Consider the following 139196-nt stretch of genomic DNA (forward strand, 5'->3'; position numbering starts at 1 on the left):
CACAATGTGCTTAAAGTAAATTATGAAATTGATTATTTCACAAAAATAAAAGTGACTAGAGTCAATTTTGGAAAGACTTAAATGCACTTTACCAGTGACCTTTTGCAGCATTATATGATTTTTATGAGCATTCATTACACTGTTTCTGAAGCACAAACCCACGTCTTGTTAGAGGCCTTAAATAGCATAAGGGAGAAAAATAGCAAAGAAGATTACTATACTTTTTAGAAAAGGGAGAAATCCTGGATAGAAAATGAGATTCCCTGAAAATGGGGGGGGGGGGGGGGGGGAACAACAACAATTCATAGTGGTCCTAGTAAGCAGCACAAAGAATTCTGGGAAACCCAGAGGGATTTAGAGGGGCAGGGGGATTACTGCAAAACTGAGGGAAATCCTAGAAAGTAGTGTTGGAGTCTTCCTTGAAAGCCAAGAATTTCAAGGAGGTGCAGTCCTACACAGCTGTGTGGGGATTGTCGGGAAGCAGCATGGGAAAGTCCAAGAAAGTAATGGGGGGTGGGGGCTAGTTCTTAGGAAGTAATTGGGGGACTCCTGGAACACAATAGGGGAAATTCAGGAGCCCAAATGTCTAGATGATGCATACAAGTAAGCTTGATCATGATGGTTTTTTTTTTTTTCTTTCATGTCCTTTTATGTAGAGGTACTGGCCTGTCAAGAGATGAAGGTGCAAGTTATAATGCTCATGGAGAAATAAAAGGGTAGATTCTTGCAGACAGAATGAGGAAGCAAGTCCTCAGTTTTATTACATCTGCACAGTTGCCCTATTTCTTGCATTGAGCAATGTGTTTTCAGAAGCAGCCTTTTATTTGGGCTGACTTGTAGCTGCCCATCTCTGTAGAGCCTTAAGAGTCTGAGTCAAGTTCACAGGTTACTGTGCTGTAGCTGAATCACAGTCTGTCCATCTGAACTGTGATGACTGAAGCATATATAATATGTTTTTCTCTGTGTGGGCTACAGGTGAAGGGTATCATTTTGCATTATGCTTTGTTTTTGATAAAAGAAGAGATAGCTGCTGTAGAAGCCGTCCTGCTTTCAACCCCCTGCTTATTTTATATTGTAGTTGTATATGTTCCCCCTCCAATAGTGTTGGTCATAGCAATTTTGCAATCTGAGTCAGATTTTTTTTGATTTCCAAGGAAATCTAATTGCAAGCATATTTCTCCATTGGATCAATGCGATCTAATCCAGCAGACTCCTGTGATCCAGTACAAGGTCATCAGTAGAGTTTTGTTGCTGGGGCTATAAAGACAGAGCAGACCAAGTATTCTGATGGCAATGGATAGTTGGGTCCACTTTGGGGTTATATGAAACTGTACTCTTAACACATGTGGCGGTGCATGACATTTTAGCAAGCTGATTTATCTCAGCCATGTGCCTGAGACCATTATTACCTGTAGTCAGATTGCCAGAAGTGTTAAGGCCAAATGCTGCTGTTGCTTTTAAAGGCAGTTGTTGATGCTGAGTGTTGGGTACAGAAAAATAAAAACTGCTTCTGAAAAGTGGCTGCTGAATTCCTGTGTATCCACTTGTGAAGTGTCAAGGATAGCTGCCGGCCTCATAAACTTGTGGGGATTTTTCAATCTGAAAGTAAACTGAGAATTACTCACTTAATGCTTAGCAACATGTCTTTAAAATGCATTTCACCTCCTGAGTGTGAATATGGTGTTTGTAACCTGAAAAAATAGAGATCACAGGAAAGAGCTTTCCTGTAGGATAATCCCAAAGGTTAGGGACTGAAAGTTTTGTTAAGATCCATGTGGCAAGAAACAGAAAATGGGGAAGGAATGGAGTTAGAGAGCAAGTAATAATTCTTCATTTCTTCCTGCATTCTGAAACTTGTTTTCATTATTTGAAGACATTGTCAGAGAAAAACTAATTATTGTTAACCAAAACCAATCAGGTTCTAGTCTTGAATGGGATCTGCCACAGCTGCTGGAAAGAAGCTGTTTCTTTTCAGATTCTGTGTCTAGTTGCAAATCCTGCCCCTTCACTTTCCCCTACCCTCTGAAGAGAAGATTATGCAGTGTTTTTCATAGGACAAAGTATAAATTATTGATTAACGTGCTGACTTACCTAGAGAGTTACACCAGATTGACCAGGTAAGCACAGTGTCATGTGCATAGCTAGAAGAAAGCAATGGAAGGAGACCAAAAGTCTTTGGAAGTTCAAGTCAAGTAGTAGGATTTGAAAATGAGCTACTTCTTGCTGCTAGGCTTTCATATGCTTTGGCATGTGACATAGGTCCAAAGGCTTGTATTTTCTTACAGACTTCATCCTGCTTTTGTTTCACTCATCCTGACCCTGACTTTCTGTGTGTCCTGTGCATCTGTGCTGAAGGTTTGGTGTATTAACAGGGTAAAGATTCATCTTGAAAAATACTGCCTTTAGGCTGCCACAGAGTGGTCAGATGTACAGCGTATTGCCTCAGAGAAGGATTCTTCCAGCAGGTGGCATACGGAGTTTCTTTTAACAATACCAGCACCCAAATGCAGTAAGATAATATCTACATGTATGTGTGCGTGTGTTTACAGATTGCTTGCCTAAGCCGGTGCCAGTGGTTTCTGGAAGAGCAGATGTGAAGGAACATCCCTAGCTTCTTCAGCAAGGTGAGTGTATTCTCTAAGCTCCTGCTCCCTTCGTGTGAGGGATTTTCTTTTGTAATAGGGGTAGTGACAGCAAACTGTACTCTATAAAAATTCTCTTATTTGATGGATTTTGTTCTCTCCAGTTTCTTATAACTGATTCTGAAAGAAGGGAGTCTTGTTTTATGTTTATACTCCTAGGACTTGAGCTGATCAGGCAATGAAAATAATACACTAGCACTAACTATAAAGTAAGTTATTTGGAAAAGGGAGAAGACAGTTTATTATGGGAATATATGATCCAAAAATGCCTTTCCAGTCTGTGAGTGCAGTCTGGTGCTAGCACAAGTGGCTGTACCATGTAATCCCTTGTACTTGTCAAGTGGCTCATCTTTCCATTCTTTGGGAAATGCTGTTTTTCCCTTTGAATACTGTGTATATTTGATAGTGGATCAGGTAGTGACAAGATGTTTATTAATAATAATTAAAAAGTAACATTAACTCCTGCCTCAAAGATGAGGAAAAATAAATACAGTGAGTGAGGCAAGAAAGTTAACAGTGAGTTACAAGATGCAACGAGGAAAGTAGTTTACTGCTCTGTAATGGTCCAAGTAATTTCCTGCTTGACAGGATGTCAGTAGCAGGTTTACCAATAAATTACCTGCTCTATTTTCCTCTCAAAGCAGAGTTGTACTTATCTGAAAATTGTGATGAGCGTTTGTCTTGATTCTTATTAAAGGCTCTCATGACAGAGGGCCTGTATTTCTCCCAGTAATCTGCTCTAGTGCTTTATTATCCTTTCTGATACAAAGGTTTTCTTAATGGCTAAGCTGCTGCCTTTCTTGCAATTTTGGACCATTAAATCTTTCTTATTGTAATAAACTGTGACAGATGTTAAGAGTTCTACCCAGGATAAGTGGAAATGAAGAGGTATAGACTGCTCAGCCTCGAGTGGTGTGTGCAGAGACAGAAGGGTCCTGTCACACCATTTGCAAATCCGTGGTGTTTGCAGCAAAAAGAACAGCTTTGGCAGCTCAGAGCCTGCAGGGTTCCTGCCTTGCTTGTGTCCTGTTCAGCTCTCCTGTCTAGTGGCCTCCAGCTGCTCTGCCACGATACCTGCTCCAGGATACTCCTTGGAGCCTTCAGTGGAGGTACTTGAGGGCTGAGCAGGGTCTGACAGCTCTTCTCTCTTGTGACTAAGTGTGCGTCTGTTGTGAATCCCAGTGCAAGAGTTCTCTTGTGAAGTCATCTGAAAGGGGAGACGATGCCTGCGTGTTGGTCACAGGAGAGGAGAGGGAGGTGTGTACATTTCAGAAGCTTCTGTTGGCCTTTTGTTAGCCAGGTCTTAGGTTTTGGAGAAAACCAAGACGGTGAATGAGACCTAGAATTCTGTGAGATGAGAGTCCACATAGGATTCAACGTGCTTGCAATAGCTTCTGTTGTGGAGGAGATACATAATATTTATTATTCGGTGGGAGTTTCAAGGGCAGTTTTGTGTCTGCAGATACCACATTGCTCTAGATGAGATAAACAGTGACAGAAGAAGAGGTCGTTATTGCTTATAGAGAAACTATTGTGAAAGCTTAATGTTGGTGCGGAGTCCCACTCCCACACTACAGAGAGAGTTGATTGATTGCTGAGGTCTTCAGAGAGGATTGAATCCTGGCTATAAATCTCCTGATGCATCAGGTCTGCTACTGACTTAAATCTCGTCTGCATTCTGGACTGGCTCATTGGTAGGGACATGCATGGTGTTGGGGAGGAGGAGGATTCACGTGCCATCGGCATGTCACTGCCACGCACACCGCATCTAGCCGCCGCATCGCATCTAGCTGCTTCGATCCGCTCCCATCTACAAGAAAACGTTTGCTCTAGGTCAGTCTTCAATATTAGCGAAGACTTGGATTTTAGATTTGGAGTTTGGCATCGATACTAGGTTTCACTTGAATTTCTAATCAGAGTTAAAAGCCCAACTGACTTCCCCCGTTGCTGTGTTTGCTGAACTAAGTATGTCCCAAGTGGCTGCAGGTAAATACTAGGAATTAATGAAAGGACGGTAGGTCTTTGTGAAGCTGTAGTAGCGCAGACCCAGATTCCCACCGCGCCCTGCCCTTCTCTCGGACACACCGCGGCCTACGGCGCCGAGGGAAGCAGGCTGGCAGCTCCCCTTTCAAGAGGACAGGAGCTGCCAGTGCCAGCCGCAGGACTCCGGTTCCTCCTCCTTGGTTTCCCTGCCAGATGTGCCCGGTAGCCCGCGCGGGCCATCTCCGCTCTGCGGGAGCGCGCCGTGGCCGCCGGTACGAGTCGGGTCCGGCCGCAGCCGGGCGGGCGGTCAGCGAGGCTTCGGTCATCAGCCGTCCCCGGGAGCAGGGGGTGTCCCCCGTGCCTCCAGACGGCGAGGCCGGCCCTGGGGCCCTTCACGTACCCGGTTCCTCCTCCGCCCGGGTGCTGGGTCGCTCCGCGGGGGAGGGAGGGAAGCAGGCAGGCAGACAGACGGACAGACAGACAGACAGACACACACACACACACACACACACCGGGGCCGCTCCCCACAGCGCAAGGCCGCGGCACCGCGCTGGGGTCCGCCCCGCCCCCCGCCTCCCCGCGCCCCCATTGGCCGCGCTGGGCGCGGGGCTGCGGGCGGCGGCGGCGCCGATTGGCTGCGGCGCGCGGAGCCGGGCGGAGAGCGGCGGCGGGGCCGCGCGCGGGCAGCGAGCGCGGGGGCCTGAGGCGGCGGCGGCGGTGGCGCCTGGCCGGCCCGGCACCACGGAGCGCGGCGGCCGGGGGAAGACGCAGCCCCGCACCTCCCGGTGAGCGGCGGAACCGCGCGGGGCCGGCGGCCGGGACGCTGGCCTGCTCGGGGCGGGGGGAGCCCGCCTGAGCCTCCCCGGCGCTCCCCGCTCCTGCCCGGCAGAGCGGGACTCCCCGTGGGCCCCGCCGGGCTGGGAGCGCGGCCCGGCGGCACCCCTCCCTCACCGCCTCCAGCCCCTCGGGCGGCGGCGCCCCTCCTCGCCGGGGGAGCCCCGCGTCGCCCTGCCGCTCGGCGTGCGGTGGGGAAGGCGAGCGGGCTGCCCTCGCCCGCCCCCTCTCCGGGGCCCCTGCCCGCGGCGGGAGGCTGCCGGGCGTCCCTCCATCGCCGTCCCCCGCAGGGGATGGCGCCGGGGCTTCCCGGGGGATCCGGCCGTGGCCCCTCTCCCCTCGGCTCCCGCTGGGCGAGCGCGTAGGTGCGGGCGGAGCGGCCGCGGCGGCGTGTGCCGCAGGGGGCTGCCCCTGCCCCCGCTGCCGTCAGCCTTCGGGGTGCTGACACCCTCGGGGAGTCCTTTTTTCGTCAGACCCGAGCGCGGTGGCGGGCCCCGCAAGTGCCAGGCAGGGCGCAGCCGGCAGTCGTTGCCGGTGGATTCGGGCGACCGTCCTGACCAGGAGGATTTGCGGCTCTCCCCGAGTTTCGCTGCGTAAGGAGGCGGCGAGTGTCAGGGTCTGCGCCCCTCGCAGCCGCACCGTCCGTAGGGCTGGTGTCCCACGACACACCTGCGGAAAGGGGAAAAGCAGGGAATGCGAGGGCACAAAACCCGCGAGGAGACGTAAAATATATGCGTACCGTGGGGAAAACGCGATTGGCTTTGCATGTAGCTCTCCCCTTCTTAATGTATCGCAGCCAGCTGAGTGGAAATCTTCAGTAATGGTGTTTATGGAGGCCTACTGCTGCGCTTCCAGCTGAGATTCGCCAGTTCTTTTCAGTTTTCTGTTCTCCAGCTGGTGCTTGTGATGCAAAACCTCAGGCTTTGCCTTGAGACCTCCCTGGCCTCACTTCCCTTACCTTCATTTGTGCTTTAAAGTAGCGTGTGGCTGTTTGGCCAGAGCTTTGCCTAGCTTGGCTTTTGCCTCTGTGATTCTCCATCTCTGTTTATAAAATGTAGTGAAGGGAATGATATGCAAAGAAACTGAACTATTGTGGGAGATTTCCAAGTAATTTTGTAAGCAGTGATGAATGTTCAAATCAAAAAATTGGATTTTGCCCTGCAGTTCAAAAGCATGGCTTATGGGTGTGGGCTCCTTAAAAGAGTGTTTGTTCCTATAATTTGAGGCAATGAATTCAGTATGGGATGAAAGCCAACTGGTATAAAAGGAGGGTACTAGGAGGGTTAGTTTCTGGAAGCTCTACAATAAGGAAATTGCCTATTGAATCCCGTTATAGTCTGATTATTGTATTATAAATTGAATTGAGGACACATTTTGCAGCTCTTGTTGCGTTGGTTGGTTGTTGGTTTTTTTTACTGTAATTGGTCTTTCTGTGTACTTGAGTACTGTGAGTATTGGGTAAATGGGTCTGGGATCAGTTTGTCTTCTCTGACTGGAGTTACGTATGCAGACTTGGAGGTTAGCGATTCAAATGCTGGATTGTAGCTCACAGTACTACTAACGCACAGCATATGCAAAGAAGAGTAGTATCTGGATGTCATAGTGTTTCTCATCCTTAGTGTCTAAAGTGCTTCACAAATGAGTTAAACATCACTGGACTGACTGTACGGATGGGAAAACATAGATACAGGAAAGCTGGTATTGCAAGTAACCTGCTGGGTAGCCTTTTGGACTTGGGGTCGGTGTTCAGGTCTTCTGTTGCCTGCAGTCAGCCAGTGCTCTGCCATTATACTGTTGTGCCTCTTGGACAATCCAGAGTGCAAAAGACTGTGATGCAGACTTCTCCAGATAATGGAGACCTGAGCCTGTGTACAGTGTTGTTAGACAAGCTGACCACATGTAAAATGCATGGGGAAAAAAATGCAATAGAACTGCTTTCTCCAAAGCTCAACCCTTTAGTCTTCTGAGGAATAACAGGCTTAGAGGCATACTGTACAGTGAGGTGTCTTGTACATTCAGATACAAAGTGAACTGAAATAAGTGGATAAAATTAGGTATTTATGCCCAGGAGGCAGTAAGCAAGTACAGCATACAAATAAACACTAAGCAAATCAGTAGGTGTCCTGCTGGCAGCTGTGCTGTCATTGGAGAAGGAAAATGTCCTGATCTGGATTCTTTCAGAAGCAGAGAGGAAATAAGATGCTCACAGGCCATGCATGTATACATCCAAACCATTTCTTGCTGCACCTCCCAGCAGCTTAAAGGTCTCCAGGTGGTTCCCCTTGCCCTGTCTGGTTTGTATAGTGCTTAACAGTGAAGGTTCAGAACAGTTTGTACAATGCCTTGTATACCCTACAGCTGTATTCGTCAGCAGTCTAGCAATAGTTGCCTGTGTGTTTAGGCACAACTGCACAGATCTCAGCCCTGCTGGGTGTGCTGACAGGGACGACTCCTGCCCTCAGAGGTGTTACTCTGACTGCGGAATGTTCCTTCTGGTTTGTGCTCTGATCACTGTGTCTGAATTAAAGCAGCTCAAGTTACCTCATGACACATACTGACACTAGTGCTTAACTTCATACTTTCAGTGATTATAACATCAGGATTCACAGAATTAGGAAGATGTCACAGCTGGTCTAAGACAAATTGGATCTGGTTCTTGACTTCCCAGCTCTGTTCTATGACTTCTAGGATTGAGAGTCCATTCCAGAAACACTTTTGAAAATTTGTAGCTGTTTCAAGTACAAATTAAGATTCCCTTTCTTTCTTATCCAAATGGAAACAGCTTGTGGAAATGTCTCAGAAAAAAGGGCTCTTTAGCAGTGGTACGTGTGTACACCATATGAACGTTCATTGTTCTATCCCTGTTGTTAAGATAGAACCCTGTTGTATCTTAAAATCTTGCTGTATTGTCTGTATACCAGAAACTTTTAATGGAATGGCGACTCTCTGAACTTGGTGAACTTGATGAATCTCCTTTGCTCTTGGCTTTGCCTTTGCGAGAGGGAGCAGGGAGAAGAAAGGAATACGTCTTGATGGGGTAATTCTCAGATTTCATGCAAAACATTTCTCATCTTCATTGTTTTCAAAGACCGTTTCATTTCCTTTTGTATGCTGCAAATTGTCAATCTGTGTGCACCATTTTTGTTCAAGCAGGGTTTTCCGGTAGTCCCTACTCTTCTTTTAGAGCTCTTTATAAGCTCTTAAGGTTTTTGGGCATAATGGTAGGTCTGAATCAAGTAGTGAGGTATCTTAGCACATTTGAAAGAGTAGGCAATAGAAAAGAGCTGGATTCCATCAGTATGAGAGCAGCTAGTAATGATGTGTAGGAATCTGTGAAAGTATAGGTAAGTAATGCAAAAATGACACATGAGGAGCACTGCAGCTTAAAGACCATGAATATGCTACACAGATAATTATCAGTGTGGGCCTATCACCTATGGAAGGATTGATATGCTTGAAAACTTATGTAACAGATTTATCTTTCAGGAGGCTGAAAACACCTTATTCATGTTCCAGACTGATCTGCTTTCAAATTCCTTTTCTTTATGAACAGAAGAGGTTGCCTTAGGGGTTGGAGCTGCTGCCAGCTTAAAGTAGATAATTCTACCAGCCACTGCTCTGTGACTTGAAAGCCATACATCTCTGTCACCTCTTTGTTTCTGAATTTTGTGATCTGTTTTATCAGATCACAGTCCTGTTTCCTGAAATGACGGCTGTGGGCCAGGAAAACAGAGAAAGTGATGTTTTCTTAGCCATATGGTGTTTGTGCAAAAATAACAGTATTCTGGGAGTTTTCTAAAGCATGCAAAGTGTATAAAATGGAGAATATTGTCCTAAACTGTTTCTGTGGCTTTCAGACTTTTCTGATCTGTGGGAGTAGGGTGGCATACTGCATCCTTGTATTAGATTGTTTGTCTTTCCTTTTGCAAAATATTTTACTGTTCATTTCCCATCTCTTAATTAGCCAGATACTAGAAATTGAGAAGAATTGGGCAGGAACCTTGGTTACGCGTTGCAGTTCTTGGTTATATGGAAGAAGAAGTTTGTCTCTCTTGCTGTCCAGTGGTGATACATCTATCTGCACAAGAGGGAACATTTTCAGAGAGTATGAGTTTCTTTTGAAAAGAAATCCCACTTTTTGCAGTGTGAAGTTTATGTTGTTCTGTCCTAGTTTGTGGATTTGGAGAATTTTTGCGTTTTGTGCATGGCAGCTTATACAGTTGTAAATTCTGTTGAGGAAACGAATACGTGTTCTAGCTCAGGCTGGATAGTCATTTAATTATTTTACTGCACCAGCTAGCAGCTGATCTCACTAGCTGCCTTTGTTGAAGGTATATTGCAGTCGCTTCTGAAGCTGTACTTCTGAAAGCTTGACACCTGCAGTGTCAAGGACACAGGTCTGCCCTAGTGATGAACTTTTTAAAAAATGATAAAGCTGCACTGTGCTGGTTGATGTGAGAAAGCGCTAAAACCACTCAACTAGAAGTACTGCCTTCACTAAGTGAATGCTGCCAGCTCGAAGAAAAGAGCCAGGAATATGAACTTAGTTATTCAAACTTAAGTGAGTCCCCTTTATACAATCTACTGCAATTATTTTAGTGAATCTCTCTCATTTTTAATGCAGGAAAAAAGTATTTGTGTAGATGAGTGCTTATGTTATACTGTATCAAACTCTTATTTTGGCCTTTGGCTGAAAGGCAGTGTAGTATATAACTCTTTCTGTGGCAAGGTATAAAGCACTTTAAAGGCAATAAACCTTCAGACTTGGTGAGTTTCCCATTTTGATTTTATGATTTCACTGAAATACAACTCAGCATTGGCAGGGAGTGGAGCTCTCTAAGAAGTGTTTATCTTCTTGTGACTCTTGCAAAACTCAGTAGATTAAAAATTAAAATCTAATTCTGGTGGTGTTTCTGGTGGCAGTTTAGAGTAATGCAGCTTACTAAAGATTTCATGTAAAAAGTCAGTATGTCTCAAGTACATTGTAGGTGACAGGATGAAGTGCCAAACTACTGATTTAGCTGTACAGCTGTAATTCTGAGCATAAAACAACTTTTAAACCTGTCTCCAGCTTTCCTTATCTCAAACACTTAAAAATACTGCTTATTCCAGATGAAAGTTTCCTTGCCATCCCCAAAGAAAGTTCAGTTTTAATTTTACAAATGAAAATACGTTGCTTTGCAACTGTTGTACCCATATATAATTCTATTTCATGTAGGAATTTTTTAGCAATGTCCTTGAAATGCCTGGAGTTTGAAACCTGGCATAGTTCAAGTACTTTTTTTTTTCTTTTTTAATACATTCCTAGCTAGATCTGGGGCAGAAAATTGGCTGGTTAACAGCAGAGAGACTGAGTAATCACTCTTTGAGCAATTCTTACCTGCCACCTGCTAAAATACACAAGTAGAATCCAGTTTAGCCTTGGCCTGTTTGGGATACGACAGCATGCCCTTTCCCAGCCCAGCTTGGCAGACGTGGGTGGCTGCTGGGAGCCTCTGCACAAGGGTGATGGTACTGGGGGTGCATCACTGAGATGTGGTCTTCCCGAGCAGAAAGCTGTTCCTTAGCCACAGGAGGAGACTGCCATTGTGGAAGAAATTGGCACATGCTTCCTTTGGTTTATAGTGCGTTCGTATTTTGTGCTGACTCCCTTACTATACTTTTCACTGAGTCAGCAGAGAGATTTGGATTCAGGTTCCCGTGTCAAAGTCTGCTCTCTGTTCCCAACTGACAGTGCCGCTTTCACAGCTGTATCAGCCGTGTTTGTGAGCATGGATCCTGGCGTCAGGATCAGTGCGTCTTTCTCACGTTCCCTTTCATCTCTTCTGCCATCTGCATGTCACGAGCACCACTTTTTCTTTCCTGAAGCCTGTTAGCCTGCCTGCAGCATCAGAGTGACAGTCTCCCTATTTCTACTGGTCTTCTGCGTAGCTTTCCAGCCCTTGTGTTTACTGTGTCTCAGATCTGTTTTAAGGACTCTTTGTCCTACCTGTCAGCTCTAAAAACAAATGCTTTTGACTGGAAGAACATTATAACTCTGCAGGAGGTATAGCAGAACATACGCTAGCCTGTTGGATAAAAGACTTGCTCGTGTGGAGAGGGTAAACTGAAAGAAAATGTCAGGAGAGGTGCTGTCCTGCCAGCGATGTTAGCGGTCATCTCAGCCTGGAGTACACAGGTTACTTGTGGGTCAGTTGGATGGCTAGAAAGCACTGGGATATATTTATGGGTGTGGAAGAGTTACCAAAGAGTGTGGTTTCCCAGCACAAGGTTTTCTTTCTAGTTGTTTGTTCGGAGTTTGGGGGGACGGTGGGGTTGAGGCCTTTATTTTTTTTCTTCCCCTTTTAACCTTGGTTTCATCACTGGTTTCTCACAGAAGAAAAACAGTGGGTGTTGGGAGAAGACATAAATTAGTGATGAAGTTTTCATGATGTCCTATTTTTGATGTTTGGCTCAATTTTAAAGTATCCAGCTTCCATCTGTAAGCCTTGTACCAGGCAAAGCACAAGGCAGCAAGCTCTTCATAGAAATCCGTACCCTAGTGCTGGATGATTTCATGCTAGTTTTCTCGCCTGTAATCTTGGTATTAAATCACCCCTTCCTCTTCCTCCTTCCTACCTAGCAAATGAACAACCTTACAGATTTTTTCACAAAAGATGGCACCTCTTGTCCTTTCAGCGCTTTCCCTTTCTGAATGAAGTAATGCAAGTATATAGGCTTGCAGAAGCCACTGAGGAAAACGGAAAAAAAAAAGAAAGTAGTTTGCAGGGAAAGGAAAGAATAATATCCCTCATCTGTATTTGTATCACATCAGGCTTAATCTTGATTAAAGACTTTGAACATCACAACAGCATGCCAATTTTGGCTTCCTCTTTTAGCAAAGGGTAGAGCGTGCAGAGGTCTTGGCAGTATCCCTTGACAGTAAACACAACTGAAATCAACTCGTATGTTTTAAATTGGTCTGGCAATAATACAAAAATATGAATAAGTATCATAAATAACATAAAATTTAAGCATTTTTAATAAGCTTGGTGTAACTTATTAGCAGTCATATTTTTTTGTTTGTATTATGTTTTTTCCAGATCTGTCAGGCTTTCTTCCTGTTAGATGCCAAATAATGGGAACCAGCCATCTTGTTCTTCTCTGTCACCTCTCTTTCCGCATCTGGTGTGAATGACACATTTTTTGCCAGGTGCTTGCTTGATATTAGTGTTGCGATGTACACCAAAAAAAAATTAGGACACTGGAAGTAGGATTGTATTGAAGCATTTTTAACAGCTCATTGTATAACTCTGATTATATAAATTATTGCCTCAGTGGGAATTAGAGAATATGGCAGGTTAAAAAGCTGTTTAGAAACCAAAACAAACTGCTCTGGCATGACAGGACAGATTTTGGGCATAAGATGCTTCCTGGCAGCAGGCCAGAGCGTAATCCTACCACACAGTGCTATGGACAGGCGAGAGGCCGTGACTTCGGAATCCTTACCGATTTCATCATTTCAGGCGAAGCATGCTGCTGAGTGTACTGACAGCGACGGTCCCCAGACAGCAGGCTTGAGGGATGTGTTTTACCTCTATGGACCATACTGCCATCCACCTCAATGTTCTCTCGTCCCAGCTCCAGGATAAAGCAAACCTTGTTTTTTGCTCCACAGCTATTGCTGCAATGCAGCTTCCCGGAGAGGGAAATAGGATTACACAATCAGAGTGTGCTGGTGGAGGTAGGAAAGCAGAGGATAAGCTGGCTCAGATGAACTCCACGCTCCTTGTTTGCAGTGCAGTTTTACCAGGTAATGGAGTTACAGGGGTGAAAATCTTCAGTTTGTTCCATGGTTTGGGCAGCGGGTGTTGTAAGGGGCTGGCCTAACTGCTGTAACGTGATGCTTCTGCCTTGGCTGTTGTAAAAAGCAGCTTAAGAAAAACATAAAAAGGGCTATGTTGTGTTATTAAGAGAGGGAGTAGAGGCAAATGGAGATAATGACAAGCAGTGCTAGGGGCTAGATTCATGATGTTTTGGAGCCTTTGACTGGGAAGACTTCTGTGATCCCAGCAACCATCTGTGTGTTGCAGTAACTATAGGTAACAAATCTTGTGCTTTTTTTCTTCCAATTGTGAAGTCCAAAATGCCAGTTCTTTAAGAAATGCCTTTTAGCAGTAGCAGGAGATCAGTGACTTACCTGCTTAAATTCTCATCAGTAATCTTTATTTTTCCTTCACCAAGAAGGTGATTGGAAAATACCTCTTCTGATGCAACCTGTAAGATTCCTTGTGTTAATTTATTCATAAAAATTGGACTATTACATGATCATGAATGAGTTCAGAGTTTGTTCTTTTGCTTCTCTGTAGATTTTGGTGTAGTGGGACTTCGTTCAGTCAAAATGGTAGGACTGATAATGAACACGGGTTCATGGGTAGGTGATGTTTCAACAGTGAGTCAAGCATGGTTGCTACTCTGGTTGGACCTCTTCTTCCTCACACTGCTCAGTTGTTTCCTTTCACTGGTGTACCTTGTTTTCTCTGAGCCGAACTTGTGACTACACTGGATGCTGTGAAGAGTTTGATGATGTCTTTTCTCCAAACTGGGAATCTCTCCGGTGTGGATGGGAGACTGAGCTATGCAGGTGACAGGAGAGCTAGATGAAAGTGGAGCTCTTCAGAAAAGAGGCTAAGAAGATGCTACTATCCTTGCAAACCCAAGGTTGGTTGGGTGATACCATACATAATTTCTGGATGCAGCGCTTGCGTAAAGTGTATATTTTTTTTTTTCCCCTGAAAATATGCAGGGGAAAATCGTGTTCCAGAGTGATCTGATAAACGATGGGAAACAGTTCACGGGTCCAGTTTTATTGCTCTGAATGGAAGAGGGAGGAGAAAGTTCATCTGGTCAAAATCCATATGCAACCTTGCATAACTGATCCTCTTCTCTGGCTGGTAAGCAAGCTTTGCAGGCTTGCAGCCGCATTCCTCTCATCTGTTGCGAAACTTCTACGTCTGATTATCTCTTTCAGCTACTGTCACTAGTTAACAGCAGAAAGCGAAAAGGTGCAGCTTGAGATAATACTGACACAGTACTTCTAAAGGCTAACAAAGCATGTGATTTAGTAACTTTTATGAAGAATTATCTCATTACTGATAAATCCTGCAGTTGCATCCATTTGGTGAAACCCTGATTTTATGAAGGAGAAGAAAAATGTGCCTTTTTCTTTTTTTTTTTGCTTGTTTCCCTGAGCTGCTATGACAGTGCTCTCTTGGGGCCTCTTGAGAGGGAGAGGTTAAGTACCACTGAAGGAGGATGGAGGGCCATGCTCTGAAGGGAAGTGCTCTGCTGTCCCGTTGTCCCATTGTGCTAGCGCTGCTTACTTTCATGAGCTATCCTTAGAAAGATGAATATTGCTCTTAACAGCTTTTTCTTAAATAAATAAACACCAGTTTAACCTAACTACTAGCTCCTTGTTCCATACTGACTGTATTCATCCTGGAGTAACTTGGGGGAGCTGCTTAAAATTATACTAGCAGTAGACTTAGCTTGATCTCTTTTTGATACGACAGTCATTCCTAGTGTTTATTAGTGCCTTTGTGGCAATATTATAGTTACAGAGGCAGGCTTGTCTGAGAGTGCAAAAAGAGAGGATAGCTGCTGCCCCATGCCAGTGGACAGCTTACATTAAGATGCCTTTCTCTGCCCTTATTACAGCACTTTTGTGGTATTTGACAGAGAGCAAAATCTCATACCTGTCCTGCAACATGAAGGCTAGTGGTATTGCCAGCTGATTAATTACTTAATACTCATCCTTACAACCTACATTTGCAAGATATTTCCTTGCAGCACCCATGGATGTTCCTCTTGGGATATTTGCGGTGCTGCAGGACATCCAGCGGCCCTTGTGGTTGCTGGAAATGAATAGAGTCAGTGCAGAGCTGCTCTGAAATGGTTGGTGCCAGGAGGCAAGGTGTGCAGCACTGACACCAGCTGGCGGTGGCACGGATGCTGGCTTCAGGTAGTTCTCACAAGGTTTCAAAACATGCTTGGTGTGTGGGTGCAAGTAGATATTCCAGAAAAAGTTCCCTCTCAAATCCTTAAAAATCAGTTGTTTTCCATTCCTGCTTTTAGCTTGTTAGCTTGTCTGTAATTCCAGTCCAATGGGCCTTCTTTATGAAATGGAAATTGTGGGTATCTTCTGTGATTCCAGAAGCAGCTGACATAATATACTGGGTTTGGGTCCCAGCTCCCAATTTATGCAGCCCCTCTGACCATCACAGTTATGCAAGGATTCCTTCAACAGTTTCTTGATTCCAGGTCCCTCTTCTCTGACTCCAGCAACTAAGCTGGACTTGTTCAGCTCGTAATAGAAAATTTTATAAAGATTTGCCCAGTACTAACAGCCTTCCCAAAACTGCCCAACACTTTTTAACTACCTAAATGTGACGTACAGGATCTTCACATTCATGTGATTCGTAGTTTGTATGTACCAGACTGAAAAAACAGTGCTCAGTCTCTTATGTGGGTGTCATTGTTATCATAATAGTAGAGGGAGCACGGTATAGATGTGCCTCAACAAGACTTTCCCAGTGAGTTTAGCCATTAGCACACTTAGTAAGGTCTAATTTGCCTCCTCAAATTTGTGTCCACGTATTAGAACTTGTGTGAAATGTTGTAACACAGCAGCTTCATTATTTTTGTCAAACAGGCAATATATAAGGAGTACATAAGCACAGTTTATGCAGTACCCATGTGTTTTTTTCCTCAGTGGGTAACTTGCAGATTTTGATAAACTTCAGTGAGACTTCCAGTTACCAGTCTTTCTACCTTGCTTTCAATTCAAAAGAGTGCTTTGGCTCATTCACAGCTACAGTTTTGTGAATGGGCCCAGTGAAGTAAAAGGGACCACTTGAGAAATATGTATCTTGATGAATCAGATTGGCAATAATTTCTTTGTCCATCTGGAGCCCAGAAATAATTTTCAAAACATACTAGAGAATTTAGCCACAGAGTCTATTGATTAATGCTGTGTACCTATCTATGTTCCCTAAACTGTTTTGAAAACTGCACAATTGCTGTTCTTTGTAACCTGTTGCCTGAATAAACAGGCAATAATAGGACTTTTGAATAGTAGAAATTCATAGTAATTGTGCTTAATTCCTATATCCCTTTCCTTCTCCTCCTTCCAAATGTGAAGTTCTCGAGTAATGGAAATTAAAGTAGGTGGCATATGAAGAACAGAGGGGGCTGATACCACTCTCTCCCTGTGTCAGTGTAAGTTATACCAGTTACTGATTTGTAAGTAATGTAGGTGCAGTTCAGGTGTGCCCTTGCACACATACCTCTGACTTCTTTAAACTCAGCGTCTGCCCACCAAAAGAAATCCCTGGATGTTAGTGGTATTGATTGCGGTGATTCCACTCTGTTCATGAAGCTTTTTACTTCTTTCGGAGAAGAAAAACTACCTGTGTACACTTAGTGTAATGTTATTGAATGTGCTAGGGTAGGAAGCAGTCTTCTGACTAGCCACAGGTTGGAAAAGCTGCAGTGTGTTAGGTTTCCTGCAAAGCTAAGCAATCCCAGTTTTTCCTTTTATTTTCTGGTTTGCCCTTCATGATAATCGTCTTTGTCCAAATAAGATTCTTATCCTTCAGTCTGCAAATCGTTTGCTCAGATTTTTATAATTACCTTGGGGTCAACATTTATACAGTCTTACAAAGTGTTTTCTTCCAACTGCATTGAAAGATTTTTTTTTTGATATATTTTTTAAGTGAACCTAGTAATTACTGTTACTGTTCACAGTAACTAGAAGTTGATTTGAGATTCCAGTTAGTGCTTTATTCCTTCTCTGAACATGGCAAGCCCTTAAGAGGGGTGTTGCTTTTCTTCATGCAAGTTTGGGTTCCTGAGACCCTCCTTTTTAGTCTTGTGGCAACTCTGTTTTTTGAAGGAGGACTAGGACTTGGTGCTGAGTATCCTAGTGTGTCTTGCCCTCTGCTTTGTGATACTAATATGTTCTGTTCCTGTTTCTTGCAGGTGTATATGACGTTTAGGATTTTGACATCTTGTCTCTACCCTTGAGCTGCTATTTCTGGATACTGAATTTTTCTCAAGTACAGTAGCTGTGTGTTGTTTGAAATGCTTTGGTTTTCCTAACAAATTGTAGCAGACGCTTTCTAGAGTATGAAGCAGGGATTAAGGAGGGCTACAGATTTGCTTCTGGAGGAATTTGCCATCATTTGAAGTGAAATCCTGCAGCTGATAACACAGTTAAACCTTCCAATATCTTCCATAAAAACAAAATATCCTTTATACTAATCTTCTGCTTTTGCTTGGTCTTATGGACCAGCCTGGCCAGAATCTGATCCCCATTTTGCCTTGTATCATCATAATATATTTCAGAATGTATGTAGTATTGATATATAAAAATATTTCTAACAGTGGAAAGACATGCTTTTCATTCTGCTAAAGCAGGAGATTATTTTCTAACAGTGAAAGATAGTGTAACAAGTCGTCTTTGGAAAACTGTATCAGTGCCAATTGTATGCTTATTGTGGGTGGTTGGTGATGCCCTTTCCAGTGAGACACCATTTGATGCAAGGGTTAAAACAAAAAAATCCACTACAAATAAAAGTCTACTACTGAATTACTCTCTCTCTGGATGAGTTTCCAAGCAGTTGGACATGACACAGCTTAGCATGGTGGGGCAGGATGCTGACTGGAGTCTTTAGTTGATGTTGTCATATAACTTGTTAGCACTACTGTAGCACTTCACAATAAGAAATACTTTTCATCCAAGATAATTTTGTTAAATGAGTTTAGTCTTGCATCACCTTAGGGTAGCACTCAGCAGAGGCACAAGAATTTCTTTGTCATACCTCGATCTCCCCAGAGTGCACCCTTAGGAGCTGTAATCCTGATTATTCATTGAATGAGTGTAGTAATAAATCGCTGATACAAAGCATTGCCTTTGAATCCAATGTTTTATGTGGCGAGTGTAAATACGTACAACTTTTCTCAGTCCTTCCCCCTCTACTTTGTGATGTGTCCCTGCGCTAACCATCTTTCTGAATAGGATTATTGCACTTTCTGTGGTAGATTAGCTAGTCAACAAGTGCAATTTAGAGTCAGCAGTTTGTTTTACTGTCTGGCAACCAGTACAGGCCAGTTTAAAATGTCATTTACAGTCTGTGTATGTAATTAATAACAGATTTTAAATTCTGAAGAAGGTGACGGATCAGCTTCAGTCTTAAATTTGGATGCAATCAACAACTTGTTACTTCGGAGTAGTATGGTATGTGTCTTATAAACAACTGCAGGCTGGGCTCCTTTCTCGACAGGGGCTAGTACTCACAGGGGATCCCAGGCCACAGTCTTAAGGTGAAGGGAGCTGAAACAGGGTTAGCCATGTCTGATTCCCCTCCATGTTGGTGTTAATGGCATTTTCATTAGCAGTTTGTCTGGATGGTGATCAATTGTCCATTTTGTGTTGAAGAGCTCTGGAGAACAACATGGTGACTTTAAAACATGTACTGCTGCAATGGATATGAATTGGTTGTGTGGATGCTGGCATCACATCTGTTGGTGTGTAAATTATCTGTGTCAGGACAATGTTACAATGGAGAAGACTGCAGAGTGTGTTTGGTCTACCCGAAGGACTTTCTGTCCCTCGTTTTTCCTGTATTAGCATGGTAATCATCACAACATCCACCTCAACCGAATCAATTCTGCTGCTGTTGTCGCACTGAGAGAAGGTGGAAGAAGAAAGCGTGGTGCTGTAACAGCAGCACAAACTGGAGTTGCTAAATTGCCAGGGACCTTAGCCTCTTCCCGTAAGCATTGCGTGTTCTATCTTTGTTGCTTCCTTCCGATATCTGTCCTTCCATCTGCTGTCTTAGGCTTTTCTTCGTGCTGAACCACGCAGCACAAGTCTGGGGCTCACGCTGGTTCCCTGAGGACCAGGCTGCTCCCTCGCCTCCCTCCTTGCAGCACGTGGATGCAGGTGCTTCGGCCGCAGCGCCTCGGGCAGACTTCAAACCCTGCACTTAGGAAAGCGTCCTGCCAACGTGTCGCATCCCGCAGCTGGAGCCTGTGGGAGATAGAACGTAAGGCAGGTCCCACAGCTAGGATCCGGCCCCTGGCTCCCTGCTACAGTGCAGCCCTGCCTGTTGGGGGGCACGGAGCACCCCCTCCTCTGCTTGAGTCATTTTAATGCTCTGATTACCAAAGTGGGTAAGTCACCATCTCGCTTGTGATAATTACAGATTTCCTCTGTGATTTTTCACTTGTCGGTTGCCACAGCAACCGTGCAGTGGCTCTGCCGAATCGCTGTCACAGGGATTTAAATCTGAAGCGGCTCAGCCTTTTCCTGTGCACTGGCGCATCTTCCCTCTTGCCCCCCGGCACCATGGCAACCTGGCGATGGCATCCCTGCCTCCGCGATGGCACCCTGTGCTTGCTTTCCCTGCGTCCACGGGCCTGAAGGGATGCTGCTGTTGTTCTCTTTGCATATTCGCGTCTCTCCCGTTCCCCGTCTCGAGCAGTGCACAGGAGGTGGTGGTAGGATGCGTGCTGGCTGTTGTACTGCCTGTGTCTGTGCGTGACCTGAACCAAACTGAGGTTATTTTATGATGGTTGTATGCCTGGGATATTTGCAAACCAGAGTAAAATCAAGGGGTTTAAGGACAAAACCTGTTCTCCAGCTTCCACAATTCTTGAAAACTAAGGGGCCGTTTCAAACATTAATACAGTCTGGCTGTGCATCTCAGGAATTTGTTTTCAGAAACCTTCTGAGAAGGCATTCAGGTGAACTCAGACTCCCAGGGGTCCAAGCTGATGGGCTGCACCCCCATGCCAGAGGTACCGGAGTAGCAACAGGCAGAACCAGATGATCTGTTGAGTGTTACTCTCCACTGGGTTTGGCCGAGCACGGGACATAGCTTGCAGGAGCTGGTTTCATTAACTTTCATTAACTGGGGCATTCCCCCAGCTAAGCTGCAGGGTCGCAGCTCGGGGTTTCCTCTGGGTGATGCCTGTCCTCGCTGCTGGCAGTCGCGAGCGGCTGCTGGAGGGAGCTGACAGCAATGGCTTTTCTCACAAATGCAGCCAACAGCAGCCGACTCTAAAGTGAAGGAGGGAGCAGCATTTTCGACTGGCGAGCTGGCTGCGGGGAGTTTTCATCAGGTCACGTAAGTGCCTTTGCCTTGTGCCTGCGTGTGGTGGGGGTTAGCACGGACTCCGGCTTAGCCTGCAAGGGCTGTGCTCCCGTGCTTTCTGTTCAGAGGTGAACGTATGTCTCTGTGTATGGGCAGGCGTGTGTGATGTTAAAATGTCCCTGTCATGGATATGCGTGGTTAGCTGTTCCCTGGTTTGTTTGCTGGACACCTTGTAAAAGAAATATCCTGCATGCGTCTGCTTTTCTGTGTCCTCAAGCTGAAATGGGGGTCACCTTGAGAAACCAGAGCACTCGCTCCCGTTGTAAGATGTTTCCCTTGGTTTGGTGCATGCTGTCTCCAATGAGCTATTTTATGACTTCAGGAAGCAGAAGAATAAATCGTGCTTTTACAGTACATTTTATTTGATGCTATTTATCTATTTTCATGACCTCTGAGGAGGCAGTGGTAGGATGCTGAGGAATAAAATCTTACAAGGAATATAACTGAATTTCCTTAGACGAAGCTCCACTTGAGGGTATTTTGCAATACTTTAATTTTTCCAAAACTACGGAATGCTTGTGAAGCAACTAATCTGAAAAGCAAGGCTGTGCCATAATTTAAGTGTTTAACCCTTTGAGAGCTGAACTGCTTTGGTGTGGGGAATGTATGGAAATTAACAGGCATGGTTTGGATATGTTGTTGCCATCTTGATTTAAAGTAATGGATTCAAAATATGCAGACTTGAAGAGAGGTTCTTATGTGTAGCTCACTACTAAAGTTCACTGAAATATCAAAGTGCAGGTTTTTTCGGTGGGAGCTATTAAGGAATGACAAAATAAGAAAAAATTAAAATTTTTCAGCTAATAGTAGTTTAGTTGTGCTTGGTTTTTACCAACATTTGTGTACAGTTATGCCATTTATGGAGGTATTTTTAGGTGTGGATCTGGAACTTGCCCAATTTTTAACATGCTTTTTCAATCCCTTTTTTTTTTTTTCCCTGAGACAATGTATTTCTTTCACAGGGACAGTGTAGGCAGATCTTATCCCAGCTTAACTGTTCCAATAGTTCTTGAATCAAAAATGAGCTGCTGCTGAAAAGTTTAGTGGGTCACTTGAATACTAGTGTGCCATAATCACAACATTCCTACCTGTCCTTATTCATTGGATTATGGACCAGCATTCTTTTCTTGGTCCAGTACTTGTTGGAGAGAGGGAAAACAGACAAGGGCAGAAAGATTTTCTTTTTTTTTTTTTTTTTTCTTTTTTTTTTTTTTTAAGTAAAAAAAAAAAAGGATAAGAAAGAAAGATGTATTCATATCCAACCACCAAACCCTGCTTGGAAGACATCTAAGAAGGACAACCTGGACACATGAGTGTAATGACACTTCTGACTGTAGATGAGTTTTAATACCTGATGGGAGGACTGAAGTTTTCTGTTCTAGCTTCACTGCTGGTTCAGCTCTGGCCTGGTTGTTGGCCTCATTAGGCAGGTAGGTATTGCCATGTCATGATGGGTACTGTACAGTACTTCCAAGCTATGGACGTGAGGTCTTTGTCTTGTGTGTTGCATCTTGCTTTGGTCTTTTGCTGCAGTTTTCAGAACAGATTGACTTGAATGCCAGCTGAATGTTGGAGTGAGATAAGGTAGCTGTGCAAAAAAGCCAGTTTATTAGGGAAGACTTATACTGTTGTGTGCAATATTTACTGTTTTGTCAAGACTTGAAGGCAAAAACCAGTCTCCCCAGTTCTATTCTTCTGAATAGTAGTGGGAATGTTTGATCCTGTTGGTGTCAATAAATAAATAAGCAACATGAATAACAGACACTTGAGCCTTACTTGTAACTATGACAACTGTGTCCTTGACAACTTAAGTACAATCATGGAGTTTCCAATTACATCCTGTTCTACACAAAGCCGTTACGGTTATTAGAGGCATAAACAGCAAAAGCAACTGTCAGCTTGTGAAGTGTTTTCTGGCAAAATCCATTTTGGTGGTAGATACATGTTTCCATTTGCAGATCAGTGTCACTTGTTTGGTTGTCAGTGTTGCTTGGCGTTCTTCAGGGGTCAGTATTTGAACTCGTGCTGTTTGACCTGTTTGTCAGCAACATGGACAGTGGGACTGAGTGCACCTTCAGCAAGTTGCCAACAACACCAAGCTGTGTGGTGCAGTTGACACGCTGGAGGGAAGGGATGCCATCCAGAGGGACCTTGACAGGCTTGAGAGGTGGGGCCTTGTGAACCTCATGAAGTTCAACAAGGCCAAGTGCAAGGTCCTGCACGTGGGTCGGGGCAATCCCAAGCACAAATACAGGCTGGGCGATGAGTGGATTGAGAGCAGCCCTGCAGAGAAGGACTCGGGGGGTATTAGTGGATGAAAAACTGGATGTGAGCCAGCAGTGTGTGCTCACAGCCCAGAAAACCAACCGTATCCTGGGCTGCATCCGAGGAAGCACGGCCAGCAGGGCGAGGGAGGTGATTGTCCCCCTCTACTCCGCTCTGGTGAGACCCCACCTGCAGTACTGCATTCAGCTCTGGGGCCCCGAGCATAAGAAGGACGTGGACCTGTAGGAGCAAGTCCAGAGAAGGGCCACAAAGATGATCAGAGGGCTGGAGTACTTCTCCTATGAAGACAGGCTGAGAGGGTTGGGGTTGTTCAGCCTGGAGAAGAGAAGGTTCCAGGGAGACCTTGCAGAAGCCTTCCAGTACCTAAAGGGGGCCTACAAGAAAGCTGAGAGGGACTTTTTATAAGGGCATGTAGTGGTAGGGCAAGGGGTAGTGGCTTTAAGCTGGAAAAGGGTAGATTTAGATTAGGTGTAATGAAGAAGTTCTTAATTGTGAGGGTGGTGAGGCACTGGAACACGTTGCCTAGAGAGGTTGTGGGTGCTCCATCCCTGGAGGTGTTCAAGGCCAGGTTGGATGGGGCTTTGAGCAACCTGGTCTAGTGGAAGGTGTCCCTGCCCATGGCAGGGGGGTTGGAACTAGATGATATTTAAGGTCCCGTCCAACCCAGACCAGTCTATGATTCTGTGAAGTGCCTTGGTGAGCTGTGCTCTCCAAGAACAAACTTGCCATTCGTTGGTGAGAGTCACTCTTTGCACTGACTTTTTTGGCTGCTGCCTGTGAAATTGCGCGAGATAAGTGTTGAGCTTCAAAGTGCGCAGGGGTCTCTTTTTAATGCGTGGGTGGTCCCGTAGACCCAGCAGACCTCTTCCTCAGAGTGTCTTGGTCACTGTAGTCATCCTTGTATGTGGCCTTGATATGTCGTGGGGTGGTTGTAAACCACCTTTGCTTTTGAAGTATGAGGTTGTGGCCTTTAGCTGAGCAAGTTGGATGAGGAGCAGCTTGTTTCCCTTTTCTGTGCCATCTCATGAGGATGGTGCTAGGTACTGTTCTTCCTGAAGTCGAGTGTTTCGGCTCTGTTTTGTGCTGGGTTTGTATAGATGCTGGATGGAAAACCTAATGCCAGCCTTATATGAACACCAGATATACATTTTCTTGCAACTACCTATTACCAGGACTTTCTTATTCCCGTGATGATTTGAGACAGCCTTAGTCTAGCTACCGCTAGAAATTCTTGGCGTTACTCAGACTTCTCTTTCAAATGCTGTTGTGAGCTAAGTAAATTTTTTTTCAGAACTATACCTTTGAAAAAAACCTGTTGAAGTAAAAGGACCTGTTGTATTTTGTTGTGTGCAATCAGGCTTTCATAACTACATAGACTATATATGAACTCTTAACTCTGCTTCTGGGATCAAGTGAATTGCAGTTAAATACATCAACATGCTGGCAGGCTTCTTAATTTACTTTGTTGTTTACTACATTTAAGTGCCTAAAGCAGTAAGTCAGGATTTCTATTGTCACCCTGCGCTCTGTCAATAACAACTAGTTAAGTCATTCAGTTTTTTCCTGCTTTGATCTATTGGATGTGGACATTCCCCATCTCCCCAGAGGAGCGTGGGTTGATACTTAATGATTGCAGTGCATTTTCAAACAGCAAGTGCTGTTCAATGTATACATTGAATCTTTTTACATAGATGCTGCAATGACATTAGGTTGACCCGTTCTACCTCAAATGCAGACTAAGGAAGGACATGATTATGTTTAATGGATGACAGACTCAACTGTCTTCCACCTCACCCATACTTAGATTTCTTTGTGAATTGTGGGGATATTCCAGACTCTGGGATCTCCTTGAGCTGTTTTTAGAAGTAAAATACTTGAGCTGCATCACCGAAGTCACGAAAGATGTTTGTTCATGAACACTGCAAACCAGAACACTTGCCCCCCTTTAACAAATAGCCTTGGGTTTTCACTGTTTTTTTTAAGACAGGGCCCTTCAACTCTCTTTTGTGAGGCCCAGGCACAGAACACTGCCAGCAGTTGATGACAGTAGTAAAAAAAGCATAATAAGGGATTTCAGGAGTTTATGGGGTGCAGAATGTAGGACTGGTTAAGATTTTTCATTATAACTTGTCACGCTATTGCAGAGTAAGAGATGATAGGGCTTGGGAAGCATGAATGAGGCTGGAAAGCTTGTCCCTATTCAGCTCAGAAGCTGCAGTCCCATCTAGCTCTGGTTTTGGCAGCCGTTTTATCTTTCCTCTCTTTCAGGACTACTTATCTCATCTGACTTACTGTACGGCTGGCACTGCTTATGTGATGGGATCTGTGACTCCCTCTTCTTAGTGCCCATGTCCTGGCCTCACTATCCAAACTCTTTCCAGCTCGCCACTGATATATTCCAGGCTGATTCTCTTCCAGAAAAGCCGTTTGAAGAGCCCTGATGTGCAAGTATGGGAGCATTGTGGAGGTTAGAAAAGGAGAAACAAGAGCTCATGGAGGATAAACAACACAAATAACTGGACCACTAATGCGTTACCACATTGTGGGTCTTTGTAACAGTAGTTGAACTCACTACCCTGTAAAGCCAAGGAAATGAACTTCTAATTCCAAAAGAAAATCAGCTTTGCAGTGTATTCCCACTTCCAGCATGGCTACCCGAGTGCTGCCAGGCTTTCCAACATTGTTCTTTTGTTTCAGTCACAGCAACCACAGCTGACTTGGTCTCCCAGTTTGCAGTTTCTTCCACTGTTAAAAACATATGCAAAAAATGCGGTGTCAAAGCATGCTGAGCTGTGAACTGAAGAGCCTTCTCACCTCTTTGAGAAACACCCTCCTTGCAAACCGTCTGTACCAGCTCACCTCCAGGATGCCAGGGCAGGCTGGGGTGTGGAAAGGGTGGTTTTGCTTTCAGGCGTAACGCGGGTGCTGCCTGTGGGATCCCCACAGAGAGGGGACGCATCTGCCCGCGCTTCAGGGCCTTGGGCTGCTGTCCCTGCACCCCCCAGCAGACCCTGCACCGTGCACGAAGCCAACGAGCCTTGTGCTGGTTTCATATTAGGAGGGATCCGAGCGAACAGGACTAAAAGATAGTTTGAGATGTTTTGAATTTCACAGTTAACGTGTAGCATGACAATCCCCTGGCTGCTGTGGATCACAGAAAAGTCAAGCAAAGGAATACAGCAAGAAAGGAATGAATTTGCCTTTACGTCCTGCTCCCCAAATACATATTGTGAAGACTTGGGGAGTAATTGCTGTGTGCAGCTTGTGCTGCTGTTTCTAAACCACTTAATTGTTCCTGGTTAAATGGGTTTGGAGCTGCTGAAGGACAGATGAATGTGCCCCCATGAATTTAAAACAGGCTTCTGTGTCTCTCGCATGAATTGCAAGAAAGAGATGCAAATCTGCAGTGCTGACTCTTCGTCCATGTCTTGCAGTGTCTCTGTTTCACCTCTTACCTTTGCATCTATCCCGAGGATGCTTTCAGAGGCAGGTTGTTGCAAGCTGCAGTCTGAAACCCAGATGTCATGCTGCATTAGCTTCTCTGCTAGCAAGCAAGAATGCTATATGAACTCCTAGTTCGTATATTTTCACTCCTGTGTCGGGATCGAGTGCCCCTGAATGCTGGGGTCCCTCTCTAATTTTTTTTTTTTATTATTTTTCCAGGGGTTCCACCTAAGAAACATAATCTTGTTAGCTCACAGAAACAATGTGTCTTTATGGTTCACAATAGGTTTCTGCTGCTGCACTGAATGACTGTTGTCGATCCTAGTAACTAATTTTGCCTGTCAGAAATAATCACTCAGTACAGAATTTTAAGAGCTGCCGTTTAAAAAAAATACAACCAATTTCACAGTGTGCATTTAAAAAAAGTCCACGTATCCTTATGTTTCATGTGCTCCATAAACTGTACTGAGCTTCTGCTTTGAAAATAATTTTTCTTGTGACTATGACTTAAGCTGTATTTGCCAATGCATGTGTTTATGTAATGCAGAATTCCATACAAAAATATATGCAAATATATTTGCAAATATATCTGCAAAATTGATGCATTGAACATTCATTTCAGAATAGCTGTTTTGTACAGTCATCTGTAACGACGGCCTTCTCCAGTTCAGGCAGTTGCCATTAGAGGAAAAATATTTAGAGAAGACTTTTATGAATCTCTTTTTCTGGAAGAGTCTCAGTTCTTTGAGGTCTAAGACAGCTAGCGTTTAATCACAAATCTAATCCAAACATTGTCCTTCCTATCCCCTTTACAGTCTGATATCTGAAATTGGTGGATGTATTTTGCCTAGATTTTAAAGAATCTGAAACTGTATGCAGTTGCTCCAAAGCAGCAGCGGTGATGGAGCGTGGCTTTGCTGCGGTTTTGACACGTGCATGAGAGCTGATTTCTGCTGGCTTGCAAACTGTGCCATGGCTGCTTGCAGTGCTAGAACAAGCTAGGCTGGTGGGAATTGTTCAAGAGATGAATTATGGAGGCAAATTTCAATTGGTTATTATGATAAGCAAATAACATGTGCTTAGACAACTATACCAATCACATCAGCTGATCTCCTGTGAGAATATGTGTGCATAATGGAGATGGAGAAGTAGTTGATTTTAGTTATACTCACGTCTGATACTACATGATTTATTCTGACTCTGGACTGGAAAATGGTAAAACATTTTATATAACAACTGTCAAGGAAAATTAGGGCTAAGCTACTTTATTTTTAAACCTCTTGCAATAATTTTTTTTTACGAGTATTTCAGAAAGCCAATACCATTTCCAAATATATTTTTGACCCTTTTATGAATACTGTATTTTAGCTATTAAAGGACTTAAGATAAACAGTAGATGTAAGTAAAAGACAAAATAACATTCTGGGAGCAAAGATGTAGGAGTGGTTCACCTAGGGAAGGAAGAGTAGGTACCGCTGAAGGGAAACCTGGACACTGGTGGGTACAACCATGTAACATGACTGGAAGGTATGTTTGATTTGTATGTGAAGAGGCATCTCATCATTGTGGGGGAAGGTAGATTAGTCAGCTGGTAGCAAAACACCCACTGGAGATGATTGAAGGAGATTAGAATGACAAAGCAAACCTCAGTGGGTTTCAGCCTTCTGCAATAGGTAGGTTTGCACTGCTCCATTTGTCAGTTCCTGCAAAGTTATGTTCATGTTAGCTTTGAACAGACTCCTAGAGACTTTTAGAAAGTAATACTTTGCAGAGCAGACTTAAGGAGGGAATTGTAGATTGCAGAAGTACAGACCAGATAAATAGCTTTGAAGAGGGGACATCAATCAAGGTGGTTAATCATTGTGAGAGGTGCTGGGCTGATTCAGCCTTTAACAGCTTTTTTTCCACAGTGGTAGTCTCACTGACTTAGACTGCATTTGTTTTTTGCTAGAGGATGGTCCTGAGATAAGAAATTTATGGTATTGGGATATTTCTTTATGCATTGATTATGCAAAAGTTAGCACAAATAAAGAAAAAAGCTGAGGGTGAAAAATAAAATGAATCCTGTCTTATAAGTGAAGTTACTCTTTTCTGAAAAAATTTAACTAGTCCCCTTTACACTTCTGACCCAAAACTTTACCTTAATCTAGCTTTTTCCAGTGTGCGCACAAATGTTGTGCAAGTGTTTACTCACTGTGGCAGATTCCAAAATACCTTGAATTTTAAATTGAACTCAGAGCAAACGAAGTGAAACTAAGTGCTACGTCAATTGCCTGGGAAGGCACAGGGAATTTTCTTTGTACCTAAGTATTAATAGGTCTGTGAATTAGTAGATCTCTGTAGGCAAGGAGTTTTTTGTTTTCTTTTGCCAATTTTGAAAAAGTTCGAGAATGAAGGAAAGCAAATGGTATTTTGGCTAAAGACAACATGGAAATTAAATTTCTGATATATTAGTCTTGGGTAAGAGATACTTCCTATCATGGTAGCAATAGATCAAATGCTTCCCTGCATCTAGTTGCCAACATCTGTTTGTGTATTTTATTGATGGCATAGAAATGATGTAAGCAGTAAGCTGTGATCTCTTTCTGCTGGAAGATCAGCTCCATTCTCAGAGCATATTTGTTAAATAGAGTTCTTTCCAGGAGGCTTACAGGTAATAGTGACATTTCATTTGGACTGCAAGCCTCGGTCCATTGCTACTAGAGGTCTACACCCACTGAGGGTGGAGGGACATCCAGTGAGGTGAAAAATGCCAACGTAGCCTCTGTATAGGCAAAGAAGGCCTCTAGTGTTCTACATAGAACACGGGGTACCACAATTCTAAGCGTAAAGTTTGAATTTAACCTGTATTCTGGATAATAATTCAATGATCTGTTTTACCTATTTATGACTTCCAGCCAGGCTTTCTGCACAGGTGATCCAGAGTGAAAAAGGAGTCATATTATCATTTGTGCTACTTGACTTTACAAGGTCATTTATATTTAACTAGCTGAGGTAGAATCACAGAATAGCTGAGGTTGGAAGGGACTTCTGGAGGTCATCTGGTCCAACTGTCCTGCTCAAGCAGGGCCACCGAAAGCGGGCTGCTCAGGTCCATGTCCAGTTGCGTTTCCACACCCTCTCTGGATGATCTGTCCAGAGTTTTTCTATGTTTAGAGGGATCTCACTGTATTTCAGTTTGTGCCCATTGCCTCTTACCCAGTCCCTGGACAGCACTGAGAAGACCCTGGCTCCTTCTTCACTCCCTCCCGTCAGGTATTTATTACACATTGATGGGATGCAACCTGAGCTTTCTTCAGGCTGAACAATCCCAGCTATCACAGTCTCTATTCATAGAGATGTGGTTAATTGGTTTTTTTCAGGGGATGGATTTTTCTTTTCTTTCCTAATGTCTGTCTTGCTGTCTTTTTGTATTAGATGAGATTTTTCTCATAAACTTAGGTTGAATCAAAATAACAAATTGGCTTGAGAGACTGACTGGAAACAATTTTTTTGAAGTTCAATGTAGTCCACATACATAGAGAAAGTAGAGAAGAGGAGCAAGGGAAAACAGGTAATGATCTTTACCCCTTGGCCCCACTAAAGCTGGGAGGTACAGATTTAGCCTAGAAGTCATTTGCCTCAACAAGGCCTAGGATCAGCCTTGGGTCTCAATCCTGAGACTGCTCTGAACGTCAGCATTAATCCATCAAAGCATGCTTTCAGTTTCTTTGGATTTAAATTAGTGAAAGTGGAAATTGAAATGAATGACACAGTAATAGTGGCTGCATCCACAGGGACATGAGTAAGTGTATGCTTTTCTTTTTTTCAGAACGTCAGCCAGCAAGAAGTCTCTCAAGATTGAGTCTTTTTGAGTAAAGAAAAGATAAAATGGCATCAATGTTGCTTAGTCGACAGCTGACCTGTTGCCTGCAGCAAAACTCCAGACTGCTTGTATTTGGTAAGTGGTTTTTTTGTATTTTCTTGCTTTGTATTTGGTGAGCATTCACTTTACGCTAGTGGACAAAATTCCAGTTTGAACACTACTGGATGTTGAATCTTTCAAAACTTGAAGAATATGTTGTTCTGCATCTTAGATAATGATGCAGTTGTAGTCCAGAAGTAGCCCACAAAGGTGCTGTGGGTTTTTTTTTATTCTGCATACAAGAACTCATTTAGTTAATAATGTGCGCTGTAAACATGCTAACTGAAACAAAGCTCTTCAGCCCTTGGAACCCTGCTCTTACTTTCTGATGCTACGTGGTGCAGAGATGAAACAACCATCCATCAAAATCGACCGTTTTTTGTCTTTGTGCTATGTAGCATGACCCTGCCAGTCTTCCCTTTGGAGAGGTTTTGTATGAGTGACATGAAGAGATGGCCCTCACAGGGGATGTGTGTTTCTGCTTGGAGTTAGCTCTAGTGTGAAATAGAAACCTACCACATGGCATCAAACTACTTTCTCCTACATGTATAATGGCAAGTTCTTGCTTGGCCCCAGCTTGTAATGTGGCACTGTGTATGTCTATATTAAACCTGCAATATCTGTGAAATGCATATAAAAAATAAATTTCTGTTGGCTTTGTTGGACAAATCAGTGTAGAATCTAAGATCTGCCATCCATTTTGTGTGCTGTTACACTGAATACAGTATGGCTGAACGGCTTCTGTGACCGAGTAAATATTAATGTTTCTTTTCTCCTCCAGCCCTTCTTCTGCAGTGCCATTGTGCTCCTTCTGCCACTGCCAGGCAAACACAGAATGCTTCCATTTGCTCAGAAACTTAAGCATGATTGATTTCCTTTTAAATAATACACTTTGGGGAGTAGCTGACCTTTGGCTAAAGAACACAAAGTCAGGTCTTGTAACTATTGGAAAAGTATTAGGTCAGTGTTTCAGTACAGGATGCACTTCTATTTATGGGAGTGACGCACTGATTATCTGCGCTGTGCAAGAGCAGTGATGGTTTGGTCGATAGTGGACAATGGAAAGTGCTTGCAGCAACCAGGCCTTCGTTAGTTGTCAGTCCTTTGAGCTAATCTGTCATCTCAGTATCACTTAATGCTCCCTGTCCCTCCCAGTGTCTTGCACACTCCTATGCTGCTTCCCAACCACAAAGACAAATATATTGCAGTTGTGCAAGATACTTGAGGTCACTGGAGAGCAGATGCACTAACTCGTTCTTCCTTTCTCACCGTTGCAATGAGAGGGTGTAGATCTTCAACAAGAAAGGAAAGCAACTCCAGGCTCCATTAATCCATCCTTGCTTTCAGGAAACTTGTAAGTGGGAAAACCTGCTAAACTATTGCAGCAAAGAATAGAGGGTCCCAGCTGCAGGTTGTGTAACAGACCTGTGGCCTTTGGGACTGAATGCTTCGTGTGTCTGTCCGGAGATTAGAAAAGATGGAGCAAGAGGAGAACCCTTCACTAGAAGAAACTGGCAGTATTTTAGCCTGCAACATTCCTGGCTGACAGAATAGACAGAAGACTGACACTTGTAGCAAAAATCAGAGCTTCAGGCCATTTTCCTGGTGAGTCCCAGTTAAGGTTGCAGTGCTGCTGGTCTCTGCGGGCTTTTAGGGAAATGCTGAGGGCAGCGTCCAGGAGCTCTCTGCTCCAGAGTGCTTTCCTCCAAGGTATTTTTGAGCACTCAAGTTCGGAGCTTTACAGACTAAAAAAGAGACTTGTACATTACTCCCACAAAAATCCTGTGGTGCCATTTGGTCTGTTAATTTCTTTCTGTGGGTACTGAAATGACAGGGTTTGCAAAGGGGGGATGGAGGTGGAGAGGAGGAGAGAATAGATTGCCTCTTGGTAGAAGTCTCTACGTTTGTGGGCTGTCATGTTTCAGTTGAGCGTGTGCATTAAGCACAATAATCCTGTTCAGCTTGAATCTATGATAAATTTGTTTACAGAAAGAGATTTTTTCATCCTTGATTATTTCTGATTTTTAAAGCAAATGTGGGAGTTAGCATTGTGCTGGCCCTGAGCATGAAATAAGCTGGTTACTGACAAAAAAGGGGCATGTGGAAAGGAAGGATGTTGGCAAGTTTGCAGTTGCTGCAGCAAAGAATTACATGCACGTTCACTGTTGTAAAATACGTGGGAACAAAGGCAACTAAGCTTTATATGAATCAAAATATTTCTAGGAACCTTTTCTCTAGTTGTATGTGGGGGCTAGTGTTTAATTCTAATTAAGATGGATTTTAGGCCCTCAATCTTTTAAGGAACTTGGGACAAGAGATAAGCATCTGGTTGGAGAATTGTTTTTACTTAACCACTGCTTGTAGTGTTCTCATTACTAACAGTGCTAGTCTGTGGCAAGCTAACTAGAAAGGGAAAATGAAAATAATATAAGCTCATCAAAATGCAAAAGTTAAGCAAAACATATGAAAGTAATATGCAACTTAAATCTTCCCCAAAAATGTGAACCCTGAAAGTATTTGAAGTCCTTACACCTTCCTTAAAGATAAGCATTAATCAGGTATGGTTTTATTTTCCCTATGTATTTGATCTACTTGATAGTTTGGCCTTGAAGATAAAGTTCACTACAATTTGAAGGGTGGCGGAAGAATGACAGTAGCCTGAGTAGGTAGCCTAATCTTTTTTTTACGAAGACTCATGCGTAGCGCTGTCAGGATGGTAATGGCCAGGCAAATCCAGGAGAGGCAACTCGTGTTGGAGAAATGACAACGTACCTCGGTGTTGTGTCTTACCTGAATTGAGTTCTGTTGCTACTGTCATCCCAGTGTGCTGCAAGGTGATCACAACTGATAGTCTGAACGTAAATACTTATTCTGCTTCTGCGAGCTCTGGTTTTATCAGCTGTGCCAATGTAGTAGGAAAGCTGTTCCATTTCCATGCTTCGGAGGCAGATGAAGGTGCAGTTCGTTGTTAGCTGGTAGGGTAGTACCATAATTATGAGAACAGGCTGGGACTCCAGAGATGTGGGTTCAGTTTCCTACTGATAACCCTAAGGGGTTGAATTTGTCTTTGAATCTTGAACTGGACAGCTTGCCGAAAGGTCAGTCTTCTGCCTTAAGGTAGCATCAATTTCTTTTAGTCCATGCTCATCCCCTTCTAGGATGCTGACCTGTTCTTAAAGGCCCCTAGCAGTGCAGCTTCTGCAGCTTCCCTAGGCAATCTGTTGTATTGCTGAACTGACCGTACCTTTAAAACTTTTTTCTAATGTTTAACCTAAGTTTCAAAACAGGAAAAAAAATCAGATCCTTACTATTTGCCCTGCCCTCAAAGGATCTGGAAGCTGGAATGTTTATTATTTCTTTGCAGCAGCCTTTTATGTATTTGAAACCTATTATATCCCCCAAGACCTCATGCTTTTTTCTCAAATGGTCTAAATACTGTTTCAGTCTCTCCTTGTAGGTCCAGTTTTTTTCCTCCAGATTCTCTGCAGTTTTATTGCAGTGCCCTAAATGGACTAACTACAATTGAGGCTGTACCTCACCTATCTCAGTCTGTTTTCTATCTCTCTACAGAGGATAATAGTGTTTTATCTCACAGGTGTGCTGCAGTAAAGTTTGAGAGGTGTCCGTATTAATTATTGACTTGTCTCCATCACAGTTACCAGAAAGAGGCTGGAAAGCCATGAGAAAGATTTACTCTCAGTCCTACTTTTGTCTCCAGTCTCCTTGCTAAGACTTTCTACTTTTTTTAGTTCAGTTTGTACATTAGGAGCTTCCCTAGGAAATCAGAGAGAACAACCTGGATATGTGTGAGGGATGTGTGTGAGAAGCAAGGATCAATTCCCTTCCCTGCATTGTAGAGAACACAGACTTGAGGTCACCTTCAGCTGATGCCCTGGGAACTGGCCATTGGCTCTCGAGTGCGACATCTCCCGCTGGACTGAGGAACCTTTACTTTTCAGTCTGACCAAACGTTACCACAAAAAGCTGATATATATAAAAATCTTTGTCTTAAAACCTGTTGTTGGAAGGAGGCTCTGCTACGAGGCTAAGCTTGGACTTCAGGTCTCAGTTGCTTGAATGAATGCAAGGCATTTGATGTTCCTACCTAATTTTCTTGTTCTTTCTGTGCCACAAAGGGTGGCTGTGGCAATGCTGGCTGAGTTTTCCCACCTGGGCCTTCCTTGTGGCTCTTCATTTCTAGAGGTGTCCTGATGAGCTCTCATGGCTGTTAACTCTGGTCTGTTGTGCTGCAAGTGAGGAAGGATGTTACGACTGATTCAGATCACAAGAAAACCAGCAGTTGGATGCTCCTGTAACTCTGCTGAAGAGTTGATTTGGGATTATGCTGTGATCGGGAGGGGGAACTTTACTTACTCTTTCTTACAGGAGCTTCCACTTCTGTATGGCCTGTTTGGTATCGGATTTTTTTCTTCGTCTTTGGAGAATCCTGTTCCAATAAAATCTCCAGTGTGTATGTGGGAGTACTGAAACACAGACAATCTCATGTGGAAGAGCTTCTGATCTTAGAGCGTAAGCACTCTGTAAATAGAAAGCTCAGTTTTCACAATATTATGCAATAGCGATGTTCGTTTTCCAAACATCTCTAGCTAGCCTGGCCTTTTGCCATTTCGTTTCAAGATCTGTTAGTAACAGATTCTACTTCCAGCACCTAAAAGAGGACTTGGGGGAAATCGCAGTCCTCCTACTTTTGGCTGTCAGGGCCTCCACGCTCTAAAAATTCTGTCTGGAAGGTGATTTGATAGACACGATGGAGTGGAAGTTAAAGGCATGCAAGGGAGATTGCGTTCCTGCACTTGCAGAGGGCAGCGGTGCTATGGCACATGTAATGTACCTCCTTGAGGACTGGAGAGCATTCACTTTATACTCTTTCACAGCAAAACACTTGCATTTGAGAGATCTGGTATGCCAGCATTTATTTTCACTTATCTTCTTTTCTTTTTTTTCCTTGGAGTAGTTCCTTCTCTAATTACACTGATGTAATTTCAGTGCCTCCACTGGAGTTTCTCCCAGGTAATATCCAGTTGTTGTACACTCAGGAACTGTGTTTGTGTGAGTTTTATTTGTGGTCAAACACATCAGAGGTTTAAGCACTTTCTTTCTAGCCTTGTGTTGAACCTAGCTCTTGCTAGCAGAGATCACTCCTTAGCACAGAGACCTGCTAACAGTAGTGCTGTTTGTGAATACCAACATCGCAAAACGTTAGAAGGGTGTACTTATGTTAATTATGTTGCTATAGCAATGTGGTACTTTTTTAAAAATTGCTGAGTGAGACACCTGGTGAGTGATGAGGGTAGCATGGAAAAGAGAAGTTGGAAAATGAGCTTTTCTGTCTGCTAGCAAATTTTGACATCCTGTTAGATGAAAAGGAAGGATGTGATAATTTGCTGATGTTACTCAAGTGTTTAGAAAGATGGGGTGTGTTGCATAGAGCTTTGAGAAGAAGCTTCTTTGCAAGAAGCAACAAAAGTAGAATTTAACTTATCGTACCCAACGTCTTTAAATGGCATGGGTAGAAAATTCTCTGCAAATCATTCAGCTGATGTGCTCTCTGATAATTAGGTTCACTAACAGTACATGTGTTTGGTTTTTGACTTTTGCCATGATGTGAAGGGACAGCTTTGTTTACCAAGGAAAAAAGGGTACTGTTCTTGGTCATATTAGCTACATGTAATTTAAGAGCTTTCCTAATGCTGCTTCAGAGACAGACACTTTGCTCTAGCCCATTCCCTCTACACACTTTTAAGATGAGAACTGAGGTCATGTCATATGGTCCTGTTCTTAAGTTAAGCTAACATAACACAAGAAACGCTTTTTCTATTGCAGTTTGATCATAGACCTCAACAGAAAGTCAGTGGACTGACTTGGTCCATTGGCTCAAGAGCATAACTTTAATGAAACATCTAGGTACATATAAGTTACAGTGCAATATGAATTTAAGAATATTAACATAAAATTATATTGTTTAAAAAAATAAATCTGTGAGGCTGTTTAGGCCAATATTGGTTTTTTTGTTGAGCTTCCATCTTTTCTTTTGAAGAAATTTTAAAATAAAAAAGCCACACAGGCATCAGGCTGCCTCCATGGAGGAATTAGAGCAGTACAGGTACATCAGTATCAACAGTGACAGGTTATCATGTGCATGTGCTGTTAGTCCATCAGTGACGCAGTCATAATAAACATACACACTGTGGAGATTTGTTGGAGGGTTTCAGCTCCCCCATTTGGGGAAATACTGTTCTCACTTGACCTTTGTGGCATTTTCTGTATTCTAGATCTTTTATTACAAAGGTAATGCTGTTAGTTCACTGAAGGACCAGCCACCAGGGATTCTTAATTCTTGAAAATACCTTGCTCAGACATAATGAGAATCTCAGTTTTTATCTGTCCCACCTCTACTGTCCTTTGGAGAGGCAAAGTACAGTCAGTGTTCAAAACCAAGACCTGACGTGCAAATGTCTAAACTCGTAAGTATCAAAGTGGAGTAGCCTGAGTTACAGGGTGACTTCAGGGTTTCTATTGCAGGGTAAGCTGATATTAAAAAGTCAAACAGGAATAATTTGGGCTAAGTTGTAAAGTACATTGAGTACCTTCAAGCCAGAAATGCCAGCTGAGCAGAGCATGCTGTAGTTTACCAGGGGATGAAACTACAGCGAGCGATCTGATTTACTTGCATTTACTTGCATCGTGAGGAGAACGCGATGCTGATGCTTGGGGTAGGGGGAAGCAAGAGAGACAGCACGGTCTCTGGGTTGAAATCCTCTTCCAGGCAAAACAAAGCAAGCATTGATGCGGCCGTCTGTCACACAGTGTCCAAGTGCTTGGAAAAGCCTTTGCGGGAGAGCGAGCCGCCTCCCGGAGCTGTGCTCTGTGCGCCTGGGAGCAGGAGGCAGCACCGTGCCCTGCGGGTGCTGGGGGCCTGGAGGACAAAGCGTTGCAGAGTGTCCAGCACAAGGGATGCCAGAAAGCTGGTGAGTCTTTCTGTAGGGGGTGGCCAGACCGTCTTTCACCAGGGCTCTGACATTGGCGCCTTTTGAGAGCAGTCTGAGCTCCAAGTTTTGCCCGTTCGATAAAGGCAGCCTCTGAGACTGTAACGAAACGGGCCGTCTGACGGTGAGCAGTGCTGTGGCAAACCTCTCTCTTAAATTCTGCAGCGTTAAGCAGAGCGCGAGTCCGTAGCGAGTGAAAGCTGCTGTGCTTCCTTTCGTTTCATTTTATGAGTGTTTGGACAGGTCCCTGGGCACTGAGGTAGCATTAGACTTCATAAGTCTTCAGCCATGTGGCAATAAGACTGTTTTCTTGCTGTTAAGATGCTCTTACATGTAAAGAGCTCTCCTCACCTGAGTACCAGTGACTTGCACAACCTGCGTGTGCCAATACAAGTCACACAGAGACTGAGCTTTTTGCAGGAGCCGGCCATTTAGACTGTCATTAAAATTTCTGATCAGAGTCCCAATTTACTTGAATAAGAGTAGGGGAAGAAAAAAAAGAGTTAAAAGAGGGTAAGCAGGGTGACCATGTTTGTGTTCTTAAAATTTGGGTTGTTTCATTTATTTTTAACCAACCCTGTGAACAAGTATGCATATCTGATGAGTAGTGACGTGGGCTATTTGGAATAAATCTGTTGACCTTGCTAGAAATTCTGTGAGTCTGTGCCAATCATTTATGTTATACTCTCAAAGGGAGAAGAGCTTCATTAAAAAAATAAAAAGTTTGAAGATTAACTCCACTTTGGTTTTAGCTTTTGCTATCAAAGGCTTTTTTTAGTATTTTGAGGGTTTGGGTTTTGAGGGTTTTGTTCTAGCCTGTATTCTTCATCCTCTACCTAAGGGGAAGAACCCCACACACACTTTTCAAAATCCTATGATCTGGTAACACAGGGCATTTTCACTTTATTTATGGCAAGCTGTTCCTTCAAATTCAAACCATAGTGTTTGCCTGAGCTAGGTGGTGGAACAACTCTTTGACAAGCGTAAGGATCAATAATAAATCGGTATAGCTGCCATTATACTGGTGTTAGTAAAATGAGATACTCTGTGGGCTCCTGAAAACAAGTATGTAAAATTAAATTTGTATTAGTGAATCAGCCTAGAAATCACTTGCTTGTAGAGCGTGATGACGTGTAGCATGCTTTAGGAGGTAACAAGAAAATGAAGGGAAACCTGTCATTTGTGTTGCTCATTTTTTAGATGGTTTTGGTTTGGAGACTTATTGAAAATTATGATGGTTTGGATAAGCTGCTCCTGAAGCTGTTGTTTAAAAAATGTAATGTCTCACAAATTGACCAACGTTACTAATTTGATAAAAATGATCTTTAAATAAACTCTTCTTCTGGGAAGACCTGTATGTTTTAGTTTCACTTGACCAATCTTTGCTGTGTATGAAAACCTGTCTGTTGATGGACACGAGCTATGCCAGTGTGAATTAGTGCAGCACTGCACAGCAAAGTACTTTTCGCTTTTAATCACTCATCTGTGCCCTTAGCAAATATCTAGTTCAACATACCTATGCAAAAGAGGCTGTGGCATAAACAGTTGCAAAAAGATGATGATGATGATGATCTATGAAGCAGGGTGACCAATTTTGGTCTTTGTTTGTTACACAGCCTGGCTGATGGAAGCAACCTCCTCTTGTCTTGTGATGTTAAACAAGTTAGGACAACAGTAAAATATTCTCTAAATGAATTCCCTGTTGTACAGCTCTGTAAATATGTGTTTTCATAGGGGAGGCTGTGCCCTTTGCAATATCCACAACAGAACTTTCTTAGAGAAATAATAACATTTGTGTTTAATTTAGAATCCTCATCTATTGAAATACTTCACAGATTGTCCTTTAGGGAAGTGAAAGAGAGAAAATGTTATCCACACCTCACAGGTGATGGCCGGGAAATCTTTGACTTGGTCTCCGTTGTAGAGCCTGGCAGTCAGGCATCTTGCATGCTTGCAGGAGCGGCTTGGTTGTTAACAGATGAGGAAATCTTTAGTGATTGTCCAAACAAGTGCATTTTTATGAGAACTCGGTTAAAAAGACGAAGGCAGTGTGCCTGTGTAAGCTGCTGCTGCGGATGGGAGGACCCTGGCAGATGGATGGAGGGGATGTGGTGGCACAGGGTCTCTGGCAGCAGAGCACCAGGCAGGGCTGGGGGGGAGGAGGAGGAGGAGGAGGAGGAGGAGCAGGCATGCAGGTTTACAGTTCACCTGTCTTACATTCGCAGCTGTGTCAAACAATTCCCAGTACGCTGCTGGGCCATATCTTTCCTGTTACTGCTGACTACCAAAATGTCCTATATATTCTGTGATTCTCTCGGTGCTTTCCCCATTATCATATCAAGTAGCACCTAGAGCCTGGGAGGAGGGACAGAAGAGGGCACAGGAGAAGGAGAAATGTTTGCCGCTGGTTTGCTGTGATCTCCATTGGGGAAGGAGCAGGGTGCACAAAAGGGTTAGTTTGGTCTCTTTTCCCCTTTTAGACTTCATAGTGTGTCTACTAAATCTGCAGCTTTATTGGCTATGAATTGTGTAGCTTTTGATCTTTTATATGCAGTAGCTTTTTTTTTTTCCAGTGGAGCAGTTGTCATGCTGTCTCCAATTTACATGAATGCTAAACAAAATGACACAAAAATGAAGTGGTGTTGCTGAAATGAAACCTATTAATAGCTTTGCAGAGAGGCACTGACGCATATCAGATATAAGGACTTGGAATGAAAGCTGAGGAGAATAATCATCTTTGCAGACTAAGTTTTCGCAAAACGAGCAGTGAATTTAAGTGCTCAGTTAGAGAGGGCTGCAATTTTTCAGATAAAGTTTCTCAAAATCAGGCTTGCTTGAGACATCTCAACTTGTGCTGACACAAACTGAGGCAAACTCTCAAATCACTGTTGGGCATTTTGGCCAAATGGCTGTATTCAAAACACTGCCAAACAGTATCATATTATACCATAGTATACCTCCTTGATAAATATTTGTTTTATTTGACAACTGTTGTTTCCAAACAAAAAAACATTTTTGGTGCATTTCTGAAACAAAACTCTGGCAGTGAGAGGTGGTTACGGATGGAAGCACAAGAGGGGCTTCCCAGCGGCAGTGCTGCACCCTGATACTTTTTGTGCGCGTGGGTGCTGGCCTCCCCATGCGTCTCCCTTTCTGGAACTTTGCTGGATTGGGGTGTGTTGTATCATTTTAGCATCTGGCAGTGCTACCCTGGTGTAGGGCAATGCTGGTGAATGGTAACTTTAAACTGTGCTGCCGTGCTGCTCCGAATCCCCCCAGGCAAGAGCTGACTTCAGTGGCCAGCGAGGCACTCTGAACTGCAGCTTGGCTTTCCACTAATGAGAAGGAGAGCGAAGGATCTTCATTTGGGCTATCCAAATTGCACCAACTTAAAAATGTCTATCACAGGCTAAAATAAGTTATGCCCTCGTCTTTTGGGTGTTGATCTGTTTCAAGCGTGATACCCCTAGGTTAAGCGTATTAAGATTAATTTGTTGTTGATATTGTGCTGGGTAAAGGCTTGCAGGTGCTCCATGACAAAAACGTAATTGTTAAAAACTAGTTTGGTTCAACAGTTTAACCACAGTGTACAGAGCAAGCTCATAGTCTCTTGCTGGTCACCTTGGTAAAGTTCTTGAGTCTGTACTTCCTTTGTTGCAAATGTACAATTCCCATATTATTCTGTAATCCCTCTAATGGAATACATACATATTTGGAATATACACTTACCAGAACTGTCTCTGTCATACAAAGTATGCCTAAACCCTGTATTTTGAAACAGTTACTTTAGATAATGGAAGCAGAGCCTGTTACTGATGAAGCACAGGAGATTTTTGCCTTTTGGTTTCCTTAAGATGTCAAGTTTATTATGATTCCCCAATTACACTTGTGGATAAAGAACAGCAAGGTCAGAGGCAGGATCAGAGGAAAACCTGTCACTGTTTTTTGACCCAGAATTCAGAGATGCACTGCAAGATGCTGGATTCATGTGAGATTTTTAATTTATTTTAAACACAGCCATTTACCTTTCTGAGACAAATCTTTCCCAAATGGTGTTCTTTGAGTGGTTGCAGAACGTCACAATGGTTTTTACCTGTGGACTCTATCAGGCTTTTCAGTTATTACTTATAGTGAACAAAACCATCTCTGCACAGGAGCGGGGAATTTATGGCAAAGGCTTGCTTAAGGCGTAATGGACAGACTCAGCAACAGAGGTGGAAGGATGTGCACTTAGTCCTCCTGTCCTTTATAGTAAGATTTGCCTCTGTTTCTTTAGGGTTGCCTTGTCATTTCACTTGATTTTTAAATTTTTTTTAAAGCCATCTCATTGGTATTAGTTTTATTTAATACTTGTCAAAGATGAGATACTTAGTTCACTTCAGACAGTGCAATGTAATTGGTCTCATCTGTCAAGTGTTCTCGGTCAGGTAAGGTATGCATATTTATTCTGAGAGGAGAGCACAGAAAATATGGTCTGTACTCAGGTTTGCATGATTTCTTACAGGACATAGATATATCAGTCAAGCTGCAGCTAAAATTGATGTGGATTTTGATTATGATGGACCTCTAATGAAGACAGAAGTTCCTGGACCACGATCTAGAGTAAGTTCCCAAAGCATAGTAGCTTGTATTTTTTTTTCTTTAGCTGTGTTTAACTTGCTAAAAACCAAATTTCATTCCAAAGCTTAAATCTGATACGAATAAACAGTCCATGCCCACTTTTATCAAGATGCTGAGAATGAAAAGCTCATGAATGAAATGCCCCTCTCTGAGAGAGAGATCTGAATCTCAACTGCCAACTTCCTGTGTGAAGTAATTGAAAGCAAAAGAGCATCATTTTGATGAAACATCTCACCAGACTTGGTTACTTGTGCTGCTGGTGAAACAGAAACTTAGTTGGCTTTTTATGATGCGAAATAATGCTTTGGTTTTGAAATGAAGCAAGAGTTTCACTTTGCTGGGCATTGTTTTACTCTGGCAGAGTCAATATTTATGTGTGTGGTGTGTTTTGCGGGGGTGGAGGGGTGGTGGTGGTTTTTTGTTTTTTGTTTGTTTTTTTTTTCAAAAAAGGAAACTGTCTTTCTAGAACCAGTGTGCCAGTATCCCTTCTGTGTGTCTCTGGCTTCTCTTATTTTCTGATTTCTCTCTTGTTTTCTCAGTTCAATGGATCAATACAGAAGAGGCAGCTTTCTCTTTTTGGAGATTTACAATTAAACTGTGTTTGCAGCCCATGTAGCTCTGCATGCCACAGTTAATAGTTTTGACTGTAATATTTGCAAGATGCATTATGAAAGTTAATGTGGCAAGTAGAGTTGCCTGGTAAGCATATAAGAGTGCAAGTTTTGCATATGATTTATGTGATCATAAAAAAGAAACATATGTTCTTCTTCAGTATTTGGTAATTACATACCTGAGACTCTTTGATGTTCCTTTTTCTCCAGGAATTAATGAAGCAGCTGAATGGCATTCAGGTAATTTGTCAAGTTTTCTGAATTTGGGGGGTGTTAATACTGTGATTTCAGAACTTATTTTAAAATCCTGTTTTGTATGTTTACTTCCATACAAAAAAAAATGTGAAACACTGACTCTGGGATTTCACACTGAGTATATAATGTATAGTATATACGTGCATTTGAATGAATCTTTTTAAGTATATTTTGAATACTGCAGAATTACTTGGTAGGATCAGTGGTTTTTCTTTAAACACCCTATGTGCCTTTTGAGTTGTTATGAAGTGGCCACTGAAAACATAGGTATATTTGAGCTTGAGCTTAAAAGTATGTCAACCTAAGTGTATATTGCCTTCCCAAGATGAGCAATTCCTCAAAGTCTCTGCTTCAGTTCTGTAGAAAAAGTGTGTATTTGCCCTTTTCACAGTCCCTCTTTATAAAAATAGCTCTACAGTTAATTCTTATGCAATGAATATGTCTTTGTATCTTATGAGATATTTTTATCAGATTTTGTTGTATAACCATTAGTTGCACCTTCTTACACACTGCTGTTTTTTAAAGCATTGTTTGTTTTTTCTTTTAAGAATGCAGAAGCTGTACACTTTTTTTGCAATTATGAAGAGAGCCGAGGGAACTACTTAGTAGATGTAGATGGCAATCGCATGCTGGATCTCTACTCTCAGATTTCATCCATCCCAATAGGTAGGAGACAGTAGTACCAAAACTTTTTGCTTTGTCCTCAAGCTGTTATTTTCTCAACTCAGCCACTACCAGAGAAGTTGGTTGATTAAAAAAAAACAAAGCTGACATAATGTATGCCTTGTTGCAGTCAGGGTATACCTCACTGCTGTGTATTATGTAGTGGTGGTTTTGAATAGCTGAAGAAACTACAAATTCAATAGCTACAGCTCACTTGAAGTACATAGTGGTACCTGGAAGATCTAGTATTAATCTTAATTTGAATATGCAAGTTCCACAACTGAGGTTGTCTTTGTTTGCTTGGATTTGTGTACTCTTTGATTCTGGAACTGTATGTTACTGTTTTAAACTTTAACATACATAGGTTAAACATTTTAACATTAAATTATATGCTTTAGTTAACATTTCTATCTCAAAAGAACTGAAAAAAGGAGTTGGCCATGTGGACTGCAGTAGGATGAAGCAAGACCAAACACTGAACTGTGGTGCTGAGTGAAAGCAAGGGTGGCAGGTCAGTTGGGCTGAGGGACCAAACAATGGACTTGTCAAGTGCGTAGGGAAGTTGGCGGATTTTTTTGTGAAGCATTTCAAGAAGGAAAAGAAGCAAGGCAGAGATGCAGACCCCAACTGCAGGGAATATAGTTTCAGTAGGTGTTCAGTTTGTTTGTTCCTCGGCCGTGGTTCCTCTCAGTTGCAGAAGCAAAATGAGCAGAAGTGCTGGGGTAGTTTAAAAGGTAGATGTCGTGCTATCTATAGAAACCATGATGACTCAAAATCATTCCTACAGGCCTCCTTTATTGGAAAACAGAATTTAGTGATGTTCAGGTCATTACCAAATTTTTGGCATCTAAGACCTTGTGACTGCAATGTGTTTTCATTTATTCCAGTCTTCTTTGCAGACAGTTAGTATTTTTGCTCTCGTGTAGCTCCTCGATAAATGCATAGTCATTCCAGAACTCTTCAATGTTTCTAGCTTATTTTCATCAACACAAGTTCTCGATACTTTTTATCTTTTAGAGTCTGCACGGCAATAACTTTGTCACCGATAATGTAGAAATAGGGGTGAGACAAAGGAGCACAATGCTTGTATGCCAGTGCTCATCTAACTGAAATGGGATTGGATTTTACGTTTCTAGGAAAGGAAGTGCATTTAGTGTTCAAGACCTTCCATTCTTCACAGAAGAAATGCTAATTTGGAGAAACCAGTGCATGGTCATGTAGTCAAAGGAAAGTAAGTGCATGCTCCAAAAGAATGAAATTAAGATTGTGCAGATAGTGCACTGAGGCTCTCTGACTTTGTAGCGCTTGATGGTGCAAGCATACCTCTTAATACAGTCTTTGTGTATAAAATACTGAAGTATTAGGGGGGAAATATTTTCTTAATGGGCAGAAAGGGGCAGGGGCTTCTACAGTTTACTTTCTCTGGTTGATTGAAACTGGTGACATAGATATAAGACTCCAGTACCTATAACTGATCCTCAGCTAAGCCATCTAGTTCCTCCTTCATGTGTGGCAATACCTTCTTGAGGATCAGCTGGGGTTTTTTGTCCTAAATGACATGTTGCTCAGTCATGAAGGAACTACAGTACAGTGCTTCAAACTCCTTCTCAGATAATGGCTCTATGACATGCAGCAACAAGAAGTAAATGGAAATTTAATACTTAAAGGCTGACCTAAATGTAACTGAACACAGAGCATTAATTTATTTTAAGTTGTACTGAATGACGAGACTGACTATCTGAAGCTGCAGAGGTTGCTAATAATGTCCCCCTTGGGGACAGCGTTAGGTTCTAGACTGGGACACCAAAACAAGATCACAAAGTGCTCGCTAGTCATCTGTGCTTATCTCTCTGCAAGTAAATCCTATAAAACCTTTTATGAATCTGTCAGGACTCCCCAAGATTTAATAATGATCTGCTACACTAGAATATATTTATCAGCAGAGGTTGAGAGGGAATAAGTGCCTGTGCAGAGAGATAAGAATTAAAGTGTAAAAAAAACCTCTTGGCAAAGATGTTCTGGGCTGTTTCTTGCTGAAAAACAAAAATTAAAACAGTTTTTTAAGATGGTTTTTTGGGAAGTTGTAGCACAAAATGCTCCTTTAAACCTGTATCTAATCTAATAGAGTTAGAAACCCCATGGAGCCAAATGCAAGAGGAGACTCTATCGATGTGTTTACTAGCAAACATCCCGGAACAGCAAATGAAACAATCTGTTTTCCAGTGCTGGGAAGGTCTGTTTTTGTTTGGAGAGATGGGGAGAGGTGTAGTTTGATATTGACAGCAGCCTGCTGCTCAGTTCAAATGGATTCATTGGGCTTTCTCCATCTCATTATTTTAGCAGCCTCCAGTTTTTTTCCTTTTGCAGACAGGCACATTCATGAGCCTGGAGGACATGTACTTTCTGTCGCATTGATCTAGACACACAGCAAGAGTGATGAAGCAGGTGCCCTTGTCTTAAGAGCCAGCTCTGTCATTTCTTATAGGAATGTATTTTAGAGTGGATTTTTAAATCTACAAACCCTTGTGTTGTTCAAGGCAATGAAACAAGTTACTGTCTTTGCTGTCTCAGCCTAGAGCTTTTTGACTTTGTCTGCCATGGTTATATAATAGTTATTTAACCATTTAGTTCTTACTGGTGTTATTTCATGACTGCGAACCCATGTACCAGTTCAGCATCTTTCTACATACAGACCTACTCTTTCAGGAACAGTCAGGCTTTAAGGATTCTCTCTTCTTTTACTGGGCCCTGTTTGAGGATGCACCAGTGGAATAGGGAGTGTTAGGAGGAAGACCAGGCCACTCAGCCTGAAGTGAAAAGAATAGGAGAGACATCTTGTGTGGGTGGAAAAGGGAAAGTTATGGGTAATAGAAGCCTTGAATTTGTGTTACATAGGAGAAGATGCAAAGATCTCTGCATTCTTGATGCATCTTAACAGCAGCATCAGAATTACATGTTTTTACACGCAATACCATAGTTAATGGTTAAGCTTCCTAAGCAATGGGAGCTATTTATAACAAACTTCTGTAAGGTTTAGTTTGGAGATTCCCAAAACACTGGATATACTCTCAGAGGTGCTCTCAGTGGTAGCCACAGCTGCAGCTCTCAGCAACACAGCTTTCAGCTGTGCCATTCCCTCTAGCCTAACAACAATTCTTCCCATGACAGCAGATGCAATGCAGATATAGTTATCTGTGTCCCAAATAACTGCTTGAATTATCTTCATAATAATTTTAACAGATTCTTTGTGGCATGACGTGGTTAAAACAATCTGGATATTTCCTTGTTTTGAACTAAAATATTAAAAATTGAATTTATAATTGATTTGTTAATGCAGTAGCCTAATGCTCCATTGCTCAGACAGGATAATCAGGGCTACTGTCATTCAACTAGAATGAGGAGTTCAGAGGCATGATAAGTTTTTGTAATAAAATTAGAGTGGTCTGACTTCTTCAGCAGTAGGGAAAATGAGGTTTCCAACTGTTGTACACAGCAATATAAAAGATAATATTAATCTCTGGCTCTGGCATTTCATACATTAGAAATGAGGCTTAAAATGAAATTTTCTGGGCTCCTTTGAGCTTTTTTTTTTTTTTACATCAGATACATTGGTTTACCTGTAAAGCAAGCAAGCAAGTTATCCCATAGAACATCAATGGGTATAAATTAAGCATCTTTGTTGTGTTAAACCCAAAGCATCCTTAGTATCTTGATGTTTCTGGGTAAAAAGGACAAATTGTTGCCTCTTTTTCCAAATAAAAGTTTGTCAAAGTAAGGAAAATGGGAAGAGAGAAAAAAGCTGGTCATGAGAGAAAGTGAAAAGTGCAGAATCTCCTTCTTTAATACAAGACAGCAATTTATCAAACAGGTTTTTTTACGGTGATGCACAGCTGAGGTATGTAAATCTATGACTGAGAAGGAAAGATTTCCAGAGAGGTGTCTTGGAATAACTAATGGGTTGTGGTGGGTTAGAGATTTGGGTGCTTCTCAGTCCATGAGTTTTAAGTATATGGCTATCTATGTAGACAGCCTCTTCCTTCTGGTAGAATTGTTAATGATCACACATGAACATCTGCGGTATGCAGGGTTGGAATATTCATCTTCATGCATGAAAATAAATGACTGTATATATACATGAAAGCCTAGATAATGTGGAGGCCAGCGTGTGCACATCTCAAAACCAAGTTTGGCAGCATCCTGCGCACAGAGAGTGTTTAGATAGCATTGTAGACAATAGCGGTGATGAATGCCATCCAACTCTGAGAGATGTCAAGGAGTGCCGCCATTGGCAAAATTCTGCTTGTGTCCCAGGGCTTACCCCTGCTGGGTCTGCCATAACATGTGCTCATTGCATGCATCAGCAATGAAAAAACATCTCTGAGAACAGCACTGCTGTGCTACTAAGGTTACCCTGCAGCATCCGGCTGTATCTGCTGAGGGACAAAAAGCCTTTGCTGATGTTTTGTTAGCACATTATAATACACTGAAATTACAATTGCTAAATGAGCTTTCTTTGGGAAATTGGTAAATATGTGAAATTTTGCTTGTTTATTTCTTGCGGTCAGCTGCCAAAGACGGTGGAACTGCACGGAAGAAAAGCATTAATGGGGGAATATACGCTTCTAAGTTGATTTTACAATGAGGAAAAATCCAATCAGTTAAAAAGCACAGTGGGGTGAAGAAACCCTCTGTTATTTTGCTAGAAATAATCAGTATGATATTCAAGGAGGGTAAAAATTGCTACGAGGCCAGAAGTGTAGCACCAGCTACTGTAAATGCACACAGCTGCATGCTTCCCTCTGTGGTTCAGAGTGTCAGAAGCCGTTTCTGAAACGCGTGTTGGGTGGTCAGTGCTCAGTGGGAGCCACGTAAGCTCAGCAGGTCAGGGTTACGGTGAGCGAGAACGGTAAGCAGCCAGCTTCAGGCAGGAGAAACTGGAGATGCTTCGATACCACGGCTAAATGGTGACTAACAGAAAAAACAGTTTGTGGGCTGCACTGGCAGAAAGCAATGTCTGCTTTTAACTGAGGAAGAGGAGAGGTTTGCACGTTGTACTGTACAGAAACCAAATACACGTGGGAAACCTAGACAGGAGAGTGAGCAAGCATTTAATAATGTTGCTCCCACAGTACTTGTTAGAAACTGTGATGCTTCAATCAGGCCCTATCAGGCAAAAGATCCATGTCATGTTCATTTATTTTCGTGTTCAATTTTTAACTTTCAGTACTAAAACATGTTTTGCTATTGCCTGACACAAAATTTGTACCAAAGTTCCAGATAATATATTTTGTAAAAGAGAGGTTTGTCCTACTTCTTTTGAAGTTCTGTTATTAGTAGTTAAAACATATACAACTTACACAGAAATAGTCAAGCATTAAGTTAAGGCTATTCTCTAGGTTATGCTTTACATTAATTTATTGAAACCAGATAAATAACTGTTTTCTTTGTTTGTTCTTTTTAATTAGGTTACAGCCATCCCTCTCTGATAAAGCTTCTACAGCAGCCACAGAACTTAGTAAGTGAACTAAAACATTAAGTACTTGAAGGAGTCTTCTCCCTCCTTGTGGCGGTCTTTTTTAGTTTTTCTTAAACTGATAATGCTTAGTGACTCAATTTAAAGTATGATAGGATCTGCTTTCTTTATTTCTCACTAGATGAAAAGAGCTTGGTAGTGTTTAAGAAGATACCAAAACCTCTGTGAAGCTTTACAAGAAGTAAACATTTGGGTGATGCAAGCACTTGATATGTTTGCAGCCAGTTTTAAATCATAGTTCAAGCACAGTGTTTCCAATTAACTATTTGAGCAGTGTTGTTGAGTGAAGATTTTTGAGCCTGAAAGCAAGCACAAGTCCTTGCGAGAGAATATAGTATTTTGAATATGAAAATGGCACCTTAAGTCTGGAATTCTGTGGGTGGTTTGGGTTTCTTGGGTGGTTTGGGGTTTGGGGGGGGAGGGGGGAGGGGGAGGGGGAGAGGGAGGTGTAGGGGTACTGGCTGATTCCCATCTCCTAAGTACTAAGTTGACTAAACCACTGACATGTCCTTGAAAAATTAAAATCATTAGACTAGAGTGACAGGATTATTTCAAAACAGAGTAACTGATTCTTAAATAAAGTATCTTCCTGTTTTCCCTAACAGTATACTGATAGTGATTGGAAATAACCTGAATTACAGAAATCATTGAAAGAAAGTTGCATTCTATTTGAAGCTTCATTTTTTTACTGCTCGGATAGAAGTTTTGGATTCCATAATGATTTTGCGCAAATTTTAAAATTGTAACTTTTTTTGGCACAACAGCTTACGTGTATAGTACATAGATAAATTGAGTTCACTGGTTTTTTCACTGCACATCAATAGATCCTTGTTGATTGTACTGTCTTTAGTGACTTGAGCCACTGTTTCTGCAAACCAGTAACAGGTGTCCACGCTGCCTGCAAGGGTATAGCTCAAGTGTGGGCCAGTTCGCTCTCATACCTGCATTTCCCTTCCAAAAGAACCTACTGGCTCACTCCAGCAGACTGTAAATCCTAAGCCAGCATGTCAGAGAAGTGCAGACATTTGAGTTCCCTGAGCTGATTTGCTTTATGGAGTTCTCATTTATTCAGGATGGGAAATTCTGCCTTGCCCAGAACAAAATACTTCAAGTTTTTTAAAAAAACACCAGGGCTAGAAATGCAGGAGTTCTCAAAAGGCAGATCTGGGTATTACAGAAGCACTAATATGTCTAAATACTTACGTTAACTTGTAAAAACTATTTCTGAGAGAATAACAATAATAATGCAGCAGTAGGCAAAGTCAGATTTAAAAACAAACAAACAAACAAAACTCCCCAAAACCCAAACCAACAAAGGAACAAAACCAAAAAAACCTGTTGCCTGGTGGCAGTTGCTAATTTGTCCACTGGAAAAGGGGAGTTAACAGGCTGCGAGCTAGAAGCCTGCAGTGAAAGGAACTGTGTCCATAGTCCAGATTGAATGGTGCAACCAGGACCCCTCCATCCCACATATGAGCATCAGAGATGTTATTGGTACCCTGTTCCAATTTCTGAAACCTGCACTAACTGAGTGGAGAGGGTGGCACTAAACCTATTAGTCTGCGCCTGACTGCGCACTTAGGATTTCTGGCAGGCTTTAGCGTGGGCACGGTGTAGGCAGCATGTCAGTTTTGCAGTGAAGTTTTGCAGAGCCAAGGCCAGAGAGCTGCGAAGACCCAGAACTTGTGCAAACCTCACTGCAGACAGGAGAGCGTGCTGGGGTCTGACTGCAGATAAAGTGCCAGCTTTATTGTGAAAGTACTTTTTTTCAGTAATACACATTGAGGTAGGGCCCTTTTCTAATGTTAACAATGGGATTGGTGTTTTCTTGGAGGGATTTTTTGTTTGGTTTGTTTGTAATCCTCCATGTACCCTCTTTATAGCCAGCTATAAAGAACAGAATATGCATCTGTTCATTTGAGACCATAGCAGCTTGATGTCAATGTTCTGTTTTTCTCAGTACTGAGTATCTTATTAACCACAAAAGAAAAATACACTTTTCTGCTCAATGGCAAATGTTGTCCATTGATTGTGATGTAATCAAATTCACAACAAATTTATGGTCTCATATCTCTAACTTTGTATGAAAATTTACTTCTAAACTGAGATAAAAAGTCAAGTAAGACTTCTCAAACAAACTAAATGAAAACTTCGTGTTAATCTGTCAGTAACATCCTTTCTTAGTTTGTTTTTTTTTTTTTTTAAGCTTAAGTCTGTTGAAACAAACGTTGCTTTGGAAGCAACACACTTGTACAAGCTACAAAGTACTAGCTCGTACTCTGTTATTGTTATATCTTATGTGATATTTGGTTTTCCCTAAGAATTCTGACAAAGTGTTCCTGCAGTACATTGTGACCACTCGCACCTCTTGCTGTGGTCCACACATCTGAATAAATGAGTACTTGCATTGAGGAAAAAGATTGAAGGATGCTGATAAATGTGCAAGCTTGAGTTGCGCTGAAAATATGAATGTTTGAGGGAAGGCACTCTGTCCCCTCTGGAGACCCATAAAGACATAAGTCATTGAAGCGTAGCGTTTAATTTTAACGATGACTTGTTACAACAACAAGAAAAACAACAATTAAACAAAAAAAAGGGCAAATAATGCTGCTTTGCAGTTGGCAAATTTATTGAGCTTGTCCTTTTCTGAGCAAATTTAATTTAAAATAAAAAGTAGCACATTGTGAATCAAATAAGATTATCTACAAAGTCTAAGAGCAATGATGAATCAATTTTAATCCATGACACTTAATTTAAATTAATTGCATAAACATGACAAATTCATCTCCATTAGTGGACTGGGGAGACTGAGAGGCTTTTTCCAGAGCTGCTCTTTAGAAACACCTGTGTGGGCAGCAGGCTCAGTTTTCCCACCAGCTGCTGTTCACTGACACCACAATTACCTTTCTCAAAGGTGTGAATCCTGATGTGGCCACTTCATAGGACCAGTGGGACAACTGAAGTTGGAAGGGACCGCAGGCAGTCTCTTGCCCAACCTCCTGCTCAGAGAGGGTCGGCTGTGAGATCAGACCGGCTGCTCAGGGCTTTGTCTGGGGTCTTGACAACCTCGAGGGAGGGAGACTGCACAACCTCTTTGGGCAATGTGTTCCACTGCTTCACCGTTCTCTTGGTGAAAAAGCTTTTCCTTATACTGAAATCAGCACCTCCCGTGTTTTCATTTATGCCCGTTGCTTCTCATCTTCCCATTGAAGAGCCTGCCTTCATCTTCTCTGTAACCTCCACGTAGGTATGGGAAGGCTGCGTTCCTGTAGTCACTTCTGTGATTACCAAGGGTTTTGCAGCAAAACAGATTCAGTTCTGCTAACAGGGAAAGGGAACGGTTGGAGAAAGGAATTCTGGGAAGCAGACATGAGGTCAACCAGGTAGTTTCCTGGTAGGCTATGGAATTCCACTGTTAGGAGAGATCCACAGCATCCATGAAGACTATTTCAGCATGAGTGGCTCCTGGTCCATGTCAGACCTTGATCAGGAAATGGAAAGGAGAAAACTGGGAAGCTAGAAATCTGCTGTTGTAATGCACAATAAAGAATGTACCTCTAATTCAGGCTGAGGCACTGAGAAGGGTGACTGTGCAAACTGAAGGCCCTAGAACAGGAAATATTTACCTGCAGATCAGCAAGCTTCATGGAAACAGTACACAGTTGTAAAGGAATTTCACCACCATGTCTGGGTATATCATAGTCAGTGTTCTTGAGCTTGATTAAATGCCTGTTCCCGAGTAGTGAGACAATAATAACACGCAGGGTAGCTTCTCACCGATCTCCTTGCTGCACTGCCCTTTACTGTACGTGCCAGAGGAGTCTAGACGGGAGACATCATGCCTGTGTACACAAGTCTTTTTGTCAGGAATCTATTTTATTGTAGCGTTGTGTTGCTCATCCTTACAAGTGTGTTATCTTTCTCAGATGTGGCACCTATCCTTTTAAGTTTACCTTTGCCTTGTTCCCCTAAATCCCATTGTAATAGTTATCTGGAGGGTGTTTATAACCACAGCGTTCTGAAATGGTCTGTCTTGAAGCTCAATAAGGAAGAAAGTGCTGCTGTCCTAACTGAACTTAGATATAGCTACTTGCCAACTGAAGGCAAGTAATTAAGATTTTAAAGTGTATTTCCTGTGTGTAAGGAAAATTGAGATTGAGCAACTAAAATGGTAATATTGAAGAGGAAATGTCAGTATCAGTTAGCATGCACCTTTTCTAAGAATTCCTGCAAGAATAAAGTATTAAGGATTAGACAGAAAAACATATTCTAAGACATGAATATTATTGCCTGGCTTTAAAACTTCTTGTGCCACGACTACAAATTTCTGGCTGGTATTTGTAATTAGAATAAAATGTAACTGCCTTGATATTAACATGGTATTTTTCACGTAATAGTAAAACTTAAGAATTTCTCTTCCTTTGTCTTTGTAGAGCACTTTTATCAACAGACCTGCCCTAGGGATTTTACCTCCAGAGAACTTTGCAGAAAGACTGAAGGAATCCTTGTTATCAGTAAGTTTGAGATAGCAGTGATGAGTTACCATGTTCTGTGTTTAGGCACACGGGCATATCAAGGGATGTTATGGATTTTAATAGGGGACATTACAGATTAGCTGTTTGCCCACCTGCCTTCCCACCACAGGTGATGAGATTGAACCTTTTTCCTCAACTTGACAGCTGAATGCGAGAGGGTGACATGTCTGCTCTGCGCAGATACTGCCTCTTTCATTCTGGATTCAAGAACTGATGAGAAAACACACTTTCACTAACTTCTGTTCACTGTGCTTTCATAAGAGACAGTGGAATAAGTGGCTTCTGTTTGTCTTGATTTAAATTTGAAGATCCTTGGGACTGAAACTGAATTGAGGCCTCTCAGCTCCAGTTGAAATAGGCTTTCCTCTTCCGAGGCGCGGTTGGTCTCCCATTATACTGAAGCTCATGATGTTAAGGACTGATCGATATTATCATCACTTGGCACTATACATGTGCTTAATATTTTGGAGTAATTTTCTGTCTTCATCAACAGGTGGCTCCTAAGGGCCTGCCACAGGTGATCACCATGTCTTGTGGATCCTGCTCTAATGAAAATGCCTTTAAAGCAATATTTATGTGGTACAGAGTGAGTAAAATACTAAGATGGTTTTTGTAGGTTTAAATGTAGAAATGAGTATTTATTCATCATCAGAACTGTTACTGTAAAACAAAGTAAGGCTTAGAGGTTCTTTTGTTCATGATGTTATTTATATTCAACCTAGTATAAAATCTTTATTAAAAAGTCTTCATCTAAGCTTTCATTTTATATTGACACAACTTTAGAAATTAAAAAGAAAAGGAAATAAAGAAAATGCAGATTGCAGTCAGTATGTAAGAGCCACCGTCCCTATCTTCGTTGGCTCTAATTTGGAATACCAGCATTACAAATTTGTGATTCAGCCATAAATGCAGTGGTGACAACTACAGGAAAACTATCTGTTGGGTTGTTTTGCTGTGTTTGGGGTTTTTTTGTTTTGTTGTGGGTTTGTTTTTTTTTTTTTTCAGAACAAAGAGAGGGGCCATAATAATGTCACAAAAGAAGAACTGGAATCTTGTATGATTAACCAGGTAACATTTGTTCTTTACCACACCTACAGATGTACCATAGGCTTGGGTTTATACGGGAAGATTGGGAGGAAAAATCGGCTTTACTATCAAGTAGAATCTCGGATTTCTAAATTTAGGAAACAGTGAAATACATACTGCTCCCAACAAATATCAAGACCTGCTGCTTGTGTTCTTTTGCATCCTTGCCAGTTGTGAATCTTGGAAAGATTTCCCTTTTTTCATGACATATCATTTGCTATAGAGGAGCCCACGTGATAGATGGGTCCATGGAGATCATTAATACATAGAAAAGTTTACAAATGATAACAACAGACCTTCTAATTTTTTTCTTTCAGAAGCTGTGATTTTATGGCTTAAAACTGATCAAGGGGTTGGTTACAATTTGACTGACTAAATGCTAACAGGCAGGATGAGGAAATTGAAATGCAGCTGATAAACCTCTGAAGTCCTATTCACCTTCAACTGAGGTGGTCTCACCCTTGCCAGTCACAAATCTTAACATGCAACAATAGCAGAAAACAGAGTATTTAATCTCCTCTTTGAGATAAACATGTTAGCAATTAATAACCTGCTGGTCCCAGCCTGATCTTTGGCACTTTTGTAGTGATGAGCATTCAATTCGTTCACGTGGGATTAGGAAACTCATTTGGCTTTAGAAATGAGGAAGGTTCTTACAGGTTTTCTGTTGTTGTTGTTGTTCTGTTTGTCTTCAGAATTATTTTTTAAGTTCTGTGGTGTTGCTTACAGCATGGTCAGACAGATGGCTGTGCCAATACTAGTAAGAGGATGGCATGCCATGACCTGAAGGAGAAGGAATTTTACAAGATGACCAAAGATGTGTAAAACTAATGATCACTTTTTGTCCACATTCAGCTATCTAAACATTAGGATCCCTCTTTGAGTTAATTGTCTTGAGTTCTCTTTACAGCTGGGGAGGGGACAGATTTGAGAGGGCAACTCCATCCCTCTTTTGGGGGCAATCCCCAGTTGCAGCCTTGACCCTGTAGCTGAGTGTGGGGTACAAGACTAAAGATGTAAATGGGGTGTGTAAGTGGTAACAATCTTCTCACTTGCAGGATAAGAGAAAGGCATAAAGAAAGAGAATTTCTATTTTTTTGGGGGGTGGAGGGTTAACCCCAGTATATCCTTTTATTGAATTCCAGACGGTATACAGTTTGCATGTCTTTTGTCGTGGTTCCTTCTCATTCTTGGTACAGCGAGGCATCAGGAATTCACAGGGCGTCCAGCACCGGGCCCCCCCAGCCTCTCCTCGCAGAGCCCCTGCCGCCACCCCTGGGCACGGCCACCCTGTACGCGTCCTCATACTTTGTACAAAAAGGGGCTGATTGTACTGAATGCTTAGCCTTTGTGCATGCTCATGTGTGAAGCGATATTATGATGTGGTATAAAGTGCCACGTATTCATTAGTATTAATGATGTATTCTAGGAGGTCAGGCAGTTTTTAGGGGACGACAAATGTATTTGTTCAAATGGGTAAATATAACAATTTGCGGTGCCCGATGGTTGCAGAGGAAACCAATCTGCATGCTGCGAGAGGCAGCAGCTCAGATCCAGCCGTCCCGCTGTGCCCTGGCCGCGGGTTTGTGCCTGGGTTGCGTCAGGCGCCTGCAGCCGCGCAGGCAGCAGGGCCACCCGCGGCACCGCATGCTGACTGCCCGCCTCTCTGCTCTGCTTGCAGCCCCCCGGCTGCCCCGACTACGCCATGCTCTCCTTCATGGGCGGCTTCCACGGAAGGACCCTGGGTAAGAAAAGCACCGCCGGCGACAACCTCCCTTTTCTTTTGCTCCTCTCAGCCGCTGCAGTAAGCTGTCATCTCACTGTAGTTTCGGAAAAGTGTTTTTTTCCTTAGACAGATGCTACCACTGGAGGAGCTGTAGGTTTATTGAAGGCTTGCTGTTGAAGCCCCTCCAGTACTGAAACAGAATATTTGAGTGATGGTGGGAATTAATTTTATATTTTTTTGAAAAATTATTTTCAGAAGGTCTCCTATTTTCATTCTGAATCCAAGGTTTCCTGTTTATACTAGTAAAAATCTTAACTCCTGGGGTAAAATCACCACAATATGCAAACAAGATGTCACTCATTTTTACCATCTTGTATTGGCTCAATCCCTGTTCTAAACATGTTACCCAAGAATGTTGTAATTCTGAGCTTTGCGAGCAGTTTTCTTTGGACAGGTGAAACCCATCTTGTCTGAGCAGCCTGTTCAGATTAACAGAGGTTCTCCAGTTCTTCTGGAACTGGTGTTTAAAAGCTAGAGCAATCCACTTACGCTTGACTAAATCCCATTAAACAGTATTTCAGAAAATGAAGTAAAAACATAGAGCAATTAAGAGAATTCTACAGTCCTGGTGTCAGGCAATTTTTCACCTCTTGGTAGCTTTTTTTCTGTATTGTTCCTAGACAGGTATTATTTTAATTTTTGCTTTTCTGGGTTTAGGTTGCTTAGCTACAACTCACTCTAAAGCAATTCACAAATTGGACATTCCATCGCTGGACTGGCCTATTGCTCCATTTCCAAGGCTAAAGTATCCTCTGGAAGACTTTGTGAAAGAGAATCAACAGGAAGAAGCCCGTTGTTTAGAGGAGGTAAAAAATTCACTGGCAGCTTTCTGCTGGTTTTGTTTTGAAATAATGAATAGTGCTAGTAGGATTAGCTGTTTTTCACTAAAAGAATGTTTTCAGGGATTGGAACAGCATGTGATAAAAACAGCATTCACTGTTGTTTACAGTCAGAAGTTTGTCCCTGCCTTTCAGAAGAACAGCCAGCTTACTGTGAATTAGAGGTCTACATGATTCATACCAAAGTGAAATTTCACATGCAGGAGTAGCTCAACTCACAGTCAACTTGTCTGCCAGATCTTGTAAAGGGACATGGACTAAGAGAGCGCACAGCGTGCATAATCCTCTGCAAAGAGAACCTGTAACAGTATTTCAAGTTTTTCAGCTTTTCTGTGGTAACCTTCTGGCATAAAGCTCTGATCCTACCCACGGCTGCAGGAAGTGAGTGGGCAGGGACTCTGCCTTCCCTAGCCCAGGAGAAAGGAAAGGTGGGCAGAACAGAGTTTAAGGGAGGAAAACCGTCTTCAGGTACCAGAACCATGGGATTGGGTTCCCTGTTGGGCACACTGGGATCCAGGATCTGTCACTTGCAAGGGCTCACTCTTGAGAGACGGAGGTGGGGAGCAAGGCATGGTGTGCCCTGTGACTGGACCTGCAGTAGTGCACAATCTGGAGCATCGTAAGCGAATAGGGCAGGGGGTTGTGGTGAGCTGAACAGAGCGCAGCAGCGCTCTGGATGGCTGCGCAGGGCTGGATCAGAGACTTGTTACTCAAACCTGCCTGACTTCAGAGAAAACAAAGCACAGCAAATTGCTTCCCTGTGTTTGCTCCACAATAGCTTGGGGTGGGGGAATTGTGATGCAAAAAATCAATACACAGACTTGAAGCTATTTTTTTTTAAAAAAAAAAAACAAAAAACAAAAAACCCAAAACAAAATAAAAAGCCAAATGCTTTCTTTGAAAGTCTGTGGATTGGCTTACTGGCACCCTTTGGAAACCATTGGGTTTCGAAACCCAATACAGCCTACACCACGGGTTGTGGGCCCTGAAAGCTGTAAAGGGTATTTCAAGTACAAATGACACTACTAATCACAGCAACTGGTACTACAAGGTTAATTAAAACTTCTCTGTAAGCCCCTTCTCAGCAACAGGATTTCTGCACTATTTCATCTGATTAATTTTGAGTATCTGAAGTAGGTGACTAGAGAAAGCAAATTTACCAGATTACCTTCTTTAATACATTCCCCGAGTTTTATTTTGACACAAAATCTGTTTTCTTCTGTGTTGCTTAGGTGGAATGACAGCAATGGCATAGCAAGCTACAGTGGTTTCCACCATACCTTCAGCTGAAATTTGCTAGAGCTTTCACACCTTTGTAGATAAATGTGCAACTAGTTACAATGTGTTTAGGGTATGATTTAAACTTAAGCATTATTCAGGAACAAGAGGGCAGTGTTAAATGCTGGGAAAACTACTTGTTATTTCCTCGTGCTTCCTGACACCTTTATAGCTAGGAATGCTTATGAGAAGTTGAAGTTCTGTTGCTGAGATTTAATCTTTCTGGGAGGAAATGTGCAAATGTCCTGAAAGGAGAATGTACCATAAATGTTTGATTTACAGGTGGAAGACCTGATTGTAAAGTACAGGAAAAAGAAGAAGATTGTGGCTGGAATCATTATAGAACCAATACAGTCAGAGGGTGGGGACAATCATGCTTCAGATGACTTCTTCAGAAAGCTACGAGATATTGCCAGAAAGGTAATAAAATATTTCAGTGTTCAGTCAGTGGTAGCTAAACATGCAAATACTTCTTGGTGTCTCCAGAGGCCTTCCTCCCTGCCCCAGGTACTTTGAGAGCTTCACAGGCCTCCTTGGTAGCAGTTCGGGTAGTCATGTACAGGTATGTATTCAGATACAAGCAACCCATTGTCAGCACAGTATCTTTTCCATTTGATGCGCACCTAGTGGTTTCCTCAGTCCAATACATTTTCTTCTAATGTCTAAGTCAGAGAGAAATTACTCTGATTCAGTAAGTATGGATTTCGCAGCAGTGTTCTTTATATGATAATGCCAATTTGTTGAGGGGGTTCAAACAATTTCAGAAGAGGCAGGTTTGGAAAAGGGTAATTTTCTTTTGACATATTTAGTTTTAATTGCAAAAAAAGCTGAAACACAAATTGAGTCCAACTGTAGAGCTGGTGCTCCAATAAAACAATGAAAAGGACAGATGTCTTGATACTTGGAATGTGAAGTTACCCGTTTAGAAGTGACGACCATCAATAAGACCTACTCCATGCTTTTTTCACCCCCAAAACATTTGTTTGCTTACAGAGAAAAGCATAGGTGATGCTTGGAAAATTGTGTTCTGCTGTGAGAAAAAGTGGCTTTTCCCATTGTTAACAACTGCTCATGCAAGGGTGATATAGTAAATAAGGTGAAATGAAAAGGTTTGCTTTGTCTAAAATGAGATGCTGTCAAAAGTACTTACCAATTAGTTCTAATTACAATATTATGATATAGCTTGATCTCCCTGTCCCAAAGTTTCAACAAAAAAGTCCTTCACAGCTGAGTAGCTCTTTCAGCAGACTCATCTGAAAAGGCAGCTCTTCCAGGATCATTTTAGGCCCTTAGACTGAACAGATGCTGCTGCTGGTATTGCCTTTGTGCCACAAATGCCTGACTTGGATTTGAGGCAGAGTCTTCTTATTTAAAACAATCAAAACTCCTAGAAATGCTCTTCTGCCTCCCTCAGGGGCTTTGAAGATGCTCCCAGATGTCTTCAGGTATCCTCTAGAAATGTTCAAGACTATATAAAAACATGTACTTTGTTTGTGAATTTAGGTAGAAAATATGTCTGTAGTGCCTTTCTGAAAAAACAGCTGAATTTTTAATTGTGAAACCTAATGCACAGTGAGTGGCATTGGTATGGGAGTTGAGGAGGGGAGATTTGGAGCAGTCAAGGGGGGAAGGAGGGATGTTGCATGTAATTGGCTCGTATTATCTGTTCGCAAAGAGAGGTATTTTTGTTTTGGAAATGAGGGCTCACGTTTCCTGCTCTTTACTTCTATCTCTGCAGCATGGCTGTGCGTTCTTGGTGGATGAGGTGCAGACGGGAGGCGGCTGCACAGGAAAATTCTGGGCACATGAGCACTGGGGCCTGGATGACCCAGCTGATGTGGTAACATTCAGTAAGAAGATGATGACAGGAGGATTCTTCCACAAAGAGGAGTTCAGGCCAAACGCTGTAAGATTTTCAATGAAATTTGAACTCTGTGCTACTTGGTGACCCATTCATAAGGAACTGTAAAGTCCATGGAAGAGACAAGCTTTCCTTCAGTAAGGCAGGCTCAGCTAGATGGACCTGCTATTTCATAGATACTTGCTTTGTGCTTACACAAAAGTTCTCACTTCTTCACTTCTATTCCAGTTGCTGTCAGTCACAAAGGTCATAAAGCTGGTGGGAGGGAGTGGAGAACTGGGTTTAGCATAATGAACTATCCTTCAGTACAAAATCCAATCACAAACTGACACCTTTTTCCATAGGGCAACTTGGTATCTTCAGAGCTTGCACGTCAGCATTATGGATTCTGTCAGCAAGATTTCTTCTTCGCATTAATGACATTTTTGATGTAATAAATGGAAAAAAAAAAATAAGGGGGAGAACACAAAGCTTGAATGTAAAACCTGTATAGATCATGCTGATTTCCATGTCATCTATGGCCATGTTTCAATGAGATGTCAGAGCAGCAAGACAGAACGCACTAAATTTGTAGCATAAGGTAGTTGCCCTTTGTTTCTGCTCAGCAGGGCAGCTGTATTTTGCACTTACAACAAAAAAAGGGGATTGGTATTAGGGCATGCTTTTTCATACAGCTGCTGTTGACATTACCAGTTTGATGGCTTGTTTTTCTTTATTATAGTGATTTGTCTGTTAACATGTTTCACAACTTTCTCTCCACCCTTTCCCAAGCCCTATCGGATTTTTAATACCTGGCTTGGAGATCCATCCAAGAACCTTATGCTTGCTGAAGTCATTAAGGTTATTAAAAGAGAAGACCTTCTAAACAACGCAACCCACGCTGGGAAAGCACTACTGACTGGGCTGCTGGATTTACAGGTAAACATCTGGAAGGATTACAGATAAGAAGTTTGCTGATTAGGTAGGGTCTGACCTCATCCAGTTTAGACACCTGGAGTAATGAACTCCAGCTGGGGACTAGACCACAATCAGTAACTTGCTGGTTTAGGTACTTCGCGGCAAGCGTGAATAACTGTGTCCCATTTGGAACTGAAGTAAACTTTCTTTTACTGACTTAAGAATGCTGATTTTATATAGCTTAATCCAAAACAGAGAGTCACCCCCAAATATCTGAAGGTATGAACTGCAGCTAGTTAAATTATTTTGCTAGAAGTCTCTGTTATCACAAGGAGCTAGCATTTCATTGTCCCAAAAGTTCTTTTTAAAGGAAAGTGCCATCATATTTTGTTACAATTCCATTGGGCTGTTGAAACAAGAAAATTGTAGCTTTCCCTCCCTTGACTAAGGGAAATTCCTCACAGCTTCAACTATGCAGCCCCACATGAGACGGAAAATCAGATAGGCATTTAAGGGTAGGCTTGCAGCTTTCGCCTTTCAAAAGGCATTTTGTGCAGGATAAACCCAAATACAGTCTCTGCTCTCTCCACAACTTCAAGGCATAGCAGGCACGAGAACACAAAAAATTATAATCTTCACACTTTGGAGGGCCAGAATACAACTAGTACTATCCAAAGAAATTTACTCTTAAAAAAGATGAGGATTGTAACAGATAGTAAGTGAAGCAGATACTACTTAGCAAGTGTCTTAGTGCAGGATAAGAATGAGCTGGTTTCGTAGCCCCATTCCAGATTATTTATGCTCACGTTTTCCTGGAGTGTGTTTTAGATGCAAGGTGCTTTACACTCGCTTCAGGAGGCTCAAAGTAAGATTTTACTTACCCAGCTCAGGGGTCCAAATTCATTCTCACTTCCTGCTCAGATGTTCATCTGCTTCGCGAGGAGAGAACCTGCCTGCTGTTGGGCTCTGCAGTCTATGGCTGTTCAGACCATTGTCAGAAAGGGGTGAACAGGACACGAGGTTTCGTGAGAAACCCAGCCTGTGCAGTAGCTCCACTCCACCGGAACGGAGGAGGCAGCAGGGTTTCCATGTGGCAGAGTGCCTGGCAGAACAGAGCTTGCCACCAGGTGCCCTCTGTCACAGCAGCTGCCACCATGGATGCTTCCTCACCTCTCTTTGCAGGCTCGTTACCCCCATCTTATCAGCAGAGTGAGAGGAAGAGGAACATTCTGTTCGTTTGACACTCCAAATGATGCAACTAGAAACAAGTTAATTACAATAGCCAGAAACAAAGGTAAGAAAGTCTCTGTGTGGATTAGCTTCAGATGACAAACAGTAGCATATGTAATGCTTTAAACTTTCCTTTTTCGTATGGTGTATGTGTACTACACTATCAGAGGACATAAGTGAAGTTACGAACAAAGCTGTATTTAGACATTTCTGGAAGTACTTGTATTTTCAGAGACATCAGACCAGTCCATTGCATGGTATATACGTTTACCTTTTTCTATAGGTCTAACATTGCTGGAAGAGATCTATGTAGGGCATGAGGTTTTGTGACATCACTTTTATATTCCTCTGCAGTGACCTTAGGTGCACCTAGGCATGGCTTACTTCTAGAAACAGATCAGGAAAATTAGAAGTTAATGTAACTGTCACTCACGAAAATATAGGGAGAAAAACTGTGAGTTTTATGGAATACCTAATAAGGAAATATGAGTTGCCTAAAATGGGTACAGATCTACAACTACATCCCTCTTACTACAGAACTCTTACCCAGCTGTAGACAAGCCCCCGGTATCAGGAGGGGAACCTCATGATCTGAAGCCTAACATTCTCTTTGAATTTAACTGTGTGTGTGTCCTGGGTTTGCTGCTGTCACTTCTATCTCTTGAAAGAACCAGGCATGATGCATCGAAACTATTGTGAAGCCAAAATTTTAGAGTGTAAAAGACTGGTATTTTTTTGTTCTTGGAAACTAAGCCAGCAGGGAGAGAAAGCAAGCTGTTTGTTTCATGGTAAACCAAGGTTATTCTTATAGGCAAGGTAAGCTCAGCTCTATGGTATGGATTTTCGTTGCCCACAAACGTTTCAAAGAATTAATTGATTTTTAACTTCTCGTAATTCAAAACTAAAAGTAGTTTAAAAACAAAATTGCAAAGAAACCTACTGTGTCTTGTTCTGGCATTGAGGTACTTAACCAGTGGAGTATTGCACTTTGAAGTGTCAGATGCTGTTTGAGCTCTGTGCTGGATGGAGTCTTTCCACTGAGGATGGGATTAGTCCCCACACTCCCAAGCGTTTTACAGAACAGCTACAGGCACCCACAGTGTTCTTCTGAGTTGCTGGGAAGCTTGAGGCCCCTTTGCACCACTGACTGGGTGCTGTATCATTGTGTGGTTAGCAGTGATTTGGGGAGCTTGTTGGCCCTCCACAGTGAGGTGAACCTCATTCAGAGATTTGCATCTTCTCGATATTTGTTGAAGATGGAAATGACTAGAGGACCTCTTCTGTTCTTGTTCTAGGTGTTGTGCTGGGAGGCTGTGGCGACAGATCAATTCGTTTTCGTCCAACGCTGATCTTCAAGGATCATCATGCGCACCTCTTTCTGAACATTTTCAGTGACATCTTAGCAAACTTCAAGTAAAAAGCAGTTCCCTCGCACTGAACCGCTGATTATGAAATTAGTTTGCATTAATTCATGTCTTCTCTACTTACAAGATAAGTGTAAAGTCATAAACTAAGGTTTGTGTTCTGTCTGTAATCCTGCCCAAGGCAAGCTGCTCCATGCAATCTCGATCCAGGCAGAGCGTTGGTACTGGTCACCAGCAGGTACATGCAACTGTCCCGCACTGTGCATTTGTAGAAGCTGTGGCCCTCCACCTTCTGGCTTGGGTCATACTAATTGCCGTCCTCTCTACATTCACGGCCCTATCTGATTGTCTAAATACGACCTGGTACAGTCCATTTTCACGGGTAATCCCAGTAAATTTACTCTTGTGTCCAGAAGCAGCAACAACATTTAAAAGCCACATGCCTGTCATACAGAAAGTGCCATTCTCTATCAGTAGGTGGAATAAAATCAGTGTTTGAAGGAAAGCTCTGCTTTCCACCACTGCCAAGTACAGTATTTTACAGAATAATTTCCAGCTTTATTCCCCTGAATACAGACATCTGCCACACCAACTGGATCAGGATGCCATCAGCTACTCTGTGCCCAGCCTTCAGCCTACACATACTGCTTCAGAGGCACTAATGCACTCAGCCACATGTGCAGCGCTGTAAGTGGAAATGAAGTACTTGTACTTTTTTCCTCATCCTGGATTTTAAAACTTTTGACTTCTCTTACAATCAGACTTGTACAGAGAAAACTATACCCTGAAGTATGTAATTTGACAAAGCTTACAGAATCATGTGAAGCACATTATGGCCACCTCTGTCAGCAATCTAGAATGATTTGAGATTATCTTACTGTTTGCCCATAACACACAATATTTATCTATTACAAGTTCTACGTGAATACTTGAGGTATTTTGTAAAACTACCGCAGAACTGCTTGATCTTAGCCATTCCCTGACATCAGAGCCACTACAGAGAAGGCCTAGTCCTAATTGCATGTTTATAATGCAAAGTATTTTTGTTCTAATAGTTTATTCTAAGTCATTGATACTTCAGAGGTCTTCTAGAAAGCCACAGGGATCAAAAAGTGTCAACAGTCCATCAATTTGTTTCTCTTCAAAGAATTGGTTTGGAAGTCTCTTTACTATGTACTCTTTGCTTAAGGCTGACTTGAACTAGGTCTGGTGCCTTTTTTTTTTCTTCTTGGCTAGCAAGCATCTGGATTTTGCTAAGTTTAACATCATGTTGTGCACCAAAAAAACAAGGACCACAGTGGACTTTATAGTTACCCTATTAAGATCTGACCACAATTTTTAAGTACATAATAAGAGACAGAGGAGATAAAAGATTTACTTGTTTAATAGGGCTACCAAAATATGAAAGGTTTCTTACCTGCTTTGAGAAGTGTTGATCATGGTTTTCCCATTTTATTTTTTGAGTGCTGGTATTGGGAAACTCAAGTACACTCACTTCTGCTAGCTTCAAAATAATGGGATTTCTGTAGGCCCCTCTGCAGAAAGCAGAATTCTGGTACCAGCTGGTCAGAACCTGAGTAGGTTTTTGAACAGAGGTTGTAGAAATCTGGGGGAAGGGCTGGTAAATTGGTGGTCAACAAAACCTCATTGTCATCACTGTCCTTGTAAGCATATTATCAGCCAGAAGAAAGTCAAACCGAGAACTGTATTTGACAGCATTTTGGGAATTAGTTTGTTCGACATATCAGTGCAGTAGTTTTAGTAAATGTCTCTAGCAAGTCTTGTACTTTTACAGAAGCAAAGGTCCAGTAATTTGAAGTCTTACCACATCTTCACTTTTATTATGAATACTCTAGGTGTTTTTATAATTTTTACTGACACTCAGTAACTGTATAATTGTGTACAACATGTTGATGAAATCATGTTAGAGAATACATAGAAAGCACTGCAGCTGAAGCATATAAAGTTAATATTGTTTACAGCATACTGTGGACAGTGCCAAATAAATGTTTAAACAAATACTTAAATACACTTCATGGTGTAACTAGTAACTGCACACAGATTCATAACAAATGACATCTCATGAGTAATCAATATTCTTAAATAAAATATTTATAATTGAACTTCTCCAGGGGTTTTTATTTTATACCTAGTACATGCCTAAACTGAATCATTAGTGCATATTAAATATATTCTTATGAAGATCGGCCTCCAAAAACCATGGTGTATGCATACAGTGTATTTTGCTGCCATGGTCTTTAAGCCAAGGACCATTTCTCTTTTCCTTTTGATATTGCTGTACCACACAGGATCAGCCAAAATTTAAAATAAAGGAGCCCCCATTAGGAAAAGTTCAACACAAATATATAGTAAACCAGGGTTAGCCTGTGCACTTAAAGGGCACTTTCACTTACCTGCATCTGCTGAGCCACCAAGAGACAGAGGTTTCAACACATGTGAGGAAGAGAGAGAGAAAAGAGTACACCAAATTTCTCTATTGGTGAGGGTCAGTTTATTTGCCAGTTTCAAATGAAGCAACAGCTAGAAGAGCAGCGGAAGGAGTTCACTTGCTTCTGACAACTCACAAAAAGTTTTACATGTTACAAGTGATCAGGTTTGATTCTTTCTCGAGTTTAAATCCTGTTCCTCGTTTCTGCTGAGGTTTTGGAAAACGAGAAATCATACCAACACCACAGAATAAGACCGCTGTCCTTCACAGACACAGATGCAGGGGTGATCAGCCCTGCAAGTTCAGCAGAATACAAAGTACACATTTTCAGCCTTAATTCAACATAGCTTTTAGGTGTCTGTCTTACCTTTTTTTCTTTTCATTTTAGGTAAACCCAGACGGGGGGAATAGGGATTGGAAAGGGTATTTGGCAACAGAGCTTTTGATGTTAAAATATGCCCAAATCGGGAAACACATCAAGGGGTACAGATGACTTGATTCCCAGGCTGTATGCTATTCTTCACAGAAGACTGCTTGATTCACATAGTCCAAGATACTTTTGGTAACATTTACTGACATTTTTGCAACTCAAAGTGTTACAGTATTGATTAAACATCATTCATACATTAAAAAAACCCACAAACGTGAATATATGCAAAGAAGGACAAGAAGTTCCAAATTTTCAGATGATCATTAGGATCCAAACTGAACAAAGGATCACAGACTGTCCCTGTACTTCACAGCACCATAGTTTAGGTGTGTTTTTTCCAATGGGGAAGCAGTTTCTACGAGAGGCTGCCGAAATGCTGTCCCAGTCTTTAACTTACCCTTAGGGCTGAACTGGCAACGTTTCTTGCCAACACGCACCCTTGTTTGGCCCAGTTACGTTCCCATCCTGGAAGACCATGCCAAGAGACCCCACACTCCTTATACAGCATTATATACCACTCTTTCCAGTTACCTCAATTGCATTAATGCATGAGCCTTATTTATCATAAGTACGTATGTATGTACGAGACAAGTTTCAATTTCAAGAGGTTTCCCAGTCAACCTCAATTTCACTAGAAGACGAATTTAAAGTGAGGATGCTCTGGCAGAGTTACTGTATTTCACTTCAAGAGTTTTTCCTGTTTCAAAACAGCCTAAGAGGCCAGCTGAAACAGTCAGGGTCAGCACCAGTAATTCGGCATACCGCACGTTCCAAGTAGGACAGTTTAGACTGAGAACTGCTGGTGACAGTGCACTATGCACATCACTGTATCTGACATGGAAGAGACGCTGCTCACACCTTAAACAAGCTGCAAAGACATTTAATCCAGTGGATTGTTCTTTACCATTTCTACTTTCTACACTGAGTGCACTTGCCAACAGGCTTTGCATAGGAAAATGACTGAAGTATGTCAGTTTGATAAACTAATTAAACTTCACAGAAGAACAAGCGCAATGAACATGCAACAAGGAAAACCACTGGAAATTAGCTGCTGTATCACTCATGTTTTCCAAATATTTGAGTAAACTTCTGTCTGTCTACAATCTGGCCAAACCTAGTTGTAAAATATAAAATATCTGTACTATTATACCGTTTGAACTGGAGAAGTAGCTCCTCCTTGCTATCTCCAACTTCATCCAAAGTCATCACTGTCTCTATGGGACAGTAAATGTCATTCCGTTTTCCCCAAAACGTCAAGTGGGCCACTCTGACGGTACGGCCAGTTTCATTTAAGTAGATGAATCCAATAATTCGTCTGAAAAAGTAGCTCATAGCATACAACATTGCACCAGCAAAGACCGCAATGCCAGTTGTATATATGAGGATATTCTGAGAAACCTGGTCTTGCAGATAGAGGTAGCAGATGGGAGGCAGCATGACCATGGTGGTGGCAGTCTGTAACAGCTTCAGTCTGGAGAGCACCCTGCAGTACTTAATCCCCGGAAACCTGTAGACCAGTTTGAACTCTTCTGTTTTCACATCCACAGCCTTCTGTTGGACCACAGCAGCAGGGGCGGAATGGCACAGACGCGCAGGTGGCTCTCGCCGTCTCCCAGTATAATTAAGACCACCATTAACTCGCTGGTTTTGTGACTCCGAACGCTCCCACATACCAAAAAACCACAGTGGGCGAGCATCTTCCTTCTTCCATGACCTTGTCCAGAGCCCATTTTGTGCACATCTCCCAAAAGACAGTGCCACGCAGACTTTAGTCCTAATTCTGCAGAGCCTAGCCTATAAGGAAATATTCCCACAGGTCACCATTTAGCTCAGAATCTGTTCCTCAGGCACTTAAAGACAGTAAGCTTAAGCCCCAGCTCGCTGTAACCTAATACTTTAGTGCTATGCTAGGAAACGTATTCATGCTTGCATCCCCGCCTGCAGATGAAGAGGGAGAATACTTCTGAGGACGCAGCTGATACCAAGGTTAGCTCACTGAACTAACGCCCTGTGGCATCCCCTGCCTCTCCCTTTCTTTGAGCAACGTCAACGTGAAAGCAGCAGCACGGCGGGTTTTGCTTCTAAGCAAAGAGGGTCTGAGAACCTGGGGCTGCTAGCCCGCGGAGTCGGTGGAGTAGCCACGTGAATAACAATCTCGGGGAAACAGAAAAAAGCGGGCTAAGCACGACGAAGGGGGGCAGAGCACGAGCAACGGACCCGGACCGAGGGACGCCATCGCTCGGGAACCCGCCCCCGGGGTGGGCAACGGCGGACCTCGCGGGGAGGTTAACGCCGCTTCCCCCGGCCCTCCTCCGCCGGGACCGGGACCGGGACCGGTGCTCCCGCGGCGTGCGGCCCGCCCTCCTTCTTCCCTTCCCTTTCCCTTCCTTTTCCCTTCAACCTTCCCCTTCCCGTCCCGTCCCTTCCCGCCGCCGTTGCTCGGCCGTTAGGCGCCGCGCGCGCACGCCCCGCCCCGCCCCGCTCCTGAGGCGGCCGCAGCCGCTCGCGGCCGAGCCGCGCTGCCGGCGCCTCACGGCGGTACCGCTCACCCCGCGCCTGAGCCGAAGGGAACGAACGGCACGGCGCGGCGCGGCACGGCAGGGCAGCCCCTCTCCTCCCCGCCCCGGAGCCGCGGCCCGCTGCCCTCACCGCGGCCATGGCTCCGCCGTCCGAGAGCGCGGCTGCGCCGCCGCCTCCCTGCCCCTCTCCCTCCCTCGGCCGCGCGGCACGGCGGGAGGGGGCGGCGCCCCGCCCCGCTTCCCAGCGGCCCCCGCGGCGCCGGCCCCCGCCGCCCCGGCCGGTCGCCATGGCGGCGCCGCAGCCCGCCGCGCTCTGCCTCTTCGACGTGGACGGCACCCTCACCGCCCCGCGCCAGGCGAGTCCCGCCGCGGCCCCCTTCCCTCCATCCCTCCCTCCGGGCTTCGCCCCGCCTGGCGGCCGAGCCCTGGCGCGGGGCTGTGGGAGGCGCCGGGGCACGGCGCCCCGCGGGCCGGGCTCCCGGCCGGCGGCGCTTCGTCGGTGCCGCCGGGCCGGGCTTCGGCACCGGGCGGGCACGGGCTTTTACTGAAGGGCTCTCGGCCCCGAGCGAGCGAACCGCACAGCGTGCGCGCACGGCGGGGTCTGCGTCCGCCTCCCTGGTGCCCCGCGAGCAACTTAGCTTGCCGCTTAAGGCCAAAAAAAATAGAAATCCCTCCCTTCTCCCTAAAGATCCGCACCGTGTTGCTGATCTTGATAATTACCGCGAAATAGAGAAGCCGGTCTCGTGATAAGAACGCTGACAAACCTAATAGTTTCGTTTTGGAACCCAGAAAATCACAGCGGAGATGGCCGCCTTTCTGCAGCAGTTGCGTCAGAAGGTGAAAGTTGGAGTCGTGGGTGGTTCAGACTTTGAAAAGATCAAGGAACAGCTCGGCGATGACGGTAAGGATGGCGACTGATGCAACCCCTTGCGCTGAGCGGCCTGCAAGGAAGTTGTGAAGGTTAAACGTAGGTTAAACCCCATTCATTCTCCTCCTTCCTTGCTTTTAACGTTTTTCCTGGTTTTGTCGTGCTGCACTCGGTCTACGAAGAACCATTTACAAGCATTCAGAAACTGCAACCTGTGTTTGCATTTTACAGATATCTCGGTGTCTTATTAAGGGATTGTTACTAATGGCAAAATCCTGAGTTTGTGACAGTACCTTACAGGGCGTTTTAACATTGTCTTTTACAGTGGAATTGTGTACCTTACGTATACGTGTGCAGGCTGCTCCGTTGTCGAGCGCATCCCTGAAGGATCTGATGTTGTTAACTGCGGGGTTACGATGCAGAGATGGATCCCCGCTTTAGTCCTTTGAGTGGCATTTCCTTTTCTCTACAAAAGACTATCTTTAATGGTCTTTACCAAATTGGTGCCACTGGTAGCCTTCCTTAACGCCCAAATAACTCAGAATTTGTTTGGCTTACAAGTGGTCTCTGGTAAGCCATATCATCTTGCATTGTAGTAAGATTCTCGCAACTCTCGGACATCTACCATAGGTTAGCAATGCTGAGAAAACAAACCTAAAATGGTAGTGCCGCAATTGAGAGACGGGACACAGCTTGATGCAAGCAAAAAGTCGATTTTATTATGATTCTTCACATACATTTATACTTGTTTAGGCTAGCGTGTTCTAAGCTGATTGGTCCAAATTCTACGTTAAGCATTTACAGATACATTAAGCATTCACAGGTTGGCTAATGCTAAAGGAATTTTTTAAACATTTACTTCTATTTATAGCAATCTATCTTGAGCAAGAACAATAGTTCCTCTTCTACAGGGTGATTGTTTTAAAGTCTCACCAGCTCACAATCCTCTGTACAAACATAGAGTGAGCAGTCTTTGTCTCTTCTAATCAAAGTTCTTCTCTTATCTTTCCCAGGGCCTATGGCCGACAAGTTCTAGCACACCTCCTTCTATCAATTTAGCAGTGCAGGGGGTTTTACTGACACCAGACAAATCCTGTCCCACATGGTAGTATTTGATTTGCTCTCTAGCCAAGCCTTGTGCAAGGTTTTTGGAAGATTTGAGGTGTTCAGGTACTCCCTTACATTTAATGCAGAGAGACATACTTGCAGGAGAGGAAGAGCCCTTAAGCAAAAGTACAGGTAACTTAACTGAAAGATTCCATGTGATTTGAGGTGTCTGTTAATCCTGGAGAGAAATGAGAGTGGTTTTCATCTTGTGCTCAATGTTAGGCTGCTGAATCTTTCATGCTTTATGATCTAATGTTTGCTGTATTTTAACCTATTTAATGTGTAAGACAATTCTGCGTTAAACATACAGGGGAAGTTACAAGTTACTATCTTTTTGTTTGGTTGTAGTGGTTGAAAAGTTTGACTACGTTTTTCCAGAAAACGGTCTTGTAGCATACAAAGATGGGAAATTCTTGAGCAAGCAGGTAAGTGTGACATTTCCAGTAAAGTGAAAGAGAAATTTTCTAAACAAGACTTTGCTTTGTTGCTACAGTGCAGTCCTCTGTAATCACCCTTCTAACTAAGGCCAAAATTGCTGCTATTTTCATGTGTTACTTCTGTAACAGATCATTCATTTGGTGCTCTGATTCATGTAAAGGCAATCTTCACCTTAAGCTTTATTCCTTGGGGTATTCTCCAAACCAAAGCTATTGGATTCTGGAGCGCCTGGTCGAATAAGAACAGTGAAAATCCTGGAACAGCCTTTCCCTCTGTTTATCTATAGGAAATGCGCCCAAGCCCTCTGCTCCTGGACGTCCTATGGAACATGGCTTTTCATAGCTGATGCCTGTTGGGCCTTTGGGTTCAGAAAGTTTCTTGTAGCTCTCTTGTAGCTGCTTTTTAGTGTTAATTCAGAGTGCACCTTCTGATACGTTGCATAAAGTAGAAGGTAAATACTCTAAATTAATATAAATGTACATCTGATTCTAGATACCCTAATCACCTTCATTGGTTCAACATAAGTAACGGAGATGAAAAATTTAAAAGAGATCCTGGCTGAAATTGCCAACTTGAGCAGTGGTTTCCAATTTACTGCAGTAACGATCTCCATTTCTTCATGCTTGGCTACAGTAGACATTAACTGCAACTTTTTGTTTAGGTCTGCAGTCTTTGGCCCCCACTGTTTCCTTCTAAAGCAGGTACTAGTAGGGAGTACATTAAATGAGAGTTTGGTGGTTTGGTTTAAAAGAAACAAAGTAAAAAGAAAAATGAGAGCCTCTAGTTAGTACCCTGTGTGCATCAACTGAGAGTTACTTATGGAAGGCATGTTTCTTTGTGGTATTAACCATGCCCAATTATCCAGTGTCTGCATTTTCCATGCAACTTGTTTCTAGAATCTCAAATTCTGGACTCTTGGTTGAATGGTATTTATTTTGTTAGAACATTCAGGGTCACCTGGGTGAGGACATACTTCAAGATCTAATCAACTACTGCCTGAGTTATATTGCGAAGATTAAACTGCCAAAGAAAAGGTATGTGCATACACACATCTCGGTGTCACCGTATTCTCTGTGTTATAGTGTTGAGCGTCAATATGTAAAGCAGGCTGCTCAGCAAAAAATGAATACTTTGTGTTTTAGGAACACTGTATCCGTGAAACAGAGCTCAATCCATGTATACAAAGACAAGCTCCCAGCTGGAGCATAGGATTTGAAATACTGATTTAGCATTTTTGTTTAAGAGGGAAGAAAGTTCAATTTCAAAGTAGGAGCATTTCCTTGATGTGTTTGGAATTCAGCAGCATAATGTTTTCCAGAAATTAGAAGTGTGCAGTAAGATCAGCTCTATGTGACATGTCAGGGTGCAGCTGACTAATGCCTACCATATGTGAGGATAGACAGAAACACTGCCAAGATTGCTCTAAATTTTGCCGCTTCACCTCAAAGCTGACAGACTGGCCTGTCAGGGTCTGAGAATTGGGTTGGCAGGATGCTCCAGTCATATTTTTAAAACGAAATCATACTTTTAAAGCCAGTAAGAATGATGTTGAGGTTGCCAGATGCAAGTAAAAGTCCAAAAGACTCCTTGATGCCAGAGGTATTGGTTCCTACGTGTTTGGGGATTTTATGAACACAAGGAGAGGCTGAAGGAGACATCTGATTCCCATTGTCTTCGGAATTAAATGGAAGTTCATTGTGATATTCAGTATTTTGAGCAATTTTTCATCTATTTTCTTTCTCGTTAATCAATTCTTTTTCAGGGGCACTTTTATTGAGTTCCGAAATGGCATGTTAAATGTGTCCCCCATTGGACGAAGCTGCAGCCAGGAAGAACGAATTGAGTTCTATGAACTTGACAAAGTGAGTTGCAACTCTTGAAAAATATCCAGCTCTTCTGGAAGAGGCAGTTATGGCCAGGTTATGGTTTCTAAAAAGCTTTTATACACTGTGAAATTTTTTTCATTTTAATCCTTTCCATGTGGTTTAACTAACTTCTTCATTCAGACTTCAGGAAATGCACAATAGGGTTTTCTCTTTGCAATAGTTAACAATGATTACTTGCAGAAGGGATGGGTTTGGCTTAGGTTTCTTTTCATGAAAAGCACTGTCATAGATAAAACCATACTTCTTTGGAGTGCTCTTTAGTATACCAGCCTATATGCATTCAAATCAATAAAACTATTCCTTCTTTTGACATCATCTCTTTAAAGCAGAATTTAAAAGCTGAAGTCAAACTATTCACCATTTATTTTCCTTTGTACACAGCCAAATGTGTGAGGCTGAAATGAATCTGAGCCATGGTATCAGAGTTCTGTTCCCTGCTACACTATAACAACTGTTTCAGACCTGATACAAAACCTGAAATCTAATTCCTCAAAAGCAGTCTTTGCCTGTGTCTCAGTTAATGGATGCTGAAAAATATCTAAGCCCAAGGCATTCTGAAGAAACCCTTTTTGGAGTATATGGCATTGGAAGATTAGTACCAGTTTTGAGACTCTTCCTGTGCCTCGGTCTCCCCATTTGTAAAACTGAATTTTACCGGGAGTCGAGCGCACTTCCTTAGTATTCCAAGATTTTCAGGTAGCAAAGCAAGTAAGTATCACAGCATGTATGTAAGGTTTTGCTCTCATTTTTTACAAATTGGTAACAGATTGAAGTGGAAATATTCTCAGCATGCTTTCAGTAATAATAAAATGTAGCTATATCACACTAGTCCTGGTACTCAGATATTTTGGATATTTTGGGGGTGGGTTTTGGGGTTATTTTTTTATTGATGACTTAACACAGCACATAACTGATGTCTGGTTTTGTCTTGGTTTTGGTTTTTTGGTTTTTTTTAACAGAAGGAACATATAAGAGAGAAATTTGTAGCTGATTTACGAAGAGAATTTGCAGGAAAAGGCCTCACATTTTCTATAGGTATCAGATAAAAAGAATTTCATTTAAAACCTCATTTAATTTAAATTTCACTTAAATTGTATCCTCTTATGGCTGTGGCATATCCTATCTCATCTGGGTAACAGTTAGCTTTCTGGGGGTGGTTGCAGGCATTGCATGCAAGACTAAGCCTCTTTTTCCTCTCAGGCTTTCATTTGGTACATTTTAATTGAAATCCATCAACAAAGAGAACTTCATTGCTTGTCATCAGTTCATTGTCTTTTAATGTCAGTTACGTGACTGATTCTGCTCATTTTGAAACATATTACATGCTTCTGATTAGTCAGAGTTGTTTCTGCAAACCACTTTTGATCAGAAATACTACATCAGTAATGTTCCAGTAGCCCTTGGTTCTTCAACTTTGTAGCTGGATTGTGTGGGAGGAAGGAGAGGAAACCCAAAAGCAAGCGCAAGCTTAAAGAGAAGAGCGATAATAAGGGGGAATTGATTTTCCATGGTTTTTTTTCTCTTTCCCCCAACATACTACCACGTTCTTGCCTTTTATTACTTTTCAGAATTATAAAAAAGTATGGTTGCAATCAGTGCTGTGGTATTGAAACACTGAAGCAGAAATAAACTGCAATATAGCTCTCCTACGGCATGCTGTAAATACCTTTTTGATACCCGCTTCAACTGGGAATCGCACTTTTATGTATTGGTAAAATCCAGGGATTTTTTGAACTGGAACAGTTGTCCTCTTAGGCTGTGTTAAAAAGGATAATTTCCTCCTTTTTCTATTCTGAAAGCTTTAGAAATTCTTTTGCGTAAGACTTTATGGCTGTACATACACCAATGGCTGTATTCATTCATGTAGCTTCTTTCTAAAAGTAAAAAGATTAAATGTAATTTTTAAAAAAGGTTCAGTTTGAGAGCAGTGAGCATTTGAGAACATTCTATGACTTTCATATTTGTTTAATGGGTAAATGATAATGGGTAAATCACAGCTGTAGTAACTGATGCCCTATAAAACACTTTCTGTACTTTTAAGACTTAACTCCAGCATCTCATAACATTTCTGTGACTTCTGCAAAGCTCCCTCTACCAACAGTCTTACCCAGTTTAGTTTTTCTCACTTACTCTCCCCTCAGAAATGGGTTCTTATAATAAAACAAAGTTCACTTGGTTCATGTCTATCCTAGGAGGCCAAATAAGCTTCGATGTGTTCCCAGACGGCTGGGATAAGAGGTACTGCTTAGGAATCATTGCCAATGATGGATACAAGACAATTTACTTCTTTGGAGATAAGACTATGCCAGTGAGTATATTGTTTTGTATATACATTTCAGAGCTTCTCTTTTAAACCACAAGCACTGTAGGTTCTAACCAATTGCCTTATGCCTGACAAGAATTTAAGTCAGAATATAAATAAGTGTCTGTGTTTAACTAGCTGTGCAATACTGCTCAGCATAATGCTGGGAGCATAGAATTTTTTCTTCTCTTTCCTGAAGTGAACACAGTGTTCTTGACAGACTTAATAGAGTATGTTTTTAAATTGAACATCTGTAATTTTGTTAAAAACCTAGGTGACACGACTATGTAAAACTGATTGTCCTGTTTGGTTATTGTAGATGGATGCTTCTTGTTGGCTGGTGTTTATTAAATGTATTTGTTTTCCATTGCATTTAATACTGTTCCTTTGGCTAACCACTCTGTCTGTCTCCACACAGAAGAACTGAAATTGTGTGTAATCCCTGTCCGTAGTCATTGGGGAGAGCTAACAACGCTGCAGGGTGATTGAGAGGCTTTTGAAAATACTGAGCAGAGACCTAACTAGAGCTACTGAGGGCAATGGCAAGCACAAGGACTTGGGTGAAATTAAGGCTGTCTGAACGTGGCCAAGGGACAGTGTCAGGCTAAGTTTTATCAGAAAAGGCTTAGTTTTTGTAAGAACTTACGGTTTTATAACTGTATGTTACAAAGAACTTCATAGCTTTAGGAACTCAAAAAGGCCAAGTTTTATAAGAAAAAGACAAGGTTTAAATTAAAGGGCTTTCCCCCCTTGACACCAGCTGCAAAAGTAATCACCTGTCCCTCTGGCATAGAGTTTATGGACAGTTGACTTTAAACCCTATAATTGGCAGTGCAGCATTTTCAGAGTTTTGAAGTAGCAAGAATTGCTGCTGACTCACTGGAAATTAGATAACTGCTTCCTGTAGTGCATGAAGCTGCGGCCTGCAGTGATCTCTGCTCATGCAGGTGGCAGTGCCTGTTTCCTGAGCCAGCTGTAAAAGGATCTTTCATTGCTCTCCTGTGATTAGAAACCAGTTACAAATGTCACATCAGACCAGTAGCTAGCAAGGCCATGTCCTAGTTTCAGCTGGGATAGTTAATTGTCTTCCTAGTAGCTGGTACAGCGCTATGTTTTGAGTTCAGTATGTGAAGAATGTTGATAACACTGATGTTTGCAGTTGGTGCTCAGTAGTGTTTAGACTAAAGCCAAGGATTTTTCAGCTTCTCATGCCCAGCCAGCGAGAAAGCTGGAGGGGCACAAGAAGTCGGCACAGGACAGAGCCAGGGCAGCTGACCCAAACTGGCCAACGGTGTATTCCATACCATGGGACGTCCCATCCAGTACAGGAACTGGGGGGAATGGGGATGGGGGATCACCGCTCAGGGATTAACTGGGTGTCAGTCAGTGGGTGGTGAGCAATTGCCCTGCACATCATTTGTACATTCCAATCCTTTTATTATTGCTGTTGTCATTTTATTAGTGTTATCATCATTAGTTTCTTCTTTTCTGTTCCTTATCTCAACCCATGAGTTTTACTTCTTTTATCAATTTTCTCCCCCCTCCCACTGGATGGGGGCGGGGGGGGGAGTGAGTGAGCAGCTGCGTGGTGCTTAGTTGCTGGCCAGGGTTAAACCATAACAGGCCAAAACACTCCTGCAATAGCAAAGGATCAACAGTCTTAACAATAATTTAACTAAAAGGGAAGGAAACCAAGCTAGAAGGAAGAGGATAATGCAAGTAAGTTACAAACACCATGTATTGGTATAGTGTTCTGTAACAAACTGTACACCCCAATATTAACAAGTAAACAAATTTTATAAGTCAATACGGGGTTGCTATCCAAAACTAAAAACATGGCTAAACTTACACTGGGAGTTCTACTCTTTCATTACCAACACTAATGTGCAGGTCAGGAAGTTCTCGTGCAAGTGTTCGTAGTATTCAGCAGATGTTTCAGCACAGGTGTGCTATAAACATATTATGCAGAATCTCAAAATGGTGGTTTGCAGTTTTTCAGCTTTCTGCAAGACATCTTGTTCATGACTATGTTCTGCCCCTTTTTGTAATTTCCTTTTCTACCCCAAGCCTGTGACTATACGTTAAGTTAAAATTAAATTCTCTTCTGCTTTTTTCCTCTTCTGTTTTCAGGGAGGGAATGACTATGAAATTTTCACAGACTCCAGAACAGAAGGCCACAGCGTCACATCCCCACAGGATACAAGAAGAATCTGTGAAGAGCTATTTTTTAAATAAAGGACTTACTTAGAATTCACACTTACAAAACGGTTAAGACAGCTTAATAACAGCTCAAAACATCTTCCTTCATTCTGTATTGTTTTTTGTAATTGATCATGAATAGCAAGTGCTTTGCAGGTCAGTCATTACTGAAGAGAAATGTTTTAATTGAAGAGAACTTTCCTGACCAGTGGAATACAGCAGAGCTTATTTAGCACCATCCTTTCACTATTTCCATTTGCACAGGTATTTTCTTCTCCTTTTGGCTGGTTGTTTTTTAAGTCATCAGTAAACTTCCTTAGCTAATTAATTACACTGGGGTGGGGAGGCATAATCTGCCTATAGTTGATTTATGGTCTCAAAATCAGCCTGCAAGGCTTTGTCCCTAGTTTTTATTTTGAAGCTGCTATTTAAAAGATGAACTTTTTAGAGTTGTTTTTTTAAAATACTGCCTTGGGCTATGAAGACATGAATTGTAAGACAGTTGGGATTTTCTTGTTTAAAACTGGAAGATGAGTCAAAGAGACAGGTTTTATTTCTTTCTGGGGGTGGGAAGGTAGAACTGAGCCCGAAGTCCCTGACCTCACACATGTTCCAGTGATGGTCAGAAGGTGCATTGAGTCTACCACCACGGGAAAGGCTGGACCAACTCATGCTAAAGTTACCTCCTCAGTACAGTTGCAGTGCCAATGCACAGTACGTTTCAAGGTACCTACACTGTTTGCAGACTGTTTTTAAATCTAAAAAATAAAAAAAATATAAAAATTAATTGAAACAACTTGAGCACGGTTGCAAAATGTACTTCTGTCACTACATTTCTGATTTTCCTGCTAAGACATTACGGGTAGATGAGATTTTAGTACTAAGGAAGATTACCTAAACTACATTTCTATTAAAATTCAAGTTGAAGCATGACAATCAGTGTAACTGTTAATATTACTTTTCTCATCTGGCATTAAGAAAGTAATCTTGTGTATGAACAGTTTAATTTAGTAAAGGAGAATAAAATTTCATCATGAAAAATTACTATTTCAATTTGTCATTTTGGCAAATAAAACATGTAAAGCAGACCTGTCGTATGCTGCCTGTCTGTACAAAGAAATGATTGACTTCCATTTTTCCAATTCAAAGTTTGTGACACTTAATTACACAGTAAAAATGGGGAGAATACAACCTTTGTGTACAAACCAAAATCCCCAAAAGGGCTTACAAAAAAGGAGGGGGAGTTGTGACGCCTTCATGCATCAGAACTTGCCTTCTAACACCCTTCTCATGTTCCTAATTCCATAGGGTAATTCAGCCTTAACCATTTTAATGGGAACAGACTTTGGACCAGAACCATCTGCAGTGCAGGAAGGCTCTTTAAAGACAGCCAGATTTTAATAGCTGCTGCTTTGTGTGTACACGCATGTGATGTATCCTATTATTTGGTTGCATGGTTGTTTCCTGTATTTGCAGAAAGTTACCTACGCAAAACATCCTGTGCAAGACCAAACCCAGATTTGTTTTCACCTTCAAAGAAAGACAATCATCTGTGTGCACGTACCTGCATACATTCAAATCTTAAAAGCTTGCTAGTTAGACTTGCACAGCCATTGCCAATAGCTAAGGTTTATCTTCTGCCTCTCCTGCCAGCAGATGCAAAGCTAATATTCTGTCTCTCTGAGGGGAGAAAAAAACAAAACAAAGCAAAGCAACCCACAGTGCCTAGTCCCTTGCTTCCATCTTACTTTCTCTAGTGCAAGCTTAAACAAAGAGGGCAGGCACAATTGTTCCTGCCTTCAGCAGCCCCTGCTTGGACCCCATCCCCTGAAGCCTGGGTAAAGCTTTGCTGCAACGTGTTTGAAGAGTGGCTGCTCTGTCTTGGGAGCCCCTTTGAGATGTTCTGGCCTTCCTCCCCCAAGTTTCAGCTGAAATGACCAGGCTGTGCTATATCTCCCTGTTCCCCTTACTATATGCTAATATAAATAATAACCAATACTAAATATTGTATAATGACAATAAATGTATTTACACAAGTAGTAGTATATATTATACACTAAGCTATTAAGCAGCTAGAAAAATTGCTAAATTACTCCCTAATTGTTCTGGTAATGCCAGTCAGTTGATGTTACAACACTTTTTAAAAAACTTTTAAATATCATCATACAGGTGTGCATATGCAAGGCATGTGCGTTCTCCTCCGTCTCTAACGGTAATCATCTTCAATGCCGACTATGCAGAAAGCAGACTGAAGACATCTATTAAAGCATTATAATGGTCACATTTATTGTAAAGGAAACAGCGTGTGATATTCCAACAAACTGGATAGTGTTAAGTTCGCCACAAGTCTTATGGTTAATAAAAAGCAAACAAAACCCCAAAACCCCACTACAGGCTGGTCATTACCATACACTATAGTGTAATACAGGTACAGCTAAGGTAAAACAAGTCATGACAGCAGTTACTAACCTCCATACACCTGTGGTCTCTCCCAGTCAGACCTCGGAACAGATCGTCTCCTGTGACAGAGTCTTAAGACATTTCATGACAGCGAGCGCCTACTGTCAAGACTACTAATAGGCAACTGAAGTTATACTGTTTCACACAACTAACAGAAGAGTATCATGTAATCTTTTTTACTTTTTTTATTTGCAAAGTCAATAAAAATCCACTGTTAGGAACATAAAAGAGAAAAACGCTTCATTTGAAAAAAAGGTGGAAGGCAAATAGGAACAGGATTAATGTAGTCGCACTACAACTACATGAAATCTTGCAGGCAGAGAAGAGTCAGGGCAAGGGTGACCATACCACATCCTACCAAGCAAGTTTTCCAGGGAAACAGCTGGAGAATCTACTCCACCGTGACAGCTGAGCCTGTTAAGTAACTCGCACAGTATTTTATAGACTGTCATCTGAATAGCATATAACTTGCTTTTCAGAAGTACAGTTATTCTGCCTGCCCAGTGAATTACCATGGCAGACATTCAACTATATGTAATCGAGAAGGTAATCTTCAGCTTTGTCTAAATTCAGGCACAGTCAGAGGCTATGAAGTATCCACTACTCTACAGCTTTCTACCACTTACCTTGAAGCAAATTTTTTACATTTTGGTTTGGTTTTGGTTGTTTTTTAATACTGGCCTATAAAATCTGTTGCTAATCAACCATCAAGGCACCTAAGTAAATTCACAAACAATCCGGGCTTTAAAACCACAATATTCCACACATACGCAGATATGCTATTTGCAAATGATGGACCTGAAGGGCACCCAGCCGTGGCCATCGGAGCGTAACCACCAGATGGAGATTTTCCACCCTGCAGCAGCTGCTCTGTTCGTGAACTTCCTTCCACGAGGAAAACAAATCACAGCAATGAACACCTCTCTCTCTCAAGCCAAGGCATTCAGGCACTGTTATCAGCAATGAGTGTACTCCCAACGCTTACAGAAGAGCAGCTCAAGGGAACGCAGCGCTCGCGCACCTCCAGGGCCTCGGAGTCGTGTCTCCGCTACGGCCATCTGCGCTAGAAGAGCTCTCCTTCAAACCTCTCCCCAATTCCCCTGGGCAATCAGCTCACAAGATAAAAGAAAAACCAAACCTCCCCTCCTCCACCAAGCACACAAACTAGGTCTCTTTAAAATATATTTTTTGTAAACACATTACACTAGATTTTTTTCATTAGCATTTGAATTGCCTTTTTTTTTTTTCAGGCCAGCTATGAAAATGGTAATTTTGGCCTGCGTCTGATTTATTGACAATGCAGTATTTCCTCCCACACAACACGTAGAATATTCTTAGGACAGGTCCCCTGCAGCCAGTTGTTGAGCGGTGACCATGCAGGCAGCAGCCACGCTCCCTCTGGGACACCTCAGGAGCTGACGACATGCCCCGACCAGGTCTCGTGCTTGGTTCCAGGAGCTAGATGGGTAATCACCACCTCCACCGCCTGAAGCTTCTCGTTCTTCGGAGGGATGGTGCACATCTTGTAAGTGACCTCGTCGCCTGCCACGGGAACATACTCGCCTTCGATACTGTGGAGAGGACACTTCGGTTAATCATAAATCACACAAACACTCTTACTCTTTTGCAGCTTATTTAAACTTTTATCATAATGATTATCTTAGATGCTCAAGATACTTAAGGTTTTTTAATAGACCCCATTACCCACCAAAGCCTGAGGTTGATTTTGGTTGTCTTGCAGCAAAATCCTATGAAAACACTATAAACACCACGACCCCCCTAGAAAAACAAACAAACAAACAAAAAGAATCCACACTCTAATATAACTTAAAAAAATAATCAGGTGAGCCCAGCCTTAGACAACATTGCTGTGAACCATTCAACAACCTCTTACTCGGTTGGAGCACTAGAGGGCAGGGCTGACACTGTTTGGTACCTCGTTTGGGGATTTGGTTTTTTAAACTATAGGAAGTTGATCCTTTTTTTTTTTTTTTTTTTTTCCTCCTCCTCTCACTTAAGCTTTTGAAGTTTGGTTGTTGGGGGTTTTTTTCTTTCTTTTTTTTTTAAAGAAGGACTGTACTACTGCAGTCATTGATTTTACCTTTAGGTTACTCCACCATAACACAGTTTGTCTGTGGTATAAAAAAAAAAAAAAAAAAAAAAAAAAAAAAAAAAAAAAAGAGAGAGAGAAGCCCAAGTAAGACACGGTGTCAAGTATTTCAAAATTACTTGCTGTGAAAAAAAGAGAGTTCTGTGACCCTAATGTGTTATGCCACCGAAACTCTCCTCCAGCATCCAGCACTTCAGAAGATTTCCAAGAGTCACTCGCTCCTACCTAGCCTCTACCAGCATGCCAACATGGGATGCTGGAGGACCCGCACCGTGCATTTGTTGCTGCATGCGAGCCCTTATCTGGAAAGAGTGGGAAACAGCAAAAGGACTGTCATCTTCTGTTCAGAACGATGTACTGATGAACAAGAGAACTACGGAGGGTAACAGCTTTTCTCACCTCTACCACTGTGTTCAAGATCAGAGCTTTTTAATTAAATACCAGCATGTGCCAATGAAGACAGGCAGAGTTGCCTTCTAACCTGCATTACCGTGATTCTCTGACAGTAGAAAGGATGCTACTTCACCCTTCTTTAAATATACCTACACAATCCCATGCTCAGGTTCCCCTTCTCTGACAACCTAGGCTCTAGATTTCTTGTGGTTTGAGGGGGTTTTTCAGTGCTTCTCAGGAGCATTTGTGTTCGTGAGCAGATAAACACTAATTAGAAATTCTACTGGATGCCTAATTGGTCTGACTTGCTTGTGTACTCATGTTACACTGGGGGTAAGATTTGGGTTCAAGAGAAAAAAAAGATAAAAGTCTTCTAGGTCAGAAATTCTGCACAGACCAGAATTCTGGGTTTGTTATTTACCTTTGCTGAGAGCATACTGGGAGAGCATACTCACACCACCCAGGAATTTTACCCTGCAAATGTTTCTGTTAATTGCAGGGATCTAAGATTTCAGCAGTGCCCTTCGTATCCACTCTCATCTTGTGGCCCATTATTGTTACAGCTTTCCTATTGCAGGAAAGACCAGCGGGACTGATAGGAGGTAAATACACTGGCCATTGCTGCCAGTTGTAGCTTCACACCAGATTTTGCTTCTCCCCCCAGTTCTGCAAAACTTCTTCAGCTTCATCTCCCGCACTGCCTCTGCCCCACCCTTCCCCTTGCAAGGACTGCTCCGAAGCATCGCGACTGCTGCTCAGGGAGCGGCTGCTGCGTCGGGCTGCGGCTGAGCAGAAGCAGCCTGTGCTCAGGGGTGAGACAGGGTAAGCAGGCATGTACAAGGGAAGCGAAAACTGACCCATGAATTATAAACTTCTCCCATGGGAAAATTTGGAAGAAAAGTCATTGTTTGCTAACTGATTGTATCAACACCATATTGAAAATACTCCTTTATCTAAATATGGATCTAAAACCTGCTATGAGGAGTTAAAGGCATTCCCAAGGCCTGTGACTTGAAACACTCGGCTTTCAGACTTTATTTCCCTGGGCTAAACCCCTACTCCAGAACTGCCTGTGACTGCGGTAATCAAACCCAAGAGGGCATGTCGTAAGCTGAACTCTTCAGAGCAGTGCCTGGGAACGTGGCAGTAAATTGAAGACAGAAAAAATATTTACAGAAAAGTAAAGACAAAGCCTCCTTCATCAGACCTGACAGCCCTTTCCTCCCCACGCAGGCCGATCCGACTGACCTTTATTTACTTCCAAAGTCTCCAGGCCAACCTGTCAGCCCAGCCCTGTATCACACCGGACAGACTATGCTCAAGCTCCCACATCTAGACTCTTGCTGTGGCTGTCCTCTTCAGTGATTGCCTTCATTTATACTCCACTTCTCCCATTTCTAACAGGTTTAAGATTTCTTCAGGTGTGAAGGGGTTGCATACCCAATATGTACTGTCCTTTCAGGAGCAGAGATTAGTTTACCTTTTTTACTGCCAAAGGAATTTGCCACCAAATTCTCTGCAGTTTACTCTGACTTTGAAACAGAGGATTTCAAGCAAGGATGAGAAGATGCTACTTGTACTGTCTCAGAGCCTGACAAGTGGACATGAAGCCCCAAGAAGAGACACAGGAGAGGGTCAAACCACAGGTGAAAACAGGAATGCCCTGTAAAAAAATTACATAATCTTTCCCACTTGAATCTCTTGAATGATCCCTTGTTGCCAAAAAAACGGTTGCTATTGAGCTAAAACCACATTGCTGTAAGCAGTAACTCACAACACAACCCATGCAGGATGTCAGTCCCACCTGAGCAAGGCAGCATCTTTCGGTGGAAGGCAATACAGCACAGACCTTTTATCCATGCAGAGGAACACGGGACTGGCAAAACACAGTGAGCAGAAACATTTCCCAGCTCAGACGTAATGAACGTAGACAATACGAGCCGAAGCATAAAGTCTACGCTGACTCAAGTACAGCTGAGCCACTGGAACAAGTCATAATGAAACATGTTTCTTCACGTGGCCTCGAGCACCAGGACCAGCTGCGGACAGTGTTTCAGGGAGCACAGGCAGAGCAGTTACATCAGGCTGGAACTAAAGCAGCATCTCCTCTTGACATTACAGCCACCCACTCCACAGCCCCTGGTATTGCCTTTGATTCCTGCACAGAAGATGAACACGCACAGCAAGCGGTGAGCTCAGAGTCACCACTTTGCAGGCATCAAATGAAACGGATACCCTGCCCAGGAAGGGATCTCATGTTTGGCTGAAAGCTTTTTTAATGAACAGGAACTTTACATGTTCGTTAAAAGCTGCTGTAAAACAGGATGAGATGCAGTTAGCAAAATAAACATTTGAAATACGCAAGAGGTATCAGTAGGTATGCTTAATGTAGAAGTAAAGCGGATTCACACTGTCTCCTGAAGAACCAAAGATGTGCCAATACACAAAGGCAGGGTTTTAAGCTCCTGAAAAACAGAGATAAATTAGATATCACTTGAATCTTCAAGTGTGGAAGAAGTACAGCTTGAGTGCTAAAAAACATGGGTGGTTTTTTGGGTGAGTTTGGTTTAAAATTGAAATATGAATATATACCAGGATAGGTTCTGGTAAGAAAGTGGTTGTAGGTGTACTGGTAACCAAATTTTTCCAAGAGATTAAGAACAAGTGAATCGGTACACGCACAGAAACTGTATGCCTAATGTATGACAGGCTGAAGCCAGGGACAGGAGAAGCAAAGGGACAAGCCCAGACTGGAGGACACACTCTCAGCTATCACTGAAAGCCACTGCATCCCTCAGCACTTGTTAGATGACCATTTGGGGTACCACCTACAGCCCCTGGTCTGCACAGGGTCAAGAAAACCCAACAAACCAAAAAAACCACCACCAGATCAAACCATTTGCTGACCCAGATTTCTTACACTCAAATCATGAGGTTAATTACTCCTGTTCCTTCTACTAAACAGATTACATTAACCTCAAAACCTCCACAGCCCTAAGCATTACGCAGAAAGGTACACTCTTCTCCACTAGAACACACTTCTTACAGTTCCAAGTATTATGCTGAGAGCATCAGATCCTTTCTTGGTTTCTTTCCTTACCCAAACTGACACTACAAAAGATTGAAGCTTGTGATAAAGCCTCATTCAACCCCAACATGGCTTCTTCTCATCCCCTAGTTTGTCTTCTTTCTTTCCTTGCTTGTTGAGGTGACCTTACCTCATCAAGACCAGGCCTGTCCTTTGCACAGCTCAAATTTCATTTTCTGCTTTTGGCCTTTAAACTTTTCTCCCACAGATACAGGACTATTAACTTATTGCCCCCAGTGCACAGGAAAAGTGAGAGGACAATGGTCTTGGTTTGCAGCCGGAATAAACCTATTTGTGAACACTTCCCAGCACAGCGTTTGCCCACCAAATGCTGCTTCTGGGATAGATGCACACTAACTCCAGCATTGTTATCACTAGGTGATGCTTAGAAGCAGGAATAAACAACATTCAGATTGTGCAGTACTTCTGGTGGTGTCAGGAAAGAACAATATAATGGCACTTGAAAGATGATGAGACGGTATGGCGCTGGAGGCAGAGCCCTACACAAAGCGCCAGGAAGGTCCTCCGTTAGGAAGCAATTGCCTTAAGCGCCGAGAGGGAAATGAACTGGAAAAGATCAGAGAAAGTAAACAGAGATCTTGGAACAGATGTAGCCTATAACAGCCACTCTATACACAATAGAAGTTACCTGGATGATTTGGTAGAGGAAGTTAAACATGGACTTTTTTAATGTTATACACTGATTAAATATTTTTAGATCTGTATTTTTTACTTTCACCCTAACTATATATTAAATGTTGATCTAGAGGAAAATTGAGATTTTCACTGCTATTTAAGAGACTGGTATGCATGTTCTGTTCAAAATAATGGATATCTATGTATCCAGGAACTTTAAGACGCTTCAACAAATTAAGCTAAAAATAGGAAACGCTTTCCTGATGTTAGTGTCAGAGTGAGACACAATAGAGTGAGTTTTAGATTATCCAGCAACTCCCATTTCCCAGCTCAGCACCAGTCTGGTACAGTGGAGCATTTTATCCTGCTCTATTTTTAGGGAACTGGGAGGTTATAAGGAAATTACCTAAATAAGGAACATTCTAGTTCTTCCTTCTCACAGCTGCTATTCATATTCCAGGGCTCTAGTAAAACCTCTTGGGACAAAGACTAAGTTACATGGAAACATTTTTGAGCAAGTTTTCAGAGCCTTGCTGGTCAACAAGGCTACCACCGATCACGCCACGTAGCTGCTTCCCACGGATCTATGAGCTGTATTATCTTGTGGCCTTCTTAAAGCTTATTTAACACCTCAACACACCTCCTAGGAAACCCATATTTTTATTGAACAGCAGGACGCAACAGAGTAATGAACTCTTATGAATTACTATAATCCTGAACGCCCTCCCATGCAGTCCCAGGGTAAGCTGACAGCTCCAGAATGCATCAGCAAAGCCAGCAATGACCTTATCAAGCTGGCTGGCAGGCAAAGCAGAAGCAGGGCTGCCTCTTGCCCACCAGTCACGCTCGTAGCTGGGACAGGGAAGTGTCAAAGGGGTCCAAAAACCGAAGAACCCCAGCTGTTAATATCCAAGGTCTCTGCTACGGGACTGGCCTGGTCTCTGCCACTGCAGAGAGATCTTCCCAGGAGCTGCCTTGTCTAGGACAGAAGTTGTGCTTCCCTCCCGGTACAGCAGATGCATCGTTTTCTTGCCCAGTTCTCTACTGAGATTTCTAGTCGTGGTTATTGAATCCACGTTCAGGGTTAGTTATGGCTCTATATCCACTTTCAGCAGCTAGTTCAACACCGGGCAGCACACCAGGCACTATGAGGAAGAAACTGGTGATCACAAGAGGCAGAGCTTTCCAAGGATACCTACGCAGACTCGGTCAGAGGTACAGAAGATGCCTGTTCCTGCAAGCATCCAACTTGGATCCTGTCACAATAAAACCTGCTGTTTGCATCTGGACACCAAAGCCCAGGGCAGTTATGTTCTGTGCTCACTAACCACAAAGAACCTCCACCCTCGGGTGGCCACAGTCGTCTTCAATGCCCACTGCCTGGCTTGCAGGTAGAGTATAAGTCTTGGCTTTGACCTATTACAGTTTCTGTCATTTAGGTGGAGATTCTTGGAAGGTTTTGCTACAATCATGACCACAGCAAGCTGGCTGTCCTCCACGCACCACTGCAATGCGAGTTTTCTGAGGCAACTGGGGGGGTGTGGGGAACCATTAGGAAAAGGCTGTCCATATTCTATTCATTTCCAAAGCCCTCTCAAGTAAGATCTGGTATTCTGCTGCCTCTCCTCCCCACCCCAGATAATCTACTTGTTTCAGACATTTCAACAGATGCAGCAAGGCACCAGAACGGCAGCACATCAGGAAGGAAGTGTGCAGCCCAAAGCAGATAAGTCATCAAGCACTTCAAGTATTTTGAAGGAAATCAGAAAGCTCAGATTTGGCTTCCCAGCAGCCCCAGAGCAGTCGGTTGCAGCCAGAAGAAACTGTTCACTGCTAGTTCACAGAAGAGGCAGAAAGTCCAGAAAGGGTCCTTCTCTCAGCTCAGATTCAGCTATCAGTTTGTTTATAATTATCAGTTAATTTCCAACCCATATTGTTACACTCCACCAGAAGAACAGCATCACAGAAGAGCCAGACGAAGAGATGTTGCATTAATGCTTTTCATTAAACATAGTGATCTGGCAGAAAAATCAGAGGAAAGAAAGGAGCACGAAAAGACAATCTCTCCATGGACGTGAAAAGCTCAAAGCCAGCTCCTCAATGCAGCAGGATAGCAGCAGGGATGGAGCTGGATTCCTCCCTGCAGGAAGACGTGGCTGATAGTACATCTCCAGCATAGCCAGAAACCGAGATGCAACAGCAGAATGGGACTGTATCTCCACCTGGAAGCCCATCGAGAGACAACTTCTGTTCTGTTCAGTACTCCTCAGTTACAGGCACTATAAGCATCATCTCCTGAGATCACAACACAACGCACAAGCAAAGCACAGCAACCTCCAGAGACCCGAGGGTGCTGCGTGTCAACGTCCCAGGGGAAGTATAGCATCAATTCTCCAAAGCCTTCATTAAGCATGGGGTCAGGAATCCAGCCTGAAGGACAGCCTGAAGGCCTCTCTGCAATGCAGCACTTTCCCCTTCAGAGCCAAGTACTAGCAAACTGCAGAAAACCCACAAGCACTGCACGCTTTTTTCTGTTCCATTAAATCAGCTGCTTTTGCAAAATAAAATCTTTAAAAAAAAACCAAGAGTGTGGTCATTCATTCATCACTGCTGTCTGGTAAACTACCTCCTTGTCTTGCCCTTGCAGGTACACAGGCTTCAGGCCAAGTCTCAATCAAATGCAAAAGCCCAGAGGGTAAACCAGTACCCATCATGAGCCCACTCCCAAATACACTGGGAAAGCAGAAGAGTGGGATTCTTATGCAGTGCTCTAAAGCACATCATTTGATCTGCTGCTACAGGCGCCCACCCCCCACCCCCCCCCCACCCCTCAGGACCCCCCTTTGGAAGGGGAGCTGCTACGAACCTGTCTGTACGGGCAGCCACCTCCAGCACTGGGCAGGGGACCTCAAGAGCCGGCACTGCAGGGATTCCCCGTCTGCTCTCCGGAAACGTGCCACGTGTATAGGCAGAGCGGCAAGAGAGCGAAACTGAGGCCACCAGAGCCATTACACTTCAGTAACAACCAAACCGGCTCATATTTGAGAGACCTGACTTATTCCTGCTATAAAACAACAGCAGAGGAGGTAAGATATCGAGAAGGATACAGTTCTCGGCACTGATGCTACAGTAACACCATCAGTTTGCTGACAGTGGATGATGATACAGGCTGGTGGAAATGAAAGCATTAACAGTACATGTCGCACTTAAAAACGTAATTAAGGGCTTTTTAAAAATTTCACTCCAGGCAAATGAATTTGCCTTTCCTTCCAGCTTTCCAGAGCCATTATCTGGAATTACCATCTCAGCAACTCCTCCATCCCCATGCTTGCCAGCTAGGGTTTTACACTCACTACTAGCGAGCACATTTTGTTTTCTGTTCTGGAGAAGGGCGAAGTATTAAACTGAGAAAAACAGAACCTCACCACATTCAACAAGCCATAACGTTTCCCTAGTACAATTGTTTATACCAACTTGAGAAGCATTTCCAGTAAACACAAGGAAGCAGGACTCGCTGCGCATGGAACGCAGAAAGCAGCAGTGAGCTTATGGCCAGCGCCTTCGGCTGGGCAGCAGGGGTGCGGCAGGCCAAGTCGCGCGTCCGCGGGCAGGAACAGCGCCTCCAGCCTGCGTGCATGAGCTGGCTTTAATCTGGCCACCTCGAGCACCGACGGTGTTGCAGTCGTGGTACAGGGTCTCGGCCACAGATGCTTTACCCACGGACTGGCACCGACGGTGTTGCAGTCGTGGTACAGGGTCTCAGCCACAGATGCTTTACCCACGGACTGACACAAGGTGCCACGAGCGCTGCCGGGAAGCGGCTCCCACCTGCGGTGACTGTCACCAGAGCTGCCACCGAGCCTCTACCCGCCGCCCAAAAGGAAACGCTACCACCCACCAGCGTCAGCTTTTCCAGAGAACTGCAGGCTGCCCTGGTCAATCGTACAGTTTTGCACATTTGTACCTAGTCAGTTAAAAAGGACTGGCTCCACACAACTGTTATCCAAACCCAAACCAGATCTACTCTGCGGTCTTCAGAGCCGCTCGTTAAAACAAAGCCACGCAGACAAAAAACACCTTTAAAACCTGCGTTTCAAACTGGCATTTCTTTACTGTATATCCACCCACACCTGACAAGTCCAACCTCACAGTAACACAGCTTTGCTGCAAGTTCCCCTCATAAAACATGTCCACATGCCCACATTCACCTTAAACTCTCGCACAAATGCTGAAATTTAAAATCTTGCTGATGCCAAGTGAAGAAGCTTTTGAATGCCATATATATTTGACCTTGTTTTTAGGCTAATGCTCACTTATGAAAATGGAAACGCCATGCTAAGTGTTATTATCTTACAAAAATAAATGGAAAGCTATGGGAAACAGACATTCCATTTTATGGAAGACATTTTCATTGAAGTGTAACCTTACAGCTCCCCAAAGCTTAGGGAAGAAAAAAAATCTAATTCCTCAAATTAAAATTTCATGTTTAAAATCATTAATCTGCAAGATAGGCAGCTGGTCCCAATGTTCAAAACCTTCACTAATCATCACAGCTTAGTCATGAACACAGAGGAACAGTCAATCTTGCTGAATCCAAGCTGGCGTACCATTTTATCCACATTCCTGAAATCCTAGCTTTCAGGCAGAACTTATTCAGGAGAAACAATCCTCTTTCATTTCACAAGTAGATGCCTATACCGCTCTGAGACAGTAAACAGATTGATGTGTCTTTCACATTCAGGTTTAACTGAGTAAAATAGGTAGAAAAGAATACATAATAAACTAATCAGTATCTCAAAACTCACACTATGCAAACCAGAGTCAGTGGAGTCCCCTGAGCCACAGTGATGGTTACAGAATGCTGCTGCAATAAGCAATTGCCATTAATGAAGAGCAATATTTCTAAGTCACTGTGAAATAAACTGAAAGGCATTATTAATTTTTCTTTCCAGTGCTGCCTTGCATCAGAATCAAGACAGTGATACCATCACCCTCTAGCACTAAAACGTGTTTCCAACAATTCAAATACACTCAGAGTAATTAAAGAACACAATGTGCTGAAACCTTCAGTACTTCAATAATAGCACTTTTTACTAACAGGTTGAGGCAGAAACATCAGCTATTTTTGATTTTAAGTTCTGAGACAGTATCTACATAAGAAACATGTAAAACAGTGGCCCAGTCCTGGTTCAATAGAAAAAAACCCGCTGGCTTCAAAGGAGCAGAACCGAGCCTAGAAAGGTTGCATAAAGCACATCCTTCGGTCCTAAAAAATTTGTATGGACTAACCTTGCTGAAATATTTCTGAAAGAGCAAGGAAAACAGTCTTTGAACACATAAATGATAGGCTTAAAGAGGAAAGGCACTATTTACCTCCTGTGGAGACAGAAGGAAGAGTGAAGGGCCATACTGAAAGCAAGGGACATGTCAGTTAAATATCAGAAACAATTAAGAGCCAGGTCTGTTGATTGGAAGAGATCACCCAGGGAGGCAGTGGATCCCCGGTACTCGAACTGTTAAGAGTGCATTGGGTAAAGCATTTGCCAGTGTATTGGTTTTGTGTGGCAAGATTTTGGTAGTGGGGGGGGTTACAGGGGTGGCTTCTGTAAGAAGCTGCTGGAAGCTTCCCTGTGTTCGAGAGAGAGTAAGCCCAGACCAGCCAGCTCTAAGACGGACCCGCCGCCGGCCAAGGCCGAGCCAATCAGCGATAGTGGTAACGCCTCTGTGATAACATTTTTAAGAAGGAAAAAAAGTTGGGACATAGGAAAAACAGCCGCCGGAGTGAGGAGTGAGAACATGTAAGAGAAACAAGCCTGCGGACACCAAGGTCAGTGCAGAAGGAGGGGAGGAGATGCTCCAGGCGCCGGAGCGAAGATTCCCCTGCAGCCCGTGGTGAAGACCCTGGTGAGGCAGGCTGTCCCCCTGCAGCCCAGGGAGGTCCACGGTGGAGCAGATCTCCACCTGCAGCCCGTGGAGGACCCCACGCCGGAGCAGGTGGGTTCCCAAAGGAGGCTGTGACCCCGTGGGAACCCCACGCTGGAGCAGGTTCCTGGCAGGACCCGCGGATCTGTGGAGAGAGGAGCCCACGGAGCAGGCTTTCTGGCAGGACTTGTGACCCCGTGGGGGACCCGCGCTGGAGCAGTGTGCTCCTGAAGGACTGCACACCGTGGAATGGACCCATGCTGGAGCAGTTCGTGAAGAACTGCAGCCCGTGGGAATGGCCCACGTTGGAGGAGTTCGTGGAGGACTGTCTCCCGTGGGTGGGCCCCACGCTGGAGCAGGGGAAGAGTGTGATGAGCCCTCGTCCTGAGGAGGTGAAGCGGCAGAAAATAACGTGTGATGACCATAAACCCCATCCCTGTCCCCCTGTGCCGCTGGGGGGGCTTGGTGGTGAAATCCGGGAGTGAAGTTGTGCCCGGGAAGAACGGAGGGGTGGTGGGAAGGTGTTCTGAGATTTCGTTTTATTTCTCATTACCTTGCTCTGGTTGATTTGTAATAAATTGAGTTAATTTTGCAAAATGAGTCTGTTTTGCCCGTGACGGTAATAGTGAATGATCTCTCCTGTCCTTATCTCGACCCGCGAGCCTTTTGTTATATTTTCTCTCCCCTGTCCAGCTGAGGATGGGGGAGTGATAGAACGGCTTTGGTGGGCACCTGGTGTTCAGCCAGGGTCAACCCATCTCAGCCAGAAAGGCACAGGTGCCATCCAGCAGCAGACAGGGTAGAGGAGGTCCCCTCCAATCTTCTCATCTACAGTAAAAACTGAAGAGAGCTGCCATACTGGAGAAAGACTGCAGCGTACTGCAGCATGGCACACAGAGACAGTTCCCCACCTGTGTGAGCATTAGACTGAAATGAAGTAACTGAAAATGAAGAGACGCAGCCTGGTCCAGCAGGTAGGGCACTAAATTGAGACCTGGGAAGCCGGAGCTCAGGCCGAAGGTTGTACCTGAGCGGGCCAGAGCCCGTCACCCCCTGCCCATGCAGTGGATCTCCTCCTTCCATCCTTTATCTGCTCCAGCTCTCCTGTGCGGGGTGGTCTGAGGGCACGGCTGGGTGAGGGCGAAAGCAGGCAGAGAACTGGACACGTATCAGCAAAATAGACATGCTGGAAATACCTCAAGAAGTGTGGTTGCCCGTGAACTTTTACAAACTCGGTGACTCATTTGATATTGTTTTAAGGATAGATTGAGTGCATGGAAGAAAGAGGAGGGTGGCACACCACATTCAGGGCGCAATTACTCAAATGCAGTTTATTGATGGCTCACAGTCAAAGCATTTTGAAAGCATACGGGATCAATACACCAACTAGCACAGCCCATGAGATGGGACTCCTGTGAGAGGGGGCCTCTTGCACAGACCACCAAAATCACAGCAGACGAAAAAATGTTTTTCATAATGTCATAGAAGATTTCAGTATAAGAGACATATGGGAGTCTTAAAGAGCCAAACAGAAGAAAAAAAAAAAAAAAATCACTGGAGTTTCTAAGAAATATAGCTGATTGGAAGGGGATTCAGGGTAGGAGCAGTTAGTGCTCCCAGAAGCAAGTACTGAGGTTTGGGCCCAGTCAGGAAGATGTGCTGGGCCATAGGATAGGAACTGGGGAACACCTGAAAGTTTAGTTCACATTTTGTACAGTCAAATGGCAGACCCAATCGAAGAGTTATCTCTAGGGTTTTGAAAGGGTTAATTTCACATGAACTTTAGAAAATTTTGCTGAACTAATTGGAAGAGAAAATGTAGAAGAAAAACACAGGACTGAAAATAGACAGTTCTTTAAAAAGAATTCGTTAGCAGGCTGAGAATTCATGTTTCTGTGAGAGGGCTGTTTTAACTAAACCCTTGCTGATCAGTACCTGTATAAGTCAGACTAGATGGTCACAGTAAAATTTTTAAATTCTGATATAAGAAATGTTATTTTTAAGTTATTCAGGAAACAAGGAGAAATTGTGCACTTCTATCAGATGACAGTAAAAGAAGATATTAAATAACATTTCCTTGGGTTGAACACGTAAGTCAGACCACTCAGCCCATTTGCGCCCACGAGTCCTAAAAAGCTTCAGCTTGGCAACACACATCCGGCAGAAACATTTCAGAAAACTGGAAGAAGGCCAATGTCTTCCTTCTCCAAGGACACGTGCTACACACATAAGCAGGAAAGATAGTTGGGGCAATGTAAATAACTTTGGTAAGGCTTTTGTTGACTTATCACTGGATAACCACTCCAAACAACAAATAAGGATTAAACAGCTTCAGTACTGTAAACAGTATGTAGACTAAAAACTGGTGATAGATCTAAAAGAGGTTATTAGAGAATAAACATTGAGCAATCTTAAAACACACCCTCAGAGACCAGTTTCAGCCCCAATGGTGGTCAACATCTCAATCTAGAACCAAATAAAAAACTGTCTATTAAACCTTGCAGGTTAGCCAAGCAATAAATAACAAAGACAGTGCAGTCATGGAGCACGATCTGGACCCCTTGGCAGGCAGGGCCTATTCAAGTAAGGTATGCTGCAGTGCAACTAAATATGAAGTCGTACATCTAGGAACAAGGAATGCAAACAGACGCCAGACCGTATCTGGGACTGCACCAAACTGACGCTGCAAAGGACGCCGAGGTCAGAGCAGATAAGCAACTCGGCAAAAGACTAGGGATGAGTGGGCTAATGCGATTATGGCATGTACAGAAACAGAAACAGGGCAGGAGTCTGGAGGAGATTTTGTCTCCATACACTGAAAGTATGTGTGCACTCTGTTGTTTTAAAATGATACTTAAATTCTACAGCACACTTAGAAGAGAGAGTGGAAAAACTGTTTTAGACTGGAGAAAATGCTCAGTGAGGGACTTGAAAAGCTTCATCTGTTTAGTTTATCAAAAGGTAGATTCAGAAGCGATGGTTCTCAGTGTGTTCAAGGCAAAAAAGTGGAGGTACTAATGAGCCCTTTAATAGAGAAAGCTTTAGCTATATACTGCTTGAAACTGAAGCTAGATAAATTCAAGGAAGTAATAAATTTTCTTAACAGTACAGGTAATTAACCTTTAGTTTAATAATGGTACAAGCAGTGCAAAGTAAAAGTAGTGAATTTTCAGTGTTACAAATCTTTAAAACTGGATACTGCATAGATGATCTGCTTCAGGTAAATGCAAGTTTCTGGGTCTGGGTGAAACTGCAAAGCTTACTCTAAGAGATTTGACAGGATCATCTTCTAGTTTTTAACTCAACAGCATAATCTATCGCTGCCAGTAACATCAGCATAACTCCTCTTTGCTAAGGTAAGGGTGACAGATTATAAGCTATTCTTGTATCTGAAGTGTCAAAAGCATTCAGTAATTAAGGCAAACCAAAGCTCCAGCCTTCCTCAGCCACCCAGACAACTTACTCGGAGATGTGTACGAAGATGTCGGGCCCTCCATCTGCAGGGGTAATGAAGCCATGGCCTTTGGAGCGACAGAAGCATTTACAGACACCTTTGTAGATGGGGCCCTCTGATGCTCTGACGGTTCTGCAAAAGAAAGCACAAAAAGAGCAATTCATTGCTGAGCGTGGATGTGACAGCTTCCAGGTGTGTCAGCCAGAGCACACCAAGCAAATGGGCACAATGGTCCAAATACTCACTCCCAGTGAGTATACCCCTCTGTAGCAACTGCTTAATACTCAGTTTCATACACTGCACGTTTTGCCTGTAGCCTTTTTAAGGGAGATAAAGATGATGAAGATGTTTGCTAGCATTATAATCTATCAGTTGCCATCCTGAATCCATCCGCTGTATCACCCTGCCAAATTTTCTTTTGGACGCTATACTAAATGTAAGTATCTTACACCTTTCATGAGTTCAGGAGTACCAGCGTGCACCTAGGTGTTGTATGTGCTTTCATAAATTTAACAGTAAGTGTGTGCAGGTATCATCAAGAGAATGCAATGCATAGACATGTATAAATGTGTACACATGTATGTATATACATATACACACACCCCTTCTGCATGCACGTGTATCATTATCCTGCCAGACTAGGATCCAGTGAAGTCAGTATTTCACTTCCAAGTGACTCCAGCAGGCTATGAAGCCTAACTGAGGTGCATAACACCAAGACTCAAGACTGATCTCCTCCTCCACTGTCATGGGACCTGTATTTTAAAACAAGACAGATTTGAAGACAAACCTTTAGGGTGACTTACTGCCATCAAGAAAAACAACTTGCATGAACTATGACATCCTGAAAACTGTGTGATTAAATCCTTTTCCCCGTCAAATATGCTGAGCTGAATCTCCAGAGATCCAAACTCACTCGGATACTTTCATTAATGAAGCCAACTGGTTTAGACATCTTACAGGGTTTACACAGAAGAGTTACTAGATCAGGACCTTCTCATGACATGACTATCTAGTAGGTTGCTTCCAAGTTATAAGAGGATTTTGGTGCGATTCTTCAAATCCAGTAAGTGATCGTGTTGCCATCTGGTTACACGAATCATAGCAATTGTGGCATCACTTTCCCAAGTGTTTAAAAGTTTACTGAAGTCTAAATAAAATAATTTAAAAATGTGGTAATGGCTCTGTTCCTTAAGGCAAACTAACACTAAAGAAGTACAGCTGAAAGTGTTAAAGAAAGAAGAAATCTCCATTAAATCACTTCATTTCCAGCCCTATAAAGCTGTCAACGCACCTGATGCCACAAGTGCCTGTTACACAAAAAAGCACTCACTGCCCTAAATAAGCCATTAAAGCTCAATTGCATCTTTCAAGGAGATAAAGGACTGTGGGGGATAAGGCCCCACACTTGCAATGAACCAAAATTAAACAATCCCACCGAATATTAAGCCAATGTCTGTCACATTCATCTTTTCTATACGACTGTGGGGCCAGAGCTCACCTAGAGCTCCTCTTGCTTAAAGAGGACACTAAAAAAAAAAGTTTAAACCTATTTTGATTTTCAGGGCAAACAAATACAGCATGATTCCTACACTAATTAATGATTAAAGAACTGTGGAAGCCAAATAACAAATTCTTTACTTTTGTAAGAACCAGACTAGCATTAACAGCTGAGAAGAATTACAAAGAGTTCATTATTAACATAGTACTGAGGCAAACTAGCTTGGAATTGCTTTTCAAGGGCAATCCCAATTATCAAGTCAATTATGTTCCTTTTAGCAATCTACTTCCATTACAAAGTTTAGGGCATTTGAAGGCTTTTGGAACTGACAACATATAAATTCTTCTGCTGCTGCTGTTCTTTTTTGCTTCCTTTTGAATACATAAGTAATGATACAAAGCATCATTGAGATTGATGCTCTTTAAATCTGCATGGATAACTCTTGAAGAAAAGAGCCGGGTAACACTGCAAGAAGCAAAAAGGAAAAAGCATGCCAACTAGATTCAGTGACACAAAATAGGCTAGCTGTGGGTTTGAGATCTTACTTCCACAGTGTTTTACTCAGCACTGCCAGACTTCCTTTACACAGAAGTAACTGCAAGACTGTGGCCTAAGTGCAATGGATTGACCACAGCTTCATGTTACACTCTCAGACCCCAATTCAAAGGCCACTGAGATTACCAAAGAAGCCCACATTGCCTTCTGCAGGTCAGCACCTCACTGGGAGGCCCATCATAGGCACTGGGAATTTTTTGCAGTGGCCAACCCTTGCAACACCATCCTCTGCTGCTGCGCTGTGGAGGAGTCCCCTTCGGGCAGGGGGCTCCAAGGAGGAGAAAACAACACGGGTAAAGCCAGCTCTGCTGTAGGATCACTACCTCAAGTGACTACAAATAGCAACAAACCTCATCTCATTTTAGTGAAAACCTCATATAATCTTACAGATTCAAGGAGACCAGGGTTCATAACCTTGAAACCCAACATATTCTTTTACAGGTCTATTTGAGCAATCTGAAGATGGAGATATGAAAGCTGAACAGGAAAAGGAAACAAGTCCTCTGAAAAGTGACAGGGTCATGAACCATCCCTAAAATGTAACCTGGCTGATGGCAGCATAGGTGTCAGGAGTCAAAGAAATAAAACCTTCAGTGAGGTCTGGTCCAGTGCTTCAGGGGTGGTGAGAAGAGAGGTCATGCCAAAAGAGGAGGTGGAGCTGATGAAGAAACACTAACAGGAGCTGGTCCCGAGAGCCGCAACCCAGTGTCTGAAGCAAAGCAAAGCTTCAGACAAGAAACTGTTTTGAAAAATCTCAGTGTATTTTCCCCTCCCTGTAAAACTCTGGTCTTAAAGAGTGGAAAAGACTTTGAACATCCTTTATGCAGAGCATTGAAAAACTACAGGTGATTTGGACTAAAAGTCTAGTGGCATCAGAATGTATTGGAGAAGAGATAACAGTAAAATACCAAAGCACCTTCCAGATACACCCGCCACCCCCGCCCTGACTCCCTTCACCTTGGAAGGGGCCAGTCATTCTGCCCAAAGGCAATCGTTTGGTTGTTGTCTATGAAATGCAGGTTTCCCAGTACTCACGCTGAAAACGTCCTGGTCCGTCGGGTGGGCAGTGGACTGGGGATGAGGTACCCTCTCATGGGCGACGGAGAGCGATCTCTCGCCCTGCGGTTTTCAGGCAGATGGAGAGAACCAGGTGAGGGTGGAGAGGTGGGGGACTGCTGTGAGGTGGATGAAGTGGGCTCAGAAGACATTCCTGATGCCTGAGAAAAGCCTAGAGAGAGGAAGAGATCTGCACTTAGCCCAAAATGGTAATTGTCATAAGAGTCACTAATTCTTCAGCTGATGATTTTGTAAGAATACGACTCACTTCCTGCAGACGTACATGTGGACGCAGTTGCACCAAAAGCCCCCGCTCAGTGTCAGTGAGTTCGTTGGTGGTTTGTTGGTTTTTTTGTTTTTGTTTTTTTAAGTTTATTGATTTTTAAATCTCACGGCTTTTGTAAGCTGTACCAGGAAGCTCCACTGAAAACATATTACTCCACAACCAAGTTGTGCTTGTTTACTCCTGCCTCACTCACAAGCAATGGCTTCTGAAGCAGAGCTCAGCCCCAACACTAGGTGTAAGTGTGCCCCATGCAGCTCCCAGACAGATGGGGTTTGACCACTGACAGCACAGAGAAACCTCCCGCATCTGCACACAAACACGTTGCAAGAAAGAAACACTAGAAGAAGAAATGCTGAAATAAAGGCTGCACCTCCACTGCTGGAAGCTAGTTTCGCAGTGCAATCGCCGATGCTAACTTCATTGCTGCTGCTCAGCTTTTAGCACAGCTCTGTCAGAGCTTGTAACACCTTCAGCTTGACTGCAAGAAGAAAATCATATGAGTGTTCCTTAATTCACTTCAGACAGACTCAGACAGTTAATTTACTCTGCTAAGGACAGGAACATGGACAACGCTGGCAGGCAGTGGCTAACTGCAAGGAGATGACCCCTCTAGCCTGTAAAGATCTGGCAGACCCAGCAGTCCCTTTTGGCAGGTTGAGTCTGTTACAATTTTCCAGCAACTAGGAAGCCAATAGTCCACATTTGCTTTCAGACCCCCAGCAGCCCAAGTTAATTTGCTCTTATTCACATCCTACAACAGAGGAGGGAGAAGGTCCCTTTCTCAGCACACCAACAGCAATACACGTGTCACATAACAAGCAAAACTCACAGAATCCATGGAAAGAGAAGGACTGATAAGAAGCAGCAGCCCTTCTACATACACAAATGCATGGCTTACAGGTACAGCAGTGACAGAAAGAGAAATCAATCAGCACTGCTCTGGTATTACTGTCCGCATTGGAAGGGGAGTAAGCTGTACAAAAACAACCAATAACCCACCACACTCTTACTTAAGAAAACCTACAAATATCTGGATATCTGGATGAGTTAGCAAAAAGTGTGGTGATCTGGGTCAAGCAAATACCATGAAGACAAGAAAAACTGCATTTCAGACCAATAGTTTCACTAAACTGAAATCTCTCATATCTATTATGCACCCTCCTTTTGACACCCACACTCCCCAGCCCATGAATTATGGAGCAGATCCTTCAGATGACATCCGAGAGATGCAGCCTTCTTGTCAATGACAAATTCCCATTATTTCTTCCCGAAACTAAGGACTAAAATTAAAAAGGCCTCTTAAGAATGAAGTCACCAGGGAACAAAGGCTTTTGTGTTTAATTGCTCAGGGTGCTGAGAAGGTAGAAGTGGATAGTCATGTTCCCTCATGTACCAGCTTGAGCTTTCCACACTGTTCTCAAGAGCAACAACTCAGCTGAAAACAAAACCACAGCTTTATGGCTGGCATTTCAAATTTGGATGGCGTTCACCACTAATGAGCTAATGCCCTGCCCAGCGTCATGGCATGGTGTTCAGCTGAGATGGAGAGGATAACACCAAAGGGACAGGATTTTCCAAACTTCCTCTTCCTCCAAAGAGACCCGCTGTGCTGGTTGGTACTGAGGAAATCTCCTCAGATTTTGAAAGACCTCTCCTTCGGGTGCCTTGCTTTCAAGGAATGCATATTTGACATAGTAGGACTATAACTCTAATAAGTCACAGGAAAAATAAGAGCAAACAATTAAAACCTCATTCTGATAACTCAGCACGCATGGTCTGGCCTTTGCACAAGTGAAAACACAGCTTTCAGAATCGCACGCTTTCTCTCCTAATCTAAATATAAACCAGCTTGTCAGGTGACAAGCAAAATGCAGAGCTATTCACCCATCCACAGCAATACAGCAGAGCCAGCCACAAAGTACTGCCCGTCCCCTTCCTCAAACAAGGGTAGAGAGGCAGGAGAATTTTCCCTCCTTTCTTTAAAAGACAGATGAACCACAAAAATATTTAAAAATAAAGAAGGCTAAATGGAGTTAGAAGCGTGCTACCGTACGTTATTGTTCCCATTTATGTTGTTTTTGTGCCCTCTGCTCTGTAAACATAAAATAAAACAGTGCTGTAGAACATTCAGTGCCATTTCACTGTACAAATACCCTTTTTGTTCTCTGCCCACGGTCAAAGTATATGAATGGCCTCAACTCTCATAATTTCTATTACACAAGTCCTAAATTGTGACCAGAGCTCGGTGAGAGCCGCTACACAAATGCATGTAGCTGGAGGCAGCCCGGAGCAGCTACGCTCGACTTCACACCCCTCACAGCCAGTACAGCTCAGAAAAGGAGGGGATGCAAACAAGCAGCAGTAGGAAGCCTGTGGCTACACTACAGCTCGGCAACAGTCTATATTGGCATGTATGTTGTACCATTGCACGTGCAGGTGCACCGGCACATCCATTTGCCTCTTAGGCTTCTCCAACAATCATAAAAATTGGATGCAACAAAAAGGATTGGACACTGAATTACCAAGTTTTACCGTGTGCACTGCATACAGCGAGATGACAGCAGCTCCTGCCTCTTGCGAACCTCTCCTCAGCTTGCTCAGAGCAGATCACTTCATCTGAACCTGTTTGAAGACAAAGGTGGAGTTTAGCCATTTCAGTTTGTCCTGGTGCGGCCACTGTCTTGACATCGTTCACCCAGGGATTAACGCATTTCCATTGGTAGCACTCTTGAAGGAGCAGAAACGCTACCCCCACTCGCACATGCAGCCAGGGGCAACCCGAGGCTGGGCAGTGTCTACGCAGGAAGCCTACGGCAAACCCTCAAACCAAAACCCCACACCCCCAGCCCTCCCAGCCTTCCTGTGCGCAAAAGTTTGCCTTCCAAATGCAGTTACTGGCAGTCTTCAACGGTGCTTTGCAGGTGTCATCCTGGGTTCTGAACCGACCCTCCGCAAGTCAAGAATCACCCCTGGGATTCAGAGCGCTGCCTACCAGCCCTTCCTCAGCAGCCACAAACACCTTCCCCTCTTTGTGACTAGCCGCACAAACCTACCTTCTTACATCGCTCACGAGCTCACCACCTCTCAGCCCGTTTCCACTAGTTTTCCCCGTCCCTCCAGTCCAGCCACCGCTCTCCACTTCCCTGTGGCAAGGATGGCACCGCAGGAACCCCAGACCGCGCTAACGGAGCACCCTGCCCCGAGCTCCCCACAAGCATTCTACTTGCTGTGCCTTGTGAAGGCAACCAGTACTTCACAGCAGCAGAAAAACCCAGCAGCGTGAGATTCCAGCTACAACAGAGATGAAGGACAATACAGACAGTACCTCTCTTCTCCCTGAGCCAGCAAAATATTGGCCTTCGGATATTTACAGAATGAATGTAACATGATGCAAGGTGGTGATATTTTCAGACTCTTTAGGAAACTCCAACCATGTGCCACATTACCCTTAAATCTGCCCATATTTCAACATACATCATTTATCTTTCACCAATGTCTTTTTTTTTTTTAGACTGTAAGTATACACCAAACTAAAATATAAATAAAACAAAACACAATAGACTTATTTAACATTTGAAATAAAAAATACTTTTTTACCATACTTTTTTTCAGAACAATCGGCCAATGTGCACACAAAGAGACCCAAAATGTCATCTGTAACAGGTGACCTGCACTCTGTGTTTTGTCATACATGCAGGAGAAATTTCTGATATTCTCCACAAAATACTACCCCCAAAAAAAATCTATGTAAGTAATTAAGGTTGGGGGTATGTAAACACCACCGTCATTTCTCTATATATCTATACATTCTTTTTCTACTCTGAAGTCTAGCCCATACCTCTAAAAATACCCTAAAAATAGCAGTTTGGGGGAAGTTATGTATTCTGACCAGCACAACACTACCACAGAAATCTAGTCTCACTTTTAATTAAAGGAGGTGCCTGGAAAAAAAGTCAAAATGGGTAGGGTAGGGTGACAGACTCCAGGAAATCTCTATGAACAGTTTCTTTTTCACACAACAGACATTGCAACACATCCAGCAGGCACAGAGCTCATAGCCAGGAAAAGTTGCTCTGCATGCTTCAGCGCTCCAGCGCAGAGAAAAAGCTCTTTCTAGCCTCCTTAGCCTGGAAATGAAGAGCTGCTTTCAGAAGGTAGGTACCATGATGGTCTATGAACAGGACAGCACTGGCCACATATGCCTGGAAAACCAGACCTTTCCTCAAAGAGAGAGCAAGGTTTCTGTACCCCGAGAGCAGCTGCTTTCAGCTGGGTTTTGCTGGAAGTTAGCTCTTTCATTTCAACCTCTAAAAGGAATGTGGACATCTGAAAAATTGTTTTCTGGGCTTTCCTTGGATTTAGAAACATGAAGAACTCTTTTTGAGTGACTCACCATTAAATGTACTGGTTTCCAAATTAATTCCACACAGCTGCATTTCTTTCCTTCTCTAAGGAAGCCATGCAGATAAACCCCTGAGCTTTGCCTGCTCTTCTGCTGACAGCTACAAGCTCTTTTCAGCAAGAGAAAAAACACAGCTCCGTGGTACACAGTGAACACTACAGAGACCAATTCTGCTTCAAAGCACCCTTTCCCAGCAGTATGTCCTTTGCTCTCATCTACTCAGAGAGTGAAGGCAGCAGGACCTCTACTCCCCGCATTACCTTGCCCTGATGAAGGAAAGAAACTGGGGGGTGCTTGGCTCCCAAGGGTGCCCCCAGTTCCTCTAAAGCAGCTCCCAGCTCCCTGGCACCTCTCCAAGGCACCCGAGCACCAGGTCACAGCACTTGCTCCCACCCGCAGTTTCTTTCCAAAGCACTTTCTGGCACTCGGACCCCAGCGTATGCAAGGATCCCAGCGTCGCAGAGCATCACAGCACCCTGCGTCACAGAGTTAAGCACTTACAAAACACACACAATTACAAAACAGCTGGTTCGGAAAGCTCCACCTTCCAGCTTAGTTTGCATGACTAACCTTCTGCAATTAATACTGGTATTTCAATTAACACTGAAACTCAGAGGAGTTGCAACATGCACGTGACATGTCAACACAGAGGATTACAGTATAAACATTACGCTCTTAGAGGCTGCAGAGGAGTGCCCACACACTGCAGTGATTTGGCAGTTAATGGAGACCAGGACATTGCCCAACCGTCCCCATGTCCAGTAAAAGCCTAATTATAAGGTAAGCAAAATACAACAAGGAAAATTCCTATTGCTTGTCTGTGCATACAAATTAATTTGGATTAAAACAGGGTTGAGTTTAAGCAGCAACAGCTACTTCCAAGCAGTCTCAGCAGTGAACACCTTTTCCCCAAATGCTTTGGCTGCCCTTCTGCTCCTCTAGTGAGCAGTCTGCTGCGTCTAACAGCAATGCTGCCTGAGCAGCACAGACCAGCCCTGCACAGCGGAGACCACAGAAAGGGGCGGGAGGGGAACCAAGCCACCAGCAGCCTATATATGTGTTGATAAAGTATATTGAGAAAGATGAGGACTTCTTACAGTCCTGTATTTTCCACTGTTCATGTAAGCTGCCAGATGCACTTAAAAAAATGCATTCAGGTTAAGGAACAGAGTGGATAGTTAGATTAGGTAGATGTTTCAGCTGGTTTATGGTTATACTGAAGGATATATGGTGATACCCTGTAGCTCATTCTATCAAAAATACACAGGAATCAAGATCCTCTCTCACTGGAAATCCAGTATTTGCTGTGCATAAACTTCTTGTCCCAATTGCACAGAAGAGAGTTAACCACAGTCCTTCACCTGTAAGCAAACACAGGAGGCCATAACCAGCTGTAGTGTGTTGGCTGCCACAGGTGATAGCGCTCACTAGGATTTGCCCAAAGGGAGAGTATGCACAATAACATGAGCAGGACCATATTTCATCCTAGATCTTGTCAAAAAGTATTTCAGTGGGAGCAGAACACAGTAGCACCCAGCGGTAAGGTAACTTCCTCGGGACAATGCTGGGCAGCAGTCACCAAGCCGGGAAGAGCACTCAGCTGTCCCGAGACCAGCACACCTCCCCTCACACTCTCTCACAGCACAAGTCCAACACTTCAGCCTGCTTACAGAATCTCACTTCTCTAACTCTTTTTGTTTAAAGATCAGATTAAGAGAGATGGAAAACTCTCCCCAGCTTATGGCAAGCTTGGACAAGCAATGACAGGTCCCAGGCAAGCATCCTCCTCTGGGAGCAATTCCCAAGCAAGGATGAAGATGATAGTGGTAATTAGTTCATGTTAGTCAGGTGCAAGTGTTGCCGAGTGACTTAAGTTCTTGTGCACATGTATTATTGGCTAATGTCATCAAGTATTTAAATGACTGTCACCTGCAATGCTGTTGACTTTGCTTTGGTTATCTCTAGTACAAACCAAATCCACAAGGCAGGGACAGCAGGAAGAGTGGGGATTCTCACAAGCAACCGCCATGCCCCCGCTATGATGGCTGCAGGCACAAGGCCATGAGAACAGCATGAGAAGGGCATGGAAACAGCAAGGGAAAAGTGCTGTCGCAGCAGCTCTGGGAAACCCTGCCTGATCAGCAGGGGGGAAAAGTCTGCGGTGTTGTGAAGAGTGGGCCCATAGCATTGCCAAGGCTAAGGGCTGGAAGGGACTGAGCTGTGCTCTGCACTGGAGCTGCCACCCGCACGGCATTAGCCTGTCCTGTGCACCGAAACCCACTCCCACGGGGCGAGCGCAGGCATCCCCAGCGCCAAGACGCACTGTATAGCGGAGGTGTAACCTTACCTGAAATGTAAGCCCACAACAAGTCTAAAGATTGTGCGTACGGCTTCATTTCCTCGCCCATGGAAATCTGCAGGTTACAGAGCACCATGCTCGCAGCAAGTCTGGGAGACAGACCTGCACATCAGCCCCTGCACCGATTGCCTGCGCCTGGGCAGGACTCGGCAGCCTCGCGCCGTCCAAACACGGCGGGACCAGGTGGGAGCCACCGCAGTAGGGACGAGCTGTGACACCCATCCATGTGCTGCTGGGGCACCTAACGGCCCAGACCTGAGCCGCTCCAAGGCACAGCTGCAGGCGGATTGTCAGTCCTCACTCCCGGACTAGCAGGATCACCGCGCTGAGCCAGCACAAGCCTGGGGTGTGATGCCAGGCATCCTGCCTTGCTTTCAGTCTGCCAACTGCTTTCTGCACGAACTGCCAGTCTACAAACCCAGCGGTTTCTGTAGCAGCACGGTGACACAATGTCACAGCACTGTCCGGCTGTTTGCAAAATCACTGCCAGCAACACCCACGCTACCAGAGCTGGGAGCAGAAGCACACGGGCCAGCTCCCAAAGTCCTGCTCCAAGGGCTCTTTCCCTGGAACCAAGTACAACACGTCACCTCCAGTAGCAAGCGTTGCTTTCCCCAGATATGTTAGTCTTCACATGTCACAGACGGGCTACAGTAGAGGCACAGGGACAAAAGGCCTTTTGCTGTGAAATGGAAGAACACAAGGATGACTCTACTCAGTCTGACGTTGATAGCCAGGTGCGGTTGCCTGGGTCAGAGTGAAGTATAAGGCAAGTACACAGTGGTGCTTGCCTTCAACAGCTTTCCAGCATCCTGGATGTACAGTTTAAATAAATGCCAAACTAAAGGTTGCACAGTGGCACTGAATAGTCTATGAAGTTTTTTCATGGCCTTCCTAAGTTCATACCATCTTTTAGCACCCACCCACAGTATCCTGTGGCAAGGAGTCCCACAGCTTAACTGCCAAGTGAAAAAAACCACCTCCTTTTAGTGGACAGTGAGGAGTGGCCCTTTTTACAGAGAAATTAAGAAAGGACAGCGAGAGCACAAGACAGAGCATAGTAAATAAGGTAAGAAAAGGAAAGGGAAGGGCATGATATGCAGGGAACCAAATGGGAAAGAAGCATTAGCTCAGAGTAGCACAAAGGGAAAGGTGCAGGCTTGTTCGCAAATCAAACCTTAAATTTTCCACCAGAAGTGACATAAATGGTATAGAGATAGAGAGCCGAGGAGCTACAAGCTTCTTTCTGGTGTTCCTCCTCCCCACTTCTAAATTTCTAAGCACAAAAGAAAAAACCTTATGCCCTTTTAAAACACATTTTAGCATTTCTAAATCACTGCCCTGATTTGTCACTTGAATGGCTGCCATTAGTCTTTCTTAGACAATAAGCTTTACCAGCATCAAATATTTCTAGAGAGTTAGCTTGCCAACAAGTTAGCTGGTTTTGGCCAGAAACCAGATACTATCTATTCAACGTTTTATGGTCTCCAGCACAGAACCATTGTATTGATCACTCCAGACTCCTGCTCCCTTCATCACACCTCCATTAGCAAAGGCTGGGAACTCCGTTCTTAGATAGCAGAGGCAAGATTTAATACACTTCATCCTATTCTTGTTAAACACACTTAATCACAGTAAGCTTACTTATTTCCCAGATGAAGGACAATATATGGCTGAACAGGGAACAAGCTGTCCCTTCCAGTGCTTGCTCTCAAGCTCCGCAACTTAGCTCTTCCTTCAGTGCTTCTGCAAGTCTGAAGCTCTTCCTCTGCCATTATTTCCACGCTGGCACATAGCATGTGAATTTATTCCAGGATTTATTTCATTTTTGGCAGAAAATATTTATACAAAACATGAGAAATATCGCACGTGTCTTGTGTCTAAGCATCTTAAGGCTCATCTGCAAGGCAAATGTGTTTATACAGTGTCATACTATTATAAAGAATAGTTATACATATGTAAATCCCTAGGCACTTGTGAAAAGTTCTCCCTTTTTCAGCCTCCCCTCACATCACAAAACTTCAGCCACGATTATGGGTAAGTTTGTTCATGTGCAATTTTGAGCCTTTTAAGGCTACTGAAATCCCCTGAAATATTTATGTGGCTCAAGTGTTACTCAGAACAGTAAGTTCACTATGTTGCCTCCCTAATCAACATTTTCAATAGGGAAAACCAGTTCACATTACAGAGATCTATAACCATGGAAATTTATGAGGCATACAAGTATTGGCAAAGGAAAAAATAATCCTCTGAGGATATTTCATCTGCCAATATTACAGCAAGATGCAGATGGCAGGGTGCAGAGTCAGAAACCACTCACAAATAACCTGATCCTCACAGCAGTACCGTGAGGCACCCACAGACCCCAGACTCCCTTTTTGCTACGCCTGGCTCTATTTTCTGGCTATCCCAATGCACAGGCCATCTCCCAGTCTCACTGCCTGACACCTCCTATGCATTTTTTTAAGCATCCTAGTCTAATAACCTGAGTATATTTCAATTAGATCTCTCAGAAATCAATTAAACAAAAGGTTTGTGACTGAGACGTCATTAGGAACATGCATCAATATTGATTAATGACCGACAGATATATAATTTACTGAAACACTTTAGGAAACAAAAGTCCTCTGTATTTGACAGAAGGGTAAAGAGAATTCTCACTTTCTGCTGAGCAACAAAGAAATGCTCTTGATTTCCATTAAAGCGTCCTCTTGTCCTATCCTGTCCCACAATTTCCTACCCGCATCCTACTTCCCAGGGTTCGGCAGCACAACTGCTCCCTACACAAGTGGCTGCACCCACAATAGGTTTTTCTACCGCAGCAAAATTTTAAAACTACATTCCACCTGCATGAAAGGTTAGCAACTGGCTTCATCACTCCAACAAAGATGGCTTGATGAAACATATATTCAGTCTTTGCTAACTGACAGAGGACTCACAAGTGCAGAAATGCACATTCCATTAAAATCAAACAAAAGGGAACATTTTTACACACACACTCTTAAAGACAGAAGATGGGATGACAGACCTAGATTTTAATGGAGAAAGTTCATATATATATATACATATATATGCTTATAGATCACTGGCCCATTTAACAATTGCATTTCTGTTTTTCTTCTTCCCTCCGCCATATTTCTCCACCCAATTTATAGCGTATCTCACTATGCCGTACACCAGCTTGTGCTTGTGACCCTGAGACCCCACTCAGTGTCCTCATTTCCTCAGCTCTGAAGCAGAGATAACAACCTCCTTTGCAGCAGCACACTGAGGACCAGCCAAGTCTGTACCTTTAGATACAAAACCCTGACTGAGCCACAGAGGTTCATCAGGCTGATGATAGCCAGCCTTGGCTCCCTGCTGTCGTGGTTTAACCCCAGCCGGTAACTAAGCACCACGCAGCCGCTCACTCACTCGCCCTCCAACCCAGTGGAGTGGGGGAGAGAATCAGGAAAGAAAAAAACAAGGTAAAACGCATGGGTTGAAATAAGAACAGTTTAGTAGAACAGAGGAAGAAACAAATAATGATGATAACAACAATAATAAAATGACAATAATAATAAAAGGATTAGAATATACAAAACAAGTGAGGCACAACACAATTGCTCACCACCTGCCAACTGGTGCCCAGTTAGTTGCCGAGCCCCACCCCAGGCCAACTCCCCCCAGTTTATATACTGGGCGTGACATCACATGGTATGGAATATCTCTTTGGCCAGTTTGGGTCAGCTGCCCTGGCTGTGTCCCCCTCCCAACTTCTTACGCCCAGCCAGCAAGAAGGCTGGAGGGGCACAAGAAGCTGAAAAATCCTTAGTCTAAACACTACTTGGCAACAGCTGAAAACATCAGTGTTTTACCAACATTCTTCTCATACTGAACCCAAACGCAACAGTATACCAGCTACTAGAAAGAAAATGAACTCTATCCCAGCTGAAACCAGGACACCTGCTCAAATCCTGTCGCTCTTACTCCAGTCTGGATCACACCGCTGGAAAGCAAAAAGACCTGAAAACAGAATTCTTGCAAGCCAGCTTAACAGAGGCAGGTAGTTCTCCCTTGCTTTCCTCTGCCAGTGGGCCACTGTGCTGTGCCTCCTCAGCCTGGGTCTTGGCTGTGGCACGGCTTTGTTACTGCGGAGCCCGTCCCAGCACCTGCCCCTCCTGCGGCCGCCGTCTCTGTCCCACAGCAGCAAGCGGAACGCAGCACATGCACTGCCAAAGTGCCTGTCCCAAGACCAAAAAAAACCCCCTACAAGAAGCCCCATCCTGCTTTTGGTGAAAAGCAGACTGAGGCAAAGGATCTTCACGCTCTGCATTTGTGAGTGCCACTCACAAGCAAAAGTCATACTCGTGCTCCACCGGATGGCAAGTGTTTCATCAACACTATAAGATTAACGGTTAGTTCCCAACTCTCAAGCTGAAATTGTCTTAATTTGTTTAACTGAAGTCTATAGGACAAGCACTACATAAATACACACATTGCACAAATCTGTTTCTTCTTACATAACCAAACTACTTGCAAAACAGAGAATACATAAGCAAACACACACAACCAAACTACTCGCAAAACAGAAGATGTTGCCATTTTACGTCTCATTAGACCGCTCCTCAGCTTAGTCTTGGCAGCACAACTATCCCCACTGTGAGCTGCTGCTTTAGATAGATCCGTGTGGTCTACTGCACTGACAAACAAGTAGTCCCTATATGGTGTAATAAATCTGTGATTGCATGAAGAGTAATAAAGCCAAAGCACACACCCACAGCTCACAGCCTCCAGAACTGCTTCAGGGACAGCAGCCACTTCAATAAACACCTTGAACCCTTTGGAAACTACCTGTTATACAAATCCTCCATCACATCCTCTTGGATGATAGTTTGGAAAACATCACTGATAATACACTTCAGACTTCTAGGAAAAAAAACCTATTCTTAGTCTCAAAAAGGGCTTAGAATACCAACAGTCCCGCAAGTCTTCTGTAGGCAATGCACTGTTCTTAGCCGACTAAGGAGAAAATGGACCTACAGGGAGTTTGATTGCTTTCCCTGATAACCACGTGTGCACAAACTAGTCTTTCTTGCTCAGCACATTGACTCTGCGTTCAGAGCCAGTTAAATGGCAAAAGAAGTCGTATTGTGTTTTACTGCCTGCAAAACCGCAGCGCCAGCACAGGCACATGTGCAAGGCTGGATTTCGTGCCTACTTACACATCAACAAAACTATTTACCACGCTGTGCTTTCGAGAGCCACGGCTCCAGTGATGTGCTGGAAGTGTACAGAACAGGACAGAGCTGTCCAGAATCACAGATGCTGTCGCTGTTGTTTACGTCTACTGTGTTAATGCCCAAAAGCCAACACAGACCAAAGCAAGGGAACAGGCAACACAAGCTTTTCGGGGAAGGTAAAAATCAACTGTTACAGGTGAAAAAAAAAAAAAAAAAAAAAAAGCAGACAAATCTTGAGGCACGTACGTTCTTCAGTTATAAAACTAAAAATCAACACAGAAGCACATGTTTAGTAGAAAATTGTACTAAGCATCGTATTACAGCAGTCACTACCCCAAAGAGCTGTATCTACTTCAATTGCAAACACAAGGGGAATGGGACACAGAAGCAAAGCAAAACACTGCACGCAGCAATGGTGGTGAGGGACTTTATGAAAGATTACTTTGATTCAATTTACCTGTTTGGCCATGTGCTAATAGTTACATGACCTTAAGGTTTTCCAGATATGCTCACTGGGAGCTGAGAGCAGCCTCCCAATGTGCACGTAGCCACACCAGGAGCACAAGGGGGTAACGAGACCGACTAGCTAGCACCAGGGCTCCTGCACCGAGCCTGATGGAAGGGGGCAAGAAAACAGCCAAACCTAGAAAACCACATGTACTGAGGGCAGGGCACAGGCAAGCAGGGGGGCACTGGCAGCCCGCTGGCAGTCTTGACAGGGACGGATGAAACCCAAAGGCAAGCTGGGCTTCTGCTTGCCACACACACACACAGAGCACAGGGTGAGCAGCCCAGCTGGGAACAAGCCCCATGCACGCACCACAGGACACACCAAGGATGGAGATGCATCTTCAACACACCCGCTCACACAGGGCTCTGTGGGGAAGCATTTTCACGAATCCAAGATTAGTCCAACACCCTACCCTGCAAACTGGGACCCACAGACTCTCCTGCCGAAAGGAGGCAGGAGTCACGCTTGCAGGCAAGAGCAAAGGACTGCTGGGGTGCTCTCTCCTACAGCAGCCCCGTGCGCACAGCAATGGCATGCAGTCCTTCCCGCAAGGGTTTAACACAATGCACGAAGGGCCTGTACAGGAGTCACGCGAAGCTGGAACAGACCCAAAACCAAGAAAGATTTGAGATCAGCAAGAAATTGAAGGCAGGGAAGTGTGTAACAGTGCCTTTGTTATTTTTACCTAGACCAATGCTTTGCATGAAACCTGATGTTACGCATCTAAGACACCTCAGGTAAGCTTGCATGTCTGCCTGCCTCAGGAGGAAGCCAAAAGTCCAGAACAAGTCACGTCATGGCACTGGGAAACCAAGTGCACGCGCATCTGGTGGGTTCATCCTGGTCTTGGTGGCCAGGAGATCCCAGGCTGCACAGCTCCACATCGGTGGAGTACCAGAGAGTTTATCCTCGGGATCGGTGCCAGGGAAGAGGCAGCACTGCAGCCCAGCCATGCTAAAATGTTTAAGAACAAATTCGATTAAGATCCCAGACCCTGATTATACCAGCCTAGCGAGTGTCCAGCAAAACCACTTTTTTCCCCACTGGGCTGTGATAAATGCCAACACAGGTCTGCACTACCTTTGTTTCTCATTTTATTCCTCTGGGAGGATTTTCAGGAGAGGTTTGTCTACATGAAAAGCCTGAGGGATGGAAGGGTGGGAAAGGTCAGCGTGTGAAAAACTGACAGTGCAGGCAGCAGTATGATGACACCGTGACCCTGGGATGCTGCCAGCAGTGCCTGTGCAGCAACTCTGCCAGATTTAGCCTCGCCTGGTTCCAGCAGTGAGTTTCTTTCCCAAAGTCCCTGCTACTGCAAGTAAAAGACACTGCAGTGCATCTCATGTTCCCAGGGAGAGAGACCTTTCTTGCCTAAAGCTGGTACTGAGGAAAAGTAAAAATAAAATTTTAAAAAATAAGGTATCAGAAGACAGTGGAGCTGCACAGATAGGTAGATAGATAGATACATATAAATTTTCTCCTTTAGAACCTGTATTCAAGTATCAGTGAGAATAATTTTCAGGACTCTGCCAGAGTTTCTGGGATAGGGAAAAGCAGCCTTTCTGCATGAAAACAAAGCACATGTTTATTCAGAAACTGAGACTTGTGTAAGATCACTTTGCAGACACACTTTCCGTAACACCATAAAACAGAAAGTGAATACAAATACTCATTCTATGTACTCTCACCCCTACCAGTGAAATGAAAAACCCACCATGTGAAATACTTTAAGAACTCCTCCTACCAGTCTCCATCACAAAGAGGCTCTATGAAAAGACCATCACCAGATTTCATAATACTCGTTACTAGATTTTCTTCACAAATTTGGAGGAAATAGAGTCACAATCTACACAGCTGAGTAAATTCTGCCTTTCCTGGCTGCTGTCAGCAGAGCTCCTGGTCTGGACATGCCACTGCAGACAGGCACTGCTTTGCTGAGCTGGGTGAAAAAATCCAAATAATTTATTTACACCTCAGTAACAGGTGTAAAGTTTTTAAACAGGAAGTTCTTTTACATTGCTTTTTGGCAGTTTCATTTACCCTTTTAAGTAATTGTCAAGAAGTTGCAATCATGACCGTGGTTTACTTTAATCAAGTAATTGACGTAACTGAAAGCAAGCAGATGCCTTTGGCCAGCCTTCTGAAACCATATCATAAAGAGAAAGCCACCAGACAATAATCACTGAGAAGGCAAGAGCTCATAAAACAATGCAGTCCGTATCGCTAGAGTGCCTTGGTCAACCTGACTGGCTGTGCAATGTAAACAAACCAAACATTAAACAAGTACTAACGTAAAAAGAAAATTCCTCCCCAGCTGGACAGGCAAAATTAAATGTTTATTTCCTGGACACAAACTACTCTTTGTCCGGACAGTCTTTAAATAGCGAGTGGCAAAGAATCTGAAAGCTTGAGAAAAGCAGCACTCCTGGAAAAGTTTTAAGATGCAGAGTTGTGCCTGAAGGAAAGCAGCATGACTCCTTGTGGCAGAGCTGCCGTGACAGAATACGCCATATCCCTACCATTCTGCCCAAAACCAGCACTGGAAAGGCAAGGTGAACATCAGATGCAGGGTTGGCTACCAACCTCCTTACCCCAACAGTCAAGAGCGTAAACAGCCTTTTGGAAGCAGAGGTTCGCTCTCTGACTCTCAAGAATACGTGGGTTGGTTGTTTGGTTTTTCACTGTTAGTCATCAAAAAGCTGCAACTGCAGCAGGCAGCTGTGTCTCCACACCAACTGGCAGTCTGTCCTCCACCATGGGAGGAGGACATGCAGCTGTGACATGCTAATGTGACATGCAGCATGCTACACGCAGCTAAACAAGACAGAGACCCATCACTACAGGCTCCTACAGCACAGTACAGGAGTGCTTATCACACTGGCCACGCTCCTCTGGTGTCTCATGGCTGCAGCCAGCTCAATCCAGCTTGGCTTCACACCCCAGTTTTGCAGTAGTCCCCAGCATGTTAGCTCACGAGTTTCCACTCAAAGTAGCACCAACGTGTACTTTGCTTTCCTTCTTGGGATCAGCCTTAGCTCTTAATGCTCTGCCACTTCTGAAGTCATATGCTGCTCATGAGGCATGGCAAAGGACCAGCATGGTTTAATATTCAAGAGAAACTATCAGGTCAAGGTTCTCCGTTTTCCTTCATCCCCACACAAAGCAGTCTGTGATCAGATCAGGCACACAGCCATCGGGGTAAGGAACACAGCCACGCGACGTGGCGCACGCAGGCTTACTTGTTTTTTTTTCCAGAAAACTGTAACAGAGCCCTTCCCTGCAGCATCGCTCTCAGTGGAAAACCACCCAGGGATCTAACCGCAGGTTATTTTGTTTTCTCTGTGCCTTTATCCCTCCACTATCTGATCACCTTTCAAAGGGAGCCTGCAGCTCAACCCCAAGTTTACCTTCCCAGACCCCGTTGCTAGGTGAAATGTGTGGTCAGAGGGCACAAACAGAATTATTGCCCAAACAGCCTGGCAAGAACCCAAAGGCCAAATTCACATTCGCTGTCCTTGAAACACCCTAGTATTTAAACATCTGTCAAGACCTTCACCCTATCTTCAGCTCCTCCCTGGAGAAATGCAGAATTCCAAGCAACTGCTAGATTAGCCTGCAGAGCCTAACACTCACACCATGGATAATAGGTCAAAATTTAACGTTCGTTTCCTTTAGACTTCTATTCAGTTTCCAAATTGCATTAATAATGCAGCAACCTCTTAATGTGAGTGTCATTACCCCCCAAGATACTCAATCGTTACTTAAAAAGGATTTCTTAGGTTACTTAATTATTTATCTATATTTTAAATCGATCCAATGAAAAAAAGCAGCTGTGCAACAGCCTCAGACCAACGGCAAATAAAGAACCAGCAAACCTGTGAGATCAGTCAGTAAGATTGTAGCATCAGAGGAACCACACAAATGAAACCTGATTTAACTGAAGTGGGAGGGGGTTTTCCAGGCTGTTGAAGCCCTCTCCATTAGCGCAAGGTCAGGCTCCCAGGGCAGAACCCATGCCCCATTTACCCGTAAGCCCTACGGCCAAGCCTGAGAAGATGCGACTTGACCTACATGGTATTTTACAGCTTCCCTGGGGGAGAGCAAACAACAGAAGCACCACTTTAATGTACTTTGCATGCCCCCAAAATGACAGAAACGAAAGCTAAGTAAGTGTCTTTCTGCACCGTGCAGAGACAAAGCAAGCGTCAGTTCAGTTCCTCTCCCAGACGCATCACAGCTGCCACTGAGGTGGGGATGGTGCTCTGAGGTGTCACCTCATGACATAGTGGTTCCCATCTCCGCACCTTCTGTTCCTTAAACGTCTTTTTGTCTTAGTAACTAGCCGAGGGGATAAAAAGCAAAGTCTTCCTCCGAAGTGATCTCGCTCATACCTGTTTACAAAAACCAAGAGGCAGATTTTTATTCTCAGAAAGGGGAGACTGTGCAAGAAGCAATGCTGCAACAGGGAGAGTTCGACACCTCTGCGTACGCAGCAGTGTCTTTGTTAGCTGCACAGACACCATTCACTGCCTCATCCAGTGCTCTTCCTGATAACATGGGTTATATCACACAAGCTATATCCACAAGCCTGTCATGAAAATGGAGGATAGGCACAAAGAAAAATCCTGAAACTACTACCTAGCCAGCAGAGGTCAGCTTAAAGGAACAAAATTACAGAACTGAAAGAGCAGAGAGCAGCGCAAGGCTACGGCTGCTTCACCCAGGCTCCAAGTTACCCCCTGCAGCCCCCAGAGACCGTCCAGACAGCGATGAACAGAAATGAGCAGAGATCAGTGCGGGAGGCAGAGGAAATGAAGATTACTGATCTGTCCAGGGGGCTGCCTTCTACGCAAGGAAAAGACAGTATTAGACTGAGACAGTAGGAAGCAAAACAACTGTATCTACCCTGCCCTGAGAAAAAAAAGAGAAAGCCGTTAGTCAGATGAATGCCTTCTATTTTTCCACGTTATCCAAACTACGCTGGGGAGTGACACACCACGGAAACCCAAATCAACAGTCTGCTCCACTTGCTTCTCTACACAGCGTTTCAGCTGTTTCTTTTTGTTTGGTTCTCCACATCCACCTGTTGCAAAAGCAGGATTTGAGGTTTGTTTTTTTAAAACTGTTGTGCAGAAAAAAGCCCCAAACACGCCATTTCATTCCTTTCTTCCTTCACAAAGATTGCTGACCCTCTACCGTGGAGAATGCTGCTCCCAGCCCCACTACCTGCCAGCCCCCAGGAGAAGGCAGCTCCCAGCCCCAGGGAAGGGATGTGATCCCCCCTCACACTGACTCACTACCCTCTCCTACTCCAAGGTGGAAGCTGATGGGCTTTGCACTTTTCCAGCTCAATTCCTCTCCTTCGTCTCTGTCAGAAACCTTCCAGATGAGGGGCAGATTAACCATCACCTCTCACCACCAACATCTAGAATATTTATCAACATAGACAGTTACTCTCTCATTAAATTCTGCTAATGATGATCCTCAACAGTCTTCTTCCAAGTTTCAAGCAGTTACTATTAATCCCCGCTGAGTCTAAAAATGTGATCGAAAAGTGGTTCCCCGATAGAAACTTGAGACAAAAAGAGACGAAAAGTTGTCATCAGTAGCAGCTTTCACCCTGAAGCCACCAGAGCCACAACCAGCAGGTGCAACTGCTTCTGCACCCCACAGCCCCCTCATGGTGAAGGGGAAGCAGGGGTGGGATTTCTTTACTTCTGCCACTGACAGGCTTAGCACCAAGAACAACCTTGGCCATTACCTGCTGGTCCTGTCAGCTAGAAATAGCCCTCCACACCACATTTCATCCAAAGAACCACACTTCATCTAGCGTAATACCAGCACGGTCTGGCAGTTTGCTGTAAGGGATCTTTACTAGTAGCAGATACATTCGTATTCACGGTGCGTTTAATTGTTCTAGTGTATATAAAGACTGGATTCACCAAAAGTACGCCACTACTCCAAAAGCAACAATCGTAAGAGAAGACAGAAGTCAGCATTACCTGGCCTTATCTGCCTACTTTCAAATTCCTGTATGCAAATATTTCTGTGCTTACATGCATGCAAGTAAAGGATGGGACGATGCTGGTTGAAATATGTACAACCACGGGCAAACCACAGTGACAGAAGCTCAGGGCAGCGAAGAGGGTAGCTGTAGCCAGAAGCAGGTGCACAGGACATGGGGGGACAGAGGCAGCAAAACCATGCGGTTGGTTATGTCCCATGTGGGTGTCACGATATACACAGTGCTGTGGGATGAGCTTCAGCCTCAGCTCTGCCCCTGCGAAAGGCCACTCACAAGAAACGCGTTTTCTCTCCTTTTACATCCCCACGTAGCATGTGAAAATATACCCATTGCCAGAGAACAGTCAGATCTTTCCTACATTTTTTTTGGCGCGCACAATTTTTTTCTGTAAACACACAAAGTCTTCATACATGCATACTTTAAAATATATATATCCTTACTACATGTCAGTTAAGCCTCTTTAGGTTTAACGAGAAACTAAGCTGCATTTGTGAAAGCGCAAGTTCTCTGCAGCTACATTCACAGGACTTGCTATCTTCCATTACTAATAATCAACATAAGGAAACAAAATGCGTTTGCCAAACATAATAATCAGAAGGGGAAGGTTAAGAACAGCAGACAAAAAAAGCCCTTCTCGACCTCACAAAAAATAATGATCAGGAGGGTCATGTCAAAGCAGCCTTAAAATTTTCTCAGACTCTCGAAGAAATCAAATCTGGCACCACAGAACGTTTTGCAAACATTTCTCAGAAGTAGCTCTGCAGTTCCAGCAAAAAACAGTGTCAGAAAAGCACATCAAATCATCCCCTCCCTAAAAGCCAAATTCAGAGGCACTGATCCAAAAATTAAGCTCAGAGCCTTCTCCACACGGGCAACAAGTGACACGCACACACATCCAACGTTAGAAAAGAACACGCAATAGGGGTTGTTTTCCCCAGTTTTAATGGACAGAGGCGCTGACTTAAGAGCGAATCGTTCATGCCACAGCAATGGACTCTCCAGCAAGACTCCGTAAGAAGTTTTAAAGCATCCCTCTAAGCGATCAGTGCTGTTAGACCTTTCTCTTCCCAGCAGGAGAAAGCTCTTATTTAGCGTGCGGTGCCTTTCTCCTGATTTACCAAGTAAGCAATTCTGAGTGTAACAACGACACAGCCCCAGTTCCCAAGTGGGAAAAAAAAAAAAAAAGAGCATAAATAGGTGTTAAAAACCCCAAACAAATAAAGCAAGCAAACCATCCCCAGCATCCTGAGTGAACTAAACGCACTGGAACGGAGGCGGCGAGAGCAGAGCACGACGCACCTCCCCGCAGGCACACCCGGCCGGCCGGCCCCCCCCGGGAAGGGCTGCCCGGGCCGGCCGCGCCGCGCTCCCGGCGCTGAGCCAGAGGACCTCCCGCCTTCGCCGCCGCCGCCCCCCCGGCTCCGCTCTTTACTCGGGAAAAAACCACGACCGGCAACAAAAGCAGCCCAAAGAAGCCCCCCCGCCCCCCACGCCCCTCCGGCCCCCGCGGCGGGGGGGGGGGGAGGGGGGGGCCTGCCGGCAGGCGGCCCGGGCCGAGCCCCGCTCACCTCGGGCCGGGCGGGCGGGCGGTGCTGGCGGCGCGGCGGCGCGCCCCGCGCTATAAGGCGGGTGGGCCGGGCCGGCCGCCCCGCTCCGCCCCGCCCCGGCCACCGCCTTCCCGGGCGGCCCCGCCGCCAGCCGCGGGGTGGGGGTGGGGGGGGGAGCGGGGGTGCCTGGCCGGGGAAACAAGGGCGGCAGCGGGCGTGCGGGTACCGCGAGCGCCCCGCCTTTCGGCGCTCCGTTTCTTGCCGCTCGCCGCGCGGTTCCCGCGGCGGAGGGCAGGGCGGCGCGCCCCGCCCCGCCGCACGGGCGGGCTCGGCTGCGGGGAGCAGCCGCGGAGAGCGCCGCGCTGGGCCCCGAGCCCCTTGGTCAAGCAACGAAAGCTACAGCAGCGAGCGGAAAGGGCGTTAAAGAAGGGGTGCGGCGGCCGGAGAGCTCAGTGACGCCGGTGGAAGCCGCGGGAGAAGAACCCGGGTAGTTTCCCGAATTTTGCCATGAGGAAGGGTGGCCGGCTGAGCCGTGGTGCAAGCTGATGAGAAAGCCCACACGCGTGCTCCCTAGTAGCGTCGTTGGCGTGCGTTTGGCATCTCCCGCGTGAACCAGAGCTGCCGCAGCAGGGCCTGAAGCGGAAGCTGCAGCCCGACAACTGATGAGACGGTACAGGGCAGGGATGAGGACAAACTCCCCGTTAATTGTCACGGACTTTACTAGGAACACAAGAATCACTGAAAGACCTTAGGGCGGAGAGAGCTGTCGTCATCCAGTATCCAGTCACCAGAGGTTCAGCAATGCTTTCACTTGTGCACAGTTTTCCTAGCTGATAATAAGCCACAGTATTTTGGAACATGGTTTTAAAAAGATAGCTCAGGCACCAACTTCCTTCTGGTTCTTTTCCACGTATAGGTACCAGACAAAGCGCGTCCCCATACCATTACAAAGGTGAGATCTGTAGAAGACAGACAGAAGTATACACTCTTTTAGCCAACTGTCATCACGTAAGAAACAGCAGTGTGCAACTTCCAGTAAAACTGCCACAAACAGATTTTGGCAGGGCTTTTTTTCGCGAGGAAACGTAAACGGAAGTCCTCTAACATACCATGTTTGATCTGAGACGGAGGATCTAGAAGAGGTCGCACTATATGAAGTAACCAGCTTCCTACATCAAACACATGGTTGTCTTCTTCCAAAGTATCTTATCTCTGTCCGCTTCTGTTCCATACAAGATCTTACCCCTTTGGAAGACACGTAGTAACGGGACTGATGACTTCTCTTGCTTAAAACATTAATTATATTCCTGGAAATCTTTTCTCTTTTGCTTTCTGTGGCAGAACTGACTGATTTTTTCAAGGTGGAGGAGGATGAAGGGAAAGCACTACATAAGTAAGCACTCTTCAGAACAATCTCCCCAGTCAGGCGGTCTGGGATTACAGCTGTGCTTTCCTCAAAAGTTCAGCACGTGTGAGTCATCCCTCTTCCTTTCCTCTCTCTCCCTTCTCTTCCCAAACAGAAATGCACGGCCTATGGGAGAGACGTGACAAAGTCTGTCCGCAGTCATGAGGCTGGTTTGCAATACTAGATCGTGGGCTTGGGGACAGTTAGGAAATGTGATTTTGCCTCTTGCTTTTTTCACCAGCTGCTGGAGACGAGAGAGGTTCCAGCTTCCCCCTAAACGCCAAGCTGTCTCCCTCCCCTTCTCCTTTCCCTCAGTACAATTACTAACAATGAGATAATCATCTTCAGCACACGTGCCTACCTTGCTCTCTCTGTCCCTGGTGCGGGTGGCCCGCAGAAGGGCGGCGTTGGCTCCTTCCCAAGATGCAGGCAGGGCTGGGAACCTTCCCCAAGGCCACTGCCGTTGGGTTGGGCCAGCAAGGGGCACCTCACAGTTAGGAGGGTAGGAGGTGGTCCAGAGCTGCAGGACACTCCTGCCTTTCTCCTCTCCTGCTGTCTGGTCCCCTGCTTACTCAGACACAGCTCTGGGCTGGTGCAGGGACCGAGCACTCCCCTCAGCAGTCCTGACAGGGAAAAAACCAGAAGGATTTCTTGATAGCACAGTATCATTAAACCACTTTTCATTCATTTACAGTATTCAAAGTGAAATTACTTACACAATTTGAGTCAAGGAAATGACTGTGTAGGGGGGAAATGTGTCAGCTAATGTGATTCATTAGTAAAGGTGGGTGATACACGTCCCTGCGCAGCAGCAAGGATGAGGTGGCTTGGACAGCTCTTAAATAATGAGATGAGTGCTGGTACTCAACATGGGGCGAGTACTGTCCACCTCTCTTAGAAAGGCATGAATTAGTCTGGGACAGCTCCACACATCCCAAAGGCAATCCTCATTTCCAATTCCGGCTTCTGGATTGGTTTTTGGAACTATTTAATCTAAAAGATACAATTGGCGCAAGCACAAGAGTGTAGGCCAGACATAAATGAACTGTGCCTGGAAATTAGAAGCAGGCTCTTAATGATTAGAGCAATCAGATTGTAGCAGAGAATAATAGGAGGAAAAATACCCTTAACTCCTTGAATATGTGGCATATTAAGTATGCTTCAGCCCAGAGGGCTCTGCTGCACTTTATGTTCTCATGTCCAGTCACAATGCTGACTGGAAATAGAGCAATGCAACACCAATGTGCCAAACTGAAAACATGTGATCCACCTTTCACTTAAAGCTGTTTACTGTACAATGGGATACAGTCATTCTATTTTATAAGATCAATTTTTTCATACCAGGTTTCTGACAAGTAATTGTGTGCTTTCACTATCTTAATCATCTGTAATTTTGAATCATGCTTCAAATGAGTTCTGTTCAGTTTGCAAAGCGTAGGAATTGAGGACATCTTTGCTGTTCTCAGATAAATCATAGCAGCAAGACTGGGGGGAAAAAATGGTTGTAAAGAACCAACAACTCCCCCTCTGTGGTTAGGGTTTAGAATTCAGTCAATACTAATTACAGATACAAATAACCTTTCAAATACTTTACAGAGATTTGAACTAATGAAAACAAAGTCCCAAATCACCATATAGTCATCAATAACACAGTGTAGTAAAAGTAGCACTAACACAACCTTCTCAAGAAGAACTTAGTCAAACATCTTTCCACCTTTCCCTCAGGGGGAGGATTTAGCCCCCAAACTTAAGTTATCAAATCCAGAGCATTCTCAATAGCAGGGTGAGAAATGACTTCCAGAGTCTCACAGCCAAACTTGGGACACTATGTCATGGACAAGGAGTAAGTCAGCTCCAGGTTGTAATCACCTCCCATTTTGTACTCCTGGAAGGCGTACCAAAACCCTACCAAACAGGTTTTGCTTAACTCTTAATTTGGCCAGTTGGCTATTTTACTTGGCTAGTGAAATAGTGAGAGCTGGCGTGAGCTGGCCTTTAGCAGGCTTATCTTCCTACGTTCATTCTTCCTTTTCTTATACTAAAACAGTTCCAGGTTATTCCTCCCATGATTTGCACATAGGTGAAATTTAGTTGTCTTTATTAGGAAGCAAGAGACTTCATACCAGTGCAGGAGTCATCAGTGAACAGCTTAACAGGAGGCATAAACCATCTAGTCGCTGCAGATCATTTTTTCTCTTGGCTAGCACGTCTTCAGGTTCCACTCCTTCTAAAGATTATGTTTATCATGAGCAGAGGAATCTTTTAATGCATGAAATCAGACAGAAGCTACACAGCTACCAAATATTTTAGGGTCAGTCAGGCTGTCTGTTCATTGGTCCTGAGGCAGTCACCTAATATTCAGCTCTCAGACCTGTTCTTTCAGATCGCTTGTCTTCACAGTCAAAAGGATACAGTTTTTTACTTCAGGAAAAATAATATATATGGATTGTACTGAAGTAGAAACACAGAAAAGCTAAGCTTTTCAGCACGGTAAGCTCCAGGGAAACTATGGTGTTTTAAGAGCAGTATGTCTTGTCTTCTCTGTGTTTTTACTTCACATGGAATAGGCATCCTTAAAATAAACCAAACCCTGTTCTAGTAAGAAAACAAGGCCTTAAAGAAGAACTGTTTACTCTGCCATTTGCTTTTTATTTTGTAAATACTGACCACCTGTCAAAAATAAAATATTCTGCCCTGCTCCCTCTTCAGTTAGCATCTTCTATCCCTTATGCCTGTTGTTTATATTTACTCTTGATCATTACCACAAGTTGCCTCACTGGCCGCTCTACTTGCCCAGCTACTCCATGGAGACTCACATGCTCAAGCCACCTCAGCCTCTGCCCTCCCTGAAAGCTTCACCTGTATTTTCAGTTGATGCCCTAGCAGACTTAGCATTGCATTTACAATCGGGCCTGTTTGCTATTAACTTGCCATAAGAAGTCAAGAAGCCAGCTTGATTTCTGTTCTTTACAGAGATCCACATGTGAGCTTGTGCCAAGTTTTGCATTATGCATGGTGGAGAGTCAGGCCAGGAACTGATAGGCAAAGGGCATTAACATTTGAAGACAAGATGCAGCATCCCAGCTGAAGTTTCCTTTCTAAGGTACAGTGTATTAAGGAGAAGTTAATCTACAAGCGTGATGCAGGGCACAAAGCAATCCTTAAGCACTGAACAGTGGTTATCCTTCTGAGTATACAAACTACAGCTTGTCACTAGAGACACTAACATACTACACCTCACTAGTATATGGCATTGAATTAGGAAACTACTTTTTGGAATACAAAATATAAGAGCAGCTACTCAACAAACATATTACTATGGCCTTTATACAGATTTCCAATTTTAACTGGAATAGAGATTGATCTGACTCATATTTTACTAGTTCTGACAGATGTCATGATCAAAAGATGGCTGCTAGTTAACCAGTCAGACTACTAAGCCAGTCTTTGACAAATGTGGCATATATATCATGTTGTGTTATCTGAAGTTATTTAAATACATTTGGTTTACCACACACTGGATGATAATATTCATAATTCACAATGATGAATAATTATGATAAAGATCACATAATTCATAATGATGACATGGTGATAGTTAATTATAGCAAAAAAAAAAAAAAACAAAACAAAATGGAAGCTATGGTCTGTCCAAATGAACACATAGCAAAATCTTTATTGTGAAAAAGAGCATACAAAACAATCCTATCACACAAGTGGGTTGGGTTGTTTTTATGACCTGCCTCGATAGATGGCAACTGCCCGGAGGGAAACCACAAACACCGAGTTTGTAGACAGCAGCCACTTGAATGCATGGCAGCTGCAGCTGTTCGGAGCTGAACTACAAAGGCTGGCGATTTTCATGGACAGCTTATGGCAAGATGTTTCATATTCCCTCACTATCTGTCCATCTCCAGAATATGCACCATTCTCCTCTTTTCCCAGTTGGTCTATTCTGTTTACATCCCAAACTGCACACAGAGGTCATGTCTGTGCAACTTCACATCTTTCAAAGCGCTCTGTTCATTATCAGTTGATTCTTTGTGATAACTGTGATCAAACTGGTATAAATATCTTTATACCAGTGTGACACCTGTGATTAAACTGGTATAAGTATCTTTACATCCCGAGGGCTGAGATTACTCTCTCTTTTTGAAAAAGATTGGCTCTTAGTAGCAGTATGAATTGACTGGACATCTAGATTCTTCCAAAATGCTTGTAAATGCACCATCCTGCACAGCAAGAAAACACTGTCAACAACTAGAATTTTTTTCTTGAAAAAAGGATTACATAAAAATTCCTGTGGTGCTAGAACTATTAAGTGAAAGAAAACAGAGATGGAAAAGAATATGATGGAGAGACATCAGTACAAGGCTCCAGTGTCCTAGCACTTAGAGGATTCTCTGTACTTCTGCATCCAGAAGTTGTAGCAGAAACTGCATTCAGAGTCCATGTAACAAGATACTATTTCCTGTGTTTGTGATCAATGTGATATATGGGTTAGAATATTTGTGTTGCTTTCATTTGGGGCATTGATCCCATTAGCATTTTCACTCCCACACCAGGGAGAGAAAAATGCGTTCTCCAGCTACATTTCTTAATGTATGATTACTTGTTCCAATCTACAAGACATGATTAAAGGCACACTCCTTGTCTGCATCTCTGTCCTCGTTCTCTTAAAAACTACTGGATATAAAATCTCATGTACAAATTACCTCAAGTCCTCTGAAAACTAACAATGGCGAGTTAGATCAGGTGAAACAAGGGTGTTTTCACAGGCTAGTAAGGCTGCCGCTCTTGAAAGCCTTCCAGGTTTAAATATTTAACGATCAGACATGGCATTCATCCTCCTAATCAATTCTTTTTTTAGATACAAGTCTGAAGAGTCTCAGAATATGCAATCAGGCAGTGCTGGAGACCTGCAGAGGCTTCTCACACCAAACAGTAAATAGCTACACTTGCTAGGAAATGAATAGGGGAGGCAGAATTCTCTGCCCTGTTCTGTTAGAGGCACATTGAAGCTGTAAAAGGGGTAGATTGCCTTGAAATAAATTGGCTTTTATAAAGCTTTTTCTTTATGTCCTTCATGTTGATAGCATTTTTTTACTTCGAATTAAATGAAATGGAAATTACAAAGTTGAAACAGGCAAAATTGTTTCTTTGAAGGCAGTGGATAGGTGTAAGTTCCACACATGCATGTAAGGGATGTCTGCTTACAGACCTGGCACGTACGAACCATGCAGTGGGTGCACGTAAAAGTAGGCATAGGTTTTGGGTTTGGCCAGGCAGTAGGTTACAGCATTTGGTTTAGAACCACATGGCTTATGTGTGGGCTGGTGTAATATAAGAAATGTAAGCAACAGAAAGTCAGAAAAGCATGTCTGAAGTCATCTTTTGAAAAGAACTTAGGTATTTTCAGCCAAATGCTCTTCCTTCTCTGATTGGGATTCCTAAGCCTCCCTCCCTTCAGGAGCCAAATACTTATCCCATTCCTTTCTGCAAAACAATAGCCAGAAGAGGGTTGGTGCTTTTCCCCTTATTTGGTAGCTGAAGGGACAGGACACTCAAGCTGAAAGTGGGGACCTCCAACTAAGGCAATTCCCAGGGGATACCAGACTGTCCTTCAGTGTCTCTCTCTCAACTGGTCTCTCTTGGCCCAAAGAGGCTGTACAAGTCATCTGAAGAGGGTCTTGAGTACTGGACTCTCCTCATCCAGAAGATTCCCTTCATCAGTGGACAATACTGTAATTCCTTCACAACTGGATTAATAAAAATTGGATTATTCTTAGCAAAAATAACTGCATCAACAAAGAGCTCCAAGACTGAAGACTACAAAGATCCACAAGAGATATACATGCCAGATGTCGGGTCAAATCGATTCAGACAGAAGAATGGACTAAACCCCACTTCTCCCGTATCTTTGGTGAAGTGTTGAGTTTTATGACATCTTTTATTGTAGAGAATAGTTCCTAGGAAATTATTTTGCTCTAACTGAAGCCAATAATAAAATTTCTATTGTCTTCCAATGAGATCTGAGCAAGGCTGATAATGCATTCAGCAGCTAGAGAAAAAATTTGTGAGGATGGCAATGTTAACAGATAGCAGTGTTCTCTACCCTTGCTCTTCTCTTATGGGCCCCATGGATACAAGTTTAATTGTGATAGTTCATTAGCACAGCTTTCCTTTGGGCCCAGAGTTTTATACTCTGCATTTGACACTTAGCTCATAATGCAAATACTCATGTCTAAATAATAGAAGGTATTTATTCTGTGATGACTCAAAGGGCATCAAAAATTGGTTTGAAAGATTCAGTGGGAATTCTGGTTTGTAGAAAGAGGGGAATGATGTATACAGGGAAAAAAAAATCTCCTCAGAGAGGATTGATCTGGCTTACTATACCCACCCAATAAACAGTGGTGCTGTTATTAACTGTAGCTTGTCCTTATGAAAGAAGCTTGTTTACGCTTTCCACAATGTTCACAGGTTCTTTTTATGGCAATTCATATTTCTCTACTGCACAACAGAATAGAGACTAGGAAAAAAAAAATGTAGTTGTGCTTTATTTCAAAGTGCTGTACAATAAGGACTATTGTACAGTCCTGTGGGTTAAGTCCAAGATAGTAACAACTGATGTCGTCTTCTTGCAAGGAGATGAATAGGATGAGTTGATAAAGGTGAACATGCTTAAATATGATTGTACAGTTCTCAGAGTGTTTTTATAGATCAGATGCCCAATAAGAAAGTGGATACGAGTTTATTGGAATGGAAAATGCATGGGGACATTAGCAGTCATGTTCTTATGTAACTGCATACTTCTCCATTTAAACTGCTGCTGCATCCACCCTTGGAGGAAATCCTTCCAATCATTGTATAAAGATACAACAAGCCATTTAAGCTTGTAAGTCAATATTTAGTTGAATGCATGGCAGTATTGCACTGCACAGGTCCTGCACTGAGTGGGTACTGGTGTGCTGTATTGTTTCTGTATTTTATATCAACAGGAACATTCAGAGAAGGTAAAGGAAAATGTAAACAATCCTTGATGCAAAGAATTCAATGTGCTTTCTGCAAGTCTGTGTACAAGATAAGACCAAATGCTGACAAAGAACCTGACAATTAGAAAACTGATTAAAAAGCATTCCTCTAATTATGAATCTTCATCAGGAGATCACATATTGGAAAAACTGCTCAAAAATGTTGGGGGTGGAGGGGTCAAGGACAGGTCAAAATCTCCTGTACAATTCTGAAGGAGAAAGGGAGTAAATGTTGCATTAAGTAAATGAGCAAATAAGATGTAAAATTTTCAGGCAGTGCCATCTGCATTAGATGAATGTGTACTGAGACTTGACCCATAGTCATTACTGGGGGAAGGATCTAGAACAACTGTGAGGGTGCTATTGCTCGTCCAGGAAACTAATCAGTTACTTGAATTGCTGCCTGCTAAGGTCAGTACTTACTAAGCTTCACTGTGTTAGGGTGACCTTGTTTCTGCTGAAACTATTACAGCACCAATGAACTACTAGAATATTTTGCAGCAGAGTGGGCTGGTTACAGTTATTCTCAGCTCTGATTAGCCAAAGGCCCTTGTGATGATGTTAAACATACCACATTTCCCAACAATGACCGTGATCTCATCATCAGGAGGAAATACTTTCAACCCCTTTTGTTTCAAACAGATAAAGCAAACAGGAAATACTCAGCTACCTTGCTCCCAGTCTTTTGCCATCCATTTCACTACTTCCTGCCTATGTCTATTTTGGGAGAGAACTGTTTAAGAAAATTGCTTCTTCAAAAGTTCAGGTTTCGCTTACACAGGCAGCTTGAGCCTTCAGTATCTCACTGGCTTCTCCCTCCTCCTCCTCCCCTCATGGTGGGGGGGGGGGAGGGAGGAAGAGCAGGAGCAAAAGGAGGATTAAAACAGGAGTGTTCACAACATCTGCTTCTTTTAGTTACTGCCTTCCCTTCCTTTTAACTAAGGGCTATTTTTCATAGCACAGAGAAATGATAATGAATATTCTCTCTGTAGTGACAGTCTGGGATCCTTTGACAGTGGGAACTGGGCATGCAGGAGCAGGCCTCACAGGATTATTTTTTTTTTACCCTTTAAACTGACAATTCCAGGTGTCTGATTCCTTCATTAGTTATTTGAGGAGAGCTAGCCCCTGGCTCTGTATTTTTGAAAAAAAAAAAACCAAAGAATTTCATGGAATCCAACAATTTGCTGTTGTTTTCAGAAAATTTAGAGGCATTAATACAACACTAAAAAAAAAATAATTAATTCCTCTTTATATGATAAATGTAAGGATAGAAGGATTTTGTGTTTGTATCACAGTAGTGTATGAAACAGGAAAATAGAAGAATGGGAGCATAAGAAAGATCTTTGCACAGAGATTGTAGCCTAAAAATGGGGGGGAATCAGTGGGAAAGTGTAAGAAATTCCCAGACACACTGTTTGAATTAAATTATATTTTTAAAAGGAAATCAACTGAACACTTCATACTAGTTCATCAGGTCAGTTTCCACCTCATCCATCTCTCATTTTACAGCCAAATAGCTGTCTTCAGGTGTTTAATTCCTTTCCGTTAATCCCTAAATATCTTTTGACTCTGGAAAAGATTTCACAGTAAGCCTACAGATAGCCACTCCTGTACAATAATGTTCAAGAACAATAACTCCATAGGCATACATACTCAGTTTTATATGTGTCTTATATGTTATATATGTTATATGTCATATGACATATAACATATGACATGTTATGTGTCTATTAATGACGAAGACAGCTTTGAGAGGCGTTTTACATCCTTAAGCATCTTGAAAACAGAGAAAATACACATGAAGCAGAAACACTTACCAGCTTTGATTTTTTCAGAATGACACTGTATTCGGTTCAATTACAGATTAAGATGATCCCAGGACTTACTCCGGTTTCAGCTGAAGTAAATAGGAGTATTCTCACCAAGACAATCAGTGTCACATATAATAAGCACCAAAGAAAGAAGAGGGCTCCTGTGCTTCTCTAGGGTTTCTCCACATATCAAAGGTGTATCCAGGTGACAACACTAATGCAGTACTCCTCTTTGTCTCTTTTTAAAATTTCCTCCCATTAAGGACAGTAGCCTTGTGTTTTTCCATTAATCCTCCACCTGCAGCCTCAAATTTCATACTGACAGACTAGAATTTGCTGTATGAAGGATGCTTTTATTAATCATATAAATCTTTGTATGTGGTGCAATACTTAGCCCAGACACATAAATGTTTCAGTGGGCATGAGAGAAATAAAATCTTAAGGCTGACACAGAAAAAAGTGCTCACTGAAGTCATTACAGTGAGCAATGAGGTGATTCCCCACTCCGATGTTAAATCTGCTGCAATTCCTCCAATGCTATCATTCAACAGCCTTTGGCAATATCACCTCAGTAATAGGTTTAGACAGCTTAGTTTAATTATTATTATTAGTTTGTGAATGTCTTAAATTCTGCATCATGGCAAAGACGCTTTATGCCAAATACAATGTTCCATTTGATGCAATCTGTATTTTTCAATTCAGTTCATGTTTTGTTTTGAGCTGATTCAAAATGAAATTATTTTCAATTTTTCACTTTGGCCATGCAATTGAAAAAACAGCCCTTCAGCCTCACCACTCTGTTGCCAGGTACCAAATTGTTCAGCGATGACTTAGACTCGGTTATTCTTTTGAAGAAATTGGCCAGTCTCAAGTCTCACTCTTGTTTGAAGTTATTCACAATCTATTCATGTCAAAAAGGAAAAAAAACCCCAGATATTAATTACATTTTCAAGTTCACAATGATTTACTCGGGTGCCTTCATAACAAAGGAAAATGTGCTGACAAAACTGACTTACAAATAAAGGTATTTAAACTTGACAGGGTTTAGATAACCCAGCAACACCTGTTACTTAAAACTAGGAATCAACAGAAACATTGCATGGTCATGGGGTGCAGCATTCACTCTCCTAATTTTCCTTAATTTGGTAAAGATATTAAGTCTGTATCCCAAGTTTTCAGACCATCATGTGGGAGAACTCAGAAGGAAGATCCCTCATCTTAAATAGCAGAAGGGTTTGAATCAGCCAGCTCACAGTCTCATTATCTGAGGAACAGCCATGCTGAACATACAAGCCTCCCTCTCCTCACATGCCAGGCCACAGACTGATGCAGTTTTTCCATCTTCTCAAACTACACACATTTGTCTGCTCTTTAAGTACTGTGCTGTCTCTCAAGCAGAAGATCTGAGGGCAGCCAGTGGTTTGGCATAGAGAGTAAAAGAATCACTGTGTTATCTGTGGAGCAAAAGGAGAGCGAGAGAGAGCACAGGAGTAATGCCCCTTTGACAAGGCAGCTTCAGTTTTGATGTTTCCTCTCCTTTTCTCTTTTTAAATAGCTACATGGCTACTCTTTCCACAGAGCCTGAAAAACACTTTTGCACTGGAGCAACCTTGGTATTATTTTGGGGCTTCTCATGTTGTTACGTAAGTCTAGTCTATATCAGTGTTCTTCAGTCTGTGGTCTGCAGAGATACTATGGACCATTTCTTAATTTGGGATATTAGAATATTCCATATTTGGGGTACTATGGACTATTTTTTAAGGTAACACAGAAAAGTAAGATATTGTCAGTCAGTGCAAATTCACTGACCCAGGGCCAAGAGCTCAGTGATGTCCCAGTCACAAGAACTGAGAGCCTGCCAGGCCAGGATGTCTCCATTTCTGCCGACACTGTACACTATTGTCAGGTCTTTTGTAGTCAGCATCACTGTAACAGGTAAACATTTACTTTGCAACCATTGCACACCATGTTCCTGCCTTCTAAAAGATTTCAAAGCTCACTAGCAGGTGGTGAATTTTGTTTAAACAACACGCCTCTCTTGTGGCTCCATTCTTGACTGAGAAACTGCTTATATTGGTTTTCTCTCAAGGGCTCCACTTACAGTAAACACAATTAAGGCTAAACACATTATCTACTATATATCATCATTAGAAATTGCCTTTTGCTTTTAGCTTTGTCTTTGGGTGTAGCTTGTTCTAGACACAAGCAATCCCCCAGTGATTAGGATGCTGCAGCTCTACACCTTAAAACCCTTTTTAAGTGGCAGATAGGATTAGATGCTGCAAACTCTAAATAACAGTACAATGACATTACTCAAAAAATACTCCAAAAGATTTTATATCCTGTTCCAAATTGAAGCCGGAAAGGCTGTACTACTAGTAGCTGGCACACCAAGCTGGCTCAGATGGGGGACAGGATAGTGGCACAGGGTTCCCAACAATGTAGAAACCCATCTTTGCATTTTCCTTCTGCATCAGCCTTGTTTTGATGGTCATGGTGAGTGACTTTGTCAGGAGCACATGTAAAAAGCCTAATCAGCATTTCCTGGCTTTTTCCTGAAAGTGACTTTTGCTGTCAGAGGATGCCAGCAGGACACAGTACTGATAAACTATCCTTCCAGATTAACTGGGAAGGATATAATTTTTCACACTTGTGTGTGTGAGTATGTGCTGGTGTAGTTTCACTACTTCCTCTGCACAGATGGACATATGCTACGAACACACCTCCTTTCAGCAGATCTCATTACAGTGTCTCCTTATGAGAGAACGAGAGGGACGATCCGTATCTGAACTCTCCAAGTCTGGATCGTTCGGGTGTTGCCTCCCTCAGAGAACTATTGAAATACCCAGAAGTACCTTCATAAACCATAAAAAGGGAGAACTGGCAGTAGGTTGTTTGGATCTGTAAAGCTACTCTGCATTTTCTCAGTCTCTCTTTCTCTCTTCCTGCCCTCCACGCTCTGCTTTACCCTAGCAAAGCCCCACACTATGCCCCAATGCAAGAACACTGTTTAAGAGCTGAGCAGCAGAGCAGCGAGCTGACGAGATCAGGTAGAATGTGGCTGATGAGCCCATGCAAAAGCATTTATGAGGTAACATCTGGGTCTTTCTCTGCTGTCAGTCATGTAATTTGGTTTTTCTAGATTCTGCTGATTAATGCTGTTAAAACAATCCAGAGACGGGTTGCATGGGCAGATGGGAAAGTGTCACAGCTGACAGATGGGGGGAAGGGGGAAGTAGTACTTCTGAGCTTCTCAATGCACTGGTCTGTCTGACTGCTACAGGAAACTATTAGCCATTTTACCATAAGCCATTGAGAGCAGCACTTGAACAACAGCAGAGCAAGAGAAATACTTCTATTTGCTCTGCAGAAAAAACTCTTATTTCACAACAATGCCACTGATTGATTTGACCATTTCCTGAGAAATAAAATTGTAGCCAGGGACAAATGGGTCAGGGAAAAAGACTAGGTTCAGCAACGAAAAGTTTTATTATCTTTTAATTTCTTACCTAATGTCTTTGTTACACTCCTAATTGATAGAGGCACCAGGAAGCAGATGCATTTTAGTATATTTTTCTGACCAGTGTTTTTGCAAGAGTTAATGAGAGAGAGCATTTCCAGATGTACATAATCTAACTTACTCTTGTTTAATTATTATTTTTTGAGAAGAAACACGCCCCTCCAAAAGCAGGGCTGCTTGAGAGAAACATACTGTGTTCAAATTAACCTGCTCTCTGATCTGTCATATGTAAGAATTCCTTATGTTCCAAAAGTGAAACCATTTGGTTGGGAGCACCAGTGTGTCTTTTGATCCTTCAGTACATTATTACTGGGCGTCTTGTCTGTCAGAAATATCTGAGAAGCAAATAGAGTACCTCATGTACAGCAGTGAAATCCTCCTAAAAACAGTGCCTAGTAAAAGACAGGAAAGATCTGGGAATGAATGCGGCTGACTGTGCTCTGGTAATAATGATGTGCTTGGTGCCACAGTGTCACAGTTAACAGTAGTGTGACTGAGTGCTCGCGATTTCAGTCCTTGAAGGAAGGACTGCTCATGTCAGTAGTATGTTGCCTTTGATGAAAGGCAAACAAACAATGAACCTCTTTTACCAGAGACAGACTTTGCCACTTCTCTCTAGTCACAATCCTTATTTGCCCAGAGATGTAAGGCAGGCAGCAGAGACATTCTTGATTAATTTTCTGCATAGAAAATACTGCTCTCTGGAATGACCTTTAAGTAAAAATATATTGAAGTGATCATTTAGTACCTACTTCCCAGTTAAAGTAGGAGGCAGCTGTGTGTATATGGGAACCATCCCATAAGCATTTCCTTTTTGTCTGAAGAAGGATCAAAAGAGGACTGAAGACAAGTGTTGGGAGTGGGACTGGGCTACTCAGTGGTGACTCAAAGCCAGTGAACCCTTCTCAGGACTCTGCTTCAACTCAAATCACTCCTGAGTAAGAGCTTCAACCCAAATCACTCCTACCTGAATAACAGCTTCAACCTCCGGCATAGCACAGCTTACTGCAGCTGACTCACATCAGAGTTTCATGCTGAAGCAGTTTCCTGTATCTTCTTTTTTCAGCCTAACATAACTCAAAACCACTTAAAAATTAAAAATAGCATTACAGAGCTTCAGAAACTTCAAAACTAAGCTAAACTGCATAACTGGAATACTCAGCTTGTGTTCAAGATACACTATGCTGGCACAAAGACATTTTCATCTCTCTGGTAGTGCCTCCTAACAACACTCATGCACACCAATTAGTTTTGGTTGTGCTATACTGGCGTTACCTCCACCTACTGCGGTCAACATTTGAAGGACCTTCCAGGAAAAAACCAAGGACTTTAGAGCACAATGGATCTTTCTTTGGCTTATTTTTTCTCTTTTTGTTTCTATACAAATGCACACACTCAGACAGCCAGGATAATTCCCAGTTCCTGCATTTATTGGACTAACTAGCCTGGTCAATTCTTAAGGGTATGTAATTTCTGGTCTTTGGGTTGTGGTTTCCAATTATTTTACTATCACCAAACAAAGGGATGTTTAAAGGCTCTCTCAGTAAGGCAGAACAGTTTGCTGTCCAAATGAATGACATGGTAGCCCTGCCAGCTACGTACCAATGATGGTACAGTATTCACAGGCAGAATACTTGTCTCTTCATGCCAAAAAAGAAGTGGATCAGTCTAGTTTTCACTTGACCATAGTGATTACAACTAGCAACCTCTCTAGGGTATGTGACATTTTTCATGTCACAGTGCCTGCAGAATAAGGACTGCATTAAAAGGAGTAGAATTTCAGCAGTTAAATAGGACTGAAACCTGAAATAGCAGAAAATTGCTTTAAACTACTACACTGAACACAAATGACTTGTAAATTCAGAAGGGACATACACCAATGTAAAGATGTGTTTTCACAGCCTGACAGAAGAGCATTAAGCAAGTTCTACAGTACAGTAAGTACCTTAACAACCATTCTACTTACAGATGATGTCAGGATAATTCCCTCTCTGATCTCCTGTGCTACTTTTGCACACCTTTAACTCTCTGCAAGTCCCTCTTGGCATATTTCCAGATACAGACTGATAACCGTTTGAACATTGCTGGACAACAGTTTCAGAGAATTGTTTCAAGCAGAGGACTCAACTTCCTCTACAATGACCTATCATGTCGTTTGTTTCCATCAAGAAAAGCAGTGCATATAAAGTAGATGGGATCGTGTTAATTAGTAAGGACTTGATACCTCAGCTGCTGCCCAAGGCTCAACAATAGGGTTATTCAGATATGTGAGGGCTCTAGGAGCAAGTCCAAAAATAATTTTAAATGTACCTAAATTATAAGGAACAGGATAATGGAGGACTGTAGGTTCTGGCCCAACTTTAGCTACAGGAGAAAAACCCTAATCCTGTCCCTACACAGATCTTTGAATACCCTATCTTGAACTCAGCAATGGAAAGTATTCATAGCTTTTAAACTGTAGTTTTCATGTTACACATAGCAAGATGAGATACTGGATTAAAGACTACTTGTGAGTGACCATTAATAGGCAATACTGGTTTTTCTTATATTTTTGATGGAATGGGTGGTAAAAGATCCAAGTAGATGGCTCTGGGGTTTTGTGGGTTTTTTGGAGTTCTGTTTGTTTGTTTTTGTAATTCCATAATTTTGCTAATTATTCTATAAAATCACTTAGAAGCAGATATGTGAGGATAGCAAATATGAATACATTTAAACCTCAGGCTTCTAAAAGTGAGAAAGAGATCTGACAGATTTGTATTTGTTTTGTCAGTGACTGAATCAGAGATCTGGACCAATGCAGACTGCAGGTGGCAGCATCCAGTAACCCAGCTGCAGGGTGAGCTGAGCCCAGATCAAAGTCAGTATGAGGTTTGTTGGTTTTGAATCCATGTCCTATACTGCAAGTGCTTTGGTATCTGTACAATTTCAGTCTGACTTTTCCATTTTAATACAATATAGATTCTACTAATTAATGTATCATTAATCTGTATTTTAATTTTTTACCTTTTTGACTTTGCTTTCTACATATTATTGTCACATTCTCATATAACTGTAGTTGCATATTTCACAGGTAACTTGCATAAATTACTCTTTGACCAACGTCATCTTCATCAACACACCAGCCACAGAGAAAACCTGTTTTGTCCTTCCTGCCAAGTACAGAGGTACAGGGAATGCTGTTCTCCCTAAGTGGAACCTCTTTTCTGGCAGATTTTTGTTAAGGAAGCTCAATCAAGTGAAAGGCTAAAAAAAGATGCAATCATCTACTGTAAAAAGGGAATATATGTTCTCTTATACAATGTCATTCTCTACTTATGGAGCAGTAGAAGTAATCTTCCAAGAAAACCTCAGCATAGGAATTTCAAGAATGCTTAGCATTTCCACCAGTTAATGGATCGAGATTTGTATCTTTGATTATGTTAGTAGTTCAGCCATAAACCAACCACAATTAATAGCTGTGCTGAGCTCTCTCCATCTTTTCTCTTTTAGATATGATGCTCTAACATACCACTTCTTTCAAGTGAAGAAATTGAAGGAAGAGCCAGGAGTTCAAGATTTAAAGTTATATTCTTCTCTTTTGGAAAGAAAAAAAAAAAAAAAAAAAAATCGGTTTCAGATCATTTTGTTCGCTTCCAGAAGCTGAAACCATTAGCATTATAGAATATCTCAAGTTGAAAGGGACCCATAAGGATCATCGAATCCAAATCCCTGCTCCTCACAGGACTATGTAAAACTAAACTTATGAAACACGAGTCTAAAAAAAAAAAAAAAACCACCAAAAAACCCCAAATCCACACATGCTCAAAATTAACAAAAGGATGTAGATTTGTCAGTGCAGCGCCCCACACTGGGACTAAGGTTAATTACTGTCCCAGTTAATTAGGGGACTCAACAGTCTCTGGGAGCCTCCTCCAGGCAGGCACTGGACCCTGCAAGCACCTCCTTTACCCTCGGACTCCCCCTGGCTGCAGGGACCTGAAGCCCCTCTTCATGAGAGGCAGCAGGCAATGGGATTCTGCATCTCTGTGCCTTTCACGTCCTTTTCCTTTGTGGTACCGGATCAGTGCACATTGACCTTTTTGTGTATGGCAGGGTCCGCTGGGGGGGAAGCAACCTCTAAAATATTATGATTGCACCCACAACTAGTCTTTGCAAAGCCTGTGCAAAGTCAGCATAGCCTTTGCAAAAGAACAGGTATTTTTGGCCTATTTAAACTAAGTTAAATCTCCTTTCCACATTGTCCACTTTTATAATTAAAATAAAGTGGATTTCTAGGGACAACTGAAAATCTGAGATACTTATTCTCCTGACTGCACCAAAGTTCATAATTAGACAGTAATTCTGTCATCTGACCACATAGTCTTTCTTACATCAGAAACCTCCCTGGCTTGCAAGCCAGCCCTAGCAATCAGCTCTTTCCAGCATCTCAGCCCTTACCATTGAAGTTAATTACTTGGCTGTGGATAACAAACTTTCCAAAATGACCCTGAGGGCTAATGGTCCAGTCCTCTTCCTTCTGAGGCCAGTATGATGATCTATAAAGTGGTTTTGTCATATGTATCACATAGATGGATATCCTGTTGATTCCCATTGTCTAGAGAAGTCAGAAAGCCCATTAATTGAAGCAGAAAATTTTACAACTCTTGGACATGCCAAACACAGCCCAACTGTATAATCACCGGTGTCAGTACCGTGGTCATGGCAGCAGAATGGGCTTTGTCCTCTCTGCATGAAATTTCTTAGTTCTGTATTTTTTCCAGTCTACTCCTTCATGGTTCTGGCTCTAGCAGTTGTTAAGGTGTGATAATAACCAGTAGATGCAATTTCATTCTTATAGCAGGATTCCTCTGTTGTAGTGTTTCATGCTGTGGTCCATTACTTCAAGGCATGAAGGACTCAGTAGTAATCTCGCAGCTCCCAGCTGACTTCCTGGAGCCTTGCCTGCCTTGTCCAAGCCAAACTGTGTTGTGCCAGGTTGGAAGTACAAATATTACTGTTGGTAGCAGGGATGTATTAGCATGAAAGTAGAATTTGTTGTGAATGTGAGGACTTGGCTTCTCAGCTAACAGAACAGAGTTTCCCCTTGAAAACCATTAACAGCCAAGCTGGTCAAAAAGAGCAAAAATTAACAACATACTTTAAATACTTCTCCATCAACGTTAAAATGTTCTCACTGACTTGTTCCATGTACTGTTTCAAAAATATGATTTTCAAATACTAAGTAAGGATTGTGGATATTTTTCAAAATCCAAAATAAAAAAGGAAACAATAAAATATTTTTCATAAAGGTATTCCTTGCAAACCAAGGCAAATGTTTGCTAATTTTCCTTTGATTCAATTATTAACTTTGAATTAAACTGTTAAGCTTTTTCTGCCTCACATTGTCAATAAGTAAGACTATGTGAATGCTACAACCATCTTTCTGCCACCAGGCTCAGAGCTTTTAGAACTGTTATATTAAAAGGATTAAAAAAAAAAAGAAAGAAAGGAAAATCAATACTTCTGTGCTACTAACAAAACTAAGTAATGGTCCCCACTGTGGGTAGGCACACAATCCAGCTATGGCAGGCTGGGGTTTCAAATCAGATTAGTCGCAGAGCGTACAATGATTTTTCAGATTCCTGCATGGCATGTGGCTGGTTCTCTTTTCTACATCTTATTTCAATAGGCAAATTACTAAAAAAAGCCTATGTATAATTTTTCATATTGGAGATTATTTTTCATTTGAAACCCACTGCATATAAGTGGTTTCTGCTTTGTTTTGAGCTGTGTGCCACGTGTCACCCAAATATTTACTTTGCATATTAAAGTAACACATCTCTAGATCTTATCTGAAAAGAATG

At 43.2% G+C, this 139196-nt stretch overlaps 4 protein-coding genes across 11 annotated transcripts; 2 read left to right on the plus strand and 2 right to left on the minus strand.

Annotated features, from left to right (window-relative positions):
* The first annotated feature begins 2604 nt into the window (after nt 1-2604).
* On the plus strand, nt 2605-65978 carry ABAT (4-aminobutyrate aminotransferase). Of its 4 annotated transcripts, none has more exons than XM_049791549.1 (16): nt 2605-2624; nt 30198-30326; nt 41802-41899; nt 42739-42768; nt 43332-43449; nt 48912-48961; nt 53413-53493; nt 54008-54100; nt 54520-54582; nt 56282-56345; nt 57044-57192; nt 58786-58923; nt 60242-60409; nt 61136-61282; nt 62444-62555; nt 63787-65978. In XM_049791549.1, the coding sequence occupies exons 2-16, from the start codon at nt 30257-30259 to the stop codon at nt 63906-63908; spliced, it is 1503 nt and encodes a 500-aa protein (XP_049647506.1). In that variant the 5' UTR covers nt 2605-2624; nt 30198-30256; the 3' UTR covers nt 63909-65978. The 4 variants fall into 4 exon arrangements, with proteins under 4 accessions (XP_049647506.1, XP_049647503.1, XP_049647505.1 ...); XM_049791546.1 differs by lacking the exon at nt 2605-2624 and adding an exon at nt 5320-5410; XM_049791548.1 differs by lacking the exon at nt 2605-2624 and adding an exon at nt 13200-13251.
* Nucleotides 65930-69451, minus strand: TMEM186 (transmembrane protein 186). The gene is made up of 2 exons (XM_049791556.1): nt 69384-69451; nt 65930-68528 (listed from the first exon to the last, which is right to left on the minus strand). The coding sequence occupies exons 1-2, from the start codon at nt 69390-69392 to the stop codon at nt 67791-67793; spliced, it is 747 nt and encodes a 248-aa protein (XP_049647513.1). The 5' UTR covers nt 69393-69451; the 3' UTR covers nt 65930-67790.
* A 61-nt stretch (nt 69452-69512) lies between these two features.
* PMM2 (phosphomannomutase 2) lies at nt 69513-79141 on the plus strand. 3 transcript variants are annotated; one of them, XM_049791173.1, is made up of 8 exons: nt 69513-69609; nt 70043-70154; nt 71577-71653; nt 72609-72700; nt 73429-73528; nt 74512-74587; nt 75745-75860; nt 77985-79141. In XM_049791173.1, exons 1-8 carry the CDS (start codon nt 69541-69543, stop codon nt 78087-78089), a joined length of 747 nt encoding a protein of 248 aa, XP_049647130.1. In that variant the 5' UTR covers nt 69513-69540; the 3' UTR covers nt 78090-79141. The 3 variants fall into 3 exon arrangements, with proteins under 3 accessions (XP_049647130.1, XP_049647132.1, XP_049647131.1); XM_049791175.1 differs by lacking the exons at nt 69513-69609; nt 70043-70154 and adding an exon at nt 71222-71360; XM_049791174.1 differs by lacking the exons at nt 69513-69609; nt 70043-70154 and adding an exon at nt 72159-72367 and having other exon boundaries at nt 71575-71653.
* Nucleotides 79142-80208: 1067 nt separating this feature from the next.
* Nucleotides 80209-119614, minus strand: CARHSP1 (calcium regulated heat stable protein 1). 3 transcript variants are annotated; one of them, XM_049791176.1, is made up of 5 exons: nt 119602-119614; nt 102037-102136; nt 99208-99400; nt 96126-96248; nt 80209-82084 (listed from the first exon to the last, which is right to left on the minus strand). In XM_049791176.1, the coding sequence occupies exons 3-5, from the start codon at nt 99378-99380 to the stop codon at nt 81922-81924; spliced, it is 459 nt and encodes a 152-aa protein (XP_049647133.1). In that variant the 5' UTR covers nt 99381-99400; nt 102037-102136; nt 119602-119614; the 3' UTR covers nt 80209-81921. The 3 variants fall into 3 exon arrangements, with proteins under 3 accessions (XP_049647133.1, XP_049647134.1, XP_049647135.1); XM_049791177.1 differs by having other exon boundaries at nt 102047-102136; nt 119602-119610; XM_049791178.1 differs by lacking the exon at nt 119602-119614 and adding an exon at nt 107920-107938 and having other exon boundaries at nt 102047-102136.
* Between the last annotated feature and the right edge of the window lie 19582 nt (nt 119615-139196).

Source organism: Accipiter gentilis, chromosome 33, assembly GCF_929443795.1.
Source record: "Accipiter gentilis chromosome 33, bAccGen1.1, whole genome shotgun sequence".
NCBI lineage: Eukaryota > Metazoa > Chordata > Aves > Accipitriformes > Accipitridae > Astur > Astur gentilis.

What these genes read in the sequence shown, in the direction of transcription:
- ABAT (XM_049791549.1), top strand. Translation starts at nt 30,257, where the DNA reads ATGGCATCAATGTTGCTTAGTCGACAGCTGACCTGTTGCCTGCAGCAA. An exon ending in CTCCAGACTGCTTGTATTTG is followed by an intron (nt 30,327 to 41,801) that starts GTAAGTGGTTTT and finishes GATTTCTTACAG; the next exon opens with GACATAGATATATCAGTCAA. An exon ending in AGCAGCTGAATGGCATTCAG is followed by an intron (nt 42,769 to 43,331) that starts GTAATTTGTCAA and finishes TTTTCTTTTAAG; the next exon opens with AATGCAGAAGCTGTACACTT.
- PMM2 (XM_049791173.1), top strand. Translation starts at nt 69,541, where the DNA reads ATGGCGGCGCCGCAGCCCGCCGCGCTCTGCCTCTTCGACGTGGACGGC. An exon ending in ATTAAACTGCCAAAGAAAAG is followed by an intron (nt 72,701 to 73,428) that starts GTATGTGCATAC and finishes ATTCTTTTTCAG; the next exon opens with GGGCACTTTTATTGAGTTCC. An exon ending in TTGGAGATAAGACTATGCCA is followed by an intron (nt 75,861 to 77,984) that starts GTGAGTATATTG and finishes TTCTGTTTTCAG; the next exon opens with GGAGGGAATGACTATGAAAT.
- CARHSP1 (XM_049791176.1), bottom strand. Translation starts at nt 99,380, where the DNA reads ATGTCTTCTGAGCCCACTTCATCCACCTCACAGCAGTCCCCCACCTCT. An exon ending in CGGACCAGGACGTTTTCAGC is followed by an intron (nt 96,249 to 99,207) that starts GTGAGTACTGGG and finishes TTTCTTTTGCAG; the next exon opens with AACCGTCAGAGCATCAGAGG. An exon ending in ATCTTCGTACACATCTCCGA is followed by an intron (nt 82,085 to 96,125) that starts GTAAGTTGTCTG and finishes TCCTCTCCACAG; the next exon opens with TATCGAAGGCGAGTATGTTC.